Source organism: Arachis stenosperma, chromosome 6, assembly GCF_014773155.1.
Source record: "Arachis stenosperma cultivar V10309 chromosome 6, arast.V10309.gnm1.PFL2, whole genome shotgun sequence".
NCBI lineage: Eukaryota > Viridiplantae > Streptophyta > Magnoliopsida > Fabales > Fabaceae > Arachis > Arachis stenosperma.
In genome coordinates, this window is record NC_080382.1 from 132,666,860 (window position 1) to 132,778,086 (window position 111,227).

A 111,227-nucleotide genomic window follows, 5' to 3' on the forward strand; every position below is an offset into this window, starting at 1 on the left:
TTAAAAATTTTGAATTTCTTCTATCTAAGTATTGAATTACTTTATATTAACATAATAACCAAACATAGCTAGTTATAGAAAATTTGAACACCAATAGATCCATTATCTAATATTCGACATTTACTTATGATCTCAAAACTATATTATATGTCAAAATAAATTGGTAAGATAACGTATAAAATCATTTAAAAATTTTATTCAAGTGAAATATGAATATTTTGTTAAATTATCGTATGTGTATATTAAATATATTTTGGACATGATAAAAATTATTTCATAATAAAATAAGATTAAAATAAAAAATTTAGTGAAATTAAATTAAAATTTATATATATTTTATATGAAAAAAATTAAAATTTAGGGAGACTAATGGGGCATTGCTCTCTTTCTCATAATGAGGTTCCGTCCCTGTTTATAGTTGTCTTGTACGTATGTGTTTTATATTCAACTATTTTTTAATAAAAAATACTTTTTTATAAATATTTGGATACACTTAAATACTATTACGTACTAACGTATATAATATTATTCTTGATCTTTAATTTAAAATAAATTTAAAAATAGTATATATTATTATTATTTATTAATATAAAAATTATCTTACATGATTTATATAATTAAAAAAATATTAAAAATTAATTTGTATTTTAATATTAATAAAAGAGAAAAATTAGAGGGTCATTAGAATTTATTATTTTTAGTCACCAATTAGCCATACTAAACTAAAGAAATTGGGTTGATGGTTAAAAGTGATAGTCAAAAAAATAAATTCTGATAGTTCTCTAACATTTTTCATAATAAAATTGTAAAATATTATTATTGTAATACCCTTATTATTAGAATATCATGCTTAAGTCATGATATCACTAATAGTAAAGATATTATGTGTATCCACAGTATCACTTATTTATATATCAATAGGAGCCTTTAAAAATTAAACTTAAAATAATATAAGGCATTTTTTTATGCATACCAACATACATTTCATATTCTAATTATCAGAAGGTGCTCAATAATTATTACAACTCAAATAGCTACATTCATTGTTATGAATAAAATACATCAAGTATACTTTTATATACATATTTCTATATATATAACAAATAATACAATTTCTTACCCCTCGTAAAAGAATGAATTCTAAAATAACAGCGAGAGAAAAATAATTAAATTCAAATTCACTTTAAGAAAATAAAGTGATGCACGTCCAATGTCTAATAATCTCTGTAAAGGTTTTATTGTCAGTTTCCTGAAAGATATTGGGATATAGAGGGGTGAGAACCAAATCACATGATCTCAGTAAAAGAGTTTTAGAATTGTCATAAGAAGATATAAAACATAAATTGCCTTATGGCAGTTAATCAGTGCTTATCGTATGAATATTTCTCTTAGAAATTCCTTGCCTTCCAACTTTTATGATTAAACTGCTGCTCTTTCCTAACTCATATTCCTCAATACCATTTTCTTCTCTAAATTATCATTTTCTCAAAATTAACTAATTTAATTCCACTGTTATTTACTTTTCTTATATCTGATCATGAGCTATATTACTCACTTTCTATTTCTTTTCATATTTACCATCCAATCAATCTCTTTCTTAAAAAATTACATAAGTTTGCTACGATTCTAAACCATCAATCTCAATCACAAACAAGCAAGCAATCAAACAAACAATCACACATATTCCAATTACACAAGTACAGACAAACACATTCAAGCAATATAAAAATAAATGCAGTATGATGCATGCCTATCCTACTGGCCGTGAACTCACATGTCAATTATACTGCCAGACGTGACACATTCGGTAACTAAACCAGACATAATCTTGTTGTTTCATATCCCTAGGAGGAATATAATCGAGGGAGTGTGCCCTACCACCTCCTAAAAGTATCACCAGGGGAGAATAAATTAAGGAAGAGTGATCTACTACCTTCCTCTGTGAGGTCGTGCCATATAAAACGAAGGAAAGTACTTTCTACTTTGTAATCAGAGAGAATGTGGGTGGGACAAAACCACCACTCCCCACATCCCCACTGCCAAAGTAGACAAGCAGGACAAAACTACTATCCTTGTCAGGTACAGGTGTCTAATCAATAGTCATATCTCATAATCATGCAAGCGAGACAAAACCTCCGTCCTTGCCAATTCAGTTGTCGTAGCACAATCACAATTATAATCAAACATAACCATAGTTATAACCAAGATAATAATTAATATCATAAATCTTTATAATCATATTTGTCACAAAAATAATCATTCTTAAACTGTGAGCGGGACAAAATCATCGTCCTCACTGTAGGCAGGACAGAACCTAACAACGCACTGAGCAAGCAGGACAATACTACCAACCTTGCCAGACAAATAATCAATATCATTAATCAATTCTCAATTAGAATAATCATATATCATCACACAAGTAGGACAAAAACTACATCCTTGCTAATTAAACAATCATATCACAATTCAAATAACATACTTTCTTTAATCATATCCGACTTTTTCTTTTTAAAATCATACTTTGACCTTTACTTTTAACAATAATATATTAGGTCCACACTATGCCTGAAATTACATTCCTTACTCAATTATTCTTAAATTCATAGTTAGGTTCCATATCCTTCAAAAACTCAATCAGACGTCATATTCTGTTGTCAGATAATAAAACTTATCATTCATTCTTAAATAATTCTTAGGTTGATCCTAAGACTCAAATTCCACTTTTGGTCCTTAGTACATTTCTAAATTTAACCAAAGTCTCATTCTTTCAAATTAATCTGACTAACAAAAATCTTAAACCTCAAGGGTCGTAATACCTCAACCGACCCAAAAAAAATTCACCATTCTCGGTTACTCTTTTCTCAAGTATAGTCTATGTACATATATAACAATTACTCATTAATCATAATTATTATTTATGTTAATCAACCGCACATAATCATCATGACTTTTAAAGATAAAAAGTTTAAAAACTTAGTAAAGTTTGTGCTAATTACTCTCACTTGTAGTCTTCGAAAAATTTTGACATAATCTCCCTTAAAAATTGGATTTTACCACCATTAATGTTCTCTCAAATTCAACCAACCTCTCATATCATATATCCTCAATCCTCCACATCAATCAAATATCTATGCAACTTCTTCATCCTTATATTATGCACAAAACCATAAACTTGACGTAATAACCAACCATTCAACTTTATTTATCAAAACTAAAATCAAATATGAATAGTTTCTTAGATTTATGAGATAAATTCCAAATTTCAACCAATCATAACATGGTTAACAAACACTTCACTCACTTTCAAAGTTTTGCTATATTAATTATAAGCCAACCAGGCCGATACTTTTACTCAAATGAACTATATCACTCATCTAGTGGCCCAAGCAATTAAATAATCACAACTCATACTTTTAAATAAGAAGCAAGATATTCACAGATTCTAATCTACCCACCAAGAGGTTTTAACCATTATTTTTTATTTATTTTATTACTTTAATATCCATCCTCATTTAACCAATTCTATTTCTCTAAAACAGTCAAATTTAATTCATAAGACTCACATAATTACTAAAAATAATTTTTAGCAATCACGCGGTGTCGACAGCATCTCCAACAATTCAAAGAACGTGAATCAGAGGCAAGAATGCCCTTACTAGCAGTAGCAGCACCAACCCAACTAGCTTCGGAAGCAAGGACGGCGGCTTGGTTTACCACCATCGGTGACGGCAACCGCAACCTCCAGCGATGGCGACAATGGCAGCAGCAACGAACGGCTCCCTCTTTGTCATTTTTCTCTTCTCTCTCGCGTGCAGTGACGATGATAGGACATTTGGCGAAGGCAGTGATAGACACAACGGGGGCACGAGACATCGCCTCATTCTCCTTGGTCGTGTCTTCTCTCTCAACGCCTCTCTCTCACACCTCATATTCGATCTCTCTCTCTCTCTCTCTCTCTCTCTCTCTCTCTCTCTCTCTCTTTCCACCATTCGACAATAACGGTGACCGTAGCTCCTAGCCCAGTCGGCGGCATCTCTTCCCTCTTTTCCCTCTCTTCTTTCTTTTTCTTCTCCTCGTTTTCCCTCTCTCTTTGTGTTTCTTTCTTTCTTACTTCCTTCAGAGAGTATGTGTGTGTGTGTTTGAATTTTAGGGTTAGGGTTTGGTTTGGGAAAAAGAGGGGTAAGAGTAGTTTGGAAATTTTATAAAAATTAGGTAATAAAATAATAATTAGAATCAAATCTATAAAATAAAAATCCTTTTTGAAACATAAATTATTTATTTGTCAACTTATAAGTTATTTTAAAATAACCACTAATTTAAAAGTAGAAATAATCTAATTTAATTTTTGTTCGTTAAATTAAAGTATTAAATCCTAAATCTCAATTATTCAAATTAAATCATATAAGGTCCTCATATTTTTCAATTACTAAAAGTTTAAATTTTAAATATGCCAAATACCCATTTATTATAAAATTGGATAAAAATTATATTTAATTCAAACTCAATGTATCAAAACTTGATTTAGTTACCTTTGATAAAATAATTTCTGAAAATAAAATCTTGAACAAATAAAATAAATCAAAACCAATTCATAATAAAACTTCCAAAAGTTCGGGATCTTACAATTACAATTTGACTAAAAATTATTTTATATTTTATATATTGTGTCTCCATATTTCACAAAAACTTAAAATTGATATATCTGTATCGTGTACCATGTCTTTGCTTCATAAATTGATCTATACGGTGAAATGTTTAAATTTAATATATTCAACAATTTAAATGTGACAAGCCTTAGACTTAGCGTCAACGGATTCCTACACATATAAACGTGATTAGGGATGTCAATGGGGCAGGGGATGCCTCCCTGCTCTTTGTCCTTGAACCTTAATCCTCACCCTGTCCCCGCCCCGATTCTCGCCATGAGAGAATATATATTTGCTCTCATCCTCGTTCTCCGCATTCTTCACAGTCCCCTTGGAGCCCTATTTTCCGTCTCCCATTCATCCTATACAAAAAGACAAGAATTGTCTCAGAGCAAGAACAACAAGAACACAAGAAAACAACCACAGCAAAATACAATAAACGTAGTGCAATAGATTCAGCAAATAGAAAGAATTAAATAAATTCAGCAAATAAGAACAATTAAATAGGAACAATTAAACAAATTCAACAAATGTACACCCAAAAAAATTCAATAAACTCACATCAAATCAGTAAATAAACACAACATTCAGCCACTATGGCAAAAAATCAAGGAGGAACAGGAACAGAAACAGAGAGAATCAAATAGAAATACGAATAAAAATAGAGAATCAAACAAACTTACATCAAATTCAATGGAGGAGGAGGAGGGGCAACCAGTGGTGACAACAAACGCAAGTGAAGGAGATGGTGCAACAACAAGACCCGAGTGATAGAGCAGAGACGGGATATGAGCAAAGGGGACAATGACAACGAACGCGAGTGAAGGAGATGGCACAACAATGGGACACAAGCGGCGATGTAGAGACAGGATGCGAACGAAGGGGACGACGACGATGAACGCTAGCGAAAGGGACGACATAATGGCAAGACACGAGCGGTGGAGCAGAGACTAAACGTGATATGAAGGGAGATGGTAGAGTAGTAAGTGACGATATATGGTTGCTGATGTGGGGTGTCGCAGTAGTGTCTAGTGAGAAATGGGAGAGCGCAGTTAAAAGAGTAGGTGACGGCACAGTAGTGTACAAATTTGGATTATGGTTTTTATTTTATACATATATATATAACATGTGAAAAGACTAAAAAATCTATAGTATAAATAAATTATCAAGGATAATTAAGTAAAAATTTACATATTTTGGAGATCAATAATAACGTGACAGGGATCCCCCGCTCGGGTCCCCATGCATGTTTCGGGGGAATTCGGTCCCCATTCCCATCTCTACGAAAAAAATTTCTATCTTCGGGTCCCCATTCTGGGCGGTATTCACGGAAATCCTTATGTCTTAGAGAATTTTGCCACCCATAAACGTGATTCTCTACTCTTCAAATGGAAAAAGCAATCACATGTAATTCATGTGTATCCAAATTTTTTCTTGTGCTATTTTAAAATAAAAAAGACTTTGCAACAACCTCATCATTATTTCATTTTTCTCTTTCTACATTAAAAACATTTGATAGTAATAAATATAGAAGAATATAAAAGGAGATAACATTCATTTTAATTTCTTTCTTTAATTTCTAAAGGGAAGAAGCTCAATAGTCACAAAAACAATGAGTCTAGGCCATTGGATTGATCATTGATGTTCAACATCAATGAGCACGTGTCACTTCAATCTCACTATAAAACCCCCGTAATACCCCCATTCTTTCCTCGTACATTCTCTAACTTTGTGCCTTCCTTGGTACACAATAGTACCTCTCTCACTTTGTCCATACTAACCTTTTTTCTCTCTAAGGTTTCATGGAGTTTAATCAAAATTTTTTTGAGGATTTCACTTATCTTTCTGAGACTATTTATGAAAATCCATGCATAAAGACAGAAATATCCTCCATGGTTCCCATGCAACAAAAATCCCTCCTTGTATGTCCTCCATTGAAAAATGAAATTTTATACAAGAACGATTTTCACCATCTTCAATCCTTAAAAGATATTACAAACACATTCTGCTCCATGGCATTTGTACCAAACAAGAACCAAGTGGAGGATATTCATGCTTTTCCAAACAACCACAATAGCTTATGGGATTTATCTCAGAAAAACCAAGTTCAAATTGATGATGCTCTTGTACCATCATTAATTTATGATGCATCTCTATTGATGCCAATGAATTTCAAGCTCCAGGATGAGCTTTCAACCTTAACTCCAACAGAAAATGCTCACTGGAACAATATTCAAAATCCTTTTCTCAACAACCAAATGCCCCAAAAAAAGGGACTAAGGAGGAAAGGCAACATTCAACAAAGTGTTACCGAAATAATCAAAGGCCAGTGGAGTGCAGATGAGGATATGTATAACATATAATCCAAATTTATTCTTTCTCTCTTTTTCTCATACACAAATACATTGAAGTAAAATGCTATTGCGAACCGTTAGATAATTTGATATGTTTAATTCAATCATCTAACTGATTTATAATTCTATCTTCACGTGAAGATATTTTTATGGTAGTAATAATCACCTTGTTGAATGATGCATTCAACAAAATTCTTCTTAACAAAGTCAGATTTTCAAGAAATATTTGTTTTGCTTTCAGTGATATTTATTATTCTTGATGAAGTTCATTAATAGGTTTTTCAATTTGTTCCTTTTGTTGATATATGCTAAGAATTTGGGTTTTTATGTGTTCATGTAGGTTACTAACACAGCTAGTTGAACTCTTTGGGTTTAAAAATTGGACCTACATAGCAACACTAATCAGCGGTAGGATAGGAAAGCAATGTAGAGAGAGATGGTTCAATCATCTTCAGCCGGATATTAAGGTTAATTCTTTTCCTTTCTTATTAGCTTGTCTACATCATCCTCACTCTAACAAGTATGATGTTATTTTATTTTTTTATTTGTTTCAATCCCACTTTCCATCATTAATAATAAATATTATTTTGACGCTAATATTTTTTAAATAATAAAATATGTACTTTGTTGTTTTGCCGCTTTCTTTTTTTTTCTCTTTCTCTTTTTCTCTTCTTTTCTTTTCTTCTTCCTCTGAGTTCATGATAGTTATTTTTTTATGTTTTGAAAATCGAATTGTATATTGAACCATTCAAACTATTGGCAATTCAAAAGTTTAAAATTTTAAATGAAATAATTGAGTTATAATAGAATAATAAATACACACAACACAAAACATAGATAATAAAATTATATTATCTAATTATATAAATATATGTAAATAATTTAAATAATTCTTAATTGTTGAAATAAGAGAGTTATAAATTCGTATTGAATAATTACAAAAATAGATTGAATAATTCACTTTATTGATTAAAATTAATTATATAATCGATGGTAATATATTTAAAATTATTATATATCCAAATTAAACTAAAGTAAAAGATTTTTTTTAATATGAATTATCATCATTTTCAAATATAAAATATAAATTTGTCAAGATTCTAAACCTACAAGTAAAAGTATGAACCTTGGTTAAAATGAAAAGACAAATAAAAAGAGTGGTATTTTTTTTTTACAGTAATGAGCTATGCTTGGATATTTGGCCCATTACTCATTGATGCTAAAAAAGAATAAAAGATAAATAGGTCTCTAATTTTTTTGTTTGTGGGTATTTAAGTTCTTTAATATTAAAAAATATATTTAATTCCCTCAAATTTAGCGATGGTAATGAGTCTCCATGAGACAAATACTAGCCCCCTGTCTCCCACTCCATAAGACAAAAAATTTTCCGTCCTCGCCCCATAGCCGTGGCGGGTAACAGGTACCCACCATCCGCCAGATATTCAAGTCCCCATGGATATTTACGAATTTTTTTAAAAACAAAACAAAGTAAAAGAAAACAGCAAAAATTAGCAAGAAACTTTAATTTAATTCCAATCTATATAAAAATACTACAATTATGTAGAACAATCAAATAATTTTAATTACATTATAATTAAATCAGATTTGTTTCCATCCATTCTAAATCATTTTCCAACAAAATACAATTTACAGTATAATAAAATCAAATATATTCATGCATTATATTCATAAAAACTACACAAAAGATATACAAATCAAACATTAACAATATGTATAAATCAATACAATCTTTACATATATATCATAGATGATGATGATGATTGTTGGGAAAAAAATCAAAACTTTTTGGATAATTATATAATTAAAAGAATGCAAATAGCTTGTTGGCCATTGATGATGGCAAATCTAAGGGTGATGGACCAGAGGCACGACTGTTGACGAAAAATCTGAAGAAGCTGGTAATAACATAGACATGGATGGAGTAGCTTCGTCTTCGTTGAGCAGAGGCGGAGGTGGCAACAATGCTATGAGAAGCAAGGTGAGCGACGGTGAGGGAAGAAGGTCAGAGATGTCGGTGAGGGAGGAAGGGAGAGGAAGAAACACAGAGAGGATGAGATGGGATTTAGGTTAGGATGTGAAAGTGATAGTGAAGGGATGAGTGAGTGAGTGAGGCAGAGGCTTGCGAGAATTAGGTTTCCATCATAATACACACACACACACACAAGGATATTTATGTAAATTCATTCCCATGGGTATTATACGGGTATCACGGGGAGGGTACCTTTTCCCCTGTCCCTGCCCCATTTATTAAAGCGATACTCGTTTCCCACCCCTGCAAAGGGGGAATGGCCCCCAAACCTGTCCCCCGACGGGTAAATTCCTACGGATACTCATCCGGCGAAGAAAATTGTCATTCCTACTCACATTTGAAAACACGTGACATTTATATTCTTTAATGGTGATGGGGTTAAAAAATATAACGAAAAATGCTAACTAGAGGGAGATTGATGATGTGTCAGTTATGGTGATGATATGGATGGTTGGCAAAAAGTGAAAGGGCAAATACACCTCTAGTGGCTCAGAACGACACCATTCTAATCCCTCACCCCCACTTTGTTTCTTCATAATTCCAATAACATCCATAATCGACTCCAACAATTACATCAAACCCTACAAGAAGACAAAGATGCTCTTTCTCCCTAAAAAAAGAAAGTCTTTTAGTTCATACTTCATAGTGCTATTGTGCTAAGTTGAAAAATGGTGATTGGTGAATGTGACGCTTAGATTTTTTGGCAAAAAAGCTTCCATTGTCTATAGAGGGAATGAAACTTTTCGATGTTATGTGTATTGGTGTTTAAACAGATGAGACAATACATGGTGTTGTGTGATGTTAATTATTTAATGTTTTGTGTGTGTAAAAGAAGCAAAATTTGTTTCAAGTGAATTAATTTCAAAATTTTTGAAACATGAGTTAGGGTTTGAATATAATGTATGGGGTTTAATGTGTGATTGTATTACTCTATAATGGGGTTTACATAGCATCATTATTGAAGGTTTGTGTCAAAGTTGTGTGAAACTTAGCTTTTTGTGGTGTATATATTTTTAGAAAGTCAGATACACTTATTGAAAACTTTGTTTATATTATGCTACTCTTATTAATGGGATTATAATTCTCTTAGAATTGCTTCTTTTGATAATATTTGTGTTTTGTTTAGTTATTTTTATTGAAAAAAAATTGGAATTATGACAAAACACATTTCACATATATAGCCAACTTGACAATTTTCATTACAATAGCAACAAGTACCACATTCATTTTCACCCATTTAAGACATATACATCAACATATACAACAAATAAATTAATCACAATTGATCACAAATTCAGGTGTTTCATCATTTTTGAAGATAACATCTTTTTTCCAAAGCATTCAATTTTCTTTTCAACTCTTTTCTTTCAAACAAATATTCTTCAATGTCTCCACATTCACCGTCATAGTCGGTACCCAAAGTTTGAGTCTCTATATCCCCAATTTTTCCTAGGTGTACATCAAGTTAAAGAAAATATTACAATAGCGTTGTTTAACCTGCATCAAAATGCCATACAACTAACCAATTATACACTTAACAATTTCATCCAAATATAACGCAATATCAACTTATCTTGAAGTATGGGCACCCAAAAAACAGTCTATTGGTGATTGTTCTGGACTTATAGAGAATGACATAGACATCGTAGAAACACTTTGGTGCAATCCCATCTCTCTCATCTCCTGTTGGCACAACGCAATGACTCGTGGTTGAAACGGAGCTCTCTTGTCTGTCCCCACCACGCCCTGTGCTTGAAGAGCCTTTATCACTGGCCATAGACAATCCTTCTTCAACCCCCTCCCAAACAAGTGGCAGAAGTAGAAACAATGGTTTTGGCTTCAATAGACTTTGGAAAAATAGAGCTCACCATCAAAATGGCAACATTTTACGTAAAGAACCTATTTGTCCTCTTGTAGTTGCCAACCATCCACATCATCATCGTAACAAACACAACAGTAATCTTCCCTCCAGATCAGCATTTTCCATTAACTTTTTTAATACTAACCCCACGAAGGGATATAAATGTCACGCATTTTCAAAGATGAGGAAGCTAAATATATTTTCTAATGCTGAAGGGCTTAAATATTCGTAGGCAAAAGGTTAAGAATCTATTTATCTTTTATTCAAGTTTTTTTGGAAAAACTCTAATTCCATTAACCAACTTGGGTTGGTCTAATAGTTAGCTTACTAGTCTTTTTAAGCAAGTATAAGTGAATTAGTCCTTAACCTGCTAAGATACGGGATGCCATGAAAAACCGAAAAAATCTTCTAATTCTATTATGTATTGCACACAACCCCAATAGGCCTTCAAATTGTGTTCTAGAACTTTTTGTGGAAAAATATTAAAAATCTATAATTAAACTGAATTGGCTGAGTAGCTTGTACCCATGAGCAAAACTCTGCTTCTCACTCTTAATCCAAAAACAAAAGTAGATTAGGATGTCAGAAAAGTAGACCTAGATGGTACCAGAAATGGACAGGCGATGCAATCTGGACATCGACAATTGACACCCTAATCTTTTTTGTTGTTTGAGTATAGAGAAAAGTTAGTGAAGAAAACACACACACACTTATTGGAAGCTTAATACTATGAACGAGTGAGCGATATGGAATACGATTTCTAATTTAAAGCGTGTGAGCACATGCGTGTGTGTTGATAAGGATTTAGTAAGTCTGCATGTGATGTGATGATATCTTTTTCCATATCTTCTTTCACAGGGTAAATAAGCCCCTCTAAAATCATCAAAGAGAATAAGTCTAAGAGTAATGGAGGGTTGATTTAGGGTCTGTTTGGATAGGTTCATAAGTAACTTTTTTTAACTTTTAACTTATGAAAAGGTGTAGTATTAATGTCTGATACAATTTTCAAAACAAAATTGCAATTTTCTAAAAAGCTATTTTAGTGCTTAAGGAGAAGTTAAAAAAATGACTTCTCTCATAATAAAAAGCTTTTTATCACTTTTTTCTTAAAATTAGTACTTTTAGAATTAAAAAACCAAATACAAAATAACTTATTTATAAGTTACTTTTAATATAAATATTTATTATTTAAACTATTTTTTTAAAAGTAACTTAATTAAGTTGTTTACCCAAATTGAGCCTTAGAAAGTAGTATCATAATTAGCACTGAAACTCTCCTTAGTTAGATTATGGGTCCCTATGTTAGCTTTTCTATACATATGAGAGATTTTTTTTTTGGGTTAAGTGAATTGGACAACCCTCAATTTTAGATATCACAAACATATGAGAGATCTTCACCTCCCAATCTCTCCTTATAATGTTGCGGATCCTTGTCACTAGCAACCAGTGAGTCCACCTCCAGCAGCACCTTGCGCAGTCCCAGCAATGTGGGTCATGGCATTGGCCCAAACCCAATCCATTTAGTGGTTTAAGTTTTCTTTTTTACTCTAGAATATATCAATTTTAGAAACTAGTTTTGGGAAAAAAAAATAATTGTATCAATTTATATTATCGAACTATTAATACGTACTCATTCGTAGCAACTTTTTTTAATGAACCTCTTCAAAGAATATTGATCCAAAAAATACCCATGAATAGTTGAGTTTAAATTAATACTTTAAAGTCCATTAAGATATGGATCAGGTTAAACCTAAAATTTTTTTTCATCATTTTCTTTTCATTTTTGTTGTTTTTGAACAAATTTTAATATTATTTTAACTATAAATCACTACGTCGATAAGACGATAAGATATTCTTTATACAAAAATGTTGGATCAAAATAAAACTTTTAAAAATACCATTTATCTCTGAATTACATATTGATCCATGATCCATCTACATCTATTATATTCTTCTCCCCCTTGAATAACTTGCCCTTTCATTCATAATGGATTCAAAAGTATTGCCCAGAAACTCAGTGATGTGTTTTGTTCCATCACCCACAATATTAAATAAAGTTTTATAATCGAATGAAAATATAAAACGAGTTTGCTTTGCAACTTATTAACATTAAAATTGACAAAAATATGCACATTTAATATCATAATCAATTTTACTCATCAATTATTCCATAATGTTCAATTTAAAAGATAGGGAGATTGAATGTTTTAGTAATCTTAGGAAGACAATAATTAAAGTTTATGTTATTTAACATAACATTATAATTCTATGTGTATAACATTTAGAGTTATACATTTATTATATAGAAAACATTCATGTTAGGTATACATTAGAATCGGTTATTAAAATTAGTTATCAGGTAAAATATATATTGAAATATAAAATATATATTAAAAATAAATTAAACTACACATGTATTTATATATATATATAGTGACTGGTTTTAATATACAAATAACATTTTTGTTAAATAAAATAACTTTGGAGAATTTGGATTAATTTTTTATTTTCTCCCAAATATTATATGGATCGTGTCTATTATGATTTATTGTAGTTATGTTTATGCATTAATGCTATTTGTATCTTGTCTTTTATTAACTTTGTCTATTATGATTTTCTATTTGGATTAACTTTGGACTATTATGTGTAGAGTTTCATATATTGTATCTATATTATATTGAACCTTTATTTTATACAAATATAGAAGGACTCCTGGGATGAAGAAGAGGATAAACTACTAATTGAAGCTCACAAGCAAGTTGGAAACAAGTGGGCTGAAATTGCAAGGAGGCTCCCCGGCCGCACTGAGAACACAATTAAGAACCACTGGAACGCTGCTAAGCGAAAGAAGAGTAGCAAGAGACAACCCAGGAAGAAGAAGAACCAGACTTACTTTGGGGAATCATTGCTTGAGCGCTACGTCAAAGAGGTCACTGCAGCTGATGCGGCAAAAAAGCAGCTAAAGAAATCCATGAAACAGTTGAAAATAAAGAATGAGGATTACAACCTGCAGCAGAATGCATGCATCACTGGGTATGGTGGCAATATACCAGTGAAGTTTAGTTCTAATGAAATTGGGAATGGTTCTGTTCTGATTGATGGCACAGATAACTATGTTCCAATGGAGCTTGATATGATTGGAATTGAGGCCTACATGAACTAGGCGTGCTGGCGTGGATCTCGTTTAGTTGGTAAACTAGAAATTTCATGCTTTTAATAAAGATGCATTTATATGCAAGGTTGCCGCATATGGAAACTGTTCATCTCTGTTTTGTTCTGTTTTTTATTTTTATTTTTAGTTTTTTAATCTTGTGTATTGCGGCATGGATTTTATTTTGTAATGTGATGTCGTACCTTTTTTTTATTCAGTAATTTTCGTTCTTGAATGTTCTTGAGTATTTTTCATTTGGATGAATTAGTTTGTGTTGATTTTTGGTGCAGAACTGCAGATACAGGGCTATAAGTCCATCTTTCCCCATGTTTTTATGTGTGTATCATGCTTGAATATAAGTAGTACTTCATGGCTATCCTTGGTTTTCTGATAAAAATTTTTGGCGCTAAAAATCTATTTAAGCTAAACTCCGTGTTTACAATTCACATGTAAGTTATTATTCTACTCTACTTTCTCCATGTTTTTAATGCAATTGTTGAAACAATAAGCATCGAATAAACAACTTTTTACTTATTCTACGAGCACTGAAGAATCTATATTTGTTCATAATATTGTCTAAAATATCATATTAGTTTATATAATTTTACATGAAATAGCACTAAAGTAGTACAGAAAAAAGAATTAAATCGTTCTAAAATAAGTAAATAACACCTTTTTGTAAATCACAAATTTTTCAAACAACCGATTATCAAACATTGAACTTGTGAACAAAGAAATTATTATTAGAAACAATAAAAAATAACCTTAGACTATTTGAAAAAACTCCAGAACAAAGTAATATAAATCACTCAAAGAATTTATACTAATTCAACTAAGACTTGTCTATTTCGCAAATTTTAATTCCTTTACAAGATAGTCTTTACCACAAATCTTCTCGAGTTCGACTTCATACTCATAATATCTAGCTTTTACACAACTATTCTTTCACCAGATCTTCTCATGCTAAACTCAAATATCGCTGTTAATTCAATTACAATACAAATGATTTAGGGTGTTATAAACCTATCATAGATTCAGAAACCTGATTTTCCATTATATTAAATGTTATTGAAACACTCAGAATATATTGTTTTTTCTAGATGCATGACAAAAGGAACTAAATTTAATAACAACAAATAACATTTTTAGAAGAGTATTTTTATAAACAGAATATAATGAATGAACACTTAGATAATGATACAGAGAGGATGATTGCATTTTTAGCACTCCTGTTCTTCTATACTCTGATTTTCGTTGTATTTTCTTTCATAGCTAAGAAACGAATAGGATCCATTAGAAATCTCACTTTTCTAGGCCAGAAGGACTTGCGTCAAAAAGAATGTTTTATGTTTCAGCCAGCTTTCTCTTTACAGAGCAGTCCCCTGCCAATACTTGTGCAAACTCAACACGTTTTGAATTCGAAATCTTCGTAGGTGTTGAGCTTATGGTTGTACCTGATATTGACTGGTAAAACAGGAGCAAATCATTTTTCAAGAAGCATAAAGTATACAGATAGGAAAAATGGAATTTATTATCATGAAAACCATGAAGCAGAGACCTGAGTCAGGTTTGATCATGATTTCCCAAAACCGACAGCATTCCTTCTTTCCCTCCTGTTTTGTATCTTTTCAGGACTTGGTACTCCAGTCAGTTGTTCATACTTCATTTCCAAGGCCTGTAATGATTATGCCCAAGCATTAAAAACATTTGTATCGGAAGATGAATGATTTATGCTTCTATTATATTCTCCTAACAATCATATCCTAAATTACCAAATAAAGAAAGAACTGAATATTTTTTTAAGATTCCAACACATTAGGAATATCCACATTGTACTTTGCTCAGTATTTAGGATAATGTCCAAGACAATTTTAGGATGTTATATTATAACTTAGTGTAGACATGGAAGATCTTACACAGTTTAAGCACTAAAAACGTAATAAACTATGAAATGTTTGTTTGTATTTGAAGCAATGAAAAGCTTCAAAACATTAGCTTATTTGAAGAAAATATAGAAATAACAAATATAGTTATAGATATCGACGTATAGATACAAAAAAACTATGAAAAATAAACATTTAAGTGAAAGAGAAGCTATGGTAGTCTTGGTCACATCCACTAAGATAGAATACATGACATGATTGATATTTTCAAATAACGGCATACCTTTGCCTCATTTACCATCTCTTTGAAATATTAGTATTATCTATGTCATCATGATGTATTTCTCAGGTCAGGTCATGGGAAATCAACTATTGACAGAATACAAAAAGAGAGTTCAGTTGTTCTAACCTGTAGCTGTTCACGGATATTACCAAGAACTTCTTCAGTCATTCTCTCAAAGAAAAGAATCCCCTGCACAGATTATTATAGGTAAGCTGTACCCACGTGTTAACCAGCAGGTAGTGACACAAAATCACGTCAGTAAACCAGAAGCACCAAGCCAGTAGTTCACTTAGAAGGTGCATAAAAGCCCTGTTCTCAACTAGCATAGGAAATATGAGAGTGGATGATTTGGTGGGATTGGTGAGCCATATAATGTGGGAATTATTAAGTGTTGACAGAGGACTCAGCTGGATTGTGCTAATGCTATTAATAAATTTACAATTTGACATTTCAACTACACATATGATGGGTCTTACGAGGAGTTACACTTTAAAATTAGTTGGAAAAGAATTAGGGAAACTTGACCCCTGAGTGCTAAACCATACAAGTCAATCATGGATTCTATTGCTAAGTGGTTGACCCCAAAACATTATAGCAGAATGGCCGCTATTTTGGGGGGACAACGATAATTGTATGCATGATGCAATAATTGATTAAGTTTGAAACACAATAATTGGTTGTAATTCAATTCAATTCTCACTTTATAAATTATGGGTTCTAAATTATATTTGATTGTAATTTAATTCAATTTCATTTCAAATTAATTCCATCCTTTTGTTTTTCTTTTTTGGCATTCTACACACACCCTATGCGTTTTTTGTTCCATATAATACAGGCAATTGAAGTGAAGAACATTGACTAAACAAAACCTAAGTGTTTTGGGTTTCATGTTCCTTGTCCATTGATGAAACATCAGGGTTAGTTGAAAATAATAAATAGAGGAAAAACCATTCATGTGAAACCATTTAACTAATAAAGTTGAAACTAACCTGCAGATGATCAAACTCATGCTGGAATACTCGAGCAGGAAGCCCATCCAACGAGAATGAAAATCTATTTCCATTTACATCACGTGCATCAATCTTCACTGATTCAGGTCGCTAAACCACAATAATAAGAAATTTTAGGGAGGTGAAAGAGTGAATAAATACTTCAGACCATCAGCAGGATAATCATCAAACAAATGAGAATGACAAGTAGGTTATTTGTCTCAGTTGAGCAGAAGTTGACAGTCCTCAAAACAGCAGACAGACTTCATCTACAGAAGTCATGACTTAAGTATAGATAACACTTGAACTAAATGAAATAACAAATTTAAGGACACAATTTGTGCTAATAACTTTTTCAAGGGGAAAAATAAAATCCCACATGTCAACATTGAAGCTCACTAGAATGATCACTCGAGTGTACTGATGTAACAATTCATTCAAGGAGGAGCTCAAAGAAATTGCTACAACATAAAAGCTTGGTCTTAGCTTTCATGGGAAAAGCTTGATTATATATTTTATATCAATTACTAGGAAAAATTCTTTCATTTCAGCACAAGAAAAATTCTAAAACAGTCTCATTCCTTTGTTGTTTGTCATGGCAAGAAGAAAGGAACACAACGATAAACAAATATGTAGTATGTAGACAAAAGATATTTTATTGAAAGAGAACAAGGTATCATAAAATAAAAGAAGGAAAATATTCCTAGGTGGATAAACCATGCAACAAACTATGCTGATCCTTTTGTATGATCAATAAAGAAAAACCACTAATATCCAAGTAGATAACCAAAGGGATACAAAATAGAAATCCTTTCTGGAGTCAAGTCACCAGAAAAGCACAATGCAGATTCAACAAATTCAGAATTATCGTTATACCAAAAAGGGCCATAGATAAAATCAACTTTCTACTTTCCCTTTACAATTAATTATACAAAAACTAAACACACATAATGAATTTTATTTCCATAATCAGGAAAATGGAAATGACATTCATTTATCAAAAGAAAATAACAAATGAATTTTTGTTTAGTGAGAGTGAGAGAGTAACTATAAGTAGATGAAAGACAAATAAGAGACTAGTTTCAAAGTTCATAAGAGAGAAGTGTTTAAAAGGAAGGTGAAAATATGAAGTTTTATGAAAGGAATCATTTTGGGCAGGCAAAATAAAAAAGGGGGCAACTCCATCAAACAAACTATTATAAAAGCACACAGAGAAAGAGAAAGAGTGTTTTCTACCTTCACATCAGCATATATTCCAGGAAATGATAGACACCCTTCATTTAAAATTGACAGTTTCTTTGAGTATTTGCTAACTCTTGGGTTTACAAGAACAATTTCCTCTCCTTCCCCCGGTTCACCCACTGGATTGAACACCATAAGTTGAACACTAATTCCAACTTGGGGTGCTGAGAGACCAATACCATTGGTTCTGTGGAAATGAATGTTGTTATCATTTGTAAGATTACAGTAGCCTTAGAAAGTTTTTACTGTTAGTTTATTTCAAGACCTAAAAAGATTACAAAGGCATCTATGAGTTTCACAGACCCAGAGAGAACCAGAATTTGATGGGAAGAGAGAATAAGAGCTAACCAAAGACAGAACAAGGAAATGCAGAGGACAAAACTGTTAGAAATCAGGATAGAATCTATCATATCAGAGTATCAAATATAATCTGTTAGGATTAGTATTGATTTTTGTCATTTTTTCCTTATTAGTATTAGGGTTTTACTATTATTATAAATAGATGCTAGTATTCCTCCCATGTAAGACACAACATCACATAAGAGTGTATTCTTTCTCTCATTTGCTGAATTACTCTTTTCTCTCTTATTTTCCTGGTTGATTATGGATTTTTTTTTTAAAAAAAAATGGGGTATCAGAAGGTATTATAGAGTGGGCCTAACTCCACTGCATAAGCTAGCTAGATGGAGTAGAGGGTTGCCCAAGGCAAGCTTTCAGAGCTTATCTCTAGACTTTAGGAAGTTTGGCACTGTTAATGCACCCCCTCACACGCATGAGTGGACAAGGACTTGGAAAGTGTAATTTGATTGATGTGGCATATATGCAATAGCCAAATAACAACAATAAGCTAGGCTCTAATGCATCATCCACCAACCTATGTTATATACTTGTATATACCACTGTTTTTCTTCATTTTTTCCCAGCTTTCTATAGCAAGTAGGGAATAATGTATCGTTGTCTAACATCACTATTGTGTGTTTGGGACATTCTCCAAACGTCCCAACTCCCAAACAAAATACAGCTTGTGAACCGTCAAACTTTCCATCAAGTTAAAATATAGTTCCTTTGCTTAAAATCAGTAAAAAACAACTATTTTTCTAGACAATGGAGTTAAGAATTACTCTATGCAACCATCTCAACACAAGTCACTGATGCTACTTTAAAATTATGATTCCACCTAAACCTCCATTTTTGGTATCTAAAAAAGTATAATTTCCATAACATCCATGCTAGGTTTACACCAAATACAACCACCATCTATTTGTGTCTAAATAGTTAAATACGTGTGTTGTTTAACTCATTTTCAATGTGTATTTATATTCTAACATGTATCTCATTATAAGTAGCTGATTTTTGTAGTTGATTTTAGTGTATAAATAGCATTTTGTTTCCTAAAATATCTCCCAAATGAAAGAAAATCAAAGTTTTGTTACAATAATGAAGTAAACCATTCAAACAAAGACTTAGTACTAAGGGAGGATAATATTGGAACAGTGCTTACTTGTACATTACATGAAACATCTCGCGGGCAAGACTCTTCAGATTATCATCGAAGCTAACTATGCGTTTATTTTTTGCCCTCAATTTCGGGTCTGGATATTCCACAATTTTCAGTGGCGCCTCGAATTCAATATCACCAGCTAAAAAAAAAAAAAAAAAACACGCGCACAATCACACAAGGAAAGAGGTTTGAACTCAAAGTGAAAGTATTAGAAAAAGTGGTGGCGGGGGGATGGGGTTCGGTGGAGCTGAGTAGAGAAACTTACGAGAAGCGGCTTCATCTTTTGCTGCTGAGAAACCAATCTTGGGCACCGCGCACAGAGGAGGCAGGAACCGGTTCGTAAAGAAGTAAACCCGGTCGAGCGAGGTAAGACGGTTGCGTGAGAAGGGTGGAATGGCGGGAAGCGCAGAGGTAAAACCACCATGAATATGAAGGTGACTTGGACGGAGAAACCGCACTGAAGGCATAGTCGGACAAGGTTTGGTTGCACGATTGCAAGGTTTCTTTTTAGGCCAATGCTAAGGTGATGAAGCCGAAAATTTTCAGCAGGTGAGAAACTGACATGGAGGAAGCGCGGTGCCTTCGACTCGCTACAACCACATTTTTTTAAAGAAAAATTTTCAAAAATATTTTTAAATTTTTTTTTTTAAATTCATTTTTTTAAATTGAAACAAATTCGTCCACCGATACAGTGAATTTGCTTTTATTTTTATACATTTTATATTATATTAGTATATTTTTTATTTAATTCACATAATTTAAAATTTTAAATTATAAACTTTTTTTAATTTAAAATTTAAATAAATATAATTTAAACAAATAATTTAATTTAATTTAATAAGAATAAACATAAAACGCAATCGCATTATTGTACTCATGATTAATTATATTTATTTGGTTTAAAAAAATTAATTATTTAAAATCGATAATTTTAAAATTAAAAAATTAATATACTTGTATTATTTTTAAATTAAAAAATTATAAATAAAATCACTCATTCAATGGACTAGACATTTAGTTTTTGGATAATTAATTAATAACAATTTAAATTTTTTAATAATATAATAAATCAATTACATGCTTTCACACAAAGACAAATGGATAATTTTAAAAATATTATATTAAAATAGACAAATTATGTAAAGATGAATCTTAGACTCATTTTAATTTAATAAAATTTTTAAAATATATAACATTGAATTCAAAATAAAAGATCATGGAAGTAAGATATAATATTATATCTTCCAATGGATTATTAAAATATTTAACTTGTTAAATATGAAATTATTTTTTATTATTATATGTTAGAGAATATATTTTTATTATCAAACTTGTAAAATGTACTCGGTATGAGTATATATAATAATAATAATAAATGACCTATGTTTATTTTTATTAAATTAAATTAAAATATTATTTTAAAATATGTTTATTTAAATAAAAATTTCATAATTTAAAATTTTAAATTATATAAATTAAATGAAAAAAATAAAAAATATATTAATATAATCTAAATGGTACGAATATAAGAGTAAATTAGCCACACTAATGCAAACTTATTAATTTGAATGAAATTCGTTGATGTAATGGACAAATTTTAACAAAATCTGCAAGTTTGTGGATGCATGGGCGAACTTGTTCTAATTCTAAAAGAAATAGATTTCGAAAAATAAAAAAAATTGGTTTGTGAAATGATTATTTTTTTATTTATTTCAAAAAAAATTTCCATTTTTCGGCAAAGTCTATTTGGATGAGACCTACTTTTATTAGATTGTTAACTGTGAATTTTATTAAAGGTGCTTATTCTGGTATCTATATAGTCGTTTAATTTATTAAAAATAAATAAAAATTGATATTTAATTTAAAAAATATAAAAATAAATAATTTTTAAATATTTAATACTTATTAAGAGTCCAAAATCCATTAATTCGACACCAAATTTAAAGATATCAAAAATTTGTTTTTATTAAATTAGGAGTTAAGTATTTACTTTTAGTATTTATTATTTAGGATTAATAGTCAAATTAGTCCTAAAAGATAATGTATTTTTTGAATTTGTTCCTAAAGATTTTTAAATCAAATTAGTCCTTCAAATATCACAATTAATCATACCTATCCTTCAACAATTTTCGTAGTGATTGATGATGTGAAATGTTAACTGATAGTATGCATGACTCATAACATGTTTAATTAGATGTTGACTAAATATATTTACGAAAATTTATCAATTTAGTCACTGGTCATATTAGAAATAGGATTTTTGTAATTGAGAAAAATGACTAAATTAATAAATTTTCATAAACATATTTAGTCAATATCCAATTAAACATATTATATATGTTATTAATTAACGTTTTACAATATTAATATTTAAAGAAAATTATTAATGGAGTGACTGGAGGATAAATATAATTAATTTGCAATCTTTAAACTAATTTGATTGAAAAAAATTTTAGAAATGAATTTGAAGAATGTCTGGACTAATTTGATAATTAATTTTTATTATTTAATAATAATTTGTGGAAAAAATATATTTAAACATAATAATAATATATTAAAAAAAAAAAAACAAACCATAGGTAAGAAGAAAGTGAATGTTTAGGCCTTAGGGTACTTACAAATAAAAAGACCAATTGTCCTTCTCTTTTTCTTGAGCACTCCTTTTAATGGTGCTTCTGTTGTTTATGCAGAGACCCGTTTAATACAACATATAAATAGACAATTTTTCTCACCCTATGCCTTTCCTTTAACAATTGCAAATTTGCAATTCCAATCCAATGAACGGGTTAAAGGCTTAAAGCTCCTAGCCCTGATCGCATGAACATTCACGAAAAATAGAGCCAAATTTCTTTCCATCCACTAAATCCTGTCGATTATTATAGCCAACGTAAAAGTAGGGTTAAACGGACGCCCATTCTTTCTTCTTTTAAAAAAAATAGTTTTATTAACTAATAAATATAGATTATTATATGAAAAAAATCAACAAATTTTAAAAAGCCATTTATTTCATTTCAAGCTCACAATATTTTTAAATAAAAATATATTAACCAAATACATTATTATCCTTAATTGTAGTTAGTAGAGTAAAGAAATTCCTACGAAAAACTGTTATATTGTTCAACCTTCTGAATTTTTGCAAAAGCCTGCAAAGTCTATTTCAGTAAAAATAACACGTATTGACAAATTTAAAAAATTTTAACAATGAGAACAAAAATATATATAATAAAATAAATTTTATTGAATATTATTAATTATACTAAAAATATAATAAAAATATAAATATTTACAAGAGTTACTGTAAATTATTATTTTTAAGGGCAAAAAACCATTATAAGCCAATGCCCTCTAGAATTTACGTATATAAGCCAAATCGAAAATGGTTTCAGTAATGCGCCAGATCATATATTAATATAATTCGAATCAAAGTGGTTCGAACTGCATTTGGTAATAATTCGAACTAGGGCAGTTCGAATTACTAGTTGAGTGTTCTTAATAAATCGAACCAGGTTGGTTCAAACTATGAATGCACGTAATTCGAACCAGGGTGGTTCGAATTATAGAGAGAGAAGCCGGCCAAAGTAATTCAAACCAGGCTGGTTCGAATTAAACAAACCATAATTCGAAGGAGGCCGGTTCGAATTAGTGGGAGACAGAGCTCTATATATATGGTTGTAAACGTGAGTTGGTCTCATTAGAGGGAGTAAGATGGCTAGTGAGGAGAGTTTGTTGTTTTGGTTCACCACAAAGGATCCATTAAGAGGAAAACTCGTTCCGGAGTGAAGTTCACAGATAAGGATCCTCTCTGTATTGTCGTTACTCCTACGACGAGCTTTGATGACCTTGTTAGATCTGTACTGATGAAGCTCGGTCTGGAAGGTGCGAAGCAGGTTAAGAAGTTTTTCTATCGCATTCCAATCACGGTGCTCCAGGATACCGTGAAGTATGATTGTTTCACGATTAGTAGTGATGAGAACTTGCAAGTAATGTTTCTTTGTCGGCGGCAGTTTCCGGAGGTGAGGACACCAGAGTTGTTGGCAAAGCTGGTTGATGTGGTATCCAGCTCAGGGGGTTCGAACCGGAATACCAGCACTTTAGCTACGCCAGCCGGTTCTAGTTCCTGGCCTGCCGTTGGTTCTTCCTCCGTCCCTGTGTACCAGCCAGTGATCCAACCTATCGCCTCCCCGTCTTTTGCTGTTGATCTCAATGGCAGCGTAGGCGACGAGGTAGGTTCAAGGGAAAATCTGCCGAACACTTTACTGGGCGTTGCACCGCTTGGTGTTGGAGACGGATTGTTGGGTGATGCAAAGGAGGATGACGTCGAGCCGGATATGATTGACGATGTCAGCGGCGATGATATTGGAGCGAGTGAGCCTGCATTGGCGGTAGGTGGTTCTAGCTCTGGCACACAGCAGTATCCACCACATTTTTCCTCTTTGGACTTGGATGCCATGATGGCAGGAGGGGGTTTCTGGGCACTCTGTTGGATTCAGAGCTAGAGATGCGGAAGGGACTGCTGGTCTGACAGAGTTCCAGATTTGTCAGCAATTCAGGATAAAGATGAGGCCCTGTTAAGTGTGAAGACTTACAGCATCCGGCGAGGGGTACAGTACAAGGTAGTGGAGTCTGATTATCGCCGGTATGTGGGCAAGTGTTCTGAGTTTGGGAATGGGTGCACATGGTTGATTCGACTGAGTCTCCGGCAGTGCAAGGGCATTTGGGAGGTCAAACGATACAATGGACCTCACACTTGTCTTGCCACCTCCATCTCGAGTGACCACAGGAGTTTGGATTATCATGTGATATCGGCATTCATTATGCCAATGGTTAGGGCTGATGCATCCGTCAGCATCAAGGTGCTCCTGAATGCCACGGCAGCACACTTTGGGTTTAGGGCGACTTACAGGAGGGTCTGGATGGCGAAGCAGAAGGCTGTTGCCCTCATCTACGGTGACTGGGATGAGTCATACAACGAGCTGCCCAGGTGGTGTTGGGAGTCCAGTTGACGATGCCTGGTACTGTTGCAGTCCTAAGGACTAGCCCCGTTCGAGTTGGAGGACAGGTAGACGAGTCTCAAGCTTATTTTCACAAACTTTTTTGGACGTTTCCACCGTGCATCGAGGCATTCCGTCATTGCAAGCCGCTAGTCAACATTGATGGCACCCATCTGTATGGCAAGTACGGGGGAACATTGCTCATTGCAATTGCACAGGACGGGAACTCCAACATTCTACCTGTTGCATTCGCACTAGTAGAGGGTGAGAATGCTGAGTCTTGGACATTCTTTCTCTCCCACCTTCGTCAGCACGTGACACTACAGCCGGGTCTGCTGGTTATATCGGATAGGCATAACGGCATCAAGGCTGTGCTTGAGGCTCCTGACGGAGGTTGGTTACCTCCATCTGTATACCGTGCATTCTGCATTCGACACGTAGCTGCTAATTTTGCCCTTACCTTCAAGGGCAAAGACGCACGGAGGCTTCTTGTGAATGCAGCGTATGTCAAGACTGAGGTTGAGTTTGATTACTGGTTTGATATTCTGCGGTCTGAAGACCCGGTGATGTGTGAGTGGGCGAACCGGATTGATTATTCCTTGTGGACTCAGCATCGTGATGAGGGACGGAGATTCGGTCACATGACGATGAATATCTCCGAGTGTGTGAACTCAATCCTCAAGGGTGTCAGAAACCTACCTGTATCCTCGCTGGTGAAGGCAACATTTGGAAGGCTTGCGGAACTTTTTGTTCGCAAGGGGAGAGAGGCTGAGGCCCAGATGGGAACCGGACAACAATTCAGTCAGCACTTGGTGAAGTGTATTGAGGCCAACTTGAAGACGGCCAGGTGCTTCACGGTGACTTTGTATGACAGGGATAATTCCGAGTTCACCGTAGCAGAAACCACTCCGACTGGTTCCTTCTCATTGGGTAGCTACAGAGTATCGCGTGCCTCTCGGACATGTGACTGCGGGTACTTCCAGGCACTTCATTTCCCGTGTCAGCACGCACTTGCATGTTGTGCCTACTCACGGGTAAACTGGACCACTTATGTTCATAGCGTGTACCGGATTAGTTCGGTATTCAGTGTGTATCGGATGGGATTCACCCCTCCGATTCCAGAGGGTTTCTGGCCACCATACGACTTGCCCACTGTGATACCGGACCCTGACAAGAGGCGTGCGAGAGAGGGTCGTCCGCGGTCCACTAGGATACGAAAAAATATGGACGAGGCAGATCAAAACCGTCCAAAGAAATGTGTCCTATGTCGCCAACCCGAACACACACGTCAGAGTTACCCACAGCTGGGTGGATCGTCTCACTGGGGGCCATTAGTAGCCATGTTCTTAGCATTAGTACTTATTTTAGTTAAGTTTTATTGTTGATTTTTTTTACTTTCATGTATTGTGCATGCTGTGTTAAGTAATGAATATGTTATGTTTCACTTTGAGTCTTGCTACAAGTCCCCTAAATGCAAAATTTAATAAATAAATGTACATATTAGACTGTTATATGATGCAATGATTATAAATAGTCACTGATAAATCCGGTAAACATCCTGGTGCACGAAATTGCAATAACACTTTTGCAATCCCGCACAACTAACTAGCAAGTGCACTGGGTCGTCCAAGTAATACCTTGCGTGAGTAAGGGTCGATCCCACGGAGATTGTCGGCTTGAAGCAAGCTATGGTTATCTTGTAAATCTTAGTCAGGATATCAGAAATTATCAGGATTGATTGTAAAAAGCAAAAGAACATGAAATGGTTACTTGTATTGCAGTAATGGAGAATAGGTTGAGGTTTGGAGATGCTCCATCTTCGGAATCTCTGCTTTCCTACTGTCTTCTTCATCAAACACGCAAGGCTCCTTCCATGGCAAGCTGTATGTAGCAAGGCTCCTTCCATGGCAAGCTGTATGTAGGGTTCATTGTCAGTGGCTACCTCCCATCCTCTCAGTGAAAATACGTCCCTGATGCTCTGTCACAGCATAGGCTAATCATCTGTCGGTTCCAATCAGGCCGGAATAGAATCCAGTGATTCTTTTGCGTCTGTCACTAACGCCCCGCCTCAGGAGTTTGAAGCACGTCACAGTCATCCAGTCATTGAATCCTACTCAGAATACCACAGACAAGGTTTAGACCTTCCGGATTCTCTTGAATGCCGCCATCAGTTCTAGCTTATACCACGAAGATTCCGATTAAGAACCCAAGAGATATCTACTTAATCTAAGATAGAACGGAGGTGGTTGTCAGTCACACGTTCATAGTTGAGAATATGATGAGTGTCACGGATCATCACATTCATCCGGTTAAGAGCAAGTGATATCTTAGAATGGAAGCAAGCATGATTGAATAAGAAACAGTAGTAATTGCATTAATCCATCAAGACACAGCAGAGCTCCTCACCCCCAACCATGGGGTTTAGAGGCTCATGCTGTGGAAGGTACACAATGAAACGTCTAAAATGTTATGAGGTCATAAGGTACGGATACAATGTCAAAAGATCTATAAATAGTAAACTAGTATCCTAAGGTTTACAGAAATGAGTAAATGACAGAAAAATCCACTTCCGGGCCCACTTGGTGTGTGCTTGGGCTGAGCAATGAAGTAATTCCGTGTAGAGACCTTTTGGAGTTAAACGCCAGCTTTCATGCCAGTTTGGGCGTTTAACTCCAAGTTTTATGCCAGTTCCGGCGTTTAACGCTGGAATTTCTGAGGCCGGATTGCTACGCAGGTTTGGGCCATTCAAATCTTGGGAAAAGTATGGACTATTATATATTTCTGGAATCCCAGGATGTCTACTTTCCAATGCCGTGAGAGCGCACCAATTGGGCTTCTGTAGCTCCAGAAAATCCACTTCGAGTGCAGGGAGGTCAGAATCCAACAGCATCTGCAGTCCTTTTCAGTCTCTGGAGATTTTTGCTCAGAACCTTCGATTTCAGTCAGAAAATACCTGAAATCACAGAAAAACACACAAACTCATAGTAAAGTCCAGAAAAGTGAATTTTAACTAAAAACTAATAAAATATAATAAAAAAACTAAAAGATACCAAAAACATACTAAAACAATGCCAAAAAGCGTACAAATTATCCGCTCATCAACACCAAACTTAATGTTGCTTGTCCCCAAGCAACTGAAGATCAAATAAGATAAAAAAAAGAATATACTATAGATTCCAAAATATCAAAGAAACATAGCTCCAATTAGATGAGCGGGACTAGTAGCTTTTTGCCTCCGAACAGTTTTGGCATCTCACTCTATCCTTTGAAGTTCAGAATGATTGCATCTATGAGAACTCAGAACTCAGATAGTGTTATTGATTCTCCTAGTTAAGTATAATGATTCTTGAACATAGCTAGTGTATGAGTCTTGGCTGTGGCCCAAAGCACTCTGTCTTCCAATATTACCACCGGATACATACATGCCACAGACACTAATTGGGTGAACCTTTTTAGATTGTGACTCAGCTTTGCTAAAGTCCCCAATTAGAGGTGTCAGGGTTCTTAAGCACACTCTTATTGCTTTGGATCACCACTTTATTTCTTTCTTTTTCTTTCTTCTCTTTTTTTTCGAATTTTTTTTTTCACTGCTTTTTCTTGCTTCAAGAATCATTTGATGATTTCAGATCCTCAATAACAGTTCTCTTTCTCCTCATTCTTTCAAGAGCCAACAATTTTAACATTCTCAAAGCAACAAATTCAAAAGACATATGCACTGTTCAAGCATTCATTCAGAAAACAAAAAGTATTGTCACCACATCAAACTAATTCAACTAGTTTCAGAGATGAATTTCGAAACCCTGTACTTCTTGTTCTTTTGTGATTAAAACATTTTTCATTTAAGAGAGGTGATGGATTCATAGGACATTCATAACTTTAAGGCATAGACACTAATGATCATAAGACACAAACATGGACAAACATAAGCATGAAAATTTGAAAAACAGAAAATAAAGAACAAGGAGATTAAAGAACGGGTCCACCTTAGTGATGGCGGCTTGTTCTTCCTCTTGAAGGTCTTATGAAGTGCTTGAGCTCCTCAATGTCTCTTCCTTGTCTTTGTTGCTCCTCTCTCATGATTCTTTGATCTTCTCTAATTTCATGGAGGAGAATGGAGTGTTCTTGGTGCTCCACCCTTAGTTGTCCCATGTTGGAACTCAATTCTCCTAGGGAGGTGTTCAGTTGCTCCCAGTAGTTTTGTGGAGGAAGGTGCATCCCTTGAGGTGAATCTCTCCGTCTCCCATGACTCGGAGGAGGAGGCTTTTGCCTTCCCTTTCCTCTTTCTAGAGGTTTCTCCGGCCTTGGATGCCATAAATCGTCATGGAAAAACGAAAAGCAACGCTTTTACCACACCAAACTTAAAAGGTTTGCTCGTCCTCGGGCAAAAGAGAAAGAAGAGAGTAGAAGAAGAAGAAATGGAGGAGAGGGAGATGGCTTTGTGGTTCGGCAAAAAGGGGAAGAAGTAGTGTTTAGGGTGTGTGAAAATGAAGGAGTGAAGATGATAGTGGGATTTGATAGGTGGGTGGTTTTTGGGAGAGAGGTGTTGAGGTGATTGGTGAATGGGTGAAGAAGAGAGAGGGTGGTGGGGTTGGTGGGGATCCTGTGGGGTCCACAGATCCTTAGGTGTCAAGGAAAAGTCATCCCTGCACCAAATGGCATTCAAAAACACGTTTTGAGCCAATTCTGGCGTTAAACGCCGGGCTGGTGCCCATTTCTGGCGTTTAACGCCAGATTCTTGCCCTTTCCTGGCGTTTAACGCCAGTCTGGTGCCCCTTTCTGGCGTTAAACGCCCAGAATGGTGCCAGACTAGGCGTTAAACGCCCAACTGCTAGCCTCACTGGCGTTTAAACGCCAGTGAGTTCTTCCTCCAGGGTGTGCTGTTTTTCTTCCTGTTTTTCATTCTGTTTTTGCTTTTTCAATTGATTTGTGACTTCTCATGATCAACCTACAAAAACATAAAATAACAAAAGAAAATAGTTAATTATAAAACATTGGGTTGCCTCCCAACAAGCGCTTCTTAATGTCAGTAGCTTGACAGTGGGCCCTCATGGAGCCTCACGGAGGCTTAGAGCAATGTTGGAACCTCCCAACACCAAACTTAGAGTTTGAATGTGGGGGTTCAACACCAAACTAGAAGTTGGTGGTGGCCTCCCAACACCAAACTTAGAGTTTGACTGTGGGGGCTCTGTTTGACTCTGTTTTGAGAGAAGCTCTTCATGCTTCCTCTCCATGGTTACAGAAGGAGAACCTTTATAGTCTGCACTGTCTGCAAGCCACGGAACTTCCTGAATAGCAAACAATTGCTCATCCGGAAAGGTTTCAGAGATCTCAGTAGGAGGGAGGGATGCTCCTGCTACTGGTTCTATCCTTGACAGGTGATCAGCTACTTGATTCTCTGTCCCTTTTCTGTCTCTTATTTCTATATCAAACTCTTGCGAAGCAACACCCATCTTATGAGCCTGGGCTTTGAATCCTGCTTTGTGAGTAGATATTTAAGAGCAGCATGGTCAGTGTACACAATCACTTTTGATCATACTAAAAAGATCCGAACTTGTCAATGGCAAAACCACTGCAAGTAACTCCTTTTCTGTGGTTGTGTAGTTCTTCTGTGCATCATTTAGGATACGGCTGCCATAATAAATGACGTGCAGAAGCTTACCATGCCTTTGTCCCAATACTGCACCAATGGCATGGTCACTGGCATCACACATTAGTTTCAAATGGTAATGTCCAGTCTGGTGCAGAGATGACTGGTGCTGTGACCAGCTTAGCATTCAGGGTCTCAAACGCTGCAGACACTCCTTATCAAAGATAAATGGCGTGTCAGCAGCTAGCAGATTACTCAGAGGTTTGGCAATTTTTGAAAAAATCCTTTATAAACCTTCTGTAGAATCCTGCATGCCCCAGAAAGCTTCTGATTGCCTTAAACATTAGTAGGTGGAGGTAATTTTTCAATTACTTCAACTTTAGCTTGATCCACCTCTATTCCCTTGTTTGAAATTTTATGCCCAAGGACAATCCCTTCAGTCACCATAAAGTGACATTTTTCCAGTTTAAAACTAGGTTGGTCTCTTGGCATCTTTTCAGAACAAGTGCTAGATGGTTAAGGCAGGAGCTGAATGAGTCTCCAAACACTGAAAAGTCATCCATGAAGACTTCCAGAAATTTCTCTACCATATCTGAGAAGATAGAGAGCATGCACCTCTGAAAGGTTGCAGGTGCATTACACAGACCAAAAGGCATCCTTCTGTAGGTAAATACTCCAGAAGGACATGTAAATGCTTTTTCTCTTGGTCCTGAGGATCTACTGCAATTTGGTTGTAACCTGAGTAGCCGTCCAAAAAGCAGTAGTATTCATGACCTGCTAGTCTCTCTAGCATCTGGTCTATGAATGGTAAGGAAATGATCCTTTCTGGTGACTGTATTGAGCCTTCTGTAGTCAATACACATACGCCACCCTGTAACTGTTCTTGTAGGAACCAGTTCATTCTTTTCATTATGAACCACTGTTATGCCTCCCTTTTTGGGGACAACATGGACAGGGCTCACCCAGGGGCTGTCAGAAATAGGATAAATAATCCCAGCCTCTAGTAACTTAGTGACCTCTTTCTGCACCACTTTCCTCTGGATTTAGCCGCCTTTGTGGTTGAACCACTGGCTTAGCATCATCCTCCAATAGGATCTTGTGCATGCATCTTGCTGGGCTAATGCCCTTAAGATCACTTATGGACCACCCAAGAGCTGTCTTGTGTGTCCTTAGCACTTGAATTAGTGCTTCCTCTTCCTGTGGATTTAAAGCAGAGCTTATGATCACTGGAAAAGTGCCGCCTTCTCTAGAAACGCATATTTCAGGGATGGTGGTAATGGTTTGAGCTCTGGTTTAGGAGGCTTGTTCTTCCTGAGGAATTTTCGGAATTTCTTTATTTCCTTTAGTTCCTCAAGATAAGGCTGAACATCTTTAAAGATGTCCTCTAGCTCTGATTCAAGACTTTCAGTCATTGACCTCTCCACCAAAGAGTCAATAATATCAGTGCTCATGCAGTCATTGATGTGTCTGGATGTTGCATAGCTTTAACAACATTCAACTTGAACTCATCCTCATTGACTCTCAAGGTTATTTCCCCCTTTTGTACATCAATGAGAGTTCGTCCAGTTGCTAGGAAAGGTCTTCCTAGAATGAAAGTTGCACTCTTGTGCTCCTCCATTTCCAGCACTACAAAGTCAGTTGGAAAGGCAAATGGCCCAACCTTGATAATCATATCCTCTATTATGCCTGATGGATATTTAATGGAGCCATCAGCAAGTTGGAGGCATATCCGGGTTGGTTTAACTTCTCCAGTCAACCCAAGCTTTCTGATAGTGGATGCAGGTATTAGATTGATGCTTGCTCCAAGATCACATAGGGCTGTCTTGGTGCAAGCACCTTCTAATGTGCATGGTATCATAAAGCTTCCTGGATCTTGAAGCTTTTCTGGTAAGCTTTTCAGAATGACTGCACTGCATTCTTCAGTGAGAAATACCTTTTCAGTTTCTCTCCAATCCTTCTTATGACTTAAGATTTCTTTCATGAACTTAGCATAAGAAGGTATTTGCTCAAGTGCCTCTGCAAACGGAATCTTTATTTCAAGAGTCCTTAGGTAGTCTGCAAAGCGGGCAAATTGCTTATCCTGCTCCGCTTTGCGGATAAGGCATCTTGGCTTGATATTCTTCAACCTTAGATTCTGCAGGTTTATTCCTTACAGAAGTGGTTGAAGAAGCCTTGTTAGAGGGATTGTTATCAGCACTTGCAAGTGTCTGACTCCTTTGTGGCGTTTGAACGCCAGACTTGGCTACCCATTGGGCGTTTAACGCCAACTTGTCTCCCTTTTCTGGCGTTTGAACGCCAGAACTGGGCAAGGAATGGGCGTTTAACGCCAGTTTTCCTTCCCTTTCTGGCGTTTGAACGCCAAAAGTATTCCTCTCTGGGCTCTTACTGTCCTCAGAGGGATTTTGGACAGTGGCTTGGTTATCCTCTGTTAATTGTTCTTATTTGACTTTTTGCTCTTTTGAGTGGTGTTGTTCAGTGTCTTCCCACTCCTCAGTTGAACTGCTTGACATTCTTCTGTTATCTGTTTAGATATCTGCTGTTTTGCTTGATTCAACTGCAGTTCTATGTTCTTGTTAGCAACTTTATTTTCATAGAGCATCTCTTTAAATTCTGCTAACTATTCTCATCAGGAGTAATTGTTGATTAAGCTCAATCATCTGTTCTTGAGGATTAGAATATTGATACTGTCATGACTTCCTCCTTGGAGAGAACTCATTGCTAGAGTACAAATATTGGTTTCTAGCAACAGTGTCTATAAGCTCTTGAGCTTCTTCAATTGTCTTCCTCATGTGTATAGATCCACCAGCTGAGTGGTCTAAAGACATCTGAGCTTTTTCTGTAAGCCCATAGTAGAAGATGTCTAACTGCACCCACTCTGAGAACATTTCAGAGGGGCATTTTCTTAGCATACCTCTATACCTCTCCCAGGCATTATAAAGGGATTCATTATCCTCTTGTTTAAAGCCTTGGATGTCCAGCCTTAGCTGTGTCATCCTCTTTGGAGGGTAAAAATGATTCAGGAATTTATCTGACAACTGTTTCCATGTCTTTATGCTTGCTGTAGGTTGATTATTTAACCACCTTTTAGCTTGATCTTTTACAGCAAATGGAAACAGTAACAGTCTGTAGACATCCTGATCTACCTCTTTATCATGTACTGTGTCAGCAATTTGTAAGAATTGTGCCAGAAACTCAGTAGGTTCTTCCTGTGGAAGACCAGAATACTGGCAATTTTGCTGCACTATGATAATGAGTTGAGGGTTTAGCTCAAAGCTGCTTGCTTTGATGGGGGGTATACAGATGCTACTCCCATATGCAGCTGTAATGGGGTTAGCATATGACCCCAGAGTCCTTTTGGACTGATTAATCCCACTTAAGTCCATTATGGACAAAAGGGAAATGATAATGATTGCAAAGAGATAAATTTTGCCCCCTTTTTTTTATTATTATTTTTTTTTGAATAAACGAAAAAATTAAAATAAAATTAAAGGAAATTAAAAGAAAAATTCAAAAATCAAAAAGAGAATAAAATCAAAGCAGATTGAGAACTGAATCAATTAGTTAATTAAAAAGATTTTGAAAAGAGCAATTAGAAAGATATGATTGAAAAAAATTTTTATGAAAAAGATTTGATTTTTGAAAAGAGGAAAGAGAAAAACAACAAAAAGACACCAAACTTAAAATTTTTAGAAAATCAAACACAAATTTTCGAAAATTTTAAAGGAAAACACAAAGAGGACACCAAACTTAGAATATGAAACTAGACTCAACTAAAAGACTCTAAACCAACAAAAATAAAACAGTCCTAATCTAAGCAACAAGATAAGCCGTCAGTTGTCCAAACTCAAACAATCCCCGGCAACGGCGCCAAAAACTTGGTGCACGAAATTGCAATAACACTTTTGCAATCCCGCACAACTAACCAGCAAGTGCACTGGGTCGTCCAAGTAATACCTTGCGTGAGCAAGGGTCGATCCCACGGAGATTGTCGGCTTGAAGCAAGCTATGGTTATCTTGTAAATCTTAGTCAGGATATCAGAAATTATCAGGATTGATTGTAAAAAGCAAAAGAACATGAAATGGTTACTTGTATTGCAGTAATGGAGAATAGGTTGAGGTTTGGAGATGCTCCATCTTCGGAATCTCTGCTTTCCTACTGTCTTCTTCATCAAACACGCAAGGCTCCTTCCATGGCAAGCTGTATGTAGGGTTTCACCATTGTCAGTGGCTACCTCCCATCCTCTCAGTGAAAATACGTCCCTGATGCTCTGTCACAGCATAGGCTAATCATCTGTCCGTTCTCAATCAGGCCGGAATAGAATCCAGTGATTCTTTTGCGTCTGTCACTAACGCCCCGCCCTCAGGAGTTTGAAGCACGTCACAGTCATCCAGTCATTAAATCCTACTCAGAATACCACAGACAAGGTTTAGACCTTCCGGATTCTCTTGAATGCCGCCATCAGTTCTAGCTTATACCACGAAGATTCCGATTAAAGAACCCAAGAGATATCTACTTAATCTAAGATAGAACGGAGGTGGTTGTCAGTCACACGTTCATAGTTGAGAATATGATGAGTGTCACGGATCATCACATTCATCCGGGTTAAGAGCAAGTGATATCTTAGAATGGAAGCAAGCATGATTGAATAAGAAACAGTAGTAATTGCATTAATCCATCAAGACACAGCAGAGCTCCTCACCCCCAACCATGGGGTTTAGAGGCTCATGCTGTGGAAGGTACACAATGAAACGTCTAAAATGTTATGAGGTCATAAGGTACGGATACAATGTCAAAAGATCCTATAAATAGTAAACTAGTATCCTAAGGTTTACAGAAATGAGTAAATGACAGAAAAATCCACTTCCGGGCCCACTTGGTGTGTGCTTGGGCTGAGCAATGAAGTAATTCCGTGTAGAGACCTTTTCTGGAGTTAAACGCCAGCTTTCATGCCAGTTTGGGCGTTTAACTCCAAGTTTTATGCCAGTTCCGGCGTTTAACGCTGGAATTTCTGAGGCCGGATTGCTACGCAAGTTTGGGCCATCAAATCTTGGGCAAAGTATGGACTATTATATATTGCTGGAAAGCCCAGGATGTCTACTTTCCAATGCCGTTGAGAGCGTGCCAATTGGGCTTCTGTAGCTCCAGAAAATCCACTTCGAGTGCAGGGAGGTCAGAATCCAACAGCATCTGCAGTCCTTTTCAGTCTCTGGATCAGATTTTTGCTCAGAACCTTCGATTTCAGTCAGAAAATACCTGAAATCACAGAAAAACACACAAACTCATAGTAAAGTCCAGAAAAGTGAATTTTAACTAAAAACTAATAAAAATATAATAAAAACTAACTAAAAGATACCAAAAACATACTAAAAACAATGCCAAAAAGCGTACAAATTATCCGCTCATCACATCCGTTTTTAAAGTACAATTCGATGAACAAACAACAAAGGAAAACAACTCTAAAATAACAACAAAAGTACACATGGCTGTCATACATGAATGAACCCTAAGGAACAAAATACATGAAACGTTAATCATCTAAACAGATGCGAGCCCATAAAGCAACGACGGGGTACCCGTGCCCTTTGACCTCTGCGGATAAACGGCTCCTCATCCTCGATCTCATCCACGTCTTCATCCGGGCCAGGCTGTGCAGGTGGCGTAAAATGGACGGGTGCCGCAGACGGCCCGGTAACAGACTCTGATGCAGCAGCGTAGGCGGATGATGGGGTACCTCCCAAACCAAAATGGTCACCAACAGATGCCGTAGGAGGCTCGTTCAGATCAACATCTAAAGGTGCCTGCGTGCCGGAGGTTTGACCACGCCTCCGGGCCGGCACGTCCTCCTGCATGATGGCGGTAATGTCCTCTAGAAACTGTGCACCCCCGAAGTCCGCATCAAGCGTATCTGAGGCAAGGAAGTCTAACCACTGTGATCCCGGAATAACCCATGGGGTACCCTCCTGCTGAGGCTGGTCATGGGCGGTTACACCAACGAAGTAATCTCCAAGAGGCCCCGACCCAAGTCCAGCGTCACCAGGGTCAGCCCCGTCACCCATACCTGACCTATACCACTCACCTCCATGTCCGCCATCGTGGGTACTAACACCATCAACTGCAACAGCCCCTGCACCATCCCCGCCCACGGGACCATGCTGATCGTCGTCATCGTTGTCAGGGTCACAACCACGGTAGTCCACCGCACCACGCCCTCTCCGTCTCCCTCCCTGGCCTCGTCGTCCGCCTCTAGCGGGACCGGCATCGTCATCATCGTCTATAGCCGCATCAAGCCACCTCCACTCACGCTGGCTCCGTCGTATCCCCACACGAGCTCTCCTCTCAACCCGCCGCCTGTCCGGCACGTCCTCAGAACGATCCATGTCAGGAACTCGCCTAGCACCCCGCTGTGAGGCCTCAACTGGAATAGGAATGGCTCTCGGATCCCCCAAGTGCATCTCCGGAGACAAGAACCTCTTTCCATGCTGACTCCACCACTCGAGGAACTCATGCGACGGTCCAGGGTCGACAACAACATCGAACCTCAGCACGGTCTCCGCACGGGAGTCCCAATAGAGATGCCACTTCTGCAAATGGTACGGGAACCATCGATCACCGCCTCTGCCGTCCTTCGACATCAGAAAGTCGATGTTCAAGGCGGGATTCGGACGGGGCTGCACCCCTCCTAACTGCGGAAGAACCCTATCTATCTGATACCACTCTATGACGGCAAAGTAGATCAGCGACGTCACAGACCGCCACAACGCCATATGCCGAGGCTGCAAAGCCTCTGGATGCACAACCTGAAGTACGTCGGGATTACTGTACGGCATCCAGATAAACTGCACGGAGAACTCTCCATTGTTAGGGCAACTCATGGACCCAACTCATAAAGTGTGGTTAAATAAAGAAACTTATTAAGTAGCGTACTCACCTCCCTGTCCTGTAACCGGTCTATCCTCAGCCTCCACATCTGCACTCTAGGACCCTTCTTGCTACCGGAAGGGTTGTATCATGACCACCTGCATCATACATGTGTCTTATGGCTACTTAAATGTGTGTTTAGGGTTTGTAATACATTATTAATGAACATGGAGTTATTTATATTAAATTGAAATAGAGAAGGCTGAGTAGAGTACCTCGATACCAATGGCCAGCTGAACGTCTCATACCCTGCAGGCCTAAACCGAGGAAATCGCTAGAAGATCCAAGACTGAAGTAGCTGAAGTGGGTCCGCTAACTTGACCACATGTCTGTTCGCCACTCGGCATATGCACCGGTATAACCATGCCAGTGCTGCAGAACCCCAGCTGTAGGTACCCATCTCCTCCAGCCTAGCTACGTAGGGAAGCCATCTAATGTGAATGCGGTTGCCGGACTTGTCCGCAAACAGCTGCGTACCCAACAACATCATGATGTACGCACGGGCATATCGCCGCACAGTCTCGTCATCGGCTCCCTCGGGCCACTCACCAAAAGTCTCTTGAAACCAGCTGCAGTTCACTGCGTACTTCTGAACCTGGCTGGGAGGAGAAACCACTCCAAGCAACTCCTGGAACCACACCCAGGCTGGACGGCCACCCTGGATGTATATTTGGAATTCTGATAGGCAGCCGCTCATGTAACGCCCGTCCACTGGCAAACCCAACTGGTATGCCCGTCCTGAAGTGTGATCGTGCACTCTCCGAACGACATATGAAATGTGTGCGTCTCCGGACGCCATCGCTCGACGAATGCACTGACAAGGGCCTCGTCTAACCGGAACCATCTATCGTTCAGCCTTGCAAGATGGTATAGTCCGGCCATCTACAAGTACGGAACGTATCTGTCATCGAGTCGCATGCCCTGCTGCCGCCGCATGCTCCTGATGCATCGCTGGGGCTGCACATGACATGTACCGCATTGTTAGAACCAGCTTCATAACCAATGACAAACATAACCAAAACGATAAATCATCAACAAAACGTCATACTAAATAAAACCGCATAAAAATCCATGAACGAGAACCACATGCAAAACAACTACCATAGACCACACAGCTAAACCACTAACATAAAACAGCTTAACTAGAACCACTAACATAAAACAACTTAACTAAAACCATGAACATAAAACAGCTAACATAAAACAACTAACACAAACCACTAACAACAACTAACACAAACCACTAACATAAAACAACTAACATAAACCACCAACATAAAAAAAACCAACATAAACCACTAACATAAAACAGCTAACATAAAACAACTAAACCATACCACTAACATAAAACAACTAACACAAACCACTAACATAAAACAACTAACATAAACCACCAACATAAAAAAACCAACATAAACCACTAACATAAAACAGCTAACATAAAACAACTAAACCATACCACTTACATAAAACAACTAACATAAACCACCAACTAAACCACCAACATAAAACAACCAACACAAAACAACCAACACCTACCACTAACGTAAAACAGGTAGCATTAAACAACTAACGTAAACCACTAACATAAACCACTAACATAAACCACCAACAGAAACCACCTAGATAAACCACCAACTAAACCACCATCTAAACCGCATGCAAAACCTCTCAACTAAACCACCAACAATACCACTATGATTTACCGCTAACATAAACCGCCACTAAAAGCAAATGCAAAACCACTAAGTCACATATATCGCTAGCACGAAGTTATTTCTATACTAATATCGTCGTTGATGACCCCGGCTATATGAGCAACTCCGTCCAAGTGATATAACCGTGCCGGATCATCCCCCATCAGCAGAGTATTCCGTTCAGGTCTTCGTCGGAGAGAATCTGGGTCATTTTCTCTGGAATTTGGTGGGGTAGGGGAAAGGAAGAATGGTTCGAATGAGGCTGATTCAAACTCCTTATATAGCCGAATCTTGAGTAATTCGAACCAGGTATGTTTGAATTACTAATGGAGCCACGAGAAGGGTAATTTGAACCAGGTTGGTTCGAATTACATGGTTAGCTATCGTAGGTGTAATTCGAACTACCCTTGTTCGAATTATGTGCAATTTGAGTTCGAACCACATTGGTTCGAATTATGTTCAACGTTTTCTCATCCTAATTCGAACTACACTGGTTCGATTTATTAAGGAATGTAGTTCGAACCAAGCTGGTTCGAATTACATTAAAATAGGCCTTGGCTCATTGCTGAAACGATTTTGCTTTTCGCTTATTTACGTAATTCGAAACTTGCCTTAGCTTATTAGGGTTTTTTGCCCTATTTTTAACATGCTATTCATTAAATATAATTTATAAAAAATATTTTTTTATTTCAAAAACTTAAACTTAAAACCTCATAAATAAATTATAAATAACTTGTCATTTTAATTAATTTTATTTTTATACACATTTAAATTTAATAATAAAAGGCTAAATCAATCAACACATATTTGTCTATTAATATACTAGTATTTATAATTTGAAACTAAAGATATATATAAATACCAGAAAAAGTTAAACCTGTATATAAAAGGTATGTTGCTATAAAACAATAAAAACTTAATTTATTTATATATAATATCACTAAAATTATATTATCACTATTTATTAATCTTTTATTGAGTTAATTTATTTAATTAATTTTAATTTTGATATTAAATCAAATTTAACAAACTAAATATTGTTACATGTTAAATTTAATAAAAAAATTAATATAAATCTCAAAATAAAATTTTATAATTATTTGTGGAGATAAAAATATAATTATACTAGGGACAATAATATATATTTAAATAAAATTATTACATTTTTTTCAAAATTTAGTGGGGGGCAAATGTCCTCCTTCTTTGAACCTCAATCTGTCCCTGATAACACACGTCTAAATACAAGTCTATTTACGTACATTCTTCATGTTCTGAAAATATTCAATTTCATCATTGTGGCATAACCTTTTATTTTATCGTTAAAAAATACTATTGCTTATCAGTAGAGGAACCAAGATGTTCTTAGCAGCGATAATGATGATGATGCAAGAGTTAAAGCCATGATTAATCATAACCAACTCTGATATCATGTAAAGGTATTGAAAGAGATGAAAACCAAAGAGAAAATTAATAGAATGAACAAAGAATATGAAATTGAATTGATAGTGGAATGAATTAGTTTACACTTGAAGCTACCTCACTTATCTACACACTAAGAATGAAGGATAACACATCAATAACTAACACTCAATTGATCCTATAACAGATTCTCATTTCATCTAACTAACTCTATTGCATATCACACATGTCACCACGTCTTCTTCATTAACATTTCCCCCTTTTATTTGGCCAAAGCTACCAGTGAGCACGCAGACACATATATATTGCATCTTTCATTTCTTCTCCTTTTATTTTTTGTTCTTCTTCATTTCATGTTCAAACCCAAACTTTATGACTTTTCGTGCTTTCAAAAGTCTAAGGCATATTGGAAAAAGTTGCTGATCATGTACTTGCTTGCTCAACTATGCTCTCTATGTTTTTATTTTTTCCATAGGCTTTCTCTTTCCAAACATTTGAAACTTCTTCAAAAGTCAACCCTTTTGTCTCTGGCATACAGAAAATCACAAAAACTATTGCAACACAAGCAACAACCAAAAGAATCATAAAACTCTCACCAAGCCCAATAGCATCCACAAAAGAAAGGAAGCTAATAGACATGATGACACTACCAACCCAATTAATTGTTGCAGACATGCCACCACATATTCCTCTAAACTCTTCAGGGTATATCTCTGTGTTCACAGCCCAAGGAACAGGACCCATTCCGGGTGCAAAGAATATAATATACAAAGCCAAACCCGCAACAGCAAGCCATCCATAAACTAAACTCGGGTTGCCATGTCCTCTAACATAACATGAAGCAGAGAGTAGGATCAACGATCCAACCACACCTGTTAAGCTACTAAGTATAAGCTTCTTTCGCCCTACAATGTCAATAAGGTAAATGCCAATAATTGTGCCACCGGCATTAATTGCAGAAACAATGAGGGATAAGACAAAGCCGATTCGTTTGATTGAAGCCAGCCAATTGAATGATTGTTGGGCTATAGTACATTATAACACTAATACCGGTAAGTTGTTGGAATGCTTGAAGTCCAGCGCCACATATGAACGCAACTCTGATTTCTTTCAACTTAAATACATCAGTGTATTTAACTTTGACCTTATCCTTTTGTTCTTGCTCCATGTGAGCTTCAAGAATATATATTTCGTCCTCCAACCGGGGAGATGGGTATATCTTAGAAAGAACATTGGTAGCCTCCTCCTTCCTATTCTGCAAGTTAAAAGTAACTAAGCTTTTAATTATTGTACCGAAAAGGAATCAATATAAGGATTAATTTTACCTAGATTTTATATGTGACTATTAACATAAAGTTTTCTTCATATGAAAATAATAGCTGATAATTGTTAGATGATAATTTAGTTAAAAAAGATAGTATAGAAAACTAATTTTTAGTTAGCTAGCATTAGTCAGTTTTAGATTTTATGTTTATAATTTTAGTTTTAGGATCTAAAATTTAAGATAAATAAAATTAAAAAAATTGGCTGATGTTAGTTTAAAAAAATTGGTTTTCAACATTAATCTTTAGTTCAACATGTAAAATTATCTAATAGTTATTACCTATAATTTTTTCATAAAGAGAACTTCACATGAATGATCATTGATATTATATCATCATTTACCTTCAAATATAGCCATCTGGGGGACTCAGGAAGGAAGACCATAAGAACCAACTGAATAACAGCTGGTGTACCTGCAATTCCAAGCATCCAACGCCATGTTCCAGGAACCTGCACACATAATTTTGCTCTTAGAAAATCAAGATGGAAGAAGATAAAATTATTGCTATTGGTATTGTTAGCTAAAGAGTTGGGTATGCTTACTCTAGTCAAACCATAATTGATGACAAAGGAAAGAAATTGGCCAGTTGTGATCATAAGACAATTGACACTAACTAATCCACCTCTTATTTCAGACGGTGATACTTCTGCGATATACATAGGAGCAGTAACAGAAGCGAAACCTACACCTAGGCCAACAAAAAACCGGCCAACTATGATAAGAGTGGGATTTGGTGCGACGGCGATCAAGAGTGATCCTACTGTGAAACAAATATCTGCCACAATAGTGGCAGCCTTACGCCCTAAAGAATCATTAATGTAACCACCAATGGCGGCACCGAAAATTGCACCAATTAAGGCCATGGCAACTATTAGTTCCTGCAAACATAACAAAATGAGAACATATAATTGCTGCAAAATGATACTCTACTCTTGTCGTGCTGTGTCATAGTCATAGTTACATGAATTCACAATTTATCTGTGTAGTCAAATGTTATATATATATACTTTTCCCATTAAAAATTTTAAATGTGATGTATCGTGTACCACGTACCAGTTCTCCTACCAGAACATGTTGCGTTCATATAACTATGGTCACAATTACAAGCTACCAAATTAAAAGAAAATGAAAAAAAAGGCACTCTCTCTTTTACCTGAAGAAAATTACTGTTCTTTACAACTTCAAAATCATCTTTTATGTACAAGAGAGCACCAGATATCACACCTACAGATGAAAACAAAATACGTGCTATATCATTTTTTTCTTTTTTTTTCTTAATTAATGAAACGGTAGAAAATACACATATATGTATGATGTACCAGTATCATAACCAAATAGAAGGCCACCAATACCAGCCGCAAAAGTAACTCCAACAATGTAAAAATTTTGGGAAAATGATATTCTGCGCTCTGGATGTTCTCCAAATAATCAGAGCTTCCTGCTTTAATCGACACGCACATATCAGCCACCATTGTTGCTAGCTTGCTTTTATCAACTAGTTGTAAATTGCATGTTAATGCGTGAGATCTAACATAGTTTTATAGATAATAAAGTTGTTAAATTTAAAAATTTTGTTGGATTTCTTGTTCCCTTAAAAGTCGATGGCATATGTATGATAACAACATTTGTTTTTTTTTATGAAGGATCAGTTTCATGTTGATGTGAACTTGCAACTAGATTACTCTCCCTTCTTTTTATTTCCTTTCCTACTTTTCGTTATTACTCTATCACAACGAACATGTACCCAAATACCTACATATGTTAACATGATTGCTGTCATTTTGGATCCTTAACTATCTTAATTTAGATTATTTTAATTCTTATGTATTGATACTATTTAATAATTTTTTATTTTTGTCTAATCAAATATATTTATAGTATTCATGAGCCTTTCAAGCTATAATGGGTAGTTATGTGAAATTTATTTGCTGATGTATTGATATGTTAGTTGAATGTCTATAAAAATCTCTTTCACAGTGATATTTATATAAATTAAATCCAAATAATTAATACAGGTGAATCATCAAAATTATTTGCATATATTTTTTTGTGAAAAATGTTAAAGATAATAATTTTTATTAATATTAGTTAATACTGTTAGCTAACATTTTATTTTTATATTGTTTGGAGTTAATTTTAGTATTTAAAATTTAAAATTAGCACTTAAACTTTAAAATATTTGCTAACATTAATTAAAAATAATAAATTTTATTAGTTATGGAACATTATTTTTTTTTGTTATATTAAGTTGAGTTTTGAGTAAATTTTTTGGTGGCTTTTTATAGTTTGTGAAAATTATCTTATGTAATGTGATGGGTATTTATTACCTTTTTTATTCAATGATTAACGAATAGTATCTTCTGGTAAAAGAGATAAGAACGATCGGAGATAATCGCTTAAATAAAGATTAACCTAACTAATAATAACTCTACTTGTCATCTTTTTATTTGACGTTCAACGAAAATTCTATCATTAACCATAAAAATCGTGGCATACTTATTATTTAAAAATGATACTTTATTCTATTTAAAAATATGTCGTTAGTCAATAAATTACGACATACACATATTAATCATGTTGTGTTCTATATTAATTAGTTTAAACATTAGATAAACTATCCTTTAGATATTTGCCACTTCGAAAAAAAACTTTTAAGGCACATGTTATAGTTTATAACCATTCATCAAATTTTTTTCATCCTTTTTTATTATATTTTTTCTCTCTTTTCTTAAATATTTGTGATAATTAATTAGAGAAAAAATCACTCTTCGTTCACGGTACGGTATATATAAGAATTAGTTCTCAAATTAGTATTTAGTATGCATATGAAAAATTATTAGATTTTACAATTCTAGAAAAGAAATATATTATTTTGACAGAAAATTCTGTTTCAAAAATTGTAAAATAATGTTTAAAAATTAATAAATATTATTTAAAATAAGGATAAAAATAATAAAATCATAAAATTGAAAAACACGATTAAATAATCTTTTCATTCGAAGATACTTTTACTTTAAAAATTTTATGCATTGAAACTTCATTATTGTATTAAGATATAATTTATATTTAAATATATTAAATTTTCAATGAACCAAAACTATTTTAAGCCGACAAATATTTTGAAATAGGATAATTTATTAATTTTTTATTGAATTAATTTATTTAATTAATTTTAATTTTGATATTAAATCAAATTTAACAAACTAAATATTGTTACATGTTAAGTTTAATAAAAAAATTAATATAAATCTCAAAACAAAATTTTATAATTTTTTGTGGAGATAAAAATATAATTATACTAGGGACAATAATATATATTTATATAAAATTATTACATTTTTTTTTTCAAAATTTAGTGGGGGGCAAGTGTCCTCCTCCTTTGAACCTCAATCCATCCCTGATAACACACGTCTAAATACAAGTCTATTTACATACATTCTTCATGTGCTGAAAATATTCAATTTCATCATTGTGGCATAACCTTTTATTTTATCGTTAAAAAATACTATTGCTTATCGGTAGAGGAACCAAGCTGTTCTTAACAGCGATAATGATGATGATGCAAGAGTTAAAGCCATGATTAGTTATGACCAACTCTGATATCATGTAAAGGTATTGAAAGAAATGAAAACCAAAGAGAAAATTAATAGAATGAACAAAGAATATGAAATTAAATTGATAGTGGAATGAATTAGTTTACACTTGAAGCTACCTCACTTATCTACACACTAAGAATGAAGGATAACACATCAATAACTAACACTCAATTGATCCTATAACAGATTCTCATTTCATCTAACTAACTCTATTGCATATCACACATGTCACCACGTCTTCTCCATTAACATTTCCCCCTTTTATTTGGCCAAAGCTACCAGTGAGCACGCAGACACATGTATATTGCATCTTTCATTTCTTCTCCTTTTATTTTTTGTTCTTCTTCATTTCATGTTCAAACCCAAACTTTATGACTTTTCGTGCTTTCAAAAGTCTAAGGCATATTGGAAAAAGTTGCTGATCATGTACTTGCTTGCTCAACTATGCTCTCTATGTTTTTATTTTTTCCATAGGCTTTCTCTTTCCAAATATTTGAAACTTCTTCAAAAGTCAACCCTTTTGTCTCTGGCATACAGAAAATCACAAAAACTATTGCAACACAAGCAACAACCAAAAGAATCGTAAAACTCTCACCAAGCCCCAATAGCATCCACAAAAGAAAGGAAGCTAATAGACATGATGACACTACCAACCCAATTAATTGTTGCAGACATGCCACCACATATTCCTCTAAACTCTTCAGGGTATATCTCTGTGTTCACAGCCCAAGGAACAGGACCCATTCCGGGTGCAAAGAATATAATATACAAAGCCAAACCCGCAACAGCAAGCCATCCATAAACTAAACTCGGGTTGCCATGTCCTCTAACATAACATGAAGCAGAGAGTAGGATCAACGATCCAACCACACCTGTTAAGCTACTAAGTGTAAGCTTCTTTCGCCCTACAATGTCAATAAGGTAAATGCCAATAATTGTGCCACCGGCATTAATTGCAGAAACAATGAGGGATAAGAACAAAGCCGATTCGTTTGATTTGAAGCCAGCCAATTGAATGATGTTGGGCTATAGTACATTATAACACTAATACCGGTAAGTTGTTGGAATGCTTGAAGTCCAGCCACATATGAACGCAACTCTGATTTCTTTCAACTTAAATACATCAGTGTATTTAACTTTGACCTTATCCTTTTGTTCTTGCTCCATGTGAGCTTCAAGAATATATATTTCGTCCTCCAACCGGGGAGATGGGTATATCTTAGAAAGAACATTGGTAGCCTCTTCCTTCCTATTCTGCAAGTTAAAAGTAACTAAGCTTTTAATTATTGTACCGAAAAGGAATCAATATAAGGATTAATTTTACCTAGATTTTATATGTGACTATTAACATAAAGTTTTCTTCATATGAAAATAATAGCTGATAATTGTTAGATGATAATTTAGTTAAAAAAGATAGTATAGAAAACTAATTTTTAGTTAGCTAACATTAGTCAGTTTTAGATTTTATGTTTATAATTTTAGTTTTAGGATCTAAAATTTAAGATAAATAAAATTAAAAAATTGGCTGATGTTAGTTTAAAAAAAATTGGTTTTCAACATTAATCTTTAGTTCAACATGTAAAATTATCTAATAGTTATTACCTATAATTTTTTCATAAAGAGAACTTCACATGAATGATCATTGATATTATATCATCATTTACCTTCAAATATAGCCATCTGGGGGACTCAGGAAGGAAGACCATAAGAACCAACTGAATAACAGCTGGTGTACCTGCAATTCCAAGCATCCAACGCCATGTTCCAGGAACCTGCACACATAATTTTGCTCTTAGAAAATCAAGATGGATGAAGATAAAATTATTGCTATTGGTATTGTTAGCTAAAGAGTTGGGTATGCTTACTCTAGTCAAACCATAATTGATGACAAAGGAAAGAAATTGGCCAGTTGTGATCATAAGACAATTGACACTAACTAATCCACCTCTTATTTCAGACGGTGATACTTCCGCGATATACATAGGAGCAGTAACAGAAGCGAAACCTACACCTAGGCCAACAAAAAACCGGCCAAGTATGATAAGAGTGGGATTTGGTGCGACGGCGATCAAGAGTGATCCTACTGTGAAACAAATATCTGCCACAATAGTGGCAGCCTTACGCCCTAAAGAATCATTAATGTAACCACCAATGGCGGCACCGAAAATTGCACCAATTAAGGCCATGGCAACTATTAGTTCCTGCAAACATAACAAAATGAGAACATATAATTGCTGCAAAATGATACTCTACTCTTGTCGTGCTGTGTCATAGTCATAGTTACATGAATTCACAATTTATCTGTGTAGTCAAATGTTATATATATATACTTTTCCCATTAAAAATTTTAAATGTGATGTATCGTGTACCACGTACCAGTTCTCCTACCAGAACATGTTGCGTTCATATAACTATGGTCACAATTACAAGCTACCAAATTAAAAGAAAATGAAAAAAAGGCACTCTCTCTTTTACCTGAAGAAAACTACTGTTCTTTACAACTTCAAAATCATCTTTTACGTACAAGAGAGCACCAGATATCACACCTACAGATGAAAACAAAATACGTGCTATATCATTTTTTTCTTTTTTTTTCTTAATTAATGAAACGGTAGAAAATACACATATATGTATGATGTACCAGTATCATAACCAAATAGAAGGCCACCAATACCAGCCGCAAAAGTAACTCCAACAATGTAAAAATTTTGGGAAAATGATATTCTGCGCTCTGGATGTTTCTCCAAATAATCAGAGCTTCCTGCTTTAATCGACACGCACATATCAGCCACCATTGTTGCTAGCTTGCTTTTATCAACTAGTTGTAAATTGCATGTTAATGCGTGAGATCTAACATAGTTTTATAGATAATAAAGTTGTTAAATTTAAAAATTTTGTTGGATTTCTTGTTCCCTTAAAAGTCGATGGCATATGTATGATAACAACATTTGTTTTTTTTTTTTATGAAGGATCAGTTTCATGTTGATGTGAACTTGCAACTAGATTACTCTCCCTTCTTTTTATTTCCTTTCCTACTTTTCGTTATTACTCTATCACAACGAACATGTACCCAAATACCTACATATGTTAACATGATTGCTGTCATTTTGGATCCTTAACTATCTTAATTTAGATTATTTTAATTCTTATGTATTGATACTATTTAATAATTTTTTATTTTTGTCTAATCAAATATATTTATAGTATTCATGAGCCTTTCAAGCTATAATGGGTAGCTATGTGAAATTTATTTGCTGATGTATTGATATGTTAGTTGAATGTCTATAAAAATCTCTTTCACAGTGATATTTATATAAATTAAATCCAAATAATTAATACATGTGAATCATCAAAATTATTTGCATATATTTTTTTGTGAAAAATGTTAAAGATAATAATTTTATTAATATTAGTTAATACTGTTAGCTAACATTTTATTTTATATTGTTTGGAGTTAATTTTAGTATTTAAAATTTAAAATTAGCACTTAAACTTTAAAATATTTGCTAACATTAATTAAAAATAATAAAATTTTTTAGTTATGGAACATTATTTTTTTTGTTATATTAAGTTGAGTTTTGAGTAAATTTTTTGGTGGCTTTTTATAGTTCGTGAAAATTATCTTATGTAATGTGATGGGTATTTATTACCTTTTTATTCAATGATTAACGAATAGTATCTTCTGGTAAAAGAGATAAGAACGATCGGAGATAATCGCTTAAATAAAGATTAACCTAACTAATAATAACTCTACTTGTCATCTTTTTATTTGACGTTCAACGAAAATTCTATCATTAACCATAAAAATCGTGGCATACTTATTATTTAAAAATGATACTTTATTCTATTTAAAAATATGTCGTTAGTCAATAAATTACGACATACACATATATTAATCATGTTGTGTTCTATATTAATTAGTTTAACGATAAACATTAGATATTTAATTCTATCCTTCGGAAACTGGAGATATTTGCCACTTCAAAAAAAAACTTTTAAGGCACATGTTATAGTTTATAACCATTCATCAAATTTTTTTCATCCTTTTTTATTATATTTTTTCTCTCTTTTCTTAAATATTTGTGATAATTAATTAGAGAAAAAATCACTCTTCGTTCACGGTACGGTATATATAAGAATTAGTTCTCAAATTAGTATTTACTATGCATATGAAAAATTATTAGATTTTACAATTCTAGAAAAGAAATATATTATTTTGACAGAAAATTCTGTTTCAAAAATTGTAAAATAATGTTTAAAAATTAATAAATATTATTTAAAATAAGGATAAAAATAATAAAATCATAAAATTGAAAAACACGATTAAATAATCTTTTCATTCGAAAATACTTTTACTTTAAAAATTTTATGCATTGAAACTTCATTATTGTATTAGGATATAATTTATATTTAAATATATAAAATTTTCAATGAACCAAAACTATTTTAAGCCGACAAATATTTGAAATAGGATAATTTATTAATTTTTATTGAGTTAATTTATTTAATTAATTTTAATTTTGATATTAAATCAAATTTAACAAACTAAATATTGTTACATGTTAAGTTTAATAAAAAAATTAATATAAATCTCAAAACAAAATTTTAAAATTTTTTGTGGAGATAAAAATATAATTATACTAGGGACAATAATATATATTTGTATAAAACTATTACTTTTTTTTAAACTTAGTGAGGGCAAGTGTCCTCCTCCTTTGAACCTCAATCCGTCCCTGATAACACACGTCTAAATACAAGTCTATTTACATACATTCTTCATGTGCTGAAAATATTCAATTTCATCATTGTGGCATAACCTTTTATTTTATCGTTAAAAAATACTATTGCTTATCGGTAGAGGAACCAAGCTGTTCTTAACAGCGATAATGATGATGATGCAAGAGTTAAAGCCATGATTAGTTATGACCAACTCTGCTATCATGTAAAGGTATTGAAAGAAATGAAAACCAAAGAGAAAATTAATAGAATGAACAAAGAATATGAAATTAAATTGATAGTGGAATGAATTAGTTTACACTTGAAGCTACCTCACTTATCTACACACTAAGAATGAAGGATAACACATCAATAACTAACACTCAATTGATCCTATAACAGATTCTCATTTCATCTAACTAACTCTATTGCATATCACACATGTCACCACGTCTTCTCCATTAACATTTCCCCCTTTTATTTGGCCAAAGCTACCAGTGAGCACGCAGACACATATATATTGCATCTTTCATTTCTTCTCCTTTTATTTTTTGTTCTTCTTCATTTCATGTTCAAACCCAAACTTTATGACTTTTCGTGCTTTCAAAAGTCTAAGGCATATTGGAAAAAGTTGCTGATCATGTACTTGCTTGCTCAACTATGCTCTCTATGTTTTTATTTTTTCCATAGGCTTTCTCTTTCCAAATATTTGAAACTTCTTCAAAAGTCAACCCTTTTGTCTCTGGCATACAGAAAATCACAAAAACTATTGCAACACAAGCAACAACCAAAAGAATCATAAAACTCTCACCAAGCCCAATAGCATCCACAAAAGAAAGGAAGCTAATAGACATGATGACACTACCAACCCAATTAATTGTTGCAGACATGCCACCACATATTCCTCTAAACTCTTCAAGGTATATCTCTGTGTTCACAGCCCAAGGAACAGGACCCATTCCGGGTGCAAAGAATATAATATACAAAGCCAAACCCGCAACAGCAAGCCATCCATAAACTAAACTCGGGTTGCCATGTCCTCTAACATAACATGAAGCAGAGAGTAGGATCAACGATCCAACCACACCTGTTAAGCTACTAAGTGTAAGCTTCTTTCGCCCTACAATGTCAATAAGGTAAATGCCAATAATTGTGCCACCGGCATTAATTGCAGAAACAATGAGGGATAAGAACAAAGCCGATTCGTTTGATTTGAAGCCAGCCAATTGAATGATTGTTGGGCTATAGTACATTATAACACTAATACCGGTAAGTTGTTGGAATGCTTGAAGTCCAGCGCCACATATGAACGCAACTCTGATTTCTTTCAACTTAAATACATCAGTGTATTTAACTTTGACCTTATCCTTTTGTTCTTGCTCCATGTGAGCTTCAAGAATATATATTTCGTCCTCCAACCGGGGAGATGGGTATATCTTAGAAAGAACATTGGTAGCCTCTTCCTTCCTATTCTGCAAGTTAAAAGTAACTAAGCTTTTAATTATTGTACCGAAAAGGAATCAATATAAGGATTAATTTTACCTAGATTTTATATGTGACTATTAACATAAAGTTTTCTTCATATGAAAATAATAGCTGATAATTGTTAGATGATAATTTAGTTAAAAAAGATAGTATAGAAAACTAATTTTTAGTTAGCTAACATTAGTCAGTTTTAGATTTTATGTTTATAATTTTAGTTTTAGGATCTAAAATTTAAGATAAATAAAATTAAAAAAATTGGCTGATGTTAGTTTAAAAAAAATTGGTTTTCAACATTAATCTTTAGTTCAACATGTAAAATTATCTAATAGTTATTACCTATAATTTTTTCATAAAGAGAACTTCACATGAATGATCATTGATATTATATCATCATTTACCTTCAAATATAGCCATCTGGGGGACTCAGGAAGGAAGACCATAAGAACCAACTGAATAACAGCTGGTGTACCTGCAATTCCAAGCATCCAACGCCATGTTCCAGGAACCTGCACACATAATTTTGCTCTTAGAAAATCAAGATGGATGAAGATAAAATTATTGCTATTGGTATTGTTAGCTAAAGAGTTGGGTATGCTTACTCTAGTCAAACCATAATTGATGACAAAGGAAAGAAATTGGCCAGTTGTGATCATAAGACAATTGACACTAACTAATCCACCTCTTATTTCAGACGGTGATACTTCCGCGATATACATAGGAGCAGTAACAGAAGCGAAACCTACACCTAGGCCAACAAAAAACCGGCCAAGTATGATAAGAGTGGGATTTGGTGCGACGGCGATCAAGAGTGATCCTACTGTGAAACAAATATCTGCCACAATAGTGGCAGCCTTACGCCCTAAAGAATCATTAATGTAACCACCAATGGCGGCACCGAAAATTGCACCAATTAAGGCCATGGCAACTATTAGTTCCTGCAAACATAACAAAATGAGAACATATAATTGCTGCAAAATGATACTCTACTCTTGTCGTGCTGTGTCATAGTCATAGTTACATGAATTCACAATTTATCTGTGTAGTCAAATGTTATATATATATATACTTTTCCCATTAAAAATTTTAAATGTGATGTATCGTGTACCACGTACCAGTTCTCCTACCAGAACATGTTGCGTTCATATAACTATGGTCACAATTACAAGCTACCAAATTAAAAGAAAATGAAAAAAAGGCACTCTCTCTTTTACCTGAAGAAAACTACTGTTCTTTACAACTTCAAAATCATCTTTTACGTACAAGAGAGCACCAGATATCACACCTACAGATGAAAACAAAATACGTGCTATATCATTTTTTCTTTTTTTTCTTAATTAATGAAACGGTAGAAAATACACATATATGTATGATGTACCAGTATCATAACCAAATAGAAGGCCACCAATACCAGCCGCAAAAGTAACTCCAACAATGTAAAAATTTTGGGAAAATGATATTCTGCGCTCTGGATGTTTCTCCAAATAATCAGAGCTTCCTGCTTTAATCGACACGCACATATCAGCCACCATTGTTGCTAGCTTGCTTTTATCAACTAGTTGTAAATTGCATGTTAATGCGTGAGATCTAACATAGTTTTATAGATAATAAAGTTGTTAAATTTAAAAATTTTGTTGGATTTCTTGTTCCCTTAAAAGTCGATGGCATATGTATGATAACAACATTTGTTTTTTTTTTATGAAGGATCAGTTTCATGTTGATGTGAACTTGCAACTAGATTACTCTCCCTTCTTTTTATTTCCTTTCCTACTTTTCGTTATTACTCTATCACAACGAACATGTACCCAAATACCTACATATGTTAACATGATTGCTGTCATTTTGGATCCTTAACTATCTTAATTTAGATTATTTTAATTCTTATGTATTGATACTATTTAATAATTTTTTATTTTTGTCTAATCAAATATATTTATAGTATTCATGAGCCTTTCAAGCTATAATGGGTAGCTATGTGAAATTTATTTGCTGATGTATTGATATGTTAGTTGAATGTCTATAAAAATCTCTTTCACAGTGATATTTATATAAATTAAATCCAAATAATTAATACATGTGAATCATCAAAATTATTTGCATATATTTTTTTGTGAAAAATGTTAAAGATAATAATTTTTATTAATATTAGTTAATACTGTTAGCTAACATTTTATTTTTATATTGTTTGGAGTTAATTTTAGTATTTAAAATTTAAAATTAGCACTTAAACTTTAAAATATTTGCTAACATTAATTAAAAATAATAAAATTTTTTAGTTATGGAACATTATTTTTTTTGTTATATTAAGTTGAGTTTTGAGTAAATTTTTTGGTGGCTTTTTATAGTTCGTGAAAATTATCTTATGTAATGTGATGGGTATTTATTACCTTTTTTATTCAATGATTAACGAATAGTATCTTCTGGTAAAAGAGATAAGAACGATCGGAGATAATCGCTTAAATAAAGATTAACCTAACTAATAATAACTCTACTTGTCATCTTTTTATTTGACGTTCAACGAAAATTCTATCATTAACCATAAAAATCGTGGCATACTTATTATTTAAAAATGATACTTTATTCTATTTAAAAATATGTCGTTAGTCAATAAATTACGACATACACATATATTAATCATGTTGTGTTCTATATTAATTAGTTTAACGATAAACATTAGATATTTAATTCTATCCTTCGGAAACTGGAGATATTTGCCACTTCAAAAAAAAACTTTTAAGGCACATGTTATAGTTTATAACCATTCATCAAATTTTTTTCATCCTTTTTTATTATATTTTTTCTCTCTTTTCTTAAATATTTGTGATAATTAATTAGAGAAAAAATCACTCTTCGTTCACGGTACGGTATATAAGAATTAGTTCTCAAATTAGTATTTACTATGCATATGAAAAATTATTAGATTTTACAATTCTAGAAAAGAAATATATTATTTTGACAGAAAATTCTGTTTCAAAAATTGTAAAATAATGTTTAAAAATTAATAAATATTATTTAAAATAAGGATAAAAATAATAAAATCATAAAATTGAAAAACACGATTAAATAATCTTTTCATTCGAAAATACTTTTACTTTAAAAATTTTATGCATTGAAACTTCATTATTGTATTAGGATATAATTTATATTTAAATATATAAAATTTTCAATGAACCAAAACTATTTTAAGCCGACAAATATTTTGAAATAGGATAATTTATTAATTTTTTATTGAATTAATTTATTTAATTAATTTTAATTTTGATATTAAATCAAATTTAACAAACTAAATATTGTTACATGTTAAGTTTAATAAAAAAATTAATATAAATCTCAAAACAAAATTTTAAAATTTTTTGTGGAGATAAAAATATAATTATACTAGGGACAATAATATATATTTATATAAAACTATTACTTTTTTTTTTCAAAATTTAGTGGGGGGCAAGTGTCCTCCTCCTTTGAACCTCAATCCATCCCTGATAACACACGTCTAAATACAAGTCTATTTACATACATTCTTCATGTGCTGAAAATATTCAATTTCATCATTGTGGCATAACCTTTTATTTTATCGTTAAAAAATACTATTGCTTATCGGTAGAGGAACCAAGCTGTTCTTAACAGCGATAATGATGATGATGCAAGAGTTAAAGCCATGATTAGTTATGACCAACTCTGCTATCATGTAAAGGTATTGAAAGAAATGAAAACCAAAGAGAAAATTAATAGAATGAACAAAGAATATGAAATTAAATTGATAGTGGAATGAATTAGTTTACACTTGAAGCTACCTCACTTATCTACACACTAAGAATGAAGGATAACACATCAATAACTAACACTCAATTGATCCTATAACAGATTCTCATTTCATCTAACTAACTCTATTGCATATCACACATGTCACCACGTCTTCTCCATTAACATTTCCCCCTTTATTTGGCCAAAGCTACCAGTGAGCACGCAGACACATATATATTGCATCTTTCATTTCTTCTCCTTTATTTTTTGTTCTTCTTCATTTCATGTTCAAACCCAAACTTTATGACTTTTCGTGCTTTCAAAAGTCTAAGGCATATTGGAAAAAGTTGCTGATCATGTACTTGCTTGCTCAACTATGCTCTCTATGTTTTTATTTTTTCCATAGGCTTTCTCTTTCCAAATATTTGAAACTTCTTCAAAAGTCAACCCTTTTGTCTCTGGCATACAGAAAATCACAAAAACTATTGCAACACAAGCAACAACCAAAAGAATCATAAAACTCTCACCAAGCCCAATAGCATCCACAAAAGAAAGGAAGCTAATAGACATGATGACACTACCAACCCAATTAATTGTTGCAGACATGCCACCACATATTCCTCTAAACTCTTCAGGGTATATCTCTGTGTTCACAGCCCAAGGAACAGGACCCATTCCGGGTGCAAAGAATATAATATACAAAGCCAAACCCGCAACAGCAAGCCATCCATAAACTAAACTCGGGTTGCCATGTCCTCTAACATAACATGAAGCAGAGAGTAGGATCAACGATCCAACCACACCTGTTAAGCTACTAAGTGTAAGCTTCTTTCGCCCTACAATGTCAATAAGGTAAATGCCAATAATTGTGCCACCGGCATTAATTGCAGAAACAATGAGGGATAAGAACAAAGCCGATTCGTTTGATTTGAAGCCAGCCAATTGAATGATTGTTGGGTTATAGTACATTATAACACTAATACCGGTAAGTTGTTGGAATGCTTGAAGTCCAGCGCCACATATGAACGCAACTCTGATTTCTTTCAACTTAAATACATCAGTGTATTTAACTTTGACCTTATCCTTTTGTTCTTGCTCCATGTGAGCTTCAAGAATATATATTTCGTCCTCCAACCGGGGAGATGGGTATATCTTAGAAAGAACATTGGTAGCCTCCTCCTTCCTATTCTGCAAGTTAAAAGTAACTAAGCTTTTAATTATTGTACCGAAAAGGAATCAATATAAGGATTAATTTTACCTAGATTTTATATGTGACTATTAACATAAAGTTTTCTTCATATGAAAATAACAGCTGATAATTGTTAGATGATAATTTAGTTAAAAAAGATAGTATAGAAAACTAATTTTTTGTTAGACAGTTGTCAGTTTTAGATTTTATGTTTATAATTTTAGTTTTAGGATCTAAAATTTAAGATAAATAAAATTAAAAAAATTGGCTGATGTTAGTTTAAAAAAAATTGGTTTTCAACATTAATCTTTAGTTCAACATGTAAAATTATCTAATAGTTATTACCTATAATTTTTTCATAAAGAGAACTTCACATGAATGATCATTGATATTATATCATCATTTACCTTCAAATATAGCCATCTGGGGGACTCAGGAAGGAAGACCATAAGAACCAACTGAATAACAGCTGGTGTACCTGCAATTCCAAGCATCCAACGCCATGTTCCAGGAACCTGCACACATAATTTTGCTCTTAGAAAATCAAGATGGATGAAGATAAAATTATTGCTATTGGTATTATTAGCTAAAGAGTTGGGTATGCTTACTCTAGTCAAACCATAATTGATGACAAAGGAAAGAAATTGGCCAGTTGTGATCATAAGACAATTGACACTAACTAATCCACCTCTTATTTCAGACGGTGATATTTCTGCGATATACATAGGAGCAGTAACAGAAGCGAAACCTATACCTAGGCCAACAAAAAACCGGCCAACTATGATAAGAGTGGGATTTGGTGCGACGGCGATCAAGAGTGATCCTACTGTGAAACAAATATCTGCCACAATAGTGGCAGCCTTACGCCCTAAAGAATCATTAATGTAACCACCAATGGCGGCACCAAAAATTGCACCAATTAAGGCCATGGCAACTATTAGTTCCTGCAAACATAACAAAATGAGAACATATAATTGCTGCAAAATGATACTCTACTCTTGTCGTGCTGTGTCATAGTCATAGTTACATGAATTCACAATTTATCTGTGTAGTCAAATGTTATATATATATACTTTTCCCATTAAAAATTTTAAATGTGATGTATCGTGTACCACGTACCAGTTCTCCTACCAGAACATGTTGCGTTCATATAACTATGGTCACAATTACAAGCTACCAAATTAAAAGAAAATGAAAAAAAGGCACTCTCTCTTTTACCTGAAGAAAACTACTGTTCTTTACAACTTCAAAATCATCTTTTATGTACAAGAGAGCACCAGATATCACACCTACAGATGAAAACAAAATATGTGCTATATCATTTTTTCTTTTTTTTTCTTAATTAATGAAACGGTAGAAAATACACATATATGTATGATGTACCAGTATCATAACCAAATAGAAGGCCACCAATACCAGCCGCAAAAGTAACTCCAACAATGTAAAAATTTTGGGAAAATGATATTCTGCGCTCTGGATGTTTCTCCAAATAATCAGAGCTTCCTGCTTTAATCGACACGCACATATCAGCCACCATTGTTGCTAGCTTGCTTTTATCAACTAGTTGTAAATTGCATGTTAATGCGTGAGATCTAACATAGTTTTATAGATAATAAAGTTGTTAAATTTAAAAATTTTGTTGGATTTCTTGTTCCCTTAAAAGTCGATGGCATATGTATGATAACAACATTTGTTTTTTTTTATGAAGGATCAGTTTCATGTTGATGTGAACTTGCAACTAGATTACTCTCCTTCTTTTTATTTCCTTTCCTACTTTTCGTTATTACTCTATCACAACGAACATGTACCCAAATACCTACATATCTTAACATGATTGCTGTCATTTTGGATCCTTAACTATCTTAATTTAGATTATTTTAATTCTTATGTATTGATACTATTTAATAATTTTTTATTTTTGTCTAATCAAATATATTTATAGTATTCATGAGCCTTTCAAGCTATAATGGGTAGCTATGTGAAATTTATTTGCTGATGTATTGATATGTTAGTTGAATGTCTATAAAAATCTCTTTCACAGTGATATTTATATAAATTAAATCCAAATAATTAATACATGTGAATCATCAAGATTATTTGCATATATTTGTTTGTGAAAAATGTTAAAGATAATAATTTTTATTAATATTAGTTAATACTGTTAGCTAACATTTTATTTTTATATTGTTTGGAGTTAATTTTAGTATTTAAAATTTAAAATTAGCACTTAAACTTTAAAATATTTGCTAATATTAATTAAAAATAATAAATTTTATTAGTTATGGAACATTTTTTTTTTGTTATATTAAGTTGAGTTTTGAGTAAATTTTTTGGTGGCTTTTTATAGTTTGTGAAAATTCTCTTATGTAATGTGATAGGTATTTATTACCTTTTTTATTCAATGGTTAACAAATAGTATCTTCTGGTAAAAGAGATAAGAACGATCGGAGATAATCGCTTAAATAAAGATTAACCTAACTAATAACAACTCTACTTGTCATCTTTTTATTTGACGGTCAACGAAAATTCTATCATTAACCATAAAAATCGTGGCATACTTATTATTTAAAAATGATACTTTATTCTATTTAAAAATATGTCGTTAGTCAATAAATTACGACATACACATATATTAATCATGTTGTGTTCTATATTAATTAGTTTAACGATAAACATTAGATATTTAATTCTATCCTTCGGAAACTGGAGATATTTGCCACTTCGAAAAAAAACTTTTAAGGCACATGTTATAGTTTATAACCATTCATCAATTTTTTTTCATCCTTTTTTATTATATTTTTTCTTTCTTTTCTTAAATATTTGTGATAATTAATTAGAGAAAAAATCACTCTTCTTTCACGGTACGGTATATATAAGAATTAGTTCTCAAATTAGTATTTAATATGCATATGAAAAATTATTAGATTTTACAATTCTAGAAAAGAAATATATTATTTTGACAGAAAATTCTGTTTCAAAAATTGTAAAATAATGTTTAAAAATTAATAAATATTATTTAAAATAAGGATAAAAATAATAAAATCATAAAATTGAAAAACACGATTAAATAATCTTTTCATTCGAAGATACTTTTACTTTAAAAATTTTATGCATTGAAACTTCATTATTGTAATCGGATATAATTTATATTTAAATATATTAAATTTTCAATGAATCAAAACTATTTTAAGGCGACAAATATTTTGAAATAGGATTATTTATTAATTTTTTATTGAATTAATTTATTTAATTATAATTTTGATATTAAATCAAATTTAACAAACTAAATATTGTTACATGTTAAGTTTAATAAAAAAATTAATATAAATCTCAAAACAAAATTTTATAATTTTTTGTGGAGATAAAAATATAATTATACTAGGGACAATAATATATATTTATATAAAACTATTACATTTTTTTTTCAAAATTTAGTGGGGGGCAAGTGTCCTCCTCCTTTGAACCTCTATCCATCCCTGATAACACACGTCTAAATACAAGTCTATTTTCATACATTCTTCATGTGCTGAAAATATTCAATTTCATCATTGTGGCATAACCTTTTATTTTATCGTTAAAAAATACTATTGCTTATCGGTAGAGGAACCAAGCTGTTCTTAACAGCGATAATGATGATGATGCAAGAGTTAAAGCCATGATTAGTTATGACCAACTCTGATATCATGTAAAGGTATTGAAAGAAATGAAAACCAAAGAGAAAATTAATAGAATGAACAAAGAATATGAAATTAAATTGATAGTGGAATGAATTAGTTTACACTTGAAGCTACCTCACTTATCTACACACTAAGAATGAAGGATAACACATCAATAACTAACACTCAATTGATCCTATAACAGATTCTCATTTCATCTAACTAACTCTATTGCATATCACACATGTCACCACGTCTTCTCCATTAACATTTCCCCCTTTTATTTGGCCAAAGCTACCAGTGAGCACGCAGACACATATATATTGCATCTTTCATTTCTTCTCCTTTTATTTTTTGTTCTTCTTCATTTCATGTTCAAACCCAAACTTTATGACTTTTCGTGCTTTCAAAAGTCTAAGGCATATTTGAAAAAAGTTGCTGATCATGTACTTGCTTGCTCAACTATGCTCTCTATGTTTTTATTTTTTCCATAGGCTTTCTCTTTCCAAATATTTGAAACTTCTCCAAAAGTCAACCCTTTTGTCTCTGGCATACAGAAAATCACAAAAACTATTGCAACACAAGCAACAACCAAAAGGATCATAAAACTCTCACCAAGCCCAATAGCAACCACAAAAGAAAGGAAGCTAATAGACATGATGACACTACCAACCCAATTAATTGTTGCAGACATGCCACCACATATTCCTCTAAACTCTTCAGGGTATATCTCTGTGTTCACAGCCGAAGGAACAGGACCCATTCCGGGTGCAAAGAATATAATATACAAAGCCAAACCCGCAACAGCAAGCCATCCGTAAACTAAACTCGGGTTGCCATGTCCTCTAACATAACATGAAGCAGATAGTAGGATCAACGATCCAACCACACCTGTTAAGCTACTAAGTGTAAGCTTCTTTCGCCCTACAATGTCAATAAGGTAAATGCCAATAATTGTGCCACCGGCATTAATTGCAGAAACAATGAGGGATAAGAACAAAGCCGATTCGTTTGATTTGAAGCCAGCCAATTGAATGATTGTTGGGCTATAGTACATTATAACACTAATACCGGTAAGTTGTTGGAATGCTTGAAGTCCAGCGCCACATATGAACGCAACTCTGATTTCTTTCAACTTAAGTACATCAGTGTATTTAACTTTGACCTTATCCTTTTGTTCTTGCTCCATGTGAGCTTCAAGAATATATATTTCGTCCTCCAACCGGGGAGATGGGTATATCTTAGAAAGAACATTGGTAGCCTCCTCCTTCCTATTCTGCAAGTTAAAAGTAACTAAGCTTTTAATTATTGTACCGAAAAGGAATCAATATAAGGATTAATTTTACCTAGATTTTATATGTGACTATTAACATAAAGTTTTATTCATATGAAAATAATAGCTGATAATTGTTAGATGATAATTTAGTTAAAAAAGATAGTATAGAAAACTAATTTTTTGTTAGACATTAGTCAGTTTTAGATTTTATGTTTATAATTTTAGTTTTAGGATCTAAAATTTAAGATAAATAAAATTAAAAAAATTGGCTGATGTTAGTTTAAAAAAAATTGGTTTTCAACATTAATCTTTAGTTCAACATGTAAAATTATCTAATAGTTATTACCTATAATTTTTTCATAAAGAGAACTTCACATGAATGATCATTGATATTATATCATCATTTACCTTCAAATATAGCCATCTGGGGGACTCAGGAAGGAAGACCATAAGAACCAACTGAATAACAGCTGGTGTACCTGCAATTCCAAGCATCCAACGCCATGTTCCAGGAACCTGCACACATAATTTTGCTCTTAGAAAATCAAGATGGATGAAGATAAAATTATTGCTATTGGTATTGTTAGCTAAAGAGTTGGGTATGCTTACTCTAGTCAAACCATAATTGATGACAAAGGAAAGAAATTGGCCAGTTGTGATCATAAGACAATTGACACTAACTAATCCACCTCTTATTTCAGACGGTGATACTTCTGCGATATACATAGGAGCAGTAACAGAAGCGAAACCTACACCTAGGCCAACAAAAAACCGGCCAACTATGATAAGAGTGGGATTTGGTGCGACGGCGATCAAGAGTGATCCTACTGTGAAACAAATATCTGCCACAATAGTGGCAGCCTTACGCCCTAAAGAATCATTAATGTAACCACCAATGGCGGCACCGAAAATTGCACCAATTAAGGCCATGGCAACTATTAGTTCCTGCAAACATAACAAAATGAGAACATATAATTGCTGCAAAATGATACTCTGCTCTTGTCGTGCTGTGTCATAGTCATAGTTACATGAATTCACAATTTATCTGTGTAGTCAAATGTTATATATATATACTTTTCCCATTAAAAATTTTAAATGTGATGTATCGTGTACCACGTACCAGTTCTCCTACCAGAACATGTTGCGTTCATATAACTATGGTCACAATTACAAGCTACCAAATTAAAAGAAAATGAAAAAAAAGGCACTCTCTCTTTTACCTGAAGAAAACTACTGTTCTTTACAACTTCAAAATCATCTTTTATGTACAAGAGAGCACCAGATATCACACCTACAGATGAAAACAAAATATGTGCTATATCATTTTTTTCTTTTTTTTTCTTAATTAATGAAACGGTAGAAAATACACATATATGTATGATGTACCAGTATCATAACCAAATAGAAGGCCACCAATACCAGCCGCAAAAGTAACTCCAACAATGTAAAAATTTTGGGAAAATGATATTCTGCGCTCTGGATGTTTCTCCAAATAATCAGAGCTTCCTGCTTTAATCGACACGCACATATCAGCCACCATTGTTGCTAGCTTGCTTTTATCAACTAGTTGTAAATTGCATGTTAATGCGTGAGATCTAACATAGTTTTATAGATAATAAAGTTGTTAAATTTAAAAATTTTGTTGGATTTCTTGTTCCCTTAAAAGTCGATGGCATATGTATGATAACAACATTTGTTTTTTTTTATGAAGGATCAGTTTCATGTTGATGTGAACTTGCAACTAGATTACTCTCCCTTCTTTTTATTTCCTTTCCTACTTTTCGTTATTACTCTATCACAACGAACATGTACCCAAATACCTACATATCTTAACATGATTGCTGTCATTTTGGATCCTTAACTATCTTAATTTAGATTATTTTAATTCTTATGTATTGATAATATTTAATAATTTTTTATTTTTGTCTAATCAAATATATTTATCGTATTCATGAGCCTTTCAAGCTATAATGGGTAGCTATGTGAAATTTATTTGCTGATGTATTGATATGTTAGTTGAATGTCTATAAAAATCTCTTTCACAGTGATATTTATATAAATTAAATCCAAATAATTAATACATGTGAATCATCAAAATTATTTGCATATATTTTTTTGTGAAAAATGTTAAAGATAATAATTTTTATTAATATTAGTTAATACTGTTAGCTAACATTTTATTTTTATATTGTTTGGAGTTAATTTTAGTAAAATTTAAAATTAGCACTTAAACTTTAAAATATTTGCTAATATTAATTAAAAATAATAAATTTTATTAGTTATGGAACATTTTTTTTTTGTTATATTAAGTTGAGTTTTGAGTAAATTTTTTGGTGGCTTTTTATAGTTTGTGAAAATTCTCTTATGTAATGTGATAGGTATTTATTACCTTTTTTATTCAATGGTTAACAAATAGTATCTTCTGGTAAAAGAGATAAGAACGATCGGAGATAATCGCTTAAATAAAGATTAACCTAACTAATAACAACTCTACTTGTCATCTTTTTATTTGACGGTCAACGAAAATTCTATCATTAACCATAAAAATCGTGGCATACTTATTATTTAAAAATGATACTTTATTCTATTTAAAAATATGTCGTTAGTCAATAAATTACGACATACACATATATTAATCATGTTGTGTTCTATATTAATTAGTTTAACGATAAACATTAGATATTTAATTCTATCCTTCGGAAACTGGAGATATTTGCCACTTCGAAAAAAAACTTTTAAGACACATGTTATAGTTTATAACCATTCATCAATTTTTTTTCATCCTTTTTTATTATATTTTTTCTTTCTTTTCTTAAATATTTGTGATAATTAATTAGAGAAAAAATCACTCTTCTTTCACGGTACGGTATATATAAGAATTAGTTCTCAAATTAGTATTTAATATGCATATGAAAAATTATTAGATTTTACAATTCTAGAAAAGAAATATATTATTTTGACAGAAAATTCTGTTTCAAAAATTGTAAAATAATGTTTAAAAATTAATAAATATTATTTAAAATAAGGATAAAAATAATAAAATCATAAAATTGAAAAACACGATTAAATAATCTTTTCATTCGAAAATACTTTTACTTTAAAAATTTTATGCATTGAAACTTCATTATTGTATTAGGATATAATTTATATTTAAATATATTAAATTTTCAATGAACCAAAACTATTTTAAGCCGACAAATATTTTGAAATAGGATAATTTATTAATTTTTTATTGAATTAATTTATTTAATTTTAATTTTGATATTAAATCAAATTTAACAAACTAAATATTGTTACATGTTAAGTTTCATAAAAAAATTAATATAAATCTCAAAACAAAATTTAATAATTTTTTGTGGAGATAAAAATATAATTATACTAGGGACAATAATATATATTTATATAAAACTATTACATTTTTTTTTCAAAATTTAGTGGGGGGCAAGTGTCCTCCTCCTTTGAACCTCAATCCATCCCTGATAACACACGTCTAAATACAAGTCTATTTACATACATTCTTCATGTGCTGAAAATATTCAATTTCATCATTGTGGCATAACCTTTTATTTTATCGTTAAAAAATACTATTGCTTATCGGTAGAGGAACCAAGCTGTTCTTAACAGCGATAATGATGATGATGCAAGAGTTAAAGCCATGATTAGTTATGACCAACTCTGATATCATGTAAAGGTATTGAAAGAAATGAAAACCAAAGAGAAAATTAATAGAATGAACAAAGAATATGAAATTAAATTGATAGTGGAATGAATTAGTTTACACTTGAAGCTACCTCACTTATCTACACACTAAGAATGAAGGATAACACATCAATAACTAACACTCAATTGATCCTATAACAGATTCTCATTTCATCTAACTAACTCTATTGCATATCACACATGTCACCACGTCTTCTCCATTAACATTTCCCCCTTTTATTTGGCCAAAGCTACCAGTGAGCACGCAGACACATATATATTGCATCTTTCATTTCTTCTCCTTTTATTTTTTGTTCTTCTTCATTTCATGTTCAAACCCAAACTTTATGACTTTTCGTGCTTTCAAAAGTCTAAGGCATATTGGAAAAAGTTGCTGATCATGTACTTGCTTGCTCAACTATGCTCTCTATGTTTTTATTTTTTCCATAGGCTTTCTCTTTCCAAATATTTGAAACTTCTTCAAAAGTCAACCCTTTTGTCTCTGGCATACAGAAAATCACAAAAACTATTGCAACACAAGCAACAACCAAAAGAATCATAAAACTCTCACCAAGCCCAATAGCATCCACAAAAGAAAGGAAGCTAATAGACATGATGACACTACCAACCCAATTAATTGTTGCAGACATGCCACCACATATTCCTCTAAACTCTTCAGGGTATATCTCTGTGTTCACAGCCCAAGGAACAGGACCCATTCCGGGTGCAAAGAATATAATATACAAAGCCAAACCCGCAACAGCAAGCCATCCATAAACTAAACTCGGGTTGCCATGTCCTCTAACATAACATGAAGCAGAGAGTAGGATCAACGATCCAACCACACCTGTTAAGCTACTAAGTGTAAGCTTCTTTCGCCCTACAATGTCAATAAGGTAAATGCCAATAATTGTGCCACCGGCATTAATTGCAGAAACAATGAGGGATAAGAACAAAGCCGATTCGTTTGATTTGAAGCCAGCCAATTGAATGATTGTTGGGCTATAGTACATTATAACACTAATACCGGTAAGTTGTTGGAATGCTTGAAGTCCAGCGCCACATATGAACGCAACTCTGATTTCTTTAAACTTAAATACATCAGTGTATTTAACTTTGACCTTATCCTTTTGTTCTTGCTCCATGTGAGCTTCAAGAATATATATTTCGTCCTCCAACCGGGGAGATGGGTATATCTTAGAAAGAACATTGGTAGCCTCCTCCTTCCTATTCTGCAAGTTAAAAGTAACTAAGCTTTTAATTATTGTACCGAAAAGGAATCAATATAAGGATTAATTTTACCTAGATTTTATATGTGACTATTAACATAAAGTTTTCTTCATATGAAAATAATAGCTGATAATTGTTAGATGATAATTTAGTTAAAAAAGATAGTATAGAAAACTAATTTTAGTTAGCTAACATTAGTCAGTTTTAGATTTTATGTTTATAATTTAGTTTTAGGATCTAAAATTTAAGATAAATAAAATTAAAAAATTGGCTGATGTTAGTTTAAAAAAAATTGGTTTTCAACATTAGTCTTTAGTTCAACATGTAAAATTATCTAATAGTTATTACCTATAATTTTTTCATAAAGAGAACTTCACATGAATGATCATTGATATTATATCATCATTTACCTTCAAATATAGCCATCTGGGGGACTCAGGAAGGAAGACCATAAGAACCAACTGAATAACAGCTGGTGTACCTGCAATTCCAAGCATCCAACGCCATGTTCCAGGAACCTGCACACATAATTTTGCTCTTAGAAAATCAAGATGGATGAAGATAAAATTATTGCTATTGGTATTGTTAGCTAAAGAGTTGGGTATGCTTACTCTAGTCAACCCATAATTGATGACAAAGGAAAGAAATTGGCCAGTTGTGATCATAAGACAATTGACACTAACTAATCCACCTCTTATTTCAGACGGTGATACTTCTACGATATACATAGGAGCAGTAACAGAAGCGAAACCTACACCTAGGCCAACAAAAAACCGGCCAACTATGATAAGAGTGGGATTTGGTGCGACGGCGATCAAGAGTGATCCTACTGCGAAACAAACACTACTAGAAAACTAGTTATTACAGACAGATATTTTCGACGAATTTTATCCCACAGAAATACAGATGGAATTTTAGAGGGATTTTTGTCGGAAAACAAAAAAATAAATTAGCATAAATTACAGACGAAAAAGAGAATCCGTCGATAATTCCATCGGAAAAATTAAATTTTTTTCCGTAGAAAATGGTTACAGACGAATTATTCGTCTGTAATTAAATAGACAAAATGATGTGTTTTATTAAATTATTACAGATAGAAAATTCGTCTATAATTTAAATTTTCCGTCGGAAATATTGAGTTAACCCTAATTTTATCACCACTCTATCGAGCTCCATTCACACTCCTGACCTTTGAACTCATTTTCACCCTCATCCCTCTTCAAAGTTGTCGTCCAACTCTTCTCCTCCGGTAGAAGGTGATGTCACCGCCGGCGAGGACAGACGGTGGGTGCCTTCGTCATCTGGGGAAGCTCTACTCGTCCCTCTTTGCATCGTTCCTCCTCTCTTCGCCGTCGCACGAAGTTCTGAGTTGAGCTCATGGCGTCGCTGTCGTGAAGGGTTCCTCCCCTCCTCGCCGTGCGTCGTTTCTGATTCACTGCTCCTTGCCGTTTTTGGCTGTTGCCCCTTCTCTTTTCTGATTTTAGGTAACTCTGTCTCAAACTCTCATCGCGAGCTCACTCTGTCTCACACTCTTCGAGCTCACTTTATCAATCTTACTCTCGCAACTTTTGCAAACCCTAGGAATAACATTATCAATCTTACTCTCACAAGATTTGCAGATTCCGTTATTGTTAATTTCAGATTCCATGACTCGTGAGGATGACACTGGTGATGATGAAGTCATAGAAGTAGCTTTTGACAGGAAATTGGAGCAACAAATTTGCAATGCCATAGATACTCGCTTCCTTCTACAATTGGTATGCTATTTTGTAATGACATTTGTATCTAGTGTCATCCACAGAATTTTGGTAGTGTTTTTCTGGAAAAATTTGATCTAGAATTGTGATCTCTTGACATCTGCAGACAAATATATTATTTAGAGATATTTCATCTGTCAAATAGTTCTTGGAGGATACATTTTGATGCAGAAACAAAATTTGAAAAAGGATTCTTCCTCTCAAACAGGAAGTGTTAGCCAGGTTTTATTCTATTTCTCTATAATTATAGGGGCATAGTGAGTATGGGAGAGAATTAGGGACAAAAATGCATACTCAAATGACTTTGTGGTATTCTGTATATGTTGATGCAGATCTATGACGAGTTCTGCCCAATCTTACTCAACTAGTTTAAGTCAAGGAATTACACAAAATTTGAGACATTTGATGCTTCCTTGGATGAGTTCTACAGCAAAATTGAGAGCCAAAGGTTTGAACAACAGCAGAAAGCCAAAGAAAACTCAGCTGCTCAGAAGCTGAATAAAATATGCTTGGATCAGGTTGGTAGCCATGCCAGAGTCACACTCATGTTACTGGATTCTAACCTAAAAGAAGAACCTCTTATAAGACTAAATACACGTTTATGTCCTAATATGTGAAGTCTCTTTCAGATCTAATAAACAGGCATAGTTTTCATGTGAAGTTGAGAAAAAAGTGAAAAAACTTGTTGTTTAAGTATTATTGATTTCATTGATGGTGCTAACATGTAAAACAATTTTATCTATCATTTTCCTGTGTAGGAAAATCGAGTGCACACATTGAGGAAAGAAGCTGATCACTGTGTTAAAATGGAAGAATTGATAGAATACAACTTAGAAGATGTGAATGCTGCTATATTAGCTGTTCGTGTAGCTTTTGCAAAGGGTATGAACTGGGATAACCTTTCACGTATGGTGAAAGATGAAAAGAAAGCTGGAAACCCTGTTGCTAGTCTCATTGATAAGCTCTATCTTGAGAGGAACTGTAAGACTTTACTGTTGGCAAACAATTTTGATGAAATGGATGATGATGAGAAGACACTCCCTATAGATAAGGTTCTTATTTATTTATCACTTCTTGTTGAAGTAGAAATTCATTTCTAATAACAAGAACAATCTTGTTATGTACTAGGTGAGATCTGTTATTCAACAACAACAAAGTCTTATCCCACCATGTGGGAGATCTTATAACACCCCAATTCTCCACAGAGTTAATCTCAGAAAATCTGTGATGAGAAATTCGATAAATTTCCGAGAATCACCTCACCATAAAATAATAGGGTGGACTTAGACTTGATAAGTGAAAAATATAGATATATCATTAGGTTTAGTTAATTGTGAACCAACATATATTAAACCACTTTCTTTTCTTCGGTTCAACCGAACCAGGATCAAAAACCATTCACATCATTAGGAACCTTTGTAACCATGATTAAAGCCCTAATTCTTTTTCTTCTTCCTCTGATAAACCAACCAGAGAAAAACTCCTAACCAAGGTCACACCTCTTGGTCACCGCTTGGAATGATTGGCTTCTGATTAGGTGTCCTCTGAAGAAGAAACCACGCCACTCTCTTCACCACCTCATCCCACTTCTTCCCCTCCTATTTATATGTCCATTACTTCTTCTGGGTCTTCTTTTTCTGTGCAAAAAAATGGAATTGGGAACGAGAGAGCAGGAGAATGACAGAGGGAGTAGGAGTGACACCAAAAGAAGGTTAAGGAGGAGTCTTTCAAATTCTTCTTGTTCTCCATCAATCAGAGCAGCAAGAGGAGCAGAGTGATGGCGTGAGATGGGGCTGACCGAAGCTGAAGGGGCTGGCCAAAGTTTGAAGTAAAGCTGACCAAGGGAGGAAGAGAAAGCTAGGACTGATTTCATGAGAAAGGGTGAACTCCATTGAGGTAGGGGTTAGGCTAGTTTAATCGTATGTTTGTGTTTGTGTGAATGATGAAGTGTGATAATGAAATGTGTGATTGCCTAATGATTATGTTGCTGAATTAAGTATAGTAATGGTGATGATAATGGTAGAACTACTATGCAGAATTTGATGAACATATATGTACTTGTGTGAGTATGCGCACTTGTAGAAAATGTGAATTGATGATTCTGAGGTCTAGGAGATACGAAAACCACTCTAGCAACTTTGATTAGTTAAAAGAAGTATAGAATTATGGTTTTAGAGGAATTTTAGGCTTAAATATAAGATTTGATATGTGAGGTTGTTGGAATTACATTGTGCAAAATTTCTGCAATTTCTGCATAATTGGCAGCAGAATGAACGAATTTCTGGGAGCAATCCAGATCAAAATTTTGGATGAAATTATTTTTCTGTAAAACTTCAATGTGTCTTGAATGTTCCATACAAATTTCAAAGAATTTGGCCAAGTGGTTTACAAGATATGAATTTTTAAAAACAGTAGCTGCTGCAGAATTTTTCTGGTTTTTCTAGTTCTGCAGTGTCAATTTCAAACTACTGGAACTTTTGTTTTACTTAACATTTTGAGTTGATTCCAAATGGATTTTATAGATCTGTAAGTCTATTTTAAATGAGTATAAATTTCAGGTCCATAGCTATTTTGTAGAGTTAGTTATGCCTCTTGGAAGCTGGGCTGTTCGCAGGAACTTCAGAACTAATTTAAAGAAACATGACAGCCTTTCCAATTGACATTTAATTAACCAAACAAGGTGATATGAACCTGAAACTTGTTGATTATAAAACTTAGGGGTGTTGAGTATAATCTTACAAAAATTTAGGAGCAACGGATTAGAATTGAAATTATTATGAATTTTATAAAAACACTGCTGCCTGCTATTTTTCTGAATCTTTACAAGTGCAGTAGCAAAATTTTAAAATCTTGTATAAAATTCAATTCTAGTCCAAATGTAGTAAAATATCATTCAAAGTAAAGGTTAGGATCTCTAGAGTTACTTTGATAAGAGAGATAGTCCGTGCGTAGGCTTTCACAACATAAAAACCACATAACAAGACAGCAAGGTGCTGTTCCTACAAACCTAGAATAACAGTCTCGATTTTTTCTCAATAGCTGGAGATAGACTGCCCAGAAAAATATGATTTCTAGACCTTTAGAAACTTGAGTTCAATACGAACATGTGGACATAAAATTTGTGCGAGTCCGAGTCCATTTGTGATATTAATCGTTAGATAGAAAACCGGTCGCCAAAATGATATTAGGCTAAACAAGCTAAGAAGTGAATAAGAATGCAAGTTACCCCTAGGAAGGTTAAAGTTAAAAGGGTGATACGAAGGTATGCTTAGTAATATGGTGATGTGGAGGTATACTTAGTTATGTGGTGATGCGGAGGTATGTATATTTATAAGGTGATGTGGAGGCATGATGAAAAGACAGGAAATAAGAAACAATGAATGAAAAGGATAGTTGAATGTTATTTGTTTGACTGGGCCTTTGTGCCAAACTGCAAATGCAGAAGTGCCTGCCTGACTGATAGCCTAAGATTGCTAATGCGGGAATGTCTGCCTAACTGATAGCATATTGTATGTTGAATGGGCCTTTGTGCCAAATTGCTAATGCGAAAGTGTCCGCCTAACTGATAGTCTGAGATTGCTAAGGCGGAAATGTTCGCCTAACCGATAGCACTGTTCCTTACTGTGATACACATTAAAATGTTATTATGATGATGCCTAACTGACACGAGTAACCGTGATGCCAAGGTGTCTAATTGACACAGTAAAGGAACCATATTCGGGGTTCACCCCGAGTAACGTCGGGTTGCGGGTAGACAACCGACGCGTGAGCTCATGGTCTACACTAGGAATAGGCATGCATCATAAATTGTTTGCACATTTGATTGTGATTGTTTACTGTTCATTCTTTCTGCGATGTGCCATCTGCTTCTTGTTAATTCTCTATTTTCTGATTCTTGTCTGTATTTTAAGATTATGATGTAACTTTCTCAAAGTTTAGAATAAGATAATAGAGTTAGGAATAATAATCATAGAGAATAGCGTGAGAACGGCATTCATCCCAAAGAAAGATGCCAAGAAAGAGTTATGTCAGAGCCCACGATACAGAAATAGCCGAGAGACTTAGTAAGCGAGTTATTACGATAGAGCCAAAACTCTATGTTTCAGGAGAGAGATGCGCTTTCACGATGCCGCCTTACTGGAAACCATATAGGTTCTCACCCCTTCCTTTTCCCTTCCCCCACAGATGGAAGATCCAGACTTGATCGCCACCATAGGAGTTATATTCAGAGAGGTACCAGAGGAGCACGTGTTGTTGGACCCTACAGGAGATGCTCGAAACTAGTCTTGAGTTGATGGTTGCAAAGTTGTGCCTCGACGATAGAAAGAATGTACGATAGATGGTATTTATTTCTTAGACTTTGCTTTCCCTCTCTTCTGTAGCATTTTTGAGGGATAGGACTTGATATTTTTTTTTTTTTTAGTCCGGGTACTAGCTTAGGGGTTTTCTACATGAACCAGGTATTTGGAAAGTTGTCAGTTGCATATATATATATATATATATATGTCAAGTTTGTATGAACTAACTTAAGAACTATATATGTTTTTTGTGATCTTATTGCTAAATTTAAATTTTGCTGTTAGTCTGGTGTTTATTTTATATTGTATATCTCTGAAGATGTTCACGGTTTTATTCAGAGGTTTGTTAAAAAAAAGTATGTGATAATAATAAGTTAACATATGCGATTCCGTTAGTACGAAAGGCTTATATCTAGTAAATATTATCGAGTCTAGAGTTTTATAGGGCTACTGGGAAGTAACACCTGATGACTGGCAGTGATCCGGACCTATCAGAAATTGGGTCTTTACAGATCTGCTATATGGATTCGATTATTAGACGATTATCGCGTTCAATCATAAACCATGTCTAAGCCAATTAGTCATTTTTTACTCTCAGATTTTCACTAATGTTCATTAGTTTGGTTGTCAGTTTTACCATCTATCTGGTTTTGTTGAATTTTCTTTCTCAAAGAATATGTGTGATTTCCTCCACCCCACCTCCCCCCTTTTTCAATATGTGACATTAGTAACCATATTATGTTTGCTTTCAAGGTTGAAGTTGATTTAGCTCTCTCAGCTCATGCCAATGCTCGGAGGTGGTATGAACTAAAGAAAAAGCAAGAGAGCAAACAGGAAAAGACTATAACTGCGCATGAAAAGGCGTTTAAAGCTGCAGAGAAAAAGACTCGCCTACAGCTTAATCAGGTTGATATAAATTGGATTTGCATATCTTTAATCTACTGTATATATAGCTAAATAGTTATTGGATTATGATTAGAGAGATGCTGTTACCATATCATAATACTAGGAATTTCTGTCACTTTGCAAGCTTTTTTAATTCTAAAAAAAAGGGAGGATCTTATCCTCTGCTCTGGTAATTTTTCTTCCTATGTGATGAACTTATTTTCTTAATAAATATTCTCCATTGCTTTTATTTATTGCTAATGAATCCATGCTATGATCATGGAATAAAATTATCCTTTTGCTATACCTATGATATTAGGTTCTTCCTTTTTGCTGTCCTTTTATTGTTTTGGAGGGTGCCTCAGTAGTCTTTAGTTTCTTTATCTAACCCAAAAATAAATAAAATAAATATTTAGATAAAGATAGCCATTTTATCGCTGAATGAGCAATATGTAGAACTGCATGACAACCAAGCTAAGAGTCTTTTTCTTTTTTTTCTTTTCTTGATCATCATTTTATATATGACTGCTTTTGCAACTTTTCATCTATTCTTTTTAATCTTAAAATAAAAGACTACTTATGTAATTTGCTCATTTGTTCAACAATTTTTTTTCAGGAAAAAATTGTTGCCACAATTTCACATATGCGAAAAGTTCACTGGTTTGAGAAATTTAATTGGTTCATTAGCAGTGAGAACTATTTGATTATTAGTGGACGTGATGCCCAACAAAATGAGATGATAGTGAAGCGATATATGTCAAAAGGAGATCTGTAAGTATCTAATGATGTATTACACTACCATGGCTCTTAACTAAATTTTGAAGTTTAAAACATTGACATATAAAAGTTATTGTGTAATGATTAATAATAAGGTTTAAACTCACATTCTTCATACCAAGAAAACTTGAGTATATCTTAAAAGTTAATGGGGTCATCTTGCTAGTTGTGCTCTTTTTATTTTTTGGCAATTTTAATAACAAAAAAAGAGAGTATGGGGTCAGGACTTGAAATTTTGGTGTCTAAGATATTTCACCTCAATTATGTTTGGTTATTGTGGTTTCCTCTGGAGTCAACTTCTTTTCTCATTATTGTGCAATTTAAATTACTTGTGTTTCATTTCAGTCAATAAAGCAAAATGTTTAATCCAAAATAACTGAACAAATAGGTTAGAGTTGTGAGGGACAAGCAAAATGTAACACCATAAATTTCTTTTTCTTCTTCCCTCCCCTCTATGAATTTCGCTGTGCACACCAAGTGTTCGATGATTTGCTTATTTGTTGGTTTGACCTAACATGCACATCAAATATTTGTTAATTTGATGACATCCGATCTCCGTATTTTGTAGGCTTTTTGGTTTTAATGCTACAAAGATGAGAATGGATGACAGGATTAGTCTTAGCATGAGTGATCCGAATCTTGTTCCACTTCTTATCCAGGTTCTTTAATCCATTTTCTTTCACTTTATTTTTATTCTTTTTAAAATACAACTGCTTAGTTAAAATCATAGAATTGTTTATTAAACTTATGATCAGTTGAAATAAAAAATTTATACCACATTGTGTACCTACTGTGTATTAAAATAACCCTATTGTTGAACATATACCCAAAACCTGCTTAAACTTTGAATAATCTCATTCGTGATGTTGTTTCAAGGAAAACCATCATTTTATTTGGGCTGCATGTTTGTTGATTTCATCATATATTGATGAATGTGCACTTTTGTGTAACAATCTGGAAATTCAAAATTGCCTTCCTTTCTTTTGTTTTATTAAGTAATATGTAGTTGATGCTTTCCTGGTGAATAGCCATATCCACTTCTATGCGATCTTGCAAACTTGATGGAGATTTAGGGCCCAGTTGGGTAACTACTTTTTTAAATAAAAAATAAAATATTAATTCTTTTGATTTCTTTTTTCATTTTCAATTTGTATCTATTTATTGGGTTTTTTGCTTTCAACAAAACAAAGAAAGGGGTCTTACTTTTGTAATATATGAGAAAAACTTATCAACTAAAATAACAACAGAAACAAAACTAAGTGCCCCATAAGAATTTTTTATTCTTTTTTTTTTGTTATTATCTTATGTATGTGCAGAGGAGATTACATTTTTGACTGAGGGTGATGATCCTAACGATAATGATGTTGTATTAAAGAAGCTTTTTCACCCTAATCTCAAGCTATTAATTGTGACACAAGGTTCAGGTTGTAGATATTACACCAAGGTAAGCTTACTACCAAGTCCATTTGAGAGTGAGTGGCATAAGCACTTGTTTCATTGTTGATTGTGTGCACAGAAATTCAAAGGCTGGGTGGCAGATGTTAAAGTTAATCCCATTGATACAACTGGGGCCGGTGATGCATTTGTTAGTGGGATTCTCTACAGCATTTGCTCATAATCAATGTGAAACTTGATACTGCCAATGCAATTTAGTTATCCATTAATATTTTAGATTGTCCCATTTTAAGTGTTAAGTGTAATGTTAATGAAAGAGATCCATGTAACATTAGGATGGTCATCTTATTTTTTTTGTATCTTTTTATTGAGATAGCGAGATATTGGCCAATGATGTTGAAAAATAACATCCAATTTTATAGGTATCATGTAATGAATATTATGTTTATCTATATGATTTTTGGCCTTTTTTTTCAATTTAGTGTGTTTGATGGAGGAAATTTAAAAAATAAACCTAAAGTATTCATTTTGCAATGGAAAAATTTAAAAAAAATTTCTATTTTACTTTACCGACAGATTTACAGACGAATTTTCTGTCTGTATTCAGAGTGTGAAATGATTTTTCAAAGTTTAAATTACAGACGAAAAATCCGTCTAAAAATCTGTCAGTAATTACAGACGAAAAATGCGTCGAAAAATCCGTCTGTAATTACAGACGAAAAATTTGTCGGAAAATCCATCTGTAATTACAAACGGAAAATTCGTCGAAAAATTCGTCCGTTTGTAATTACAGACAAAAAATCTGTCGGAAAGTTCGTCGCCTTCGAAAAATGGAGGGAGAATTTACAGAGGAAAAATCCAACTGTAACTGGTAAAAATTTGTTGGTAATTTTTCGACGGAAAAAAATTCGTCGGTAAATAATTTCCGACGGAGCTTTTACAGAGGGACAAAATCCGTCGGTAACCAAAAACTTGTCTGTAATAAAGACTAAATCTATCTGTAAATCTGTCTGTATTAATCCATTTTCTAATAGTGAAATATCTGCCATAATAGTGGTAGTCTTACGCCCTAAAGAATCATTAATGTAACCACCAATGGCGGCGCCGAAAATTGCACCAATTAAGGTCATGGCAACTATTAGTTCCTGCAAACATCACAAAATGAGAACATATAATTGCTGCAAAATGGCACTCTACTCTAGTCGTATTATGTCATAGTCATAGTTACATGAATTCACAATTTATCTATGTAGTCGAATGCTATATATATATATATATATATATATATATATATATATATATATATATATATATATCCCATTACAAATTTTAAATGTGATGTGTCGTTTACCACCTACCAATTATCCTACCAGAACATATTGCGTTTCATATAACTATGGTCATAATTACAAGCTACCAAATTAAAAGAAAATGAAAAAAAGGCACTCTCTCTTTTACCAGAAAAAAACTACTATTTTTTACAACTTCAAATCATCTTTTATGTACAAGAGAGCATCAGATATCACACCTACAAATAAAAACAAAATATGTGTTATATCATTTCTTTCTTTCTTTTTTCTTAATTAATGAAATGGTAGAAAATACGCATAGATGTATAATTTATCAGTATCATAACCAAATAGAAGGCCACCAATCCCAGCCGTAAAAGTAACTCCAACAATGTAAAATTTTGGAAAAATGATATTCTGCGCTCTGGATATTTCTCCAAATAATCAAAGCTTCCTGCTTTAATCGACACACACATATCAGCCACCATTGTTGCTAACTTGCTTTTATCAACTAGTTGTAAATTGCATGTTAATGCATGAGATCTAACATAGTTTTATAGATAATAAAGTTGTTAAATTTAAAAATTTTGTTGAATTTCTTGTTCCCTTAAAAGTCGATGGGCATATGTATGATAACAACATTTGTTTTTTTTTTTATGAAGGATCAATTTTATGTTGATGTGAACTTGCAACTAGATTACTCTCCTTTTTTTTTTATTTCCTTTCCTACTTTTCGTTTTTACTCTGTCACAACGAACATGTACTCAAATACCTACATTTGTTAATATGATTGCTGTCATTTTGGATCCTTAACTATCTTAATTTAGATTATTTTAATTCTTATGTATTGATACCATTTAATAATTTTCTATTTTTGTCTAATCAAATATATTTATAGTATTCATGAGCCTTTCAAGCTATAATTGGTGGTTATGTGAAATTTATTTACTGATGTATTGATATGTTAGTTGAATGTCTATAAAAATCTCTTTCACAATGATATTTATATAAATTAAATCCAAATAATTAATACATGTGAATCATAAAAATTATTTGCTTATATTTTTTTGTGAGAAAATGTTAAAGATAATAATTTTTATTAATATTAGTTAATACTATTAGCTAACATTTTATTTTGGAAAAATTACTCTAAAGGACCGTTAGGAGGATTTAATTATTAAAAAGGACCTTTAATACTAAAATTATTAAGAAGGACCAAATCTTTTTATAATATTTAATAAAACGAATCAAATCTTTTTATAATATTTAAGAAAACGAATCAAATCTTTTAAAAAGGAGATAAATATATCTTTAATTATTTTTTATTTATTTTTTATAATCTTTATGTTGATAAATTTTATTTCTTTTAAAATTTTAGTAATTTTTATTAATTAATTATTTATTTTTATTTATTTATTTTTATTTTTATGATCTTTACCTAACGAGAAAAAAAGACAAAAGATCATAAAAGTAATAAATAAATAAATAAATAATAAAAATTACCAAAATTAAAAAAAAATAAATTTTAATATAAAAATTATAAAAAATAAATAAAAAATAGTTAAGAATTAATATTTTAATAATTAAATCTTCCTAACAATCTTTTTGAGTAATTCTTTTTAAATTAATTAACTAATTAATCCCAAGTGAATATTCATAAATATCTATATAACATTGTAAATTAAATAGCATATATTGAAGATTATACAAAATAAATAAAAAAATAGTTAAGAATATATTTATCTTCTTATAAAAAAGATTTAATTCTTCTTCTTAAATATCATAAAAAGATTTGGTCCTTCTTAACAATTTTGGTATTAAAGGTCCTTTTTAATAATTAAATCTTTCTAACGGTCCTTTAGAGTAATTTTTCCTTTTATTTTTATATTGTTAGTAGTTAATTTTAGTATTTAAAATTTAAAATCTAGCACTTAAACTTTAAAATATTTGCTAATATTAATTAAAAATAATAAATTTTATTAGTTATGGAACATTATTTTTTTGTTATATTAAGTTGAGTTGTGAGTATATTTTTTTGGTGGCTTTTTATAGTTGGTGAAAATTCTCTTATGTAATATGATAGACATTTACTATCTTTCTTATTCAATGGTCAACAAATAGTATCTTAAAAGAGATAAGAAAGACTGTGATAATCACTTAAATAAAGATTAATCTAACTAACAACAATTCTATTTGTCATCTTTTTATTTGACGGTCAACGAAAATGTTATTATTAACCATCGAAATCGTAGCATACTTGTTATTTAAAAATGATGCTTTATTCTATTTAAAAATATGTAGTTAGTCAATAAATTACGACATACATATGTATTAATCATGTTGTATTCTATATTAATTAATTTAAATTAACGATAAACATGAGATATTTAATTCTATTATTCCGAAACTGGAGATTTTTTTTCTTCGAATAAAAAATTTTAAGCCACATGTTATAGTTTATAACCATTCATCAATTTTTTATTATTTTTTCTCTCTTTTCTTAAATATTCGTGATAATTAATTAGAGAAAAAATCACTCTTCTTTCGAAATACGGTGTATATAAGAATTAGTTTTCAAATTAGTATTTAATATGCATATGAAAAATTATTAGATTTTACAATTCAAGTATATTATTTTGACAAAAAATTCTGTTTCAAAAATTATAAAATAATGATTAAAAATTAATAAATATTATTTAAAACAAGGATAAAAATAATAAAATCATAAAATCGAAAAACACGGTTAAATAATCCTTTTATTCGAATATACTTTTACTTTAAAAATTTTATGCATTGAAACTTCATTATTGTATTAGGATATAATTTATATTTAAATATATTAAATTTTCAATGAATGGAAACTACTTTAAGGCGACAAATATTTTGAAATAGGAGTGTAAGTTCCGTTGAGTATAAAAAAAATATATTTTGAAATAGAGTTGTATTATCTTCAAACTCTAAAATGATATATAAATTATGTTGAACAAAAATATCAATCTAAAAAGATTATCGGGCCTGCTACACATACAAGTTTACAAGCTTACAAGTTGGCCCAGCCCAAATAGAACTCACGCGCATGAAGAGAGATAACATAGCGCGTCAAAACTACGCGCTCAACACTCAAACGGTTACGTATGACAGACTCTTCCACTTCTTCCACTTCTCAAGGCGCTTTGAAAACAAGGAAACCCTCCCATTTTCGAGCGAAAATCAAAGTTCAAAATATACAAATCGTTGTTCGAAATCTCCATCAAAACACCATCAAACTCTCCGTGAAGAATCTGAAGAGAAAATAAAGCAACAATACTCAACGTAAGTTCATTAAGATTCCTGTATATTTTACTTTTCTTCTACGTCGTTCTTCTAGGGTTTACTATTATTCTTGCTTCTTTGTTACAATGTTCTAAGTTCTACGTCGTTCTTCTAAGTTCTACGTCGTTCTACGTTGTTGTTCTAAGTTCTCCTGCTATTGTTGTTGATTTTTGGGGGTTTATTCCGTAGATTGGGGGGTGTATACTGCTTAACCTTGTAATGTGGCTTGATATTGAAGCATGGTTGAGTGATATCTGACTAATATCTATACGCATGCATCTGAATAATATCTATGGGTGTATCTCACTGTTATCAATGGGTGTATCTTGCTGATATCTTTGGGTGTATCTGAATAATATCTATGGGTGTATCTCACTGTTATCAATGGGTGTATCTTGCTGATATCTTTGGGTGTATCTGACTCATATATATGGGTGTATCTTACTGTTATCAATGGGTGTATCTTATTGTTATTAATGGGTGTATCTGACTCATATATATGGGTGTATCTTACTGATATATTTGGGTGTATTGTTCGTTTCAGAGAAAATGGCAGCAAGAAACCAAACAAAAGACCTTAAGTGTGCCACACATCTCCTGAGTGATAAGTTCAGAAACATGACTGAGGAGAAGAAGGCGATTGTGAGGGATCTCGGATTTGGTGGCTTGATGCACATCCCACCACTAAGGGTGGATCACCAACTCTTAAGGGAGCTGGCAAACAACTTCAAACTTGGGGAGAACAAACTGAAGACAGGATATGGTTCTTTCCAAATAACCCCAAAAAAAATAGGTCATGCGCTTGGCATCAATGCAACAGGTAACTAGCTTAAAATTATAGGTGTATATTAAGTTGTTGCTTGGGTGAATTTAAGTTGATGCTTGGGTGTATCTGAACCGACTTGGATACTTTGTTGTTTTCCTTTTTGTAGGAGATCTATTTCCTGAGAAAGTTGAGTATAAGAAACTTTCTGATGATGACAAAATAATTTATAGAAGATTCCAGGGTAAGACCCTCAAAAGTCTTACCGATGAAATGATGGAAATCGGCGTTGGCAACGAAGAGGAACGCCTGATGTTCAAGAGGATATTCATCCTCTACATACAGATGGCGTTCCTTTTGCCAACGACGATAAACAAAATATCGCCCGTGCACCTGGCCCCAATTTTTAAGATGGACGGCATATCGGAAAGAAACTGGGGGGGGCATGTTTTGACCTTCATGGTAAAGGGCATCACAGACTACCAGGAGAAGAAGAAGAAGGCAATTAATGGCTGCCTCTTCGCCCTGATGATAATCTACTTTCATCTTTCAAAAAATAAAGGCAAGAACAGGGCTGAAAGACCACCAAAGCCCTGGATTGCCAACTGGACTAAGGAGCAGTTGGTGGAAAGAATGACTGCAGAAAGAGAGGAAATTTTGGTAAGTAATCATAATAAGTTGGTGTATTTTATTTACCTGAATGCTGCTAACTAAAATATCTCATGTTTCAGGGGATTGTGAAGATGGTAGAGACAAGAGAAAAATGAAAAAAAAAAGAAAAAAAAAACAAGAAATAAAAAAAAAAACAAAAAAAAAGGAAGGCGAGTCCAACATCGTCTTCGGAGACAGAAACTACTAACAGTGACACTTCTACCTCTGAGTCTGAGGCTCAAGAAGACTCAGAGGATTCGGGAAGAAAACACCCCGGCAAAAAGGGGAAAAAGTAAGTACCATACTTGGGTGTAATTTCTTTTTTGAGTTGGGTGTATTTTGTTTGATCACGTTGGGTGTATGTAGTTTATTAAGCAGGGTGTGTTTCGTTTGCTGCGTTGGGTGTATATTGTATATTCAATTGGGTGTATCTCATGAATTCATTTGGGTGTATTATTAGTATGTTCTGAATGATGATTGTTTGCCTTCCAGAATGGACTCCAGAAAAAGAAAGCAGAGGCAAGAGGAGTCAGATTCTGATTCAGAATCTGAATCTGAACCAAGTGATGAGTAATGTTCTGAAATTATTACTCCTTTCTTTTGGCTTCATTATAAAGATTTCGTGTATTAACTGAAGTGTCTATTATTAACTTATAGGAGCGAAGAATCATCACTTGCGGAGAAGGAGAAGAAAAAGAAAAAAACAAAAACAACTCCAAAAAAGTAAGCAATTCTTTGGATAAAATTCTGTGATAAAATTAATTTTTTATTTCTGATTGGTACTGTTTTTTTTTCCACCCAGAACACAACAAAAAAAGAAAAAAGTTGTTGTGGAGGATTCACCTCCTGAAGAAGATCAATACTTTGACGGGTACAGTACCTCGTATGCTATACTATGGTCTATCATCGTAATTATTTTTGTTAATATCTTATTTTATGAATGTAGTGAGAGATATGAAATATCAAGTGACGAACTCGATGAATGGCTAAAGAAAAACGTTGATAAATCTGCTGCAGAGGGGTATGTCTTGCTGGGCTGTGTATTTGAGATTTTGGTGTCTTTTGTTTGCTAATAATTGTATCTTGTTTCGCAGGGAGAACCAAGCTGACCTGCGATCGACAGAAGGTCGCTATGTGTCCTCTGAAACGTAAGAAGCTTTATTATTTAATAAAATCTTGTTATCATGATTTGGATGTATTTTGTGAAACAATTTGGGTGTATTTTGTGGATCAAGTTGGGTGTATGTTGTTTACTAAGTTGGGATATTTCGTTTGTTTTGTTGGGTGTATATTGTCCATTCAGTTAGTTATATCTTGTGCATAAATTTGGGTGTATTTTAAACCTGTATCTTATTTTGTCTGAATAACATGAAATCTGTTTAGACTACCGGCTGTGAACTTGGGAAGTAATGATCCTTCCTCTCAAGGACGCACAGAACAGAGTAGTGTAAACCAGCCGTCACAGAGCATGTAATTTCTCTTTCAAATAACCGTTACTTTTGTTCTTCTAATACCTTCTACTTCTAATTCTGTATATATTTTTTTTAAAAAAAAAGCCCTTTATTATTTTATTCAAGAAAAAAAAGGCAGCAAAAAAAAGCAAAAACTGCAAGTATATAAGTTCTCAAAAAACAAAGCCTGGCTTCTTTTTGAATTGTTCGGGTGTATTTTTTGACCTTCTTTGGGTGTATTTTAGGTTGAGTCCGACTGATTCGAATATGATGGTTGTGAGGGAACAAACACCGTCCGAAGCGCTTGCAATGTGAGTTTTCCCAAGAATATTTCAACCTTATAACCTTATTATTTTCAAATACGTTGTTAACCTTTCATTTTTCTTCTTGTTTAGAGTCCCGATCCAGGTTTTTGTGCCGGCATCAAACAACCACTGACACAGATTTCGAACCAACCCCTATGCTACGGATTGAAGGGACTAGAGAAACGTAAGAAATAGTATTGGGTGTATATTTGTTTAGGGTTTAGGTGTATATTTGCTAACAGTTTGGGTGTATATTGTTCCTGATCAATTTTTTTTTACGCCATGATTAATTTTGTGTAACTGTGCAGCACTCCTGAATCCCCCAAACAACTTCAAAAAACCACACCCACGCTTCCCCCAGCTCCAACTAAAATGTAAGTTCATCAGACTAAAATCAATCTTTGCTTATCATCCGTATATTATTATTCTTACTCTTATTCTTATACATCATGACGCAGTCATCCAGCCGCAGAAGACGCTGCTGCCCTGTTGATGATGGCACAGACAGCAACCTATGTTCCTAAAACAGATTCAGGGATGCCATCATTCAGCCTTGGATTGACTGGTTCAAGCCAGGAGGGGGCGTCAATGCAGGAGACAGAAAGGGAAAAATCTCCAGAAACTGCAAGTATGCTAGAACAATTAGACAATTTGGTCCAAAAATTAGCAAGCAATGCGGCGAAGGAAAAAACGAAAGTCCACAAATTCAGAGGGAGGCTGGGGGAGAAAGTTCTGCAAAGTTTGAAACTCCTGGGGGAATAAATCAAATTCCAGATGATATGAAACAAAAGTGCTACATCTGGGGGACGAGACTGAAGGAAGACGCAGATGGCAATACTAACGAGTATGAGGAGATGTGCACTCTGATTGGCCAAGGAGAATACATTTTGATCAGAATGACCTTGCATCCCTCCAGGCAAAAAGTGATATAGAATCTCAGGTAATATTAGACTAACATTAATGTTTTTACACCAAAGTCAACTGCAATGTTTATTAATGTAAAATTGATTTCGGCATATATTTCTAGATTGTATCTGCCATCTGCCTCATCCTAAACCAGAAAAATGAAAAGAGGTTTCAAGAACAAATATACTGTCCCCCCCCCCGATATTGTGGTAAGTGTTACTTCTACGAACTTTGGGTGTATTTTCTGCATTGATTTGGGTGTATTTTTTAGGTTCGATTGGGTGTAAGTTGTGTATTTTCAGTATTTCATTTCTTGTTTTGCAATTCTTGCAGAGCATGGCACTTTCGGATCACCCAAGGGGGGAATTCATATCACCAAAAACGAAAAAGGAATTCAGGGTGGAAGCCTACCCGAGTTTCATTCCCTTCATAGATAGAAAAAAATTAACTTCACATCCATATGTAAGTTTTCGTTTGCTAAATTTGTTAGTACGCTTATTTACTTATATGCCAAATAAAATAACACACTGTTGAAATGTGGCAATCCTTCAGATTTTTGCTCCTGTTTGCCACTCGGGACATTGGTGGTTATGGCTGATAAATACAACAAAGCGGAAATGTCAAATACTTGACCCGCTACACAAAAAAGCTCCAAGCGATGAGAGAAAGGACACTAATAAATTCACTGTAAGTTGCCTCTGTCTTCTTTACTTTAATAGATAGGTCTATTTCGTTAGTTGTGTTGGGTGTATATTGTCCATTCAGTTGGGTGTATCTTGTCCATTCATTCGAGTTTATTTTCTGATTTGTTTTGGTATTTAAGGGATATGTATTTTCAAGATTGATAATATATGCCGGCGGAGAACCTCTGCAGAAAGGGGAGAACGAGAAGAAAATTAAAGCATCATATGTTAAAATATCAGGCCAAAAAATAAGGTATAAATTTATGACTCTGAACATTAAACTTTCCTAAATGAGATTTGTAATTTATTTTCTTCGTTTTCAGCTATGACTGCGCTATCTACGTTATGAAGTGGCTTGAGTTAATTGAGCTGGAAAACATCAAAAAGGGGAAGTATGAATGGAATAATTTGCCACAGGTAACTGTCTTTAGAACTATATAACCCTGTATTACTTTACTGAATTAATATTGCTGTTTAAACAGAATATACTTTTTAATTGTAGGAGGAGGTGGACCACTATAGAGTGGAGTATGCTTCCCGGATACTATTCAGTAAGATGAATAAACAGAGAGATCGGGCAATTAGAGAGAGTAGTGCTATAAGGCTGTCGAAGCCATCCTCTGTATTATTGAGTCCGTTTTGTCAGATTAATTCTGCTGATATAGAAACTGCTGGGTAGTATGTAAATTGAACAAATGATGTAAATATTTATCATTTATCAACAACTTCTATTCCATGTATATTTTTACCCATAGTTAAACTATCTGTGCTGGTAAACTGTCTGTGATGTATTCAAAAACTGTATTACAGGTGGTAAATATGAAGCAAAAAATCAAGGCATATATAAACGCAAATTATAAAATGTTACACCCAACGCAAGTCTAATAATACACCCAAGATTGCATAAAATATACACCCAACTATCTGTGCTGTATTCAAAATGTATGAATTACATGTACTAAAATATGAAGAAAAACATCAAATGAAATATACACCCATAACCTGTGAATTTTTACAGCTTTTGTTCTATATGTATCTATATATGTGTCTATATGTAAATTGTGAATTAACAAAAATACACCCAAAAGAAACAGTGCTTTTACACCCATATTCTATAAAACTATACACCCAACGAGTTATCCCCTGCTGCTGGTACCCTGAGCTGATAATTCATAACGTGTCCTTGATATTGGTTGGAATTTGAATGCGCTGCTGATGCAGCATCAAACACGTTTATCTGAATATAACACTCACACATTAGCTAAACTATTAACGAGAAAAATAAACTCAATCGCCACAAATTTAAAGAACATTTCCTTGTACCTCGCTTAAAACTTTTGTCTTCTTCTTCTTTGTGGCATTTGCAATCTGTTTCTCTAGCTTTGAACCTAGCCTGTTTTTTGGACGTCCCCTTGTTCGAATCCTTGGCGGGCTTTGAAGCTCGTTAACGGATTCCAAGTTGGCGTCTTCGTGGGATAAAGAAGATCTCCCCTTCCTTTTGGCTTTTAATGCTTCCATCTCGGCCATGACGTTATCGTACGCACGGTGTAGAATTGCAGTCAGCTCCTCCGATTCAGAGGCAAATTCGCAAATATTTTGCGAACGAAAAACCAATTGGTCGAACCTCTTGCTTCTTGGCTCCATTAGTGGCTCGTCGTTGCTGCTCTTGATGTGTGTGTGTCGCCTCTTTACCTTCTTGCTCCATCGTTCCAGTATATATCTAGGGGACACTTAGCTTACTTGTTCGAAGCTTAACACGCTTAGTGTGTGACGGCACAGTATCCCTCTCGACTCGAATAATAAGCATTGACATTTTACCTTGGCTGCAACTGAGTCGTAGGTAACTGCGAACTTGTTGAATATTGAGCTGGAAACTTGTTCTCCGACTTCGTATATTGAATAGCCTAGAGCGGAATTCTTTAATCTGGTGATGCAATTCGCCTTTCCTCTGAATTGCGCTTGGACTTCCCTAAACTTTGCTTGAGTGTACGCATCTTGAAACTGAGCTTCAATGGAGGATTTGGTTGCACACGGTATGACCGTATGAAAATCTGCAGCATCTGATTCTCTCTCTGCTTGCTCCCTGCTTCCGAGGCAATTATCGTATTGTTTGACGAACTGAATAAGCGAGCTGTTCCGGGTGATGTACTTGTTAAAAAATGAATGCATGCTCTCGCTCCTTTGTGTGCTTCTCATCCCTGCCCAGAAGTGGTGATCCAGATAGATAGGAACCCATATGTGACGGTCTTCGTACAGATCTGCATAATACACCCAAACACAGACTGTAAAATACACCCGACAGAACATACAATTTACACCTCTGATGCATATTTTAAAAACACATTACCTGAAAGCCACTTGTTGTCCGCAAGACCAAAATTCAGCAGAAAATCGTTCCAATTCCTATCGAATGAGTCTTTGCTATGAGAGTTCCAAACAACATGGCTCATTTCTTGTTCGATATCGGCATGTCTCTTGTACCCGTTTAATTTGCTTGGAATCTTCTTCATGATGTGCCAAATACACCAGCGGTGAACTGTTGTTGGCATACAGGCCTCTAAAGCCCTTTTCATTGATGCGCACTGATCGGTGAGAAACCCTTTCGGAGCGTTTCCTCCCATGCAACGAAGCCAGCATTGAAATAACCATTTGAATGATTCAATTTCTTCGTTCTTCATCAAAGAGCATCCGAAAAGTGTTGACTGACCGTGGTGATTCACCCCGACAAAAGAACCACAGACCAAATTATACCTGAAACAAATTACCATGGTCCAGAATGCAAAATCATTAGGTACACCCTAACAAATGCTTCGAATACACCCAATGAAACAGCCAATATACACCTCTGCTACGGATTCGAAAAAATAAACTAATTTAGCATCATAAACAGGGACAGTTTGTTACCTGTTTGTATTGTAGGTGGTGTCGAACGAAATGACGTCTCCGAAATACTCAAAGGCGGCTCTGCTTCTTGCATCGGCCCAAAAAGCCAGCTTAATCGATTGATCCTCCTCGAGTTCGAGCTCAAAAAAGAAATTCGGATTCTTCTCTTTCATTCTTAAGAAATATTTTCCGAATTCCTTTGCATCTTCTTGTTCGGAAACATTCCGCACTTCCCTGGTAATGTAATTTCTCACGTCCTTTTCGATAAAATTTAACTCGCGGTGACCCCCGGCAGCCGCAACAAATGATTGGTAGGTTTTGCTTGGTCTGATACCGGCCTCCTCGTTATTCTCTATCGTACGACGAATGGACATGCTTAGTTCCCTGTGCTGTTTGAGCATCTCTGCTTTGCTTGGACAGCAGGGGTGTGAATGATCCAACACAACCTTTGAAATGATCCAAGCACCAACATCCTTCAATGTGTGTATATAAATTCTTGCAGGACAGTTTAAACCGGCTGTCGGATTGGTCTTCTCGGTCGGAGATATTTTAGATTTCCATTTTCCCTCTCTGCTACATGTAATCAGTTGATTCTTAATCTCGTTTCCCTTCCTATTTGTGCACCGAACTCTTGTAGAGAAACCTGCAGCCTTGGCGTAGTTCCTGTAAAATTTTCCAGCATCTTCAAGGGTGGTAAAGGTCATTTCGACCTTCGAAACAAGCTCGTCATCAACAATCGAGATAGGCTGCACAATACACCGTGTCAGAACTGTGAATACACCCATAGATATGATTCAAATACACCCAATCATGTCTAATATGATACACCCGAACCGCAACAACTCAACTACAGAATGACCTTTAAAGCCATAAACTGTAAATACACAGGCTGCAGAATACACCATGTCAAAAACTATAAACACACCCAATCATGTCTGATATAATACACCTGAACAACAACAACTCAATTAAAATAACAAAAAACCAGTAAAATGTAGATACACCCACACTTCTAGCTAAAATACACCCAAAGAAGAATTGGATCTACACCCGAGCGTCTGCTATAAATTCCAGGTAATTAATCACAACTAATACATTGAATCGACAGATTCATGTTAACGTGTTACTTTCACAGTCAATGTTCAGCAATTTTTCAACTACACAATGCTATACAAATTACTGAAAGAAAATTCATACTAATCCTATGTAAATCAAACCTCAGGAACTTCGTTAGATTCAAATTCATAATCCACTTCGCCTGGATTCAGCTGACAATCTGAGGTTGAATGATCCATTATCTTCAAAACGAGTTCAAATTTTGATTTCAGAAAACAACAAATCAAAATAGAAAATGAAGCTCGAGTTGCAGAGAGAGAAAAGGGTAACGTAAACGAAGAACATACCAGTGAGAAAAGGAGAGGAAAAGAACGATGGAGAAGAAGGAGGGAAGACGCGCGAGAAGAAGAACAACAAAATCTCAAAATAACGAAAATGAAGAAGGAAACAAATATTTTAAATTTAGTAGTTAGATATACGCGGGATGTTATATAGCGCGTGTAATCAACGTACGTGGAGCAGCGCGTATTTTGATTTTATTGTTTAATAAACTTGTAAAGCATACAAGCCCTAATGGCTTGTATGCAGAGCTTTTCCGAAAGACTATTTATGAATAGGAAAAACACGTTAAACTAAGATAATGAAAAGCTAAGTGAGGAGCACTGAACCAAATATATACAGAACGCAAATGAAAATGGTTAATACTTTTAACATTAAAAAGAAAAAAAATAATTAGTATCAACTCAGAAATACATATTGGTCAATAGTCTATAATAAATAAAAAGTGCGTCTAAAGCTCAATTAAAATAATTTTATTAATTATTAATTTATTATAAATAGGTATAGCAGAAATGTATTTTTTTTAAAAGATATTAATACTTTATTAATTGAATAAAGTAGAAACATAGGATTTTTTTAAATAAATAAAATAAATATTTTAATTACAAAGATACGTTAATTTGAGAATATTTACCAATTTTCATAAAGTGTCTTATCTCATTTATACTGTAGACGAGATAAGTTTAACTATCTGTAAATAAGATAAAACATGAACACGTGACAATGTATCACGTTTACAAACGTGATATGTGATAAATAGCTCTTTAGTCATGTAAACAAGATATGACAAAACTTATCTCTTTTATAATGTAAACGAGATATGTGGAGTAAAAAACGTTTACACAGTAAACAAGATAGAATAGGACAAAAATAACCCCTTATAAAAGGATTAGAAAACTGCTGTTATTCCTCAAAAATATCTCAATTCTTTTTTTTCTACTGTTTTTCTTCAAAGAATTTAGCATAAATATCTACTAAGAGTGGTTTCTTTGGTGTGATGGTGTATCCTAACTGTTAGATGAGAAACAATGACAGCAAGGTTATATTTGAGTATGAGAATCCTGCATTGTTCCAAACTCGAAGAGCAAATTTGTTGTCCGAGTTAAAGAGTATAACATTAACGCACGTCAGCGGTGGTGAGAGAAAAGAGGTTGGTAGAGTTGGGTATAGGATGCTAGCACCGATGGGGAATGGTGTATTTTGGTTTTATCTATTCTGGCTCGATGGCGATGAGCGAGCATGTGCGCCTTGTTTGACGTGCACGGCAGAATTATAGTTGAACAAGTGATAGAGCTTTCTGCGCAACTTCGTGATGTTGGTGGTGGTGGTGCTGGCGGCTCAAATTTTGTACTTGATGACCCTCCGCTCGCACCACGACCGTTGCACTGTGCTAGTCCAATGCATGACACGGACGTTGAGGATGAGGAATCCGACGAAGAGTACATTGCCGATAGCCACGAAAGTGGTTCCTCTAACGATGACGATGATGATGAGTTCATACCTGAGATTCCTGTTGATGGATCAGTTCAATACCTTTTGCCTGTTCCGCGTCCAATTCCAGAGTTATCATCTGTACCCAGCCACTACCATACATTAGATTTGGATGCAATGCACAAGGAAACTCCTTTTTTGAATATGGGGTCGACAATTACAACACCAACGGTGGTGTAGAGTTTCAGGTTGGTCATAGATTTAGAAGCAAAGAGGCAGTGCTACAAGGCGTGAAGAATTACAGCATCCGGAGAAGTGCCGAGTATCGAGTAGTGGAGTCGGATTGATTAAAGTATCACAAACATTGCCGGTAATTTACAGATGGTTGTCCTTAGAGTCTCCGTGTCGCCCTCCAACAAAATTTCATATATTGGTGAGTGTTATTATCTTTTAATTCATTGTCTTCTTCATCGTTCTTATTTTGTTTAGATTTTAATTTGACTATATTTAAAATGGTTAGGATGGTGTGTAAATTCGGTGGACCACACACGTGTCTGGCCCCACCATGTCACAGGATCACCGATAGCTGGACATCAATTTCATATGCAAAATCATCCTGCCACTCATATAGTCCAATCCATCAATGACCATTCCTGTTCTACAGAGTACAGTGAGACAGAGCTATCACTTCAAGCCGTCATACAAGAAGGTTTGGATGAAAAACAAAAGGCAATTGCGCAGATATATGGTGATTGAAAGGAGTTGCACAACAAGGTGTCGCAGTTTCTCCAAGTGTCGCAGAGTTGTCTCCCTAACACTATGTGAAAACATCTAATTAACTAATCAAATCAAAGTAATTACTTATCTAACTTTCACTATGAGTAAAGTATACACTTAACTCATGTTACTAACTTACCAACTAACCTAAACTGTGTTACCTCAATATCATCCATTCTACTCATGTGTTAAAACACTAACTCTATAAAAGTTCTCGAAATAAAATCGCATACACTTATTAATTTAAACAATAAAGATAGCACTAACCTCAAAGTCGATAGCTCCCGCAATGTGCTAACTAGCGTTGAGGCAGTTGATGTCAGGGTCCCGTGCATGCATTCCTGCGTGCCATAACGTTTGGAGAACTAATAAATATCAAGAAAATGGTACAAGAAAGAGAGAAATGAGAGAAATGTGGGAGAAATATGGGGTCAGAAACATTGTGAACAACTTCTATTTATAGTCGCTTTCTGGACTTCTCTCGTTTATACTGTAAACGAGATAAGTTTGGTCATATCTCATTTACACTATAAACGAGATAAGGCTCGTGTCATATTATGTTTGTAAGCGTGATACGTTGCCACGTGTTCGTGCCTTATCTTGTTTACAGTGTAAACGAGATATAGCCAAAGTTATTTTATTTATACTGTAAATTAGATAAAGCACTTGATGGAAATCCGTAAATACCCTCAAATTAATGTATATTTCTAATTAAAATATTTATTTTAAAAAAATCCTAGAAACATATGTTACATTAGATGGATTGAAAAAAAAATTGAGGGACTCCCAAGAGATTTATCAATAGATGAAACAAATAGAGATAACAAAAACAGAAAAGCAACATTAGATAAAAAACTCATGATGGAAAACGGCAAGACATCCGTATCAATTCTTGATGTAACTCTCTTAAATGCTAGAGTGCTAAAAAATCTAGCTATTTCTCTCCTTCCACAGAGACCAAAGAAGAAATTGTGAAGAATTGGGTCTTCACCTCTGCATTCGATCGCGTTCAAAGATTTTTATTTACCTCCAACCATCATGAGCTAAAATCTATTAGATCTAGACCAGGTAAGCACCAAATTCAACAAATCCAAAAGCAAAAAATGTAAATATACAATCGAAGCATTCAAATTCAACAATCACAATTCAAAAAAAAGAGGAAGAAGTACACGCAGATTTAGATCCAACAAAAATTTCAGTAACATATTCAACAACCACAACAGATCAAGATCTAACACTGCAAGTGTCAACTCTAGCAACACTATTGATAGAGATTCTGGATTCATATCAAGAAGAAATAGAATATCATAACATAGCAGATGGAGGCATATACCTTGGCATGGAGACAGATCCATTCTCAATCAAGCAAGGGGCCAACGACTGAGCTCAAAAGGATGCACTCCCAATCTTCACAACATCAATCTCGTTGAGGCCCATCAAGAGCAGTAGTGGCACCAAGGTCGGTAACTCCATGAAGGAGAAGCAAGAAAAGCATGGATCTCTAGATTTAAAAATGAACTCTCACGTAGTGGCAAAAGCGACTGGCACCGGAGATCCTTGAACTCGTGGCAAAGGCTTCCATCGCATTTCTCTGATTGTGGCCAAGTCACCACCACTCACGGCAGCGGTGTTTCCTTGGGACCGCGAAGAGGAGATGCGAATCGTGAAGGGACATGAAGAGGTGCCAGTTTCAAACGCGGGTATGGCCGAAAGAAGAGGCAACCGAGGAGCTCCATGGAGAGCTCCGATCCGATCCAATTTAAAGTGGTTTGGATTGGATTGGATTTACGGTCTTGTAAATTAAAAAAAATTGAATACATATAACAAGTTTCAACATCAAATTTTAAATAATCAACAATGATATAATAAGTATCAACAATATCTTAAAAAGCCAACGATAACATAACAATAGAAATAAAATTATAGGTTAGTTAAAATAAATAAATAAATAAATAATATTTTGAACATAAAATATTTATTAAATAATAATACATGAATAATATAAAAATGTATAACAAATTGAACATATTATAAGTATAATTGTAAATATAATAATAAAATAATAATATTATAGCACATTGTGCAATTTGAATTGAATTACATCGGTTATGAAAAGTAGATCCGAAATTTGATCTGATCCAGTAGTTTGCAAAAAAATAGAATCCAATCAAATCTGAATGAGTGTGGTTTTAATCGGTTTTTGGTTTAGATTTGATTGAATGAGCGGTTTAATTTGGATTAGTTTAAATTTGAACACCCCTACAGTTAACTGCAGCCAACTAGTACCTTTTCTTTTAGAGAGAATATGATTTCAAATTTTATGAGAAACATCTAAAACCAATCCAAAAGAAATATTCAAAATCTAAAAAAAATATCTAAAATTAAATAAAAAAATTTAAAACCAAATTTTTCATTAGTTGATTGCAGTTGGTTACATCTCTAATGGGTTATTTATACTTTTTCGTGTCCAAAATTCACCATCCTTTTCCTTCTATTACATGGATAATAAGGTTGAAACGAATTCTTATATGTCCCTCATAAATTCAATCCATCTGCCCTTATACTTTGTAATCAATAAACATAGATCAAAGACATCATTATTATAGTGGATTTTTATAATCAGGACTATAATCACAACATAAAATAACCTAATTTGATGTTAAACCAATACTAATGTTCAAAATCTTACTTTAAAAAATATCAACTTAGAAGAAAGATTTATGTAGAAATAAATAGATGACTAACAAGGCAACTACCAAAAAAGAAATCAAAAGGATAGTTTATTTATTATTCCAGAAGCAGCCCCAGGTAATGATGGCTTTATATCCAAATTCTTCCAATTTTATTGAAATACTATCAAGCAGGATGTATGCAAAGCTGTTAGAAGCTTTTTTGGAGGAGGGAGCATGTTTAGGGGTTTCAATCTCACTCAAATTTGTCTCATTCCAAAAATACAAAATACAACTGCAATGAATCAAACTTGGCTGCCTTAGCACTATGTTTTACCAAATCATCTCTAAGGTACTTGTTCATAGACTGCAACCTCTTATGAATAAAATTATTAGTGACAACCAAAGTTCTTTTATCCGAGGAAGACTCATTAGTGACAATATCTTAGTGGTTCATGAATGTTATGTGTTTTTTGAAGAATAAAAAAGTATGATAATCATGATATGGAACTTAAAATTGACTGAGCAAGGCCTATGATAGAGTTGAATGGAGTTTTCTTTAGTTTATGATGGAGAAATTGGGTTTCTCTGATAAGTAGATTGGATAGATTAAAGAGTGTGTGTCTAGAATCTCTTAATCTATTGTTGTGGAAGGAATTCCTACTGGCTTTTTTAGGCCAATCAGAGGGCTCCGTCAAGAGGATCTCCTCTCTCCCTATCTTTTTCTTATTTGTGCAGAGGGACTATCCTTTCTGCTCTACAAAGGAGAATAGAATAACCTACTACAGAGACTCCGGTTGAATAATAGATGCCCCTCCATTAACCACCTATTATTTGCAGACGATTCTATATTTTTTGGAAGAGCTAAAAGGCAATCATGTGACAAGATCCTAGGTATCCTACAGTAATATAGCAAGTTGAGCAGTCAGCTTGTTAATTTAAACAAATCAGCCATTTTTTCAACAAGAATATGCCTCAAACAACCCAAACAGAACTAGCTACTTTAATTGGGGTTCCTAATATTGGTGCTCAAGACCGTTATTTGGGTCTTCCATCATTTATTAATAGAACCAAAAGAGAAATCTTCTCATTTGCTAAAGATAAGGTTGGAAAGAAGTTGCAGCACTAGAAAAGAACAATGCTTTTGGCAAGCGGAAGAGAGGTTTTGATAAAGGCGATTGGCACAAAAATACCGATTTACTCACTTAGCTGTTTTAAGCTTCCAAATACTCTTTTAGATGAAATTCATAAAATGATTATGTAGTTTTGGTGGAGACAAAAATAGAATGAGAGAAAAATATACTGGATAAGTTAGGACTCAGTCAGCAGAGACGAAAATTCAAGAGGTTTGGGTTTTAAAGATATCAAAGCTTTCAACCTTTGATGCTAGATAAATAGGGATGGAGACTTCTAACAAAATACATTCATTGGTATATAAAATCTACAAAAATAAATATTTTTGATATACCTCGTTCTTGGAAACAAAGCCTAGATTTAGACCTTTTTAGGCTTGGCAGAGAGTCTCTTAGAGGGCAGAAAAATCCTGGAGAAAGGCATTAGATTTAGTGTCACTACCCATGGCTCCACCAGAATAAGAGAGGACCCATGGTTCGGAGACCAACCCCCTTTTAGGTTTCCAATAGCAGCAGAACAAAATCTTGAAATGCATTGGGTCTGGCAGCTGATAATAGATAATAGCGAATGGAACATGGAGTTATTACATAAAATTTTAATGCATAAATTGCAGCACAAATTTGCAAAATCTCAATTGAACAAGGAGGGGAATTAATTATTTGGGTAAACGACAAAATAGGGCAATTCTCAATGAATTCAGGGTACTTAATTGCATACCAGTTCTATCATCCACCAATAGAGAGTTTAAACCCCCAATTTCAGATGAAAGACTTATGGCAACAAATATAGAATATATAGTGTCAGCCAAAAATCCGAAACTTCATATGGAGATTAGTCCATGAGGGTATGTATAGCAGTGCTGGAGAAGATGCATAACAAAATCTCCAACATTGATCCCCTTTGCCTAAGGTGCTTGAAAAAGTCAGAAACAGAATTCCACGCGGTGGTTTTCTGCTCGGACTCCATGGTGGTTTGGAACAAGTCCCAATTCGCCAGTGACATCTTAAGAGACACAAACCTTTAAGCATGACAATAGTGGAATCAAATGGTGGAGAAACTCAAATCTCAAGCAGACTTCAAAAAGAAAAGGAGTGAAATTACTTACCTCCTTTGGAAACTATGGCTGGCGCGGAACTCCTTCACTTTTGAACAGAACTTACGAGAACCTCGGAAAGTTCGGTCCCAAGCAAAGATGAAGGTGAACTAGTACAGAGCTCACTGCATGCAAAGACAACTGAGCTTTTAAGCTTCTTTTTCAATTTCTTTAGCTTTTTCTTCACTCCCTTTAAGTCTATCATCTCATTCTGATTTGGAAACACCAAATGCTAAATTTTGTTGATATTGTATTTGCCACTTCTTATGCAATAAATTACAAGTTTACCTTTAAAATAATTAAACTTCTTTTTATCAAGTCTAAAGTTATCAATTAATAATTAACAATAAAAAACTTAATTTTTATACTAGTTAACTTACACACACTTTTTGACTGCTTGAGTATCCGATAGTAATTTTTCTTTTGTTATCTATGGTATTCCTTATTTGATAGAGTTAAAGACTAATTTGTCATAAATTTAAATTCTATTTAAAAGTATATTTTTGGACAATAAATTATTGCATATACAGTATAAAATTTAAAGGGTATTGCTACACATCCAGGTACTTTTTCATCCAAGTTTATCCAAATAGGTCCAACACCAACAAAAACTACAAATTTAAAGAGTGTTGTTACACGCGTTTTTTTCTTCTTCTCCTCCCGCGCTTCTTCCTTCTCCTTCTTCTTCGTCTTCTTCTTCTTCTTCTACACACATACGTCCTCTTCTTCTTCTTCTTCTTCTTTCAAATTCACGCATACCTCCTCCTCCTCCTCCTCCTCCTTCTTCGCGCACTCAAATTCTTCTTCTACTTCTCCTCCTCCAATATTTTGCTAATGGATTATTTTTCAATCGAACTGAATGGAATGCAATTGCTAATTTGAATTGAATAGACGCAGGTGTTATGAATTGAATTGGATTGATAATCTCAAAATTGTAGACACAAGTGTTTGAATTTTGATTTTATATAATGGATAATATTCTGTTCATTTAGTACTATACAATTGTTTCACCTTAATGACGTATTCGATTCATTATACAGAAAGTTGTTTTGAATTTGATTTTATATATCTGTTCATTTAGTACTATACAATTATTTCACCTTAATAACGTATTCGATTAATTATGCAGAAGGCTGCTTTGAATTTGATTTTATATAATGGCTGATAATGTTCCGTTCATTTAGTACTATACAATTGTTTCACCTTAATGACGTGTTCGGTTCATTATGCAGGAAGCTATTTTGAATTTGATTTTATATAATGGATAATGTTCTGTTCATTTAGTAATATACAATTGTTTCACCTTAATAACATGTTCGGTTCATTATGAATTGAATTGAATTGTTTTGATTTGAATGGATGCAGGTGTTCTGAATTGAATTAAATTGAATTGATAATCTCTAAGAGGAGGAGAAGAAGAAGAAGAAGGAAAGAAGAAAAACCTGTGTGTGCAAATTTGGAAGAAGAAGGAGGAGGAGGAGGAGGAGGATGAGGGAAGAAGAAGAACCTGCGCGAATTTGGAAGAAGAAGAAGGAGGAAAGAAGAAGAACCTGCGTGAATTTTGAAAAAGAAGAAAAAGAAATATGAGGAGGAGGAGGAGGAGAAGGAGAAAGAGAACGGAATGGAAAAGGAGAAGCAGAAGAGCGCGTGATTTGAAAAGTTGTTACAACAACTTGGATGGCATATGATTCGATGGTCCCAGAACGTTTGGACCATTAAATGGTTCTGTAACAAAACATGTTTTTTAAGTTTTTTAATAACTGCTAAATAGTCCTTATTTAATTTTAATTACAAATTAATTCTTTATATATTATTTAATTATAAAATTTATTTTTTATTTTATAAATTATTATTTTATCATTCATCTATCATATTTATTAATAATAAAGAACAAAAACAATAACGAATTAAATCTTCTATTAATCGTAATAAATATTTTGACAATCCTAATCAATTAGAATTTTATCCTTGATTCGTTACATCTGTAAACGCTCGTGAAATCGTGTTTCTTGAAAATTCAATCGATTAGACATACAACACAATCGATTGAAGTTTTGGATTTTCCAAAATTCAATCTATTAGAATTATTACACAATCTATTGAATTTTGCAAGGCATGTGGGTTTTTTCTAATTCAATCGATTGTTCTTGTTACCCAATCGATTGAAGTCATCAAAGTAATATGAATTTTCACAATTCAATCGATTGGTTGTGTTACCCAATTGATTGATTATGTTTTTTAATTTTTTTTAAGAAGCACAGATAAACGTATCCAAAGGAAGTGTTTGAATTGTTAGACTTGGCAGTTAAATATTTAATATTTAAAATAATATAAGTTTAAATAATATTTTAAGTTGGTCCTAAAATATCTTTTATTGAACGTGTTGTTCTCAAATGTGAGTACCCATGATATAATTCGTAGCTAGTTGCTTCGATTTAGATATATGATAAAATGCTAATTGATTCGATTTGCTAGGACGCTCGACCACTTCCATAAATCGAATTCATCTAATTCGATTTACCATGGAATATAAGCTATATAAATACCATCAAAACGTTGAACGTTCATTATAGTGGGACTCACAATGACAAAAAAATATAAACTATATAAATTCTTTTAGTATAATAATCCAATAATACATTTTAAGTCTACACTTTTAAATATTGTTAGCTAATTAATAATAAAAAATAATAAATTTTATTTACTTTCTAGTATTCCACAATGTATGTAAATTACTAAAAGATAAAAAAAATATTTTTCTATTATACAATCAATTTTATGAATAAAGAATCGAAGCGAAGAATTGCAACGTTAGAGATTCTATTGATTAATCTCGATTTTTTCAATCAAAATAATGGATTATTTTCTAAATACTACAATGAAAAAATTGATTGGATCTCTGCCAATTGCTGCAACTGTGATTATCTTATAGTCAACAACAAATATTGGATATTAAAGATATGGATAAACAATGAAAAAATTGAATATTAAGTAGATGGATAAAGGATGAATAAAACAATAAAAAATTGATAATCAAGGAGATTGATAAAGGATTCCAGTTGTAGGATTAAGTAATTGATGATAGATTATTCATCAATTTATGATCTTAATATTAAAGAAAAAAATAAGATTAGAATATATAAATCAAAATAAAAACTTAAAAATTGAAGATAGAATTTAAAAGATAAGATAGATGAATAATAAAATAATAATTTATAAACACGAGTAGAAAAATTTAGAAAGGCATAATATATGATGCACACAAGTTAATCGATTGGATAATACAACTAATGGATTGAATTGTGAAAATCTATATTGCTTTGAAGACTTAAACTGATTGGGTAACACAATCAATCGATTGAATTGTGAAAATTCATATTACTTTGATGACTTCAATCGATTGAATTAAAAAAAATCTACATGCCTGGCAAAATTCAATTGATTGTGTAGCAATTCCAATTGATTGAATTTTAGGAAACCCAGAAATTCAATGAATTGTGTTATATGTTCAATCGATTGAATTTTCATGAAACACAATTTCACCAGCGTTTACGAAAATAATGGATCAAGGATACAATTCTAATTGATTAGGATTGCCAAAATATTTATTACGATTAATGAAAGATCTAATTTGTTATTATTTTTGTTTTTGATTATTAATAAATATAATAGATGAATAATAAAATAATCATTTATAAAATAAAAAATAATTTTATAATTAAATAATATATAATAAATTAATTTGTAATTAGAATTAAATAAAAATTACTTAATAATTATTAAAAAACTTAAAAAATATATTTTATTATAAAATTATTTAATTATCTAAATATTCTAGGACTGTCTGTCAACTTGAATAGACTTAATAAAAAATTTATTTGAATATAAAATTTTATTTAAATTTAAATTTTAATATTTATTTAAACAAATGAATAAGTTGATCACTCCATCTGTTTCAAATTCAATTGGTCCGAAAGAAGTCATACTCTCAGTTTTTTTTGGTTAAGTGAATTGGACAATCCCCAATCTTAGACATTACATCTATACACCTATGTATTACACACCCATACAACTCACTCACACACACTACATGAGAGTACACATAAATGGTTCTATATTTCTCCATGAGGACTTGAACCCGGTGCAGCTCTACGGGAGGCACACAAAGTGTCCATCTAACCTAGGCCTCGGTTAGAGCTGACTTCCCGTTCCCCAACTTGCTTATTGGGCCAGATCGGATTTTTGGGCCTTATCTATAACAAATTAATGTTCTCTCTTCAATAAGTGGCAGCCAATTGGATGAGGATAAGGTGCAACAGCAATAATTTTTGTGGTGATGGGCAGATGAAGCCTCATCCTCGGCTCAGTTATCAATGTACGCATGTTAAAGAATCACGAGTCAGAAGAGGTGCAATGGATGGCCATCACAGTGTTTGCCACTTGATCTTGGACTTTCTCCTCTCCATGCCATACATTCATTCCTTAACCGCGGATACACGTTATGACGACTGCCATTTGCAATTCCTCATTCGATCATTCCCCCAATAAACATTCTAAGAAAAAATAGAATAAAATTTCTTTTTTTTTTTTTTTTTTTTTAAACAGTAAGTGTGTAAGTTAATCAGCTTTATCTATTTAAGAACCCTTGATTTGTGATAGGGTAAGAAAAATTACACCTATAACCAGTATCAACTTAATTCTTAAAAAGGAGTTTAGAAATAATGGTAATTTATAACTATTATTTTTTATTTGTTATGGGTAACTGGGTAAGGCTGTCAAAAGTTGCGGTTTAATTCTTTAATCAAGTTTTCTCAACACATATTTCAATTCTCACTGCACCTTAATTTAAAAAATTTAGATATTTATTTAATTTTTTATGAGCTAAAATTAAAAAATAAATTTTTTATTATTTTCTTATAAAATTTTAAAAATAAAAATACTAAATATAAACTAAAGATATTTTTAAATATTCAATTAATTTTTTCAGTCAAGATTTTGATTGATAACTCACTAATTTAAAAATTTTAGATTTTTTTTGTTTAAAACAAAGAAAATTCAACACATTAAAGTGGAGCAACAGATATATAAAAAATTCTAAAAAACCATCAAACAAACCAAATACAAAGGTGATCAATCCCCTGTTATCTTTGACATAACCATCAACAACAAAAAATATCAATATTAACCCATTTCTTGTAGTTTAAAAATGTTCTATTTTGAATGACCTCAATACCTGCTTTTCTATTGTTATATATTTTTAAGAATATAAATCATTACTAGATCAACTTATTACTAGATCAACTTACAGAATAATATGTAAAAATAGAGTACAATGACTCGCACAGTATACATAGTAAGTTGAAAAGTTTAAAAACTTAGCAAGTCAATCTAGGTTTAAAAACTCTTCCTAATTTTGAGATGTAGTTTAAAAATATTTCTAATGAGAGTGCATTATTATCGTATTTATAGGGATGTAACATAGACTAAGATATGAAATGAAACAACATAAATTATAACATCTAAAATCTCTACTAAGATAGAAAAGTTACCGAAAAAAAAAAGAAAAGAAGTTTAAAAAATCTTAGAGAAAAATTTGTAACACCGCATTATTTACGTAACTTCTTAGTTCTTTTAAGATTTGAAATCTTATATATATAGCCAGAAAACATTAACTATCTATTGAAAATCCCTATTTTTTAACTATTACTTTGTTCCATAAAATGAGTATGTATAAGAGATAAGTGTTTGGAGGCATTTTTAAGGTAAACATTTTTCACGTCTTTAACTATTTCATAGATGGAACAAGGATGTTGCTTCTAAGGTGTGCTATCATGAATTCATGATACAATCTACTTTTGAAGTAGTCCATTAAAAGTTTGTTCAAACTCAATTTTTGAGGTTATTTTAATTTAAATTTTGATTTTTTTTGTTCATATTTTACCTAGTTTGTTTTTATTACTTCTTGCTTATTTTACTTAAAAGAAAAAAATTTTAGTACATTACACAGTAAATAACAATCAATTGAAATTGTTAAATTATTCTTAAATTTATCAATCATCAAAACTCAATCTAGGATACTGTAGAGCTAATAATCTTCTTTTTTACAATGATAAAATAAATATAACTTTTAAAAATTACATTGATTTCTAAACATATACTTATACAATAGAAAGAGAAATAAACCAAAAAACTTAACCATATATAACTCATTTGTAATAAGTAAACTTATTAGAAATATACTTCTTTGTTTGTGCATAATTTCTTTGTAGTGTTTTCAATTGGATTTTGTTTTGAACTTTAAATTCTTGCATTTAGGTTGTCTTCCCGGTGCAAGCTCATGAAGCTCATGAAGTGTGTGTTTGGATTATGGGAGTTTGTATATAATTGGTTTTGAAAACTTGATTTTAATGAAAAATAACTTTGTGTTAATATAATTTATGTTTGGTAATCTTTATATTAAAATGAATTATAGTAATATAAATATTAGTGGAATTATATTACTCAAAATTATTTTTAGATAAAAAAATTATTAAAAAAGACATTAATTTAAATAATTTTTTATACTATTCTATCATTTTATTTTAGATATTTGAATATATCTTATTAATTAAAAATAAAAATATCATATGAAAAAAATTACAATAAAATTAGAATAAGAAGTAAATAAAATTCATATAAATAAAATCAAATAAAAAAATAAAAAATTTTATACATAACATAAATATAGTACAATAAAAGATAACAAAATTTATATAAACAAAAAATAATAAAAATATTATAAAATTAATAAAAATAAGAATTTATATCAATAATATTTGTCATATGAATAAAAATATAATAAAAATAAATAAAAAATTATATGAACAAAATCAAATAAAAATAAAAAAATTTCATAAAAAATATACATATAAAAAATAGTAGAGTAAATAATAAAAAAACTCATATAAACTAAAAAATAGTATAAACTCTAAAAATATAATATCAGAACACTAAAAAAATAATATAAAAATATTTATCATATAAATAAAAAATACAATAAAAATATAAAAATTAAAATATGAAAAAAATATTAAAAATAATAAAAAAATTAAAATATTTATCTTAGCAGTGCTTAACACAAATTTAAAATATCTTGATAAAAAGAAAAAATTTGAAATAAAAAACACAAAGACTTACTATAAAAATTATATAATTACTTTATATCCTTTTGATAAAAGAAAAAAAAAACGGTAGAATTGATAGAAATAAAATAAAATTTTTACCTAATTTTTTAACAATAATTAGTCTTTTTAATGTGAACATAAAAATTACAATTTTTAACTTCACGTTAATATAAAATTGTTAAATATAAAAGTAAAGTGTTTAAGATACTCAAACAAATTTTCTTTTTCGCCAACATAAACCTCAAATATATCCGAAGTTGTTGACAAATGGCTAGAAAAAATAAATTTGAATGGTGCAATGTAAGTAATAGATTAGAATATTAGAAAGCTGTTTAAAGCAGAAAAAATGAGCAAAGACAGAACCTAAATGAGATAGAGCAATTTAGTCGTACAAGAGGTTAAAGTAGTGGTCGGCGACAATAAATTTGACAAAATAAATACGGCACTTTTTTTTTATTTTATGGTTAAAAATCTGTTGAAATACGGTTCAATTGGCTCACCTATTTTTAATAATTTTTTAGTTTAAATTCAATTTTTTAATTTTGGTAATTTCTCTATCTACCAAAATCGAATTAAGGATCGGTTCACAATTTTTTCTGGTCTTGATTAAATTTTTAGAATTATAATACTACTTAATTAACTATATATTAAGGTATTGTTTTTGAAGGTGATATATATATATATATATATATATATATATATATATATATATATATATATATATTGAAATAAAGAAGTATATATATTGAAATAAAGAAGTTTAACATAATAAAGTACAACAAAAAACCAAAATAAACACATAAAACAACAACAAAATAATCAAATAACATACTAACACTAAGTTGTATTTTATTATCATATTCAATTTTATTATCAACAACAAAAGAGATCTACATTCATCCACTCTTTCTAGCTAAGAAAGAATTTACTGATAATTTTTTTAATACATTTTCTTTCATTCTGGAATATTCTTTTATTCTTTTTTATCTGGATGTTCCATATGATAATAAAGAAACACATTAACTACTTCTTGCACTCTTCTTTTTTTTTTGTTATTTCTATCCAACTTTAAAAATATTCCTTCAACATTGTCGAAAAAGATCATTGCCTGCCACAATCCAATATCCATGCATACTACACATGTTAAATAAATTTATAGTAAAAAAAAATAAGTGGTGAATATATTCAACATTCTTGTTACATAATACACATGCATTATTTTCCTGATTAACAATCACTGAACCAACTCAATCTTTTTTTTTTTATATTCATCCTGCCTATCAAAATAAACTAACCAAATAATTCCACTCTTGGTGGTACTAATCCTTTCTAAATAGTCCTAGTAAAATTATAATTTGTTACGTCCTCTTGAAGCGTTTCTGTCTGCAACACCTGTACAAATAAATTAGTAGAAAATACACTTTGTCTATCAAACTTTCACACAACTCTATCCTCTATGTCATTTACTAGCTTAATTAGCCTCAAAGTATTATGTAATTGATTCACAAGTTCTAACTCCCATTGAAAAAACTTTCGCTCCATTAGAATTTTCAAATCCACTCTAACCTATTTTAAAATCCACAATTTCCTATGACAAATTCTCTTCGGTTTGAAACTGAGAAGAGTTTTGAAAATCGATCGATATCCATGCATACTACACATGTTAAATAAATTTATAGCCAAGAAAAAAATAGTGAATATGTTCAACATCCTTGTTATGTAATTTACATGCATTATTTTTCTGATTAACAATCATGAATCAACTTAGTCTTTTTTTTTTTTGTATTCATCATGCCTATCAAAATAAATCAACCAAACAATTTCACTCTTGGTGGCACTAATCTTTTCTAAATAGTCATAGTAAGATGGTAACTTGTTACGTCCTCTAGAAGCATTTCTGCCTGTAACACCTGTACAAATGAGTTAGTAGAAAATACATTTTGTCTATCAAACTTCCACACAACTCTATTCTCTTTGTCATTTATTAGCTTAACTAGCCTTAAAGTATTATGTAATTGATTCACAAGTTTTAACTCCCATTTAAAAAATTTTCGCCTCCATTAGAAGTTCTAAATTCATTTTAACCCATTTTAAAATCCACAATCTTCTATGACGGATTCTCTTTGATTTGAAACTGAGAAGAGTTTTGAAAATCGATCTTTCAATGAATCACAAAATAGCTAAATATCTTCTCAAAATCGAATTCTTCTTCTATCACCAACATCCATAAACAAATCAGTAATTTTTTTATTCATTATATGTTGTTCCTTAAACTGTAAATGACAGATATTTTTTTTTATAGACTCTTTTTAATAAATAATTTTTAAGTGAATAACAGCTCATTAAAATTCAAATTATTATAAGAATAAGTAAAAGTTCACTCAATATGAAAAAGAATAATAAAGTAATGTTGAACAACAATCTCACTTTGAGATTATATAGAACCTAACATGATTTGAGAGAAGAAAATACTTGAAAATATAATACAAACATGTAATTCCTCCATTTTAAAATATGAAGAAAAAGGTAAAAACAACAATTATTTTAAAATGAATGAGACATTATATTAGTAATATAAATGTTAAAGATAAAAAAAATACTTATACAAAAAATTTTAATAAACTTTCAACTTATAATGGTATGGATAATGTGATATTATCACCTTAACCAGGTGAAGATACTTTTGCTCAAAAATTTTTTTTTGAATAAATTTTTTAATTTGTGATAGTTAAATGCATTAACGGTTAAAACAAGATTTAGTAGAATAAATATAATAATTTTATTATTTTTTGTGTGTCTAAATAACAAAGAGAAATACAAAGTAAAACACTTTATTTTAGACTAGACATAATGATTTATTAGAGAGTTTCACAAGACTCAAACTAAATAACATGATTAAGATTACTTTTAACTTCATATCTAACCATTCAATTCACAACTTTATTTATTTCACTACATATCGAATCAAATTACACACACCAGGATTGCGTTTGTTTATAAAGATAGGACGCTGAGACACAAAATCGTGTTTGACAGAAGAGAAATGGACAGAGATAATGTATGTGTCCGGGGACACTGAATTAGTGTATTTTGTGTCTATCCTCACATGAAAGACACAAGGACACTACCAAGGGATACAACTTATTTTTTATTTTTTTCTTTTATTATTTTTGTTAATTTTTCATAATTATATTTTTTATAATTATATTTTTCATCTCAAATTTTTAAATGAATAAAAAATGAGAATAAATTAGATTTTCATAATTTATTCTAATTTATCACCAAACAGAATACAAGAATATAAAATTTTGTATCTCTATCCTTTATGTCTTGTTCTCATCAACAAATGTAGCCCAAGATCTTAATAACAACTTTTGAATATTGTTAATTAAATCAACAACTTTTGATTTACACCATTAAAAAAATTATACAAAAGATAAAGAATATTCAAATAATCTGTCTTAAATACCATATCTTTCTATTCGAAATTCTAAGCTAAAATAAAGTTCTTGCAAACTAAAAAAAAACTCATATCGAATGATATAGACTAGAAAAGAGAACTATCTGAACAACTTACAATCCAACATCCTCCAAATTTTCAATAAGACAACTGTTCATACCCTGGCCCAATGCGAAGGCCCGGGTCCAACCAAAAGGACTAATCTAAAGGATTAGAGCCTTGCTAAGTGCCGACCTTCACATAAGAAGTCGGTGCCAACCACGACTTGGTCTGAAGAGGTCGGATGTGAGATTAGCTGGCAGATAAACACTCATTCAAATGAGTAACCGCCCCTAAAATCTCTCTAACCGCCTCATAAAGCCATATCTTAACCTCCCCAAGATATTAGGGACGGTTACCACCCTAAAGATACGGCACTACCCCAACGGTGGTTATTGGCTCACCATTATAAGTACACTGACACCCCTCAGGTATCTCTAAGCCCAATACTCTCTAGACCTGCTCACACTCTTGCTAACTTAGGCATCGGAGTGTCTTTGCAGGTACCACCCCCCATTCACACGCGAGCACAAGTCGGACGGAGCCTCCCGAGTTGCGGACCTACCCAGAATTCTCCTCCACCACACACTTGGGCCGCTAAACGCCATTCGTCGTATTAATCTCCGGTTACCTACCGTAACATTGGCGCCGTTGCCGGGGACCCGTGAGATCATCCCACGATGGCAGATAGATCCCATGAAGAAGGCCATGTCGAAACAGATTCTGAACAAGAGAATCTAGACATGGGAAATGGCAATGGAGACAATGACCAGCACAGAGAGGGTACCTCCGGAGTAAAGAATCCGAAGGTAAATTCCTCAGATGGGCGTGAATCAGAAAAGGACGGACCATCCCACGTAGCTGAACTAATAGGATTGGTCCATAGCCGCCTGGAGCAATTGGAGCAAGAGCGGGAGAAACAAAAGGAAACCGAAAGGTACCTTAAAGAGGAGATGGAACGGCGAAAAGAGTTAGAAAGAAAACTCTTACAGCTAGAATCCTCCCTCAAGAACTCCCGCGACGAAGGCGAAGATCAACTCCTGGGCGGAGAAGATCCCTTCAGCGAGGACATAATGAGGGCAAAAGTTCCAACGAACTTCAAAAGCCCTGATATGGACCTCTATGATGGAACCACGGATCCAAAGCATCATCTAAGCAATTTTAAAAGTCGGATGTATCTAGCCGATACCTCCGACGCTACGAGATGCAAGGCATTTCCGACAACTTTATCGAAAGCAGCGATGAAGTGGTTCGATAGCCTTCCCCCGAGATCCATCACCAGCTTTGAAGACCTCTCTAGGAAATTCTTGATGAGGTTCTCAATCCAAAAGGACAAAGTAAAACATGCACCCAGCCTCCTGGGAATAAAACAGGAGGTCGGAGAGTCTTTACGAGCCTATATGGAAAGGTTCAATAAGGCATGTTTAGAGATCCAAGACCTGCCCACAGAGGCAGTAATAATGGGGTTAGTCAATGGACTCAGAGAAGGTCTCTTCTCACAGTCCATATCTAAAAGACACCCCGTCTCTCTAAGTGATGTACAAGAGAGGGCCGAGAAGTACATCAACATGGAAGAGAATGCAAAGCTAAGAGACCTGAGTTCACGACCTGGACCCACTTCCTCCTCTAGGGAGAGAGAAAGGGAAGTCAAAAAGAAGGAAGAACTCGGTCTCGAGAGGCCCAGGAAGTATCACTCTTATACTCCTCTAAAGACTTCTATAGTGGACGTATACAGAGAGATTTGCAACACTGAAAGGCTGCCACCCCCAAGACCTATTAAAAATAAAAAAGGGGGAAGTCGCAGCGAGTATTGCGAGTACCATAAAATATATGGTCACTCCACCAACGACTGTTACGACCTCAAAAATGTGATAGAAAAGCTGGCTAGAGAAGGTCGGCTTGACAGATATCTCATGGAGAGGTCGGACATCCATGGAAAGAGAAAGCGAGATGATATGGACAGGAGAGATCCTCCACCACAGACCCCTGAGAGACACATCCACATGATCTCAGGAGGATTTGCGGGAGGTGGAATCACCAAATCTTCTCGCAAAAGACATCTCAAAAGAGTCTATCAGGTCGGGGATGAGACACCCGACCTCCCCACTATATCATTCACTAAAGAGGATGGGCAAGGGATAATCCCCGGGCATGACGATCCCGTGGTGATAACTATGATCCTAGCCAACGCCCATCTCCACAGAACCCTAGTAGACCAAGGAAGCTCGGCGGACATCCTTTTCAAGCCCGCCTTCGACAAGCTAGGGTTAGATGAAAAAGAGCTGAGAGCTTACCCCGACACCCTATATGGGTTAGGGGATACGCCAATAAAGCTGCTGGGATTTTTACCCCTTCACACCACCTTTGGAAAAGGGGAAAAATCAAGGACTCTGAGCATAGACTTTATAGTCATCGATGAAGGGTCAGCCTACAATGCCTTAATCGGTAGAACTACCCTTAATCGCCTTGGAGCAGTGGTGTCAACTCCCCACCTCTGCATGAAATTCCCGACTCCAGGAGGAATAGCAACGGTGAGGGGAGATCAAAAGTTGGCAAGGAAGTGCTATAACGAAAGTCTAAACCTGAGAGGAAAGGGCAAAGAAGTCCATACCATAGAGCTGGGCGGCACAAGGACCAGAGAAGAGCTACGACCCCAGCCGGGAGGAAAAACCGAGGAGATACAAGTCGGTGAGGAGGAAGGAAAAACCACTTACATAGGAGCCAACCTAGGGGAAACCCTGAAACAAAGGTTGGGTGAACTCCTAAGAGCTAATTCCGACCTCTTCGCCTGGAAGGCTTCCGACCTGCCCGGGATTGATCCCGAGCTCATGTCTCACAGGCTCTCGGTTTACCCAGGGTCCCGACCTGTACAGCAAAGAAGACGCAAGCTCGGCCCAGAGAGGGCCTCCATAGTAGAAGAGCAAGTACAGGCGCTCCTGGAAGCCGGCTTTATTAGAGAGGTCAAATACCCAACGTGGCTAGCCAACGTAGTGCTAGTCAAAAAACAAAACGGTAAATGGAGAATGTGCGTCGACTATACCGACTTGAATAAGGCATGTCCTAAGGACCCTTATCCTCTACCGAGTATTGATGCCCTGGTGGACTCCAGCTCAGGGTACCAATACCTATCATTCATGGACGCCTACTCGGGATATAACCAAATCCCGATGCATGAACCCGACCAGGAGAAAACATCGTTCATCACACCAAGAGCCAACTATTGCTACGTGGTCATGCCATTCGGACTAAAGAATGCAGGAGCCACGTATCAAAGGCTGATGAACAAAGTGTTTTTCCCCTACCTAGGGAGCCTAATGGAAGTATACGTCGACGACATGTTAGTAAAAACCAAGCAAGAAGTCGACCTCTTAACCGATCTCTCGCAAGTCTTCAACACTATAAGGGTGCATGGGATGAGACTAAATCCCGCAAAATGCGCCTTCGCAGTAGAAGCAGGGAAATTTCTAGGCTTCATGCTAACTCAAAGGGGGATTGAGGCCAATCCCGACAAATGCAGAGCCATCTTAGAAATGAAAAGCCCGACTTGTCTAAGAGAGGTTCAACAGCTCAATGGCCGACTTGCAGCCCTCTCCAGATTTTTGGCAGGATCGGCACTAAAATCCCTTCCATTATTCTCCTTATTAAGGAAGGAATGCCAGTTTGAATGGACTCCGGAATGTGAGGAGGCGTTCCAAGAGTTCAAAAAATTCTTAAGCCAACCTCCTATCTTAACCCGACCAGTACCGGGAAAAGACCTTGTCCTCTACCTATCCGTGGCAAACAGGGCTGTCTCATCAGCCCTGATCAGAGAAGACGAGGTCGGTCAACACCCGGTCTACTTTACCAGTAAGGTCTTACAAGGCCCTGAGCTAAGGTACCACAAAATAGAAAAGTTTGCCTACTCCTTAGTAATAGCCTCACGAAGGCTACGACCTTACTTTCAGGCTCACACAATAAGAGTCCGTACGAACCAACCCATGAAGCAAATCCTCCAAAAGACGGATGTTGCAGGGAGAATGGTTCAATGGGCAATAGAGCTCTCCGAGTTTGATTTGAGATACGAAACTCGGACTGCAATTAAAGCCCAATGCCTCGCCGACTTCATTGCAGAATATGCAGGAGAACAAGAGGAAAAACCGACTACATGGGAACTCTATGTAGACGGATCCTCCAACAAAACAGGGAGCGGCGCAGGTATAATATTGGTAGATGGAAAAGGAACCCAGATA

The 111,227-nt window shown here is 33.6% G+C and overlaps 8 protein-coding genes and 3 pseudogenes across 10 annotated transcripts; 4 read left to right on the forward strand and 7 right to left on the reverse strand.

Moving 5' to 3' along the window:
* The first annotated feature begins 8,933 nt into the window (after window positions 1–8,933).
* LOC130934666 (transcription factor MYB118) lies at window positions 8,934–14,074 on the forward strand. The gene is made up of 2 exons (XM_057864214.1): window positions 8,934–8,999; window positions 13,616–14,074. The coding sequence occupies exons 1-2, from the start codon at window positions 8,934–8,936 to the stop codon at window positions 14,072–14,074; spliced, it is 525 nt and encodes a 174-aa protein (XP_057720197.1).
* Window positions 14,075–15,635: 1,561 nt separating this feature from the next.
* Window positions 15,636–20,427, reverse strand: LOC130934667 (peptide deformylase 1B, chloroplastic/mitochondrial-like). Its single transcript, XM_057864215.1, has 6 exons — window positions 20,226–20,427; window positions 19,961–20,099; window positions 18,454–18,646; window positions 17,218–17,328; window positions 16,355–16,417; window positions 15,636–15,737 (listed from the first exon to the last, which is right to left on the reverse strand). The coding sequence occupies exons 1-6, from the start codon at window positions 20,425–20,427 to the stop codon at window positions 15,636–15,638; spliced, it is 810 nt and encodes a 269-aa protein (XP_057720198.1).
* A 3,390-nt stretch (window positions 20,428–23,817) lies between these two features.
* On the forward strand, window positions 23,818–24,963 carry LOC130934668 (uncharacterized). Its single transcript, XM_057864216.1, has 2 exons — window positions 23,818–24,342; window positions 24,511–24,963. Exons 1-2 carry the CDS (start codon window positions 23,818–23,820, stop codon window positions 24,961–24,963), a joined length of 978 nt encoding a protein of 325 aa, XP_057720199.1.
* A 2-nt stretch (window positions 24,964–24,965) lies between these two features.
* LOC130934670 (uncharacterized) lies at window positions 24,966–26,336 on the forward strand. The gene has a single exon (XM_057864217.1). It carries the CDS (start codon window positions 24,966–24,968, stop codon window positions 26,334–26,336), a length of 1,371 nt encoding a protein of 456 aa, XP_057720200.1.
* Window positions 26,337–38,308: 11,972 nt separating this feature from the next.
* Window positions 38,309–43,369, reverse strand: LOC130934671 (inositol transporter 1-like; annotated as a pseudogene).
* Window positions 43,370–45,915: 2,546 nt separating this feature from the next.
* Window positions 45,916–48,288, reverse strand: LOC130934672 (inositol transporter 1-like; annotated as a pseudogene).
* Window positions 48,289–50,847: 2,559 nt separating this feature from the next.
* On the reverse strand, window positions 50,848–53,223 carry LOC130934673 (inositol transporter 1-like). The gene is made up of 5 exons (XM_057864219.1): window positions 53,070–53,223; window positions 52,906–52,976; window positions 52,294–52,629; window positions 52,093–52,200; window positions 50,848–51,681 (listed from the first exon to the last, which is right to left on the reverse strand). Exons 1-5 carry the CDS (start codon window positions 53,221–53,223, stop codon window positions 50,848–50,850), a joined length of 1,503 nt encoding a protein of 500 aa, XP_057720202.1.
* Window positions 53,224–55,786: 2,563 nt separating this feature from the next.
* LOC130934674 (inositol transporter 1-like) lies at window positions 55,787–59,385 on the reverse strand. Its single transcript, XM_057864220.1, has 6 exons — window positions 59,364–59,385; window positions 58,005–58,127; window positions 57,840–57,910; window positions 57,230–57,565; window positions 57,029–57,136; window positions 55,787–56,620 (listed from the first exon to the last, which is right to left on the reverse strand). The coding sequence occupies exons 1-6, from the start codon at window positions 59,383–59,385 to the stop codon at window positions 55,787–55,789; spliced, it is 1,494 nt and encodes a 497-aa protein (XP_057720203.1).
* Window positions 59,386–60,719: 1,334 nt separating this feature from the next.
* Window positions 60,720–64,317, reverse strand: LOC130934675 (inositol transporter 1-like). Its single transcript, XM_057864221.1, has 6 exons — window positions 64,296–64,317; window positions 62,940–63,062; window positions 62,774–62,844; window positions 62,163–62,498; window positions 61,962–62,069; window positions 60,720–61,553 (listed from the first exon to the last, which is right to left on the reverse strand). Exons 1-6 carry the CDS (start codon window positions 64,315–64,317, stop codon window positions 60,720–60,722), a joined length of 1,494 nt encoding a protein of 497 aa, XP_057720204.1.
* Window positions 64,318–65,650: 1,333 nt separating this feature from the next.
* LOC130934676 (inositol transporter 1-like) lies at window positions 65,651–77,371 on the reverse strand (annotated as a pseudogene).
* On the forward strand, window positions 69,681–76,012 carry LOC130932492 (uncharacterized). Of its 3 annotated transcripts, XR_009067463.1 has the most exons (7): window positions 69,681–70,135; window positions 72,425–72,581; window positions 73,291–73,443; window positions 74,039–74,193; window positions 74,768–74,858; window positions 75,516–75,643; window positions 75,716–76,012. XR_009067463.1 is itself a non-coding variant. In XM_057861822.1 (6 exons), the coding sequence occupies exons 2-6, from the start codon at window positions 72,579–72,581 to the stop codon at window positions 75,531–75,533; spliced, it is 420 nt and encodes a 139-aa protein (XP_057717805.1). In that variant the 5' UTR covers window positions 69,681–70,135; window positions 72,425–72,578; the 3' UTR covers window positions 75,534–76,012. The 3 variants fall into 3 exon arrangements, 1 of the variants encoding a protein (XP_057717805.1); XM_057861822.1 differs by having other exon boundaries at window positions 75,516–76,012; XR_009067464.1 differs by lacking the exon at window positions 72,425–72,581 and having other exon boundaries at window positions 74,768–76,012.
* Window positions 77,372–111,227: the final 33,856 nt, after the last annotated feature.

Coding starts and splice junctions, on each gene's coding strand:
- LOC130934674 (XM_057864220.1), bottom strand. CDS start 59,385: ATGGTTATAAACTATAACATGT. Junction 57,566..57,839: donor AGAACAGTAGTTTTCTTCAG/GTAAAAGAGAGA, acceptor TTATGTTTGCAG/GAACTAATAGTTGCCATGGC. Junction 56,621..57,028: donor CCAGATGGCTATATTTGAAG/GTAAATGATGAT, acceptor TTTAACTTGCAG/AATAGGAAGGAGGAGGCTAC.
- LOC130932492 (XM_057861822.1), top strand. Junction 73,444..74,038: donor CTCGCCTACAGCTTAATCAG/GTTGATATAAAT, acceptor ATTTTTTTTCAG/GAAAAAATTGTTGCCACAAT. Junction 74,194..74,767: donor TATATGTCAAAAGGAGATCT/GTAAGTATCTAA, acceptor CGTATTTTGTAG/GCTTTTTGGTTTTAATGCTA.
- LOC130934668 (XM_057864216.1), top strand. CDS start 23,818: ATGAAGCTCGGTCTGGAAGGTGCGAAGCAGGTTAAGAAGTTTTTCTAT. Junction 24,343..24,510: donor CGAGTGAGCCTGCATTGGCG/GTAGGTGGTTCT, acceptor TCAGCAATTCAG/GATAAAGATGAGGCCCTGTT.
- LOC130934667 (XM_057864215.1), bottom strand. CDS start 20,427: ATGCCTTCAGTGCGGTTTCTCCGTCCAAGTCACCTTCATATTCATGGT. Junction 20,100..20,225: donor AAAAGATGAAGCCGCTTCTC/GTAAGTTTCTCT, acceptor TTTTTTTTTTAG/CTGGTGATATTGAATTCGAG. Junction 15,738..16,354: donor ATATCCGTGAACAGCTACAG/GTTAGAACAACT, acceptor TAATCATTACAG/GCCTTGGAAATGAAGTATGA.
- LOC130934675 (XM_057864221.1), bottom strand. CDS start 64,317: ATGGTTATAAACTATAACATGT. Junction 62,845..62,939: donor TCTATTTGGTTATGATACTG/GTACATCATACA, acceptor TTTCATCTGTAG/GTGTGATATCTGGTGCTCTC. Junction 62,499..62,773: donor AGAACAGTAGTTTTCTTCAG/GTAAAAGAGAGA, acceptor TTATGTTTGCAG/GAACTAATAGTTGCCATGGC.
- LOC130934673 (XM_057864219.1), bottom strand. CDS start 53,223: ATGGTGGCTGATATGTGCGTGTCGATTAAAGCAGGAAGCTCTGATTAT. Junction 52,977..53,069: donor TCTATTTGGTTATGATACTG/GTACATCATACA, acceptor TTTCATCTGTAG/GTGTGATATCTGGTGCTCTC. Junction 51,682..52,092: donor CCAGATGGCTATATTTGAAG/GTAAATGATGAT, acceptor TTTAACTTGCAG/AATAGGAAGGAAGAGGCTAC.
- LOC130934666 (XM_057864214.1), top strand. CDS start 8,934: ATGGATGGAGTAGCTTCGTCTTCGTTGAGCAGAGGCGGAGGTGGCAAC. Junction 9,000..13,615: donor ACAATGCTATGAGAAGCAAG/GTGAGCGACGGT, acceptor ATACAAATATAG/AAGGACTCCTGGGATGAAGA.
- LOC130934670 (XM_057864217.1), top strand. CDS start 24,966: ATGCCTGGTACTGTTGCAGTCCTAAGGACTAGCCCCGTTCGAGTTGGA.